General features: G+C 43.1%; 5 protein-coding genes and 1 long non-coding RNA gene across 16 annotated transcripts; 3 read left to right on the top strand and 3 right to left on the bottom strand.

Moving 5' to 3' along the window:
* Nucleotides 1-1,974: 1,974 nt before the first annotated feature.
* On the bottom strand, nt 1,975-46,505 carry MIA2 (MIA SH3 domain ER export factor 2). 5 transcript variants are annotated; one of them, XM_068165589.1, is made up of 29 exons: nt 46,250-46,505; nt 44,650-44,783; nt 43,282-43,368; nt 41,811-42,939; nt 38,556-38,750; nt 38,329-38,429; nt 33,709-33,840; nt 31,662-31,683; nt 31,462-31,550; nt 29,935-30,006; nt 28,465-28,575; nt 28,071-28,142; nt 27,540-27,644; nt 22,229-22,351; nt 21,537-21,660; nt 19,991-20,037; nt 19,702-19,792; nt 17,462-17,600; nt 15,640-15,741; nt 14,433-14,493; nt 12,876-12,911; nt 11,781-11,848; nt 10,504-10,586; nt 10,018-10,149; nt 8,044-8,196; nt 6,042-6,173; nt 4,438-4,514; nt 3,833-4,061; nt 1,975-2,517 (listed from the first exon to the last, which is right to left on the bottom strand). In XM_068165589.1, the coding sequence occupies exons 1-29, from the start codon at nt 46,362-46,364 to the stop codon at nt 2,363-2,365; spliced, it is 4,116 nt and encodes a 1,371-aa protein (XP_068021690.1). In that variant the 5' UTR covers nt 46,365-46,505; the 3' UTR covers nt 1,975-2,362. The 5 variants fall into 5 exon arrangements, with proteins under 5 accessions (XP_068021690.1, XP_068021692.1, XP_068021693.1 ...); XM_068165591.1 differs by lacking the exons at nt 44,650-44,783; nt 46,250-46,505 and adding an exon at nt 44,477-44,495; XM_068165592.1 differs by lacking the exons at nt 41,811-42,939; nt 44,650-44,783; nt 46,250-46,505.
* On the top strand, nt 34,999-50,905 carry LOC137455064 (uncharacterized). Of its 3 annotated transcripts, none has more exons than XR_010990746.1 (4): nt 34,999-35,220; nt 45,331-45,425; nt 47,573-47,669; nt 50,720-50,905. It is a non-coding gene; the product is annotated as an uncharacterized lncRNA (long non-coding RNA). The 3 variants fall into 3 exon arrangements; XR_010990747.1 differs by lacking the exon at nt 34,999-35,220 and adding an exon at nt 44,777-45,124; XR_010990745.1 differs by lacking the exon at nt 45,331-45,425.
* Nucleotides 50,906-52,519: 1,614 nt separating this feature from the next.
* Nucleotides 52,520-64,110, bottom strand: PNN (pinin, desmosome associated protein). Its single transcript, XM_068165595.1, has 9 exons — nt 63,907-64,110; nt 63,391-63,462; nt 62,511-62,579; nt 60,976-61,048; nt 60,797-60,891; nt 59,052-59,127; nt 56,943-57,098; nt 56,721-56,859; nt 52,520-54,943 (listed from the first exon to the last, which is right to left on the bottom strand). The coding sequence occupies exons 1-9, from the start codon at nt 64,017-64,019 to the stop codon at nt 53,658-53,660; spliced, it is 2,079 nt and encodes a 692-aa protein (XP_068021696.1). The 5' UTR covers nt 64,020-64,110; the 3' UTR covers nt 52,520-53,657.
* Nucleotides 64,111-65,104: 994 nt separating this feature from the next.
* Nucleotides 65,105-71,619, top strand: TRAPPC6B (trafficking protein particle complex subunit 6B). Its single transcript, XM_068165525.1, has 6 exons — nt 65,105-65,261; nt 65,341-65,408; nt 66,514-66,631; nt 69,304-69,387; nt 70,471-70,564; nt 71,442-71,619. Exons 1-6 carry the CDS (start codon nt 65,181-65,183, stop codon nt 71,471-71,473), a joined length of 477 nt encoding a protein of 158 aa, XP_068021626.1. The 5' UTR covers nt 65,105-65,180; the 3' UTR covers nt 71,474-71,619.
* A 2,930-nt stretch (nt 71,620-74,549) lies between these two features.
* On the bottom strand, nt 74,550-81,785 carry GEMIN2 (gem nuclear organelle associated protein 2). Of its 2 annotated transcripts, XM_068165523.1 has the most exons (10): nt 81,576-81,784; nt 80,900-80,984; nt 79,498-79,587; nt 78,832-78,891; nt 78,562-78,672; nt 77,846-77,890; nt 76,917-76,985; nt 75,565-75,675; nt 75,337-75,395; nt 74,550-75,002 (listed from the first exon to the last, which is right to left on the bottom strand). In XM_068165523.1, the coding sequence occupies exons 1-10, from the start codon at nt 81,695-81,697 to the stop codon at nt 74,963-74,965; spliced, it is 792 nt and encodes a 263-aa protein (XP_068021624.1). In that variant the 5' UTR covers nt 81,698-81,784; the 3' UTR covers nt 74,550-74,962. The 2 variants fall into 2 exon arrangements, with proteins under 2 accessions (XP_068021624.1, XP_068021625.1); XM_068165524.1 differs by lacking the exon at nt 77,846-77,890 and having other exon boundaries at nt 81,576-81,785.
* Nucleotides 81,786-85,030: 3,245 nt separating this feature from the next.
* Nucleotides 85,031-120,661, top strand: SEC23A (SEC23 homolog A, COPII coat complex component). 4 transcript variants are annotated; one of them, XM_068165521.1, is made up of 21 exons: nt 85,031-85,309; nt 86,181-86,270; nt 89,107-89,349; nt 91,381-91,438; nt 91,703-91,789; nt 93,946-94,182; nt 94,290-94,369; nt 96,614-96,758; nt 97,078-97,236; nt 97,926-98,041; nt 100,923-101,046; nt 101,437-101,517; nt 103,779-103,868; nt 104,271-104,377; nt 106,259-106,412; nt 109,187-109,264; nt 110,287-110,448; nt 111,820-111,906; nt 112,567-112,722; nt 113,952-114,017; nt 118,945-120,661. In XM_068165521.1, the coding sequence occupies exons 3-21, from the start codon at nt 89,129-89,131 to the stop codon at nt 119,032-119,034; spliced, it is 2,298 nt and encodes a 765-aa protein (XP_068021622.1). In that variant the 5' UTR covers nt 85,031-85,309; nt 86,181-86,270; nt 89,107-89,128; the 3' UTR covers nt 119,035-120,661. The 4 variants fall into 4 exon arrangements, with proteins under 4 accessions (XP_068021622.1, XP_068021621.1, XP_068021619.1 ...); XM_068165522.1 differs by lacking the exon at nt 85,031-85,309 and adding an exon at nt 85,551-85,634; XM_068165520.1 differs by lacking the exon at nt 86,181-86,270.
* Nucleotides 120,662-121,896: the final 1,235 nt, after the last annotated feature.

Here is a 121,896-nt window from a genome sequence, read left to right as displayed (position 1 = left end):
GCCAACGCCACCTAGAAGCAGTAAAAATGGAGCGAGGCCCTGTCCAGACCCAGCATGGCACTGGAGTGCCTGCAGCTTGACTAAGTGCCTGCAAGCTGTCTAAGCTGTCAGCTCGTGGCTTGGACCACTGCAATCTGTGCTGGGTTAGGAACTGGCTGGAGGGCCGAGCCCAGAGAGTGGTGGTGAATGGTGCCACAGCCAGCTGGCGGCCAGTCACCAGTGGCATCCCCCAGGGGTCGGTGCTGGGCCGCATCCTCTTCAACATCTTCATTGATGATCTAGATGAGGGGGTCGAGTCAGTCATCAGCAAGTTTGCAGATGACACCAAGTTAGGAGCAGATGTTAGTTAGAGGGTAGAAAGGCTCTGCAGAGGGACCTCGACCGACTGGACAGATGGGAAGAGTCCAATGGGATGGCATTCAGCAAGTCCAAGTGCCGAGTGCTGCACTTTGGCTACGGCAATCCCATGCAGAGCTACAGGCTGGGGACAGAGTGGCTGGAGAGCTCCCAGACCGAGAGGGACCTGGGGGTGCTGATTGACAGCTGCCTAAACATGAGCCAGCAGTGTGCCCAGGTGGCCAAGAGGGCCAATGGCATCCTGGCCTGCATTAGGAACAGTGTGGCCAGCAGGAGCAGGGAGGTCATTGTGCCCCTGTACTCTGCAGTGGTTAGGCCGCACCTTGAGTCCTGTGTCCAGTTCTGGGCCCCTCAGTTTAAGAAGGACATCGAAACACTTGAATGTGTCCAGAGAAGGGCAACAAGGCTGGGGAGAGGCCTTGAACACAAGCCCTATGAGGAGAGGCTGAGGGAGCTGGGATTGTTTAGCCTGGAGAAGAGGAGGCTCAGGGGAGACCTCATTGCACTCTACAACTACCTGAAAGGTGGTTGTAGCCAGGAAGGGGTTGGTCTCTTCTCCCAGGCAACCAGCACCAGAACAAGGGGACACAGTCTCAAGCTGTGCCAGGGGAGGTTTAGACTCGAGGTGAGGAGAAAGTTCTTCACCCAGCGAGTCATTCGTCATTGGAATGTGCTGCCCAGGGAGGTGGTGGAGTCACCATCCCTGGAGGCGTTCAAGGGGAGATTGGACGTGGCACTTGGTGCCATGGTCTAGTCATGGGGTCTGTGGTGATAGGTTGGACTCGATGATCCTCGAGGTCCTTTCCAACCTTAGTGATACTGTGAACCAGCCCACAGGTAAGAGCACTGTGCCTCCTGTGATGGCCATCACCACAAGGGGTGAAGCAAACAGTAACTTCCCAGGAAGAGGCAATGCTCAAAATGCATGGATTGGCACAAAATCTTTAGTGCTGCAGTTTGCCACTTAGTTCTTGTGGGCTTTAATAACTTTTTTTTTTTGGCAAATCATAGCAACAAAAGCAGTCAGAACATGCTGCCATGGGAAACCATTTAACAAAACCCAACTGTAATTTGTGTCTCAACGTTTGCCATGGCATGTTCTTGCCTTCTTTTGTTGTTGAAGTGTATTGGGTATAGTCCTGTGCTTGTTCTAAAGAAGGCATTCATTCTACCTTGCCTTGCAGTTCAAATTACCTCTACTGCATGTTGGGATAAGCTCCTCTCCTAGCCCATGCAGCCAGTTTGCTGACAGCCTGTGAGAGCTGAATGCATTGGGAAGTGTGGGTCTGTCCTACCTCGCTTCACCAATCTGTTTGCTACAGAGCTGCATCTTCAGAGGCAAGGGGGGAATGATGCTGAAGCATCACCTAGCTCCAACTCCTTCCTCCCGTGTCTTCAATAAAGCACTAGTCCCCACCATCAGTTCTGAAGGAGAGCTTCTCTACTTTTCCACTTCCCCCTCCCTCCCCTACCCAGTTGGTAGGGTAACTGCCACTTGCTAAAGCTTTGATAACTGCAAGGTAACCTACAGGGTCACTAACAGTATGGATGTAGTAGGGAATCCCACTCACTCCTCTTCACCTCCATCTGTGGTACCACATTAACAGGGACACTGCCTTCATCTTCAGTAGACTTTTATTAACTTTCGGTTTGTTTTCACATTCTATTCATAAAGCAGCAGACATCACTTTTGGCATGCAGAAAGAGTCCCTGTGCAGCTCCCCAAGGACAAAGCAGCTGGACTTGTAAAATATGGTTTCACATGATTTAATTTTATACACCTCTGAAGAGATGAGTTAGAAATACTTTAATTTAAAAGGACTATTGTACAGCTGAACTCAGTCACAATATTAATAGTTATTTTGTTCTTTATTTACAAAATACTATCCTGAGAATTTTCTATTAAGCTTCAATTTGAGCAAAGTAGTTTGTAGAGACCTAAGTAACAAGGGTTACTTAATGGAAGGACAGATGCCCTCAGAGCAGCTCGCTGCTCAAGTGACTGTCAAGTCTCCTGCTGTGCTTCTGCTTGTTCTGCAGCTGCTGGATTCGACTGGGGCGGCTCCATTCTACTGTCAGGAGGCTGTGGTGGTGGAGGCAAAAATCCAGGTCGTTGAGGTGGGTAGTGAGGGTAAGATCTCACTGGAAATGGATTTCTTACTGTGAGAGAAGCAAGAGGAGGCCAGTTACTATCAATCATGAGAGTAAACACAGATCTGCTTCTCCTATCCCTCAGCAATGGCTTGCCTCAGTAGCAGACCCAGGCTAGGTGTTGCAGTCTAAAGATGCTGTGGAGGAGGAGGATGAAACAATCACTTTCCTCAGCAGTTACCTGTGACAGGCTCACAGCAGCAGCCAGATGCTGCTTGTAAATGGGCTGCTGCTGCCACCATTACCTTTGGGCTGCTGTAGCAGCCTGGGGCTGTCATACCTGACAGCTATTTTGGAACACAAATGGCTTCATTCTTCACAGGTTAATCAGAACAGCTGGAGCCTGATCACAGGTCACAGGATGTTAAGGGGTGGAAGGGACCTTTGGAAATCATCAAGTCCAACCCCCCTGCCAGAGCAGGACCATGGGATCTAGTGCAGATTGCACAGGAATGCATCCAGATAGGTCTTGAAAGTCTCCAGAGTAGACTCCACAGCCTCTCTGGGGAGCCTGTTCCAGTGCTCTGTGACCCTTACAGTAAAGAAGTTCTTCCTCACGTTGAGGTGGAAATCCCTGTGCTGTAGTTTACATCTACTGCCCCTTGTTCTATCCAGGGCACAAATGAGAAGAGGCTGTCCCTTCCTTCTTGACACCCAGCCCTCAAGTATTTATTAAATCCCCTCTCAGTCTTCTCCAGACTAAAAGCCCCAGGGGTCTTGGCCTGTGCTCCAGTGGAGCAGTGCTCCAGTCCCTAATTCATCCTTGTAGCCCACCCTTGGACTCTCTCAAGTAGATCCCTGTCCCTCAAACTGGGGAGCCCAGAATTGGATGCAATATTCCAGGTGAGATCTCACTAGGGCAGAGTAGGGTGGGAAGGAGAACCTCCCTTAATCTGCTGGACATGCTCTTCTTAATACACCCCATGATCCCATTTGCCTTCTTGGCCACAAGGGCACAGTGCTGATGCTTTGATCTTGCCCCACTAATGCAGAGTCTGAGGAAAACCAGCAATGGGTGCATCCCCAAAGCTTCTACTTGCTCTCCTGCCCTCAAAAAGAATCCTTTAAATGCTGAGCAGTATGGGTATGGGGCTCTCCCAAGCAAAGCTAGTATCTGTAAAGACATCATCCAGGTCAGCAACTGTGAGAAAGGAAGCATGTGAGGCAATTAGTCTTAACCAGAAAATCCCTGGTAGCTGAAATGAGAAGTAGTGTGTGGGAAGCAAGATGTAAGTGTTCACCCAGCATGGCAACTCACTCCCTGCACGAAGCATTCATGTTCATCACCTTGAAGTAAGTGCTGGCAAGAGCTATGTCTACATACATGGCAGTGGAGGGTGTGGAAGCCCAAAGTCCCGTACTGGAAAACATTCAGGTGGTCTAAACATGCCAGCAGGAGGAGGAGGAGGAAAAGGAGGTCCTCGTCTCATGAAAGGTGGTCTGGGATCCATAGGCATCAACGGAGGCCTGACTGGAGGGAAAGGTGGAGGAGGAGCAAACCCTGAACCAAGAGCTTCGCTTTCAGATACCAGTGACTGATCAGGTAGGGAGTTCTGCAAGACAATGGAAACAAGGAAGTTACTTCAGGGAAAGGGATAACGAAAGGGAACATTTCCAGTCCCCTTAGGCCCATTTTGATGTGGACTGTGACACAAGCTGACAACTACTTCCAACTCTGTCTCAGCTATGGTCCAATCCTTAGCAAGGCTCTCTATGTGCACTGATCATCAGCTTGGCCAGAGTTTCATCTTTTTGGGCTAAGTTTTCATTAGGGATTATATTAATCATGCATCAAAATTAATTCACAAGGCAGTAAGTGCTGTGATAAAGGGAAGGTGTGGTTTTGTAGTTTGGGCTGCACCATGCAATGACCAAAGGAACAGAGACAGGTTGTTCTAAATTAAAACTGCCTTACTGTACTGTACTTACACTCATGGTGGAATGGTCTCTGGTGTCACTGCCGCTTGGTTCTGTTCGTGGGCTGTTTTCTGAAGAGGTTTGTCCATCTGCATGCAAAATTTAAACAAGTTACCCACTGCTGACCACCTCCTTCCCATCATTGACTTCAGAATACATAGACATGAAAAAGTAAAAGTATCAAAATCCATTTGCTGTACCAGGCAGACAACTGAAGGACAACTGAGGAAGACAAAGCTATGCTTGAGCATTTTCTTCAGCTTCTGTCCAAGCGGCACAAGAATTACAGGGCTGCAGCTTTTACCAAGCTTTCTTGTATCCAAATAACGCTCGCTCTTCCCTTTTAGGTTTGGGGTTGGTTTGGTTTAGAAGTTACAAGTGCATTCTAGCGATACACCTTAACAGTACAGTAGCAGTTCCACTTTTCCCCTCCCTCCTGCTAATTTGCATGCTAAGTCCCACTCTAGGAATGAGTACACAACCATACAGAGAGCTTGACAGCAATCCTCTCCAAGGCTGACAAAAACTGCTGCTTTCCTTAGCTGCTACCCCTCACAGAGACTTTCAGAACTACATCAGGAAGTATTAGAAAAGCAGAAGTGGAAACACAGGCTTGGGGAAGAGGGTAGGAAGGTGAATGTTTGTGCAGGAACAGAACTGTCTTCTGGTAGAAAACAACTCTCTGTAAAGCCTAAACCTTCATTGTGAAGCAGAATTCAGTGTTCTCAGCTCTCACCCTCTGACAGCACAAGAACAAAGGTTCTCTCTCCAATTGCCAGAAACTGGGCAAAGACAGTAACTTGCTACTCATCAGGGAGTAACTGAATACAGAGTTTCCATTGCAAGTTTAATGGTTTCAGCCCAGCTGATGAGCCAGACACATGTGACTTACCAGGCGTTAAATAAGGATGAAAACTGCTTAATAAGTATTAAGACGTTAAGCTCTTAAACTCTTTTAGTGATGAGGCTTAAGTCATCAAAACTTTGCCTCTGGGCTTCTGGCTGTTGCTAAGTATCACAATCTAGGATTTATAGAATCAGTCCATTCACAACAAATGATACCAGGGTCAGTGATGTGTGATTTAAGTTGGGGACCACTGCATTATCAACTACAAAAAGCTGCAGATATGGCAAACCATTTGAAGGAGGAGACCTAAGGACCTTCTAGTTCAGTGCACAAAGCCAGTGGATAGTTGAAAATTCTGCTGCTGTTCTTTCAGTCTCAGTGATTCTTAATTCTAACTTCACCAGATGTGGCAGGGGAATGCAAGAAGGGTTGGTGATATTTTAATGCTGTGGTGAGCATCATGGGAGAGACCAAAAGAGACTCAAGGCCAGTCCTGAACAGTTAACATACAGAACAATGAAGAGGGACAATAATAAAACACCTCATGACTACCATTCACTGAACCCCATCCATCCACCTGACAGCAGAGATTGCTGTGGTTGATAAGAAGGAAAGATGGGACCCAGGCCAGCAGGGGTTAAAATGTTTTTGCAAACTGGAGCATTTGGTTTGTGGTACCTACAAAGTTGTCCTCTTGCCATAGCTTACATCAGACAGTCAACTCCCAGTGACATTCTGCATTGGATAGTGTCATGGAAGCAATTCCCACCTGTTTTATCAAAAGTCTGCATGCTGTAAGTGCGTAGTTCTGCTGGTCCAGAAAGTCTTCCAGTGTTTGGAAGATTAGGGAAAAACATTTCTTGTCTTCGAGGAGGGAGGATTGGATCAGTGTAAGGCTCACCTGACCGGGAAGAAATCACAAAACAGGTCAGTGAAGCCTTACTCCCTCCCTTCCATACCATTTTAGACCAGAAAAATTCTCTGGAGATCTTATGCTCATGTAGATATCCAAAGTAACTACAAATTAGAATAGAATAGACAAGGAAGAGACTTTCAAGATCATCGCATCCAACCTATCATCCAACACCACCTAATCAACTAACCCATGCAACCAAGCACCCTGTCAAGTCTCCTCCTGAACACCTCCAGTGATGGTGACTCTACCACCTCCCTGGGCAGTCCATTCCAGTGGGCAATCACTCTCTCTGTGTAAAACTTCCTCCTGACCTCCAGCCTGAACCTCCCCTGGTGCAGCCTGAGACTGTGTCCTCTTCTTCTGGTGCTGGGTGCCTGGGAGAAGAGACCAACCTCTGCCTGTCTACAACCCTTCCTTCAGGTAGTTGTAGAGAGCAATAAGGTCACCCCTGAGTCTCCTCTTCTCCAGGCTAAGCAGCCCCAGCTCCCTCAGCCTCTCCTCATAGGGCTTGTGTTCCAAGCCCCTCACCAACTTTGTTGCCCTTCTCTGGACATGCTCCAGCAAGTCAACATCCTTCCTAAACTGAGGGGCCCAGAACTGGACACAGGACTCGAGGTGTGGCCTAACCAGTGCAGTGTACAGGGGCAGAATGACCTCCCTGCTCCTGCTGGCCACACTGTGCCTGATGCAGGCCAGGATGCCATTGGCCCTCCTGGCTGCCTGGGCACACTGCAGGCTCATGTTCAGCCTACCATCAACCAGCACCCCTAGGTCCCTCTCTGACTGGCCGCTCTCCAGCCACAGTCCCCAAGCACAGGAATCCCATCAAGGCTGTACTTCTACAGCTCATGTTTCTAAGGAGCTGCCAATGAGGAACTTCATTACTCTTTGGGTTAACATAGAATAGAAAATCATAACCTTCAAAATTCTGTGTTATAGAGGGTGGGACCTTGGAACAAAGAGGCTCAGCATAGCAGTGAAGGTCAAGAGCAAAGTAAGGTAATGACTGTTTTAAGCCATTCATAGGTAAGGGTGCTGCTTTCTGTCAAGTTGCATAGGGCTGCAGTGTGTTTCCACCAACTTTCCTGAATCAGATCTAGCAATCAGTCATGCAGCTACAAGATAAAACTGTCAGTGAGACTCGAGTGCAAAGATGGGGCAAGGCAACAAGTCTCCCTCTCTGTAGTAGCCTGTCAACAGACCAGAGCTGTCAAATGAGACCCTGCATCTGGAGCAGACTTTGCATTTTATACTCAGCCTTTCACACAGATGTGTACCAACTACAATACTGCTTGTGGCATCTAAGAAATGAGCTACTTTAATCCCTGTACTTGTAGCATTTTTGCTTCTTACAGATACACAGAAAGGTTGTCCTGCCCCATGCATCATTGACTGGAGAGGTTTCAGCAGTACCCTCTGCTCATCTCTCTCTTCCTTGAGGATAATGTGCAATACAGTTGTTCAGCTGAAGAAGCAAGACTGAGTGTGGTGTTAATTATCTATGAGGCAGTAACAACACAACCACGTGTACTGAACAGGATGAGTGTACCACAGGGCTGCTAGCAGGATGCTGTGTTTTGCCAAAAAAACCCAAAAGCAAAGCACCAATTTTTCAAATAGGCTTTTTTTAAATTGTTATTTAAGGCTGCTGTACCATGAAAACATTTTTCTTTCTCAGATCTCTTACTTATCCAGCCCAGAAAAGCCCCAGCAAAATGATGAAACCAGAGGTGAGTGTACGCTGTGCTAGCACCAATATGTATTTAAAAGACAGCACAGAGGAAGTGCAAGACAGACACTGCACGGCAGGAGCTCCCTTTACCCATCTACACAGCAGCTAAGCAGCTTGTTATACCTGGTGGAGACAGAACCATCCTGCGCTCTCTATCCCAAGGAGGAGAGAGGGATCCAGTGTCTGATGGCGGTCTGTGGGGATCAGTTAATCTGTCAGAACTCAGCTCTCCTCTTTCGTTGCCACCTTCATACGTGCCAGATGGTCCTCTGGATCCTAATTGAAGAAATCAGATAACTATTTACCTAGGGATTTTAAATCCTCTCTTATGGCTTTCTTCATTAAGTCTGAAAAGAGTGAAATAAATCATGGAATGCCAGCACTGGCAAGGTATGAGAGGTTCATGGCTCCACAGGATGCTCCAGCTGTTTTCTGACGACCTATTACATTTACTACAAGAGTTTCAAAGGTGGAACTAAGACTTTTTCATTCCAAACAAACAAGAATGTAATTTAAGAGTACCTGCAATGTTTATTTTTTGTTTAAAACATTTTAAGAGTTTAGGTTTACTTGAATCAGAGGAACACCACTGTCCTCACACTAAATCTTTTTAGTGCTAAAAAATCCTGCTTCTAACCACACTCAAAACTCTCACCCTCAGAAAATATCACACTGCATTCAACACTCTTCTGGTTCTAGTTGTTGATTCAAGTTAAAATAATAATAAAAGAAAACCTGGTCAACACATAACCAAGTGCAAGAGAAATTGTAACAGGGAGGGATTTTAGGTTGCAAGCTTCCTTTAAAACAGACTTGGCCTGGAAAGTGACAAATACTGAATTCTGGAATCATTCTCCATCCTAAAATTCAATCTAAGATTTGAAGCTGTTTCATGTTTTGTGCTCCATGAGGTGAGTACTGTAATTGCTCTCTAGCTGGCATTATTTAAACACATCACGTGTTTAACCTGCCTAAGTTAGTGTTCCATTGTGGAACACGGTAGTTATGCCACTGCAAAGTCTTTCCAGCCTACTGCTGCATCCTGAAACCCAGCTTTTTACTTCTCCTCACCAGCAACAGCTGAGCTTCAATTTAAGGATGCATTAGACAGATCAATTTCATTACTTACTGACTACATACAAGTAGTCAAGCATGATTTTGCTTGTGTGTTATAGATAGAGTTGAACACTCAGCCTCCAGCTTTTCTGACTTATAAAGTGAACCAACTTTCACAGGCTCCTGGATATGCCTTTTCCTTTTTAAATAAAGAACTAAAGTAAAAAGTAGTCCATGGATGTTGCTCTTTCAAAAATCAGTGTTCATTAGTGAAATCCTTTGAAAAGAGACATTTAGTCCTATTGCCCATAGAATAAGTATAGGTTTCAAAAGTTCTAAGAGTAGCAGTAAATTAAATAGCAGCTTCTTTAGCATTTATCTGTGCTCTTTCCATCAACATCTCCACCACAAAGGAACAGTGTTTTTGTTCCCTTACAACCCAGGACACCATGGCTTGCTTTCACTTACTTCTCAACCTCCAAATTTTACTCCTTACACACAACCTTCCCACTCCCTTTTATCACTAAGGAACAAACTGTCTCCATGCCTCAAAGGGAGGAAAACAACTTACTGAATAGTTAACCCAAATAAAACTGTCTCATGTTTTTGACAATGCAGGTAGCCTCTCCTTCTCCCACCAACTGTAGATCAGTTAGACGGAAGGGGCAGCATTCTTTCTTCAGAAAGCTGACAGACTCTTGTTTACTTTAAAATCATGAGCCTATTTCAGCAGCATCCCATTTGTCCAAGAAATAAAGCCAGACTGATTGGAGTTGTTCACTTTTCTCAATTTATGCTTCTAAAGTGACTCCACTGATCAACCTGCTAGTAACAGCTAAATAGTTCTACACACTGCTACATACTGCACAGCTTCTAAAAGCAAGCTGATAAACAGGAAGAGTTTGCCCAATCAACTGATATTTAATTGGTTGTTTTAAGACTTTTTGTTTTGGTCATCAGCAAGAGGAAAAGGTGTGACAGGTTTATAGGAGAGGAAAGAGAAATCCAGAATAGATACATTTTCAAGTTTAAGAATTGTACCTCTTCCTCCTCCTCCACCTGGAAGCATAGGTGAAAGCCTTAAAGGACCCTCCAATAAAGTTGGAGGGGAAAGAAAAGCTCTTGTTTCAGATGAAGGCCGGCCCATTGGTGAGGGTCCATATGGGGAATGCTCTGGAACAGTTAAAACAAAATACTCAAGTTCACAATGTTTAGTTTAGCAAACTGTATAAAGTAAATTAACTTCTCAGGTGAAGTTTAAGTTGTGTAACTGACATAACAACAGTGCTCTCATTACCGCACGTATCACATTCCCAGTCTACTCTCACTGAGCACTACAAACACTCCTAGTTTCAATAAAACACTCCACATGACCTAGAATCACTTATGACCCATTTCTTTTAGGATGACTGTCATTGTAAATACCCATGGCCAAGGGAGTTTTCAAACAATTACATATGTGTGGTCTCGGGGAACAAAACCATAAACCGAAACAATTAGGCTCCACTTGACAATTCAATACTGTACCTCTGCCAAATGGTCTAACTGGAACATCAAGAGCATAAGGATCTTTCTCTAAAAGGTCAAGTTTAAATTCTATTTCAGTTAATCTGCAAAGAAACAAAAAGAAAACAGTAAATAACCAAGAAATGCAGACATTTTGCTGGAACACGCTGTTTCCTCCTAGGCTTTCCACTTAAAAGGTTAACAAAGCAAAGCATTTTATTCCCTAAAGAAAAAGACAAAGGATGTCACAGAACTCTGACTTTAGGAATTTCTGAGAGCATTTCTCCATGCTGCTGCATTTAAACTGTAATTCACAAGTTGAAGGGGCATGTTAGATGTCACAAACCCTGGCATGACATTACTCAGAGTACTCCAAGTTGCATTTCAAATGTTAGTTAGCTTCACAGACAGATTCATCTCAGCCACCATCACCTGATCTGTTAGCTCAGCGTTAACTTCTGAGTTAAACTGTAAAACTCATGAGGTAACTACCACACCTGGTTGATACACACTTATTTCAAGCTAACAAACATGAACAAGCCCCCAAGCCTTTGAGTTCTTGCACTACATTCTGCTTCTCTCCGGGAGCACTTCATAGTTCTTGCTTTGTTCCTTGTTACTATTACAGAAATGCTCACGCGACTCTCTCTTTTCCAGAACTCCAGGGGAACACTGTGTTCTCTCATCCCTGTGATGCCGAATTTTGCCCCAAAAGGCAAGAATAACTGCCTAAGAGACTCAGTTTAAGTCAGATAGACAGGAGGTATTTTATTAGCAACGCGTTGGAGAAATCACTAAATGGATTTCGACCTTTCCCGTAACAAAAGCATGTCTTTTATACAGTTTTGGATGTGGTATTGCATCAGATCACATACATAATCATATCTTTGCATACATATTCATAAGAGGCGTGGTGTAGGTGGAGCGTGGGCAGGGACATCTCTTTTGAGGATCTTCTTGGTGGTCAATTCCCGGTGTGCCTGGCTTAGTTTTACTGACTGGACAAGGCTGTTAGGGTCAGTTTGACCTTTCTGGTTTTGAATCATGCTTTCTCCGTCAGTCCTTATCACTTATCTCCTTTTTCTGTCACAGTGTCCCAGGCCTTAGCGATTTATTGCTCTATGTGGTTTGTGCTCCCTTCCATTGCTTCACATTCTCGAAAGCTATCTGTTTTGGGGCTTCACCTGTTTGGGCTAGGAGTGATTAACACAGGTCTAGATACACCAAATCACACAGCCCCAAAGCATACTCACAGGCCAGAGTGTGTTTGTGTAGCACCAGACCAGGACAGCACTTACGTTTGTCTGTTGTGCGCATTCTCTTTTTTCAGATCATTGAGGTTTCTCTCAGCTGCTCGCGCTGTCAGCTTTGGGGAAGGACAAAAATCACATGCTTAGAAAACTGCACTTTATTATTTATGCTTCATAAGTATGATGGGTCCTAGCTCCAAAACATGCATTTATTTTTTTAATCTGAAGCGTGCAGACTGTATTGTCACAAGCTCTGACTGGCGTACAAAGCCTATGAAACGGAGCCTCGCATCCATCACAGAGGATACCACAAAGATGCTAAAGGGAGTGGAACATCTTCCTGATGAGGAAAGGCTGAGGGAGTTGGGTCTCTATAGCTTGAAAGAGACTGACAGGTGGCCTCATTTATGTTTATAAATGTGTGAAGGGTGAGCATCAGGAGGATGGAGCCAGGCTCTGCTCAGTGACAAGGACAAGGGGCACTGGGTGCAAGCTGGAGCACAGGAGATTCCACCTGTACATAAGGAAAAACTTTTCTGCTATGATAGTGGCAAAACACTGGAACAGGCTGCCCAGAGAGGTTGTGGTCTCCTTCTCTGGAGACATTCCAAACCCACCTGGACACATTCCTGTGTGACCTGCTCTGGCATGGGGGTTGAACTGGGTGAACTTCGGAGGTCCCTTCCAAGCCCTACAGTTCTACGATTTGGGGGTGAGGAGGGGTGTTTGGGGTTTTATTGCTAGAGCAAATAATATTGCAGTATTATTCTACTGTGCTCATAAGCATACAACTTAACTACTCCAACTTATAAGCATTTTCAACGTTTTCCTGTATTTCTGCAAGAAATATGTATGTTTCAGGGTAACAGATTACCAGATTTGGTTATCCGGTTTTAATAAGAAACAAAAAAGGGCTAAAGCAGCCTATTCAAGATGTACAAAGAATAGAATAGAATAAACCAGGTTGGAAAAGACCTTTGAGATCATTGAGTCCAACCTATCACCCAACACCAGCTAATCAACTAAACCATGGCACTAAGCGCCCCATCCAGTCTCTTACTGAACACCTCCAGTGATGGTGACTCCACCACCTCCCTGGGCAGCACATTGCAAAAGTCAGAAATTTCAGTAATTGGAACTTACCCAATTATCATGAGCTTTTTTCTCATGTGAAGTGATCTGTGAAATGAGACATTAATGAGATCTGTATTCATCTAAAGAATAAACCTGAAAGTATATGCCCTTAGATTCCTAAATTTAATGTGTGTGGATCATTTATAATGACACATCAAAACTAACTTACACTGTTAACTTACACTGTTAACTTACACTGTTAACTTACACTGTTAACTTACACTGTTAACTTACACTGTTAACTTACACTGTTAACTTACACTGTTAACTTACACTGTTAACTTACACTGTTAACTTACACTGTTAACTTACACTGTTAACTTACACTGTTAACTTACACTGTTAACTTACACTGTTAACTTACACTGTTAACTTACACTGTTAACTTACACTGTTAACTTACACTGTTAACTTACACTGTTAACTTACACTGTTAACTTACACTGTTAACTTACACTGTTAACTTACACTGTTAACTTACACTGTTAACTTACACTGTTAACTTACACTGTTAACTTACACTGTTAACTTACACTGTTAACTTACACTGTTAACTTACACTGTTAACTTACACTGTTAACTTACACTGTTAACTTACACTGTTAACTTACACTGTTAACTTACACTGTTAACTTACACTGTTAACTTACACTGTTAACTTACACTGTTAACTTACACTGTTAACTTACACTGTTAACTTACACTGTTAACTTACACTGTTAACTTACACTGTTAACTTACACTGTTAACTTACACTGTTAACTTACACTGTTAACTTACACTGTTAACTTACACTGTTAACTTACACTGTTAACTTACACTGTTAACTTACACTGTTAACTTACACTGTTAACTTACACTGTTAACTTACACTGTTAACTTACACTGTTAACTTACACTGTTAACTTACACTGTTAACTTACACTGTTAACTTACACTGTTAACTTACACTGTTAACTTACACTGTTAACTTACACTGTTAACTTACACTGTTAACTTACACTGTGTAGTTTTAATAAAGTTGATATCATTATGTCCAACCTATCATCCAACACTATCTAATGAACTAAACCATTGCACGAAGTGCCTCATCCAGTCTCCTAAACACCTCCAGTGATGGCAACTCCACCACCTCCTTGAGCAGCCCATTCCAATGGGCAATCACTCTTTCTATGAAGAATTTCTTCCTAACATCCAGCCTAAACCTCCCCTGGCACAGCTTGAGATTGTGTCCTCTGGTTCCTCTATGAGCTTGTGTCAGTCAAGATGAGACAGCATAAAGAAACCCAACACCAACCCAACTATCCACCCCAAAACCCCCAAACACAACCCCCTCTCAAAATAACAAAAATAGTAAGACCCACCACAGACATTTTAAAATAAAAATAATAAAAAATAGTAACTAAAAGGGGGTGAAAAGGGGGAGGGACACAGACACACAAGGGGCAAAAAACCCCATCCAACAAAGCCATGCCAAATGCAGTTATCACCATCCAGATGAAAGCGGCATTTCCATTGCAGTGGCATCCCTCCTACTTGTCACCAATGGTAGCACAAAGCACATACCTGATTCTGGTAAGAACGAATGGTTCTTTCTAGCTCCTCTTCAAGATCTTTGGCTCGCTGTCTGTAACACAATTAGGATTTATGACACTGTAATAAAATGTGTAGGAAAGTAATTGTACCTACAGTAAACACAATGGTAGAAATAAGGTATAATTAAGATTATTTTTATCCAAGAGACTGTATTACACAGACTCAGAGAATGATAGGGGTTGGAAGAGACCTTGAAAGACCATCAAGTCCAACTCCCATGTCAGAGCAGGATCACCTAGAGCAGGTCACACAGGAACACATCCAAGGGGATTTTGAATGTCTGCATATAAGGCTTCACAACCTCTCTGGGCAGCCTGTTCCAGGTTTTATTGCCCTCACAGTGTTCACGTGGAACCTCCTACGCCGCAGCTTGCACTTGTTGCCCCTTGTCCTATCATTGGGCATCACTGAGAAGAGACTGGCTCCATACTCCCGTCACTCACCCTTCACATATTTGTAAACATGAATGAGGCCACCTCTCAGTCTCCTCCTAGCTAAAGAGACACATTTCCCTCAGCTATTCCTCTTAAGGAGGATGTTCCACTCAGTCATCTTTGTGGCTCTGACCTAGACTCATTCAAGCAGTTTCCTGAGGTCCTTCTTGAACTGAGGGGCCCAGAACTGGACACAACATTCCAGATGCAGCCTCACCATGACAGACAGAGGGGGAAGAGAGCCTCTCTCAACCTACTAACCACACCCCTTCTAATAGACTTCAGGCCATGAGATACATTAAAATTATGGTAACAGTGAAAATTCTAGGCCCTAAATGAATGCAAACAAAGGGCGGAACCAAAAAACCTCATCATCTCCCCAGCTTTTCAGTGGTCTGTGATATGTTCACAATACAAAGGCGCTCCCTCCATACAAGCCTTGAGAGCAAAGGGAACTCAATTAGAGACCCACTTCTACTACTCCATTAAATCTAATATAATCAATGCAATTAGCATTCCAATGGAAGAAAAGTTGCTAGTCATCTCCCATACTCAATTTGAACTAAGCAAAATCTCCCTTAGGATGTATTATCACACACAAGCTAGTATGTAACACACACACCCTCCCCCAAAGAAACTGCACAGGAGAAAATACATTCACTTAGGCTGGTGTCTTTACTAATACCCTACTACCTTTTGTTCACTTTGGAACAAATGATTACAGCAACTAGAACTGTAATTACCTGTAGCTGTTTAGCTCTTCAGCAGCATGACTGATTTTTTCATCTACTTTGGAAAGCTTTTCTTCCTTCTGTAGGCGTTCTCTCTCCTCTACTGTAAGCTTCCTTTAAGGAAATGCAAAAACTACAGTTAACTCTGTTTCAAGTCAACAGTTTTGTAGTTGGTCTGTCAAGATAAAACTTTCCCAGTTGCTTGGGTGTGATGAATACAAGATATGAAGCAGCATAAATAGCACTAGTTTGTATTCATATTAGTTTGTTCAGTTCATTAACAACCTTCCCCATTTTACCCACATTATTTCATACACTACCATACTGTTACTTCTTGTTTGAGCTTTGTTTCTGTACATGCCTTGTTTCTGTACATGGATTTAGGAAGGGCAGATCCTGCCTCTCCAACCTGATCTCTTTCTATGATCAGGTGACCCGCCTGGTGGATGTGGGGAGGCCTGTGGATGTGGTCTACCTGGACTTCAGCAAGGCCTTTGACACCGTCCCCCACAGCAAACTGCTGACTAAGCTGTCAGCCCGTGGCTTGGACCATTACACTCTGTGTTGGGTTAGGAACTGGCTGGAGGGCCGGGCCCAGAGACTGGTAGTGAACGGTGCCACATCCAGCTGGCGGCCAGTCACCAGTGGTGTCCCCCAGGGATCAGTGCTGGGCCCTGTCCTCCAACATATTCATCGATGATCTGGATGAAGGGGTAGAGTCAGTCATCAGCAAGTTTGCAGATGACACAAAGTTAGGAGCAGATGTTAGTCAGTTAGAGGGTAGAAAGGCTCTGCAGAGGGACCTCGACCGACTGGACAGATGGGCAGAGTCCAATGGGATAGCATTCAACAAGTCCAAGTGCCGAGTGCTGCACTTTGGCTACGGCAATCCCATGCAGAGCTACAGGCTGGGGTCGGAGTGGCTGGAGAGCTCCCACACAGAGAGGGACCTGGGGGTGCTGATCGACACCCGCCTGAATATGAGCCAGCAGTGTGCCCAGGTGGCCAGGAGGGCCAATGGCATCCTGGCCTGCATTAGGAATAGTGTGGCCAGCAGGAGCAGGGAGGTCATAGTGCCCCTGTACTCTGCTCTGGTTAGGCTGCACCTTGAGTACTGTGTCCAGTTCTGGGCCCCTCAGTTTAAGAAGGACATTGAAACACTTGAACATGTCCAGAGAAGGGCAACAAGGCTGGGGAGAGGCCTTGAGCACAAGCCCTATGAGGAGAGGCTGAGGGAGCTGGGATTGTTTAGCCTGGAGAAGAGGAGGCTCAGGGGTGACCTCATTGCCCTCTACAACTACCTGAAGGGTGGTTGTAGCCGGGAAGGGGTTGGTCTCTTCTCCCAGGCAACCAGCACCAGAACAAGAGGACACAGTCTCAAGCTGCGCCAGGGGAGGTTTAGACTCAAGGTGAGGAGGAAGTTCTTCACCGAGCGAGTCATTCGTCATTGGAACGGGCTGCCCAGGGAGGTGGTTGAGTCATTGGCCCTGGAGGCGTTCAAGGGGAGATTGGACGTGGCACTTGGTGCCATGGTCTAGTCATGGGGTCTGTGTTGATAGGTTGGACTCGATGATCCTCGAGGTCCTTTCCAACCTAAGTGATACTGTGAAAAGTCCTTAATCAATATACTACTGCTTTCAGAGAAACAAGCTGTATGAAGTTACTGTGATCACAAAAGGACACAAAGGTGCAACACAACAAGGCCTTCACAGCTCAGAAAACTCTGCAGAGCACTACGCAAATTTTCAGTGATTTTCACCACCACCCCCCAAAATCAAAGAGTTACATTGAAATCAGACAGGAAATATCAAAGATAAGAAAAGGAAGCAGCAACCTGTGTAGTTTCATTTCATTTTCTTGATAAAGTTCAGTCATTACTTTCAGTTTCTGCTGAAGCTTTTGAACTTCGCTTTCGAAGCGTTCATTCTCGGCCTGCAAGGAAGCTTGCTGACTTTGAAGGCTTTCTATACGTTCTGTCAGAGTTAGAGAGAATCACATCAGGATATTTTCATTTAAAAAATTACAATACTTGCAGTATTTTAGTATACAAATGCATAAAACCCTTTGATCCTATGTCGATTTAATAGCAGAAGCAGTAACAGATTGAAATAGTGCATTAAATGACACAAACTGAGAAGCAGCATTGCTCCTTTAGAGGACTGGAACACCTCTCCTATGAGGACAGACTGAGGGCTGGGGCTAATTCAGTCTGGAGAAGAGAAGGCTCCCAGAAGAACTTATTGTGGCCTTCCAGCATCTGGAAGGGGCCTACAAGAAAGCTGGGGAGGGTCTTTTTAGGGGGTCAGGTAATGATAGGAGTAGGGGGAATAGAAGAAAAACAGAAATGGGTAGATTCAGATTGGATGTTAGGAAGAAGTTCTTCCCCAGGAGAGTGGTGAGACACTGGAACAGGTTGCCCAGGGAGGTGGCAGAAGCCCCATCCCTGGACATTTTTAAGGCCAGGCTGGATGTGGCTCTGAGCAACCTGATCTAGTGTGAGGTATCCCTGCCCATGGCAGGGGAGTTGGAACTAGGTGATGCTTGAGATCCCTTCCAACCCTAACAATTTTATGATTCCTTTTGGTGGGAAACCAGCAACTAAGCTCTCTACCTGCCACACAATGCAGCTCTGAGCATGCACACAGAACAGAATAGAATAAACCAGATTAGAAAAGACCTTTGAGATCATCAAGTCCAAAATATCACCCAACACCATCTAATCAACTAAACCATAGCACCAAGTGCCTCACCTAGTCTCTTCTAGCCTTTGCTCCAAATTACCCAGCTACTTTGAAAACAAGACAGTTACAATAAAAACAGTCCTAAAGGAAAACTTTCACTGTGAATTATGTAATTATTCCAGTGAGTTAAATCAGAACCATCTGCACCCCTGAGGATTTACCCATATGAAGGCTTGCTGAAGGCGTAACTCAGATTTGTCAAACTACCTTGTTTTTCCAGATTAAAATCAATCATACTGCTTTTCCTATTTATTACTTTGGAGAATACATCAGCACAATGAGTCACTTTTAAAGGACTACCCAAACCTGAAAACTACAGTTTAACAGAGCATTTTATCACCCAAATAAAGCATAGTACATGCAAACGTGATGGCTACTTCGCTGCTCTTATCTATGAAAGCAACAGCTCATTACAGGATTTAATTTGAATTAAGTCACCATCCCTGGAGGTGTTCAAGAGGGGATTGGACATGGCACTTGGTGCCATGGTCTAGTCATGAGGTCTGTGGTGACAGGTTGGACTCGATCTTTGAGGTCTCTTCCAACCTTAGTGATACTGTGATACTGTAAAGTGGGAATGTTTCCATTTCCTAAGGTTTAACTCAGTGTGTCCCACACAAAGGAACAAGAACGGAGCAAGATGCTTTTACTTACAATTCTCTTTATACATATATTTTGGATTTTAGTAAGTGTTTTAGAATAGAATTAACCAGGTTGGAAGAGACCTTTGAGATCACTGAGTCCAACCTATCATCCAACACTATCTAATCAACTAAACCATGGCACCAAGCACCCCATCCAGTCTCTCCCTAAACACCTTCAGTGGTGGTGACTCCACCACCTCCCTGGGCAGCCCATTCCAATGGCCAATCACTCTTTCTGTGAAGAGCTTCTTCCTAACATCCAGCCTAAACCTCCCCTGCTGCAGCTTGAGACTGTGTCCTCTTGTTCTGGTGCTGGTTGCTGGTTTTATTTGCAGCCATTACAAATTAACCACAATTAAGCAACCATTTTAAATAGATGGTTTCCCAGTTTAGATTAACATTTCAATTGTTTCCTGTCCTGAAATTATGAAAAGAAGGTATATTTATTAACATCACTTTGCCCATGTAGTTTAAGATTCTTTAACTTAACAGTTACAAACTATTCCAAGAGTACAAGAAAATGTGCAAGTGGTGCTTTAGCAACTTCAATTGCTCATATTTAAAATAGCTCAACAACTTGAACTCAAGCAAGCCTTTAAAGAATCAAGCAGAGGTATTAATGTAAACTTAATTCAGTAACACCACTTTATAAAAGCAGCACCTTCTTAAATGGCAAAACATTTCCTTACCTGTAATCTCTCCTTTAGCTTTATTTTCATCAGACAGTTTGGAATACATTTGGTCTCTTTCTGTTTCCAGGGTCTTTAAGCAAGCATTTAACTACAATCAAAGTTAAGAAAGAAAAGGGTATGTTAAGATTCCCAGAAACTGTTTGCACACACACAAAAAAACCCTAATTAAGCACTAAAAGATGCTGAACTCTGTGATATTGATATGTGCAATTAAACTTGCCATAGAAGTTACACATATCCCCTCATTTCCCACCCTTGGAGCCACAAGTCTCTTGCAATCACATACCTTTGCAGCATAGATCAGTTGCTTCACAGTTCGTTTTTGCTGATCATCTGATGGGCAGAACAGAATAATCCATCACAAAAAGCACAACAAAGTTTGTGACACAGCTTACTACTATTTTGCCTTGTTTTTGATAAAAACAACCCCAATCCCCCAACGTATTGTGATAGGCACAGGATATCTGAAGGAAAACCAAAAAGGGGGGGGGGGGATGATGTGTCTGTATTCCACATTCAGCATGCTCACCTTAGAAGTGAGATGCCAAACACATGCTGTAAGATTTACTGTGATGTGCCCTACAGTATAATCACAGAATTGTTAGGGTTGGAAGGGACCACAAGGATCATCTAGTTCCAACCCCCCTGCCATGGGCAGGGACACCTCACAGTAGATCAGGTTGCCCAAAGCCACATCCAGCCTGGCCTCAAAAACCTACAGGCTTCTACCACCTCCCCAGGCAACCTGCTGAGTGTCTCACCATCCTTATGGTGGAAAACTTCTTCCTATAGTCTAATCTAAATCTCCCCTCCTCTAGCTTGGATCAGGTCTTCCCTAGTCCTATCACTACCCAACATCCTAAAAAGTCTCTCACCAGCTTTCTTGTAGGCCCCCTTCAAATATTAGAAGGCCACAATAAGGTCTCTTCAGAGCCTTCTCATCTCCAAAACTTAACAGCCCCAACTCTCTCAGCGTGTTCTCATAGGAGAGGTGCTCCAGCCCTCTGATCATCCTCATGGCCCTTCTCTGGACACATTTCATTAGCAAGAAAAAGAAGGAAGGTTCTTCTGTGCAGCTGTTTTGAGGGGACCCACATCTACACCCATCTGATTTCAGGGCTACCAAACTACCTTCAACAACTAACAGCTGCATAAGGAAGCAGAAATTAGGTTCCTAAGACCCACAGTACTACTGCTGCAAGGAGCTTCAAGAACAAAACAAAAGCAGGATTTCCACCTAAAAATGTTGGACTACCACTGCTTAGCACTAACATAGGCTAAAGGCATTCTGCACAGGTAATGATTGACAGAACAAGAGGGAATGGCCTCAAGCTACAACTGGGTAGGTTTAGACTGGACATTAGGAAAAAATTTTCCCAGCAAGAGTGGTCAGGCATTGGAATGTGCTGCCCAGGGAGGTGGTTGAGTCACCAACCCTGGGTGTGTTTAAAGGTGGTTTGGAGATACGGTTTAGGGGTGAACGTTGTAGAGCAGGGTTATCAGTTGGACTTGGTGATCCTGAAGGTCTTTTCCAACCTCAATGTTTCTGTGATTTCTGTGAAGAGACTAAGCATTGAGTGTTTACATTGCTCTGTGATAACATGTATGCTTTAGCTCTATCCACAGGCAGTTGAAGAGCTGCACAGGCAGTTACCCCAGAGGTGGCCAAGTATCAGTTAGCTGTCTGACATGAATAACATTGGGCAAGTTTTGATAATCCAGCTTCTGTAGAAATTTCTAAGGCTAAACTTTCCATTGCCCTGCAAGTTTGTTGGTTCTGCATTTCTAAAACACCTATTAACATTTAAGATGAGAAACTAGACAAACCATACCTAAGTGCTCTCCATTCTCTGTTTCACCCTTTATATCCATGTCCCAGTTATTATCTTCAGCGTTGTCATCTTCTCTCACAGCTGAACTCCAGTCTTTCATCTTCAGTAAGTATTGTGTCAGTGACTAAGAAAACCCCACAAAAATCACAGAAAGCAAAACAGAAACACACACTATAAAAATGCAGTTACCATTATGACCACTTTTTCAGGATTTCTGTCCTGCATTTAGTTTCCTCAGTAGATTTAAGTGAGCTCCATGTACAGGATTCTAGAGGTCTGATATTACTTTTTCTACTAAAATATATACTTGCAGGTCAAGAGGTGTGTCCTTGTGAAAGCTTTATGCATGGCTCTAGCAGGGCTTGTGTATGTACTGTACACAGATGGACAAATTCACTCCCAACTCCTGTGCTCCAAAGTGGAAGAAAATACTTAAATACTTTATCAGAACTAGAAGTTTTTCCTTATTTATCAGGCTGGCTTCCAGACCTATCAGACTGCCCCACTGTGCTGCTGAGCAACCACTGTTTTTTTTTCCTTAACAGAAAAGAAGATATTGGAGGATAGAGAGAGCACACCAAAACCCAAACCAGCTTAGTGCATGTCAAGACAAAGAGAGGTGGTTAGTTTTTTCACAACAAAATTATCAGCAGTCTAAGTTACTTGATTCAATGCCAGCTGACAGCATTTACCTTGATTTGACTCTCTTTATTTTTCAGTACTTCTTCTAGATCTGCTTTAGATGATTCAAACATCTTAGTTTGTTCATTTAGTTCACCAAATCGTTCACCCCATCCTTCAGCCTCTTGTAAAAGCTAAAAAGGGAAATATCAGATTAGTGTGACTGTCTTCCACAACCATGAGTCAAGGATGAACAGTACTTGAGCCTGCTATGTCCATTATCTATACATAAGCCAGATGTTAACCTCTAACCCATCAGTAAGAATAACAGAGACAGACTGCATAACAGTTCAACCTCCAGAGTCGAAAAGTAAGACTTATGTCTAGTTCTGGAGCCCCTATTACAGGAAGGATCTGGATGTGCTGGAACGTGTCCAGAGAAGGGCCACAAGGATGATCAGAGGGCTGGAGCACCTCTCCTATGAAGACAGACTGAAAGAGCTGGGGCTATTCAGTCTGGAGAGGAAAAGGCTTCCAGAAGAACTTATCGTGGCCTTCTAGTATCTGAAGGGGGCCTATAAGAAAGCTGGGGAGGGACTTTTTAGGGGGTCAGGTAATGATAGGAGTAGGGGGAATGGAAGAAAAACAGAAATGGGAAGATTCAGATTGGATGTTAGGAAGAAATTCTTCCCCATGAGGGTGGTGAGACACTGGAACAGGTTGCCCAAGGAGGTGGTAGAAGCCTCATCCCTGGACATTTCATGGCCAGGCTGGATGTGGCCCTGAGTAAACTGATCTAGTGTGAGGGGTCCCTGCCCATGGCAGAGGGGTTGGAGGTAGATAATCCCTTCCAACCCTAACAACTCCATTATTCTATGATTCTAGTTGCTTTAGCTGCAATTACTCTCCACTGTAGGTAGCTATTAGGATATTTTTAAGCATTTCTAAGAACAGTTCACTTAACCATTCCATTCAGTTTAAAAACCCTTCTGTGACAATTGCAATGCATATAACATAATGACAGTTTGTTTAACAGCTACAAGCACTGGGGAATGGATGGAGGGGAGAAGCTTCGTTCCCCGACATGCAAGCACGCCTCTGAAACTGTATCTGGGTCTTTTCAACCTGGAAGAGGTTGATAAGGTGAGAGATACCAGGAAGCTTTTTAGACAGCTATTTAAATCCATGTGACTTGCAAATCTCTATCATTTCTCCTACTCTCCTCCATATCACTTTAAGTAATTAAAAAAAATTATTTTTAGAAAAGCTTCCTTGTTAATGGAAGTCACAGCAATTGCATGTAATTAGTACCTACTAGCACCAATCTCTGTAATTAACTGTGGTTAACTAAAAAAGGCAGGGAGTCCAAGGTTACATTTGGCAGACACCCGGCAGTAAAATCTCATTCCACAGAAGTCATTTACAGCAGAAAAGGAATCAGTGTATTTAAACATCAGTTCAGTCACCATCATTGGAGGTGTTCAGGAGGAGACTTGATAAGGTGCTTGGTTGCATGGTTTAGTTGATTAGGTGGGTTGGATAAGAGGTTGGACATGATGATCTTGAAGGTCTCTTCCAACCTGGTTTATTCTGTTCTATTAAAAAATAACTGCTTGCAACATATTAACTGGCTAAAGCATGCCTTCATATTGTGAGAACAAAATAGAACTGATGCAAACTTCTGTTACAACAAAAACATGCAGTACAAAAACATGGGGTACTGTACAAAAAAAAATACAATAGAAGAAACCAGGTTGGAAGAGACCTGCAAGATCATCGCTTCCAACCTATCATCAAACACCACCTAATTAACTAAACCATGGCACTAAGCACCGCATCAAGTCTCCTCCTAAACACCTCCAATGATGGTGACTCCACCACCTCCCAGGGCAGCACATTCCAATGGGCAATCACTCTCTGTGCAGAGCCTGTCAATAGCCTCTTGATTCAAGTTGCACAAGAGACAATCCATTTAAAAGCAGTGAATGTCAAAAGGAACAACTACACTGAGCAACAACAACTTAACAGCCAGTTACACTAAAACCCAGAAAAGGGTAGTTAAAACAGGGGAACTGCCATGCAAATAGACAAGCAAGCCTGAACACTTATTTATCAAAGATAAACTAAAAGTCATAAAAGGTGTGTGACTAGAATTGGATGAACTCCACTTGGCACACGACTGCACCTTTTCAAGCAGTAAAAGCAATGCGTGAATTTGCAGGATCATGCAAGCTACATGTTACAGATACAACAACAATACTCTCTATGCTAATATTGCTCAGAAGATGTACACAAGAACCAAAGAATCAGTCAGGGTTGGAAGGGACCACAAGGATCATCTAGTTCCAACCCCCCTGCCACGGGCAGGGACACCCCACACTAGATCAGGACAGCCAGAGCCTCATCCAGCCTGCTCTTAAACACCTCCAGGGATGGGGCCCCAACCACCTCCCTGGACAACCCATTCCAGGGCTTCAGCACTCTCATGGTGAAGAACCTCCTCCTCACATCCAGCCTGAATCTCCCCACCTCCAGCTTCATTCCATTCCCCCTAGTCCTATCACTACCTGAGATCCTGAGAAGTCCCTCCCCAGCCTTCTTGTTGGCTCCCTTCAGATACTGGAAGGCCACAATGAGGTCACCTCGGAGCCTTCTCTTCTCCAGACTGAACAGCCCCAACTCCTTCAGTCTGTCCCCATAGGAGAGGTGCTCCAGCCCTCTGCTCATCCTCATGGCCCTTCTCTGGACACCTTCCAGCACCTCCATATCCCTCTTGTAATAGGGGCTCCAGAACTGGACGCAATACTCCAGGTGGAAACTACTTTTATTGTTAATTGTCATCCTCCAAGGGAAGCTAAACTTTAAGAGACTCCTCCTTTATGAAGCCAAAGAGAAAATAAATTGACATGACTTTCTATACCTGTAATAATTACAATAAAGAGAAACAGCAAGGGTTTGCAATAAGCTAAACTAATGCATATTTCCAGTGTTCCTGCAAAAAGCAAAGCACAGCAAGTTTGGAGCTCATCAACAGTTCCCTTGTTCAAGCTAAAAGGCCCAATCCTCTCTCTGACACATCATATATCTGCGACAGCACATCTGTTGCAATGTTTAAGCGATGATGTGCCAGAAGATTATGACCTGTTAGGGTAAATGGACAGAAGGTACTCTGGTTTCTGTGAGCAAATAATACCTTTGCTACTTTTTGAGCATAAGTGAAATTCCATCTTGAAAAACAGAAATAAAGAATAAAAAAGGAGTATGGATATTTTAATATCCATAGCAAACTAACCCATGTGCTTACAACTGCCTTGTAAAAGACAACAAAAATTAGCAAAGCAGGCACTGCCTCTTCTTTCCTGATCTGGTTGCATCAACTCTTATTGGGTTATTTACCTGCTAAAAAGCATGGCAAAAAAAACCCCAACAAACCCACAAACACTCCCAAACTACAGAAGAAAAAATGCAACAAAGCTCAGTTAACTACAAAGTGTAGAAATTCAGACTGAATTGTGGGGTTGAGGAACTACCATACTCAGGTTATTTTATCTGGAAGGACTGAAAAAAAACAACCCCAAACAGAAACAAAAAACCAAGCCCTTATTTTTATCTAGGAACCTGGCAAGTTAATTACATTCTGAGAGCTGCTTTCACTGACTTTTGGCCTGAGTTTGCTCCATATAAAATGACTGTCTATAAATAGTAGAGTGATTATCAGCACTTAGTAGTCTCTTACTTTTACTCCTTTTAAATGAAAAGGAAAGAAGATTCTTTTCATACACAAAGAAATAACTATTATTTCTGTTTGAACTCAAGAAATAACCAGGAGGGAGGGAAATAACTAAATATCCCTATTAAAACTTCATGTACTGCTTCTCAGAATTTACTCCATGCTGTCACACTTGAAGTAAAGCACCGAGACCCGACCCTCCTTCCCACAGAAACACAAAGGATGTTCAGATTAAATGAAGACAACTCTTGAAAGAAAATGATTCTCAAGCAACTTCATCTCACACTACTAACACCCAAATCTGCTTCTACAGGCTGCCCAGGGGGGTGGGTTGTGGAGTCTCCCTCTCTGGAGGTATTCAAGGCCCGCCTGAATGAGTTCCTGCGTGACCTGCTCTAGGTCATCTTGCTTTGGCTGGGGGGTTGGACTAGATCACTTGAGGTCCCTTCCAGCCTCTGACATTCTGTGATTCTGTGCTACTCCACTAACAGCATTTAACAAAAATGTCTTTTGCTTTCTTTGTAGTCAAAGATGTGCTCTTCCCCAAAATCAAAGAAAACCATGAAATTTTACTGATCAGAATTATGCAGGACTGGAATACTCCTGCTGCAGAAAACTCTCTATTTCCAGTCACTTTTACTTCTCTTTTTTTCCTGAATCAGTAATTCTGACATGCACAACGTTTTGACAGAGGGTTCTAAAGCACTTCCCAGCTTTTTCTAAGACTGCAGCCTGTACTTCTACCCCCTCACCCACTCCTGGAAGATATCAGGTACTGTTCAGAGAAGGAGATCATCAGTTAATCAGAAAATAAGCACATAACTGTAAAAAAACCCCAACCAACCCAACCTTCTAAACCCAAAACCATTCCACAGAACATTTAATGTTCAGAGAGAGTGTATTTTTGTTAGTAAAAAAAAAAAAAAGGGAGTGGTTTGTTTGTAAAATGAGATATTGCACAGGACATCAATTACAGATGCTGAACACTCTAAAATAACAAGCATTCCTTGGGACCTGGCTATGGCACTGAGAAAAACCAAACTACTACAATGTTGGGAGTCTTTTTTGTCCTATTACCTATCTGACTTTTCATTAATTAATCCATAGTGGCACTACACTAAGTTTTTTGCCTGTGTTTTGCATGCTCTATCATTTCTTAATTTCTTTTGTTTTCTGGATCAAGTCTAAGCATTTTCTCTCTGCCTCTGGAGAGGGTCCCAGCTGTGTACCTCCTTAAATCTTTCTGCTTTCCTTGAGGACTCAGCAAAATTTTCTAGTCTTCTTTACCATACATTCTCTTTCCCACTGAACTCTCAGCTGGTAGCACACAAGACCCTTACAGGGAGGGGCATAAGTTCTAAGCCTGCAGTGGGCAGTAGTGTCCTCCCTACTCTAGTCATAAGGTCTGTGGTGACAGGTTGGACTCCATGATCTTTCAGGTCTCTTCCAACCTTACTGATACTGAACTCTATCCAAGTTTCTCCACAAATTCCAATTACTAAATTCCTCCTAAAACAGGACACAATTATTTTCAAGCCATATCCTCTTACCAGAGCATGCAAGGGGTATTAACAAACACGTTGAGGATGAGCTCCTTGGGGCAGTATCATAAGAAAACCAAGTGTTTCTAAGGACAATCAGGAATAACCTACCTGCTTCTCACTTTCCTGGAGATGGCAGTTTTCATCTACTGCATCTTGAAGAGAGGTGTTGAGTCTCTCTGTATTAATCTGATATACTTTTAGGGTGGACTTGGCCTAAGCAAAAGAGAAGTGTGCTGTTTAAACAGTACAGGCGAGTATCTAAATGGGTCATGATGATATTATTTGAATCACTCATAGGTTTTCTATCTATGCTGTATAACCTCATGTTTTCCCCACAACTTCAACAGTTCTTGCTGACTGTAGTTTTGCCACACTATCTATTACTGTGGAGTAACAGGCTAAAGACAAGACAAGGTAAATATTTCCCAATAAATGTGAGTCACTGAACAAAATTCAAAGTTGCTAAATCAAGTTCCACAAAAGTACTAAGCCTTACGAAGTCTTTTGGCTTACTCAACACATTATTTCTGCATCCCTAACAGGAAAAAAAACCAACAAACCAACCACCACACCATACCTAAAAGGAGAACAAAGAAATTGCAAAGATTCAAAACAAGCAACTATCAAGACTGGACTTACCTCATCGATTTGTAACTGGATGGACTTTGCTTCACTCTCTAAGGACTCCACTTTCATCTCAATTTCAGCCACCTGAAAATTATTAGTTGTCATATAGCTCCTTCCACAGATTTGACTGAAAAGGTCTAGGCAATTAATAAAGTTATTTTCATTTTAAAGCTGAGAAAGTTCTAGTGCCAAATCAGTAAAACCAGCTTTGCTTCTTTTGGGTTATTTTTCTGGATGGGTGTCATTTCTCTACTATGTTACAGGGAGTATGAAGGGAGGCAAAGCAGGAGATGGAGGTTTTGTTCCCAAATCCCCCAAGGAGAATAGTTTGTCTTCTCTAAAGACAGCAATGGGATGGATATGGTTTTTTTAATAGTAACAATGGCAGGATTCTGTTTATTCTTACCAAGTTATCATTTTCTGTCTGCTTGGATTTTTCCTCTTCCAGTTCTTTTTCTAGGTTCTCTATTTCTTGGTTGAGCTCCAAGTTTGACTTGTTCAGCCTTTGGTGCATCTCCTAAATCAAGTTGTTATGACAGTTAATAGAAAACTTTTGACATTAATTATACATGAAGCTGACAGGTATGTTTTAAATGTGACAACAAAGTACATTTGACAGATTTCACCACATCAAGGATAAATCTCTATAGAGATTCTTGCATGGTAACAAAACCTGTAACAAGTGGGTTATCGACGACGGAGATTGGAGTCAACACAGCTGACCAATATGATGGAGTATTGTTCCAGTAGTGCAGGCCTATGGTGCAAGTATAGCACAGTAAAGCAAAGAAGAAGGGAAAGGAAAGGCAGAAGTGTGTAGCAAGGGCACTTCTACAACCTATATAAACTCAGAGTGCCTTGTTGGCATGGCTTCATTGGTTCCCTACGAGTGACCACACATTGCACTATTATAGATTGTTGGTCCAACTACTAACGACACGCGAGGTTTGTTGATGCAGGTGCATGTCCTGTCGTCCCAAGATGACTTTCTGTGTTTATAGCTGCCAGTGTCCTGTTTTAGTTACAGGCTGCAGGCACAGCACTGCTTTGCTACACTGCTAGCTGGCTCTGCACTTATGCTGAGCATGGCCTACCACCATGTCAGGCTCTAGGCCTGCACTGCCAGACTGCTCACACTGCTCGGCGCTGGTCTACAGGATCTGAGGTACAGAACAAAATTCATCTATTTGGGGTTTTTTGGTTACATTAGGTTAGGTAATACCTAAAGGTATTACCTTTTTTAGCCCTTACTGAGTACATGAATCAAATAGCCTTTTGTAAAGTCCTTTGCAAATGTATTCTCAGCTTGGGGAGTAAAAATGTAGTGTAAGTTGTTTACAACTGTGCTCCGGTATCCTGCACGATACTGGATCTGAATTTGAATTCAATTTTGATTGGAATTAAATCAGATGTAAGGAAAAAAAATACTCCATGCACTACTCTCTCTCCCTCTGCTAGTAATAAGTGTGATTTACTTTGAAAAGAATTAAATAGTGTCTAATATGCCATTTGCTCTTCTACCAATCATTTTGAATGCAACTGTTAAGGTAACTTCTCTTCATTTAAACACCTTGCTTCTGGGTCATTTTCAGCAGTGCAGACCAAAATAATAATGTCATCATAGAATAACATTCTTCCATAACACATAGCATTCTTTATTAGACATTACAGACTATTATTTACATATACTATGAAATAAAAACAAGTAAAAGAATCATGCTCTTCATTAAAACAATGAAGGTTTGGGGAGTTTTGACTCGGATTTTTTGTTGCTGTTTTGGGTGTGGGTTTGTTTGGGGTGTTTTTGTAAAGGCAGGCAGCATTCTCCTGAAAGGCTGCTTTAAGTTGTAGAAATAATTTTCACTTCTCTTCTTACCTCTAAAAAAGATGCATCTGTTGATTGTCCCATAACATTGTTATCCTTCAGAGACAATTCCAGATCTTCAAACTGAAAAGAAAATAGTGTCAGAATGTATCATAGTATCAGTCAGGGTTGGAAGGGACCACAAGGATCATCTAGTTCCAACCCCACTGCCACGGGCAGGGACACCCCATACGAGATCAGGCTGGCCAGAGCCTCATCCAGCCTGGGCTTAAACACCTCTAGGGATGGGGCCTCAACCACCTCCCTGGACAACCCATTCCAGGGTTTCACCACTCTCATGGGGAAGAACCTCCTCCTCACATCCAGCCTGAATCTCCCCACCTCCAGCTTCATTCCATTCCCCCTAGTCCTATCACTACCTGAGATCCTGAGAAGTCCCTCCCCAGCCTGCCTGTAGCCCCCTTCAGATACTGGAAGGCCACAATTAGGTCACCTCGGAGCCTTCTCTTCTGCAGACTGAACAGCCCCAACTCCTTCAGTCTGTCCCCATAGGAGAGGTGCTCCAGCCCTCTGATCATCCTCATGGCCCTTCTCTGGACACCTTCCAGCACCTCCAGATCCCTCTTGTAACAGGGGCTCCAGAACTGGACACAGTACTCCAGGTGGGGTCTCACCAGAGCTGAGTAGAGGGGGAGAATCACCTCCCTTGACCTGCTGGCCACACTCCTCTTGCTGCAGCCCAGGATCTGATTGGCTTTGCAGGCTGCAAGTGCACACTGAGAGCTCATGTTGAGCTTTTTGTCCACCAGCACCCCCAAGTCTCTCTCCTCAGGGCTGCTTTCCAGCCAGTCACTGCCCAGCCTGGATTTGTGCCTGGGATTGCTTCGACCCAGATGCAGGACCCTGCACTTGGTCTTGTTGAACCTCATGAGGCTGGCTTGTGCCCACCTCTCCAGCCTGTCAAGGTCCCTCGGGATGGCCTCCCTTCCCTCCAGCCTGTCTGCTGCACCACACAGCTTGGTGTCATCAGCAAACTTGCTGAGGGTGTACTCAATGCCGCTGTCCATGGCACTGACAAAGATGTCAAACGAGACAGGTCCCAGGACTGATCCCTGAGGGACTCTGCTTGTCCCTGGCCTCCACTGGGACATGGAGCCATTGACAGCCACTCTTTGGGTGCGGCCATCAAGCCAGTTCCTTATCCATCTAGTGGTCCACCCATCAAACCCATGTGTCACCAGTTTGGAGCATGCAAAGAATTGTTTAAGTCATAGTATTAATTTATGAAGCCCTGGTCTGGAACACAGCCACAACAAAAACATTCAAAAATGCACCTTGCTGGGAATCAGAAAAGCCTTAGCCCTACCGCACTACCCCTGTGGCATATAACAAAGACACTTTCAAATAGTTTCCCAGTGCAATACATTGTATTATGAGAGGCAGAACTTGCCAGCTAGCACCTTAACTGCACTTAAAGCCACTGGTAGGGGAAAAAAAAAGGCAGTTTCACATAAGTGTAATACTTTAAATACTTGATAAATGGAGCCACACCTGAAAGCAACACATAAGGAGCATTACCTCTTTTTTGCAAAGGCTGAGTTTTTGAAGGATTTTGCATTTGTCTTCAACTAGTTCAGCAATTTTTTTTGCAAGCTGTTTTTCCCTTCCTGAAGGAAGACAGACAGTTATGTGTTGTAAGACCCAAATAATGGAGGGGGGAAATAAAGGAAGAAAAAGGAAGTCACACTTCAAAGAGACAGTATGAAAAATAAGCTTACCTACATAAAGCCGACTTCTAACCTGGAACAAAAAGAATAAACACTGAAAATCTCTCCTCAATCACTCTTTCATAGCATCTGAAAACTAAACAGTGGTTCCATGACCAATTTAACCATGGAACTTAAAAAAAGGAATATAAATACAGGCTGCTGTTAAAATTAAGCAATTGCATCCTCTGCTTCTACCCCCTTTATGCATGTGTGTTTAGCCTGTCCTCTTTCCCACTCTAATTAAACAAAGAGCAGATAGGAAGTTAGTTTTCACCTGGATCACTTTTATAACACACTTCTGAACAGTAATCACATAACCAGGACTGCCAACACAAAGTGGTAGTCAATGTGCACAGCCAGAAGAGTAAGGAAAGGGGAAGCTCATCATGACAGCCCAGAATTAATTTCCTGTGAGGGGAAAAAGCCCCATGTTATAATGTGTAACAGAACTGTAATGGGGGTACTACTTGCTGGGCATTCTGCCCAGATGCAGCTCAGTGTGAGTGCTAATCAGCAGATGCCATATGGGCTAGAGTGCCCTAGAACCAAAATCTAACAAACTGTGGGACAAAAATTGTCACAAATGGCCTGGAGATGCAGAACTTGGCTGAACTTCAAGGACTTTTAAAACACACACTGCTCCTCTCAAGGCTGAGCACAGATTATGTGCCTAACATAATCATTGGAAGTGTTTAGGAGGAGACTTGATGGGGTGCTTGGTGCCATGGGTTAGTTGTTTAGGTGGGTTGGATTGGTTGATGGGTTGGACGTGATGATCTTGAAGGTCTCTTCCAACCTGGTTTATTCTGTTCTGTTTTCCTCTTTTTCCCTCCACATTTAAAGCCATGGGATGGCCAAGGAGTCCAAGTAATAAAGAAAAAGGAGGAAAAAAAAGTCATAACCACACCTTATCCTATCACCCCAAAAAAACCCAAACCCCGTTACTTTTGAGTACGTAAACCGTTAATTCTTCAAAGAGCAGTCAGTGAGTTCCATGATGACTGAAAAAGCTATCAAGAACCTCTGTAATATCTCATGCTTAGTGACATGTGCAGGTGGAAAACAGTATTAGAGTTGCTGCTTGACTGATTTCAGCTGCAACACCTCATTTGTACCACCTACAGGGACGCTGCCAGAAACCAGAAGGAATTACCCAAACTGCAACACGCATTTATACAAACACAGATCCCTTTCCAGACTGAATCGCTGCTGCAGAATAAAATGGCATTTTGCCAGATCCAAGTTGATGTTAGAATCCTGAAAATGCTTGCTTATGAAAAACTAAATCACCATGCAACCACTCTTCAACTATGAGCATCACCACAGCCAGGGCCAGAATCACTTTCTATGCAAAAACAGGGGAGAAATTTGAGGTACTGAACCATGGCCACTGACCCTACTTCACTAGCAGAGAGTATGGCAGGCAGCTGTTACTACTCAGATTCTTACTTGCCATCAAAGACAACCCCCACCTCAAAAACATAATCTGATTTGTGCATTAAAAGGTTTCAGTATTGCATTTCCCAAAGTCATCAGCTTACTGCTCAGGAACAGCACACAGCAAAATTGGTTCAGTGTTCCAATAAACAGAATCAAGGTCCCTCTCTAAAGAGTTTTAAAAGGCCTTCAGGATTCCATCCACATTACTTTTGCCTACTATTACCTTTAAAGACCTGAGCTGATCTAGCTAGAGCCAGGGTAGTCACAGACATATCAATACATACTGCAATAAATACCCTGTGGAAAACTTCTATATCCCTCAAAAGCAATTTAAGGATCCACTCTGAAAGGCTGGTGTAGAAACAAAGAGTTCCACTGCATTTCCTTTAATGATAACATTCATTCAGTACACATCCAAGCATTTAAGGTCTTGAAAAAAACAACAGGCTTAATTCCCAATTTCTCTTTCAGTGGGATTTTAAATTCAGTCACAGCAGCTTGAAAACTCTGAAGCATTCCATATCTTGAACAGGGTTACAATTTAAACTCAAACCATTAATGCACTCTACTGTAATGTACTTTGCACACTGTACTGTACTGTAATTTGCACACTTACTGATTGATAACTTCGATACAGGAACAGGAGAACTGCAAAGGCTCCAACAACGCCAGCACAAATCACTATTTCCCAAGGGAAACCATACAAATCAGGACCAGGTCTCATATCTTCAGGCAATGAAGCCATAGCCTGAAAAATAAAGTGAAAGGCTTCAACTCAAGGAAGAGCAATAGTTTCAACAGAAACATATTAGACATTTGACTTAGTTTCCATCTAAGGCTTGCACAGAGGTTTTTCAAAACTCTGAAAAAATGGTTAAACAGAAGCTTTTGGGGTTTGAAATTCCATATTTACCACGAAAAAACCAACAAACAAGATTTACAAGAAGATGTGATGATGGCTAGATAAAGCTCTTGAAGACTTTTCCTTCTGAACCTACTGGTTATGGCAAATCGTCCCTTGCGCTGCATACACGTTTCACTCTTGAAAGTGCCAACACTAATCCTGATTTATCGATAGAAGATTTGTTCGGTAGAAGAACCTGCAGAACCAACTTCCTGCTGAAATAACATACTTAACGCAGTCAGTGGTTTAACACGCTTTAAAAGCTTAAACACACTCCCGTTTGTAAACGGCTGTCATTATTTTCTCGAAGATATAACCTGCTCGCATTGACTACGTGTGAACTCCTGTTTAAGAACTCGTTACTTTGCAGGGGAGTCTTCATTTCGATTTCTTGTAGCAGAACGGCCAGACTACCCCCAGCTCAAACCAAGAGGGGTGTGTGAGCGTGGAATCGGGGAGCGTTCGTCACACCGGTTCGGGATTTTGAGACCGCTGTTATTCCCGAGGAAACGGCCACCTACAACAGGACCCCCACGGCCCGGCGCCTCGCCGGTCCCGGACGCGCAGCTCTCAGTAGGCAGGCGGGCCCCGACGCACGCCGACAAGGAACGGCCCAGCACGGTACCGCAGCTGTGCGCGCCGGTGCGGGAGCCGTTTCTCTGACCCGAGCCTCTCGCAACCCCCAGCAGCGCCGTTTCCCTTCACGCCAAAGCGCCGCTACACCAGACCCCGGCCGGAGGCGGGTCCCGCACTCACCGTCCGCGCCCCTTCCAAGGCTAACCCGCAGTAGTGCTGCGCGCTTTCCCGCAGGCCCAGCCACAAACTGGCAGCGGCGGCGTCCGAAGCATCTCCGCGGCCGCCGGCAGCCATCTTACCGCGGGCGGCAGCGCACGGGCCCACCACGCGCGGCCCCTTCCGGCCAGCCGCTTGACAACCGGCCTGTACCATTGCGCGGCGGGGCGAAGGGGAATGAACCACTACCGTCGCGGGAAGGGGGGGGAAGCAACGGGGGACATAGGTGGGAGCAGCCGTTGGCACCCGACGGGGGTGAGACTCCTGCGACCCGAATGGGGGAGCTACACCACGGCCGGGGCGGGGGAGATACAACTGCTGGGCAATGTGAGAGGGCGGCAGCGGGCCCTGGGCCTCACCGCCCTGCCTCGGCCCAGATCGGCAGTGCCTCACAGACGCGGCTGACAGTTCCAGAGCTGGAGCGTCCAAGGGGTAGGTGTGCCTCATGGGTGCCGTCTCCCCTCCCTCCCCGCACAGCCGTTCGGCGCCGGGGATAGGGATCTAGGGAGCCGCTGGTGTTCAGGACCCCTCCCGGCAGACCCTCCTTTGGCTTACGCTCGCAGGCCACCTTCCCTCTGCCTATGCCGTGCCCCCGTCCTCCGGTACAGACGTGGCCCTTTGGCCACGAACCTACTCCTGTTCCTTCCTGAAGTTATGCGCAGGGAAACTCACCTGCCCTGTGCTGTCGCTCGCCTCCATCTGTGCCCGCGCAGCAGCAGCTCTTTACAAAAATAACACTCTGGGCAGGATTCCCGGGCAAAGGTCTGGCTCCAGCCGGGCAGACATGGCACCTGGCCGCTCGCCTTCCCCGGCGGGGAGCTGGAGCTGACATTGGCCCGGCCGGGCGGGGCGGGGCAGGGGGTGTAACAGGTGGATCAGCGACCGCCGGCGGCCGCTCACCTGCGCAAGCGAGGCCCTGGCGGTACAGCGCGCACCGACCCGCCCCGAGCCGCGTTAGGCTCGGCAGTCGCGCAGCGTCGTTTAAACCAGATTGCTTCGGCTAAGTTTTCTTTGTTAAAAATGACCCTGCCGGGGCTGCAGGCACACAGAGTCACAGAATACATCTGGTTGGAAAAGACCTCCAAGATCATCCAGTCCAGCCTTCAACTCAGCACTGAAGGGTCAACACTAAACCATGTCCCTAACCACATGGTGCTTGAGCTCCTCCAGGAACGGTGGCTCCACCACTGCCCTGGCAGACCTTTGCAATGTTTGAGAACCCTTTCAGTGAAGAAATGTTGCCTAACATCCAGCCTAAACCACCCTTAGTGCAGTGTAGCCGTTTTCTCTAGTCCTGTCACTTGACAGAAGAGGCTGCCCCTCCTCGCTCCAGCCCCCCTTCAAGTAAGTTGTAGAGAGCAATGAGGTCTCCCCTCAGCCTCCTCCAGACTGAGCAACCCCATCTCCCTCAGACCATAGCCCATGTGCTTCAGTCTCTGCACAAGTCTCAGTACCCTTCTCTGGACATACTCCAGAGTCTCAATGTCTTTCCTATAGTGAGGGGCCCAGAACTGCACAAAATAGTCAAGGTGTGGCCTCACTGGTACAGAGTACAGGGGGATGACCTCCTGTACCTGCTGGCCTTGCTGAGCTTCACACAGTTAGCCTTGGTCCATCGGTCTAACGTGTCCAGATCTCGCTGTAAAACTTCCCTACCCTCTAGCAGATCGACACAGCCACCCAGCTTGGTGTTATCTTCAAAACTTACTGAGGGTGCACTCAATTCCCTCATCTAGATAATTAATAAAGACATTAAAGAGGACAGGCCCCAGGACTGAGCCCTGGGGGACATCACTAGTGACTGGGCACCAATGAGATTTAACTCCATTTGCCACCACTTTTGGGGCCCGACCAGCCAGACATTTTTTTTATCCAGTGCAGAGTGCATTTATCTAAGCCTTGTGCCATGAGTTTCTGAAGGAGAATGTAAAGGAAAGTACAAGAAATGGTAGCTGCAATGCCACACAGCAGCAGATTTCTTTTCCATCTCTGTTGGTAGTTAAAGTAAGTCTTACTCTTGGAGTTATGTGCCCTGCTTAACATGAGTAACTAACTTGCTTAGCTAGATTGCTTTAGCTTTAGGCCACAAGCTGTAACCGGGAGATTGGTGAACTCAGTCTGAACTCTTTCTCAGTCACAAGAAGAATGGCCAGGAGTAGTTATGCATATATATGTATGTATATATACCCTGATATATTGTAGCTAGGCTAACATAAGCAGATTGTATAAGTAATATTAATGAAGATTGTATGTTTTGCAATATGAGTTAAGAGTGACCCTTAACAATCAAAGGAAGAGGAACTACAATTCAGGGAAATGATGAAAGAGACTATTCACCCTGGAATCAGCAAAATAAGAATGAAATCTGAGTGCAGATGGAACAAAAGATTACAAAACCGTGTAAGTCAAGTCACCTACACCGAAACTCCAGCCGCTCAAGAGGACAAGCAACCATTAAACACTTTGAAACACAAGACAGACACTTGTGTGAACAGGTGCACAAACAGCTTATGTATGAGATTGTGAGTCACAGGGAAATAGGGGATCCCTGTTTGGAAGGACCCAGCTCGAGCTGACCCTGCTGATACAACATTCTGTTACTTTTTTTATGAGATTCAGTGCCCGAGAGTCTGCTTCAGGAAACCAAGGGTTCAAGTTGGAAGTATTCTGAGTATTTCACTTGTTCTAACCCAAACTAAACTTTTTTTTGTTTTGTTTTGGTTTTGGGTTTGGTGGGTTGTTTTTTTCCCCAGTCATGGAAATTAGAGGGAATCTGAGTTTCATTTTGACCACTGAGATGTTTCATAGTTGGTCCGTAAAAAAACCCAACCAAACACACTAATTTCATTAGGTTCTGCAATGCAAAGAGCAGCAGCAGATGAACAGCAGCTAATGACAGTTATTTTGTTCCATCTCTGTCCCACCCCCAGCACCAAGGGGAGTGCAGAAGGTTTATTTAAAAGGATCCCTCCCCACCCAGGAGCCTCATTGCAGAACATAACCAATAACTGGTTTAATTTTGTACTAGTGTCAGCAATATTGAGGTGCTGGAGCTTGTCCAGAGAAGGGCAGTGAGGTTCAATGAGGCCTGGAGCACATGGCCTGTCAGGAGCATCTGAGGGAGCTGGCATTGTTCAGGCTGGAGAAGAGGAGGCTGAGAGGAGACCTCATTGCTCTCTACAATTACCTGGAGGGAGGTTGGAGAGAGAAAGGAGCAGCCACTTCTCCTTGATAGCAAGCTACAGGAGCAGAGGAAATGGTTACAAGCTGCACTAGGGGAGGTTTAGGCTGGATATTAGGAAATAGTTCCATACTGGAAGGGTTCTCAAACATTGGAATGATCTGCCCAGGGCAGTGGTGGAGTCACCATCCCTGGAGGTGTTTGAGCAGCCTGTGGACCTGGTGCTTAGGGACATGGTTTAGTGTTGACCCTTCAGTGCTGGGTCAAAGGTTGGACTGGATGATCTTGGAAGTCTCTTCCAACCAGATGTATTCTGTGATTCTGTAATATATCACATACAAAAAAAAACCCCAACTTACCTCTTTGATGATACTCAACACTGCTGAAAACACAGATTTAATCAATTCCCCGATCTCAGATGCATTCAAGCACAGAAGGATCTGATATATCCATCCTCCTTCTGGTTTGTTCATAAGGGAAAAAAGAAAAGGTTTTATGTTACAATTATCAACTTAATACAATTCCAACTAATTCTTTTTAGGATTGCAAATTTGTTTTCCTCAAAATTAAGAAACTTAACACTTACCATTATTAGGCACATAGGTCTGGATGGCATCTGAGACAGGCTGTGTATCATCCAGTGGAGAGTCAGCTACTGAGCTGTCCATTTTTTCTTCAGAATTTACTGATTCTTGGTCACTGTCATATTCATTGTCTACAGCTGCATCCATTTCATGTTCTTTGTCTGATGTTTCTTCTAGCAGCTTCCTTCTGCCTACCCCTGCAAATAATTGTGAAGGGAAATCATGCTTACTTTCAGAGGGTTTAACTTGTGCTCACACACACACACACACACACACACACACACACACACATACTTTTGAAAGATGTTAACCTCTAGAGAGGTTTTGATTTTGTTTAATTTATTTTCCAAACACTAGGATGGTAGATCAGAGGAAAAATACACTACAGGTTTATGATTTAAGAAATAATTGGTTCAAATAATGGTCTCAGAACAGAGTTTGGAGGATAAAGGTTTGAGCAAAACTAGTGATATAGTATAGTAATGTAAATTAATGTTCAGGGGGGTAAAAATGCTTGGTTTTGATAGCCTATCTAGTTAGCCTATCTTCTGATAGTTAGCCTATCTAATTGCTGTTCAGGATTAGTAGGACTCTTTCTTATATTCAAATACAAGTAGGAAAAGTTTTACAAAAAGAACAATTAAATGTGCCATGTAGGATGGAGGATTTGCAACTTCCCCCCACAAGGTAACAAACTCCCCTGTAGAATACAAGATACCACAGGCATGCTCATACAGAAGTATGACTAAGAGCACCTAGCTGCCTCAGTTTCAGTAACTTAAATTCCCTGAAGCCAATAAAAATACTGCTTTCAAAAAAATCCCATGCCTTGCTTGCCCTTGTAGAAACAAAAATGCAATTTAATTCTGTGCTTCAAGCCAGTACTGATCAAAGGCACCCATCACAAATAGTCCAACAATCAAAGCTCAGAGTAACTGACTCTTAAACCGTTGCTATTGTATTAACTGAGTCTGCGTTAAGAGATCCTCAAAATACCATAAATCATTAGTTAAATACTATGAGTAAGGTTTGTTACCTCTTGATTGTAAACCACCAGAAGCAGACAGTGTTGCCTCTGTTACATTTTTTTCCTCCAAGCATATTTTGTTCTTCACAGTATCACAGTATCGCCAAGGTTGGAAGAGACCTCAAGGATCATCGAGTCCAACCTGTCACCACAGACCTCATGACTAGACCATGGCACCAAGTGCCACGTCCAATCCCCTCTTGAACACCTCCAGGGATGGCGACTCCACCACCTCCCTGGGCAGCCCATTCCAATGACGAACGACTCGCTCAGTGAAGAACTTTCTCCTCACCTCGAGCCTAAACTTCCCCTGGCACAGCTTGAGACTGTGTCCCCTTGTTCTGGTGCTGGTTGCCTGGGAGAAGAGACCAACCCCTTCCTGGCTACAACCACCCTTCAGGTAGTTGTAGAGAGCAATGAGGTCACCCCTGAGTCTCCTCTTCTCCAGGCTAAACAATCCCAGCTCCCTCAGCCTCTCCTCATAGGGCTTGTGCTCGAGGCCTCTCACCAGCCTTGTTGCCCAGGACTGGACACAGTATCTATATTAAGACTGTCCCCTGACTCATGCTGAAACCAGGAGCTCATGTTGGGGACATAGAATTGGTTTGGTTGCAGAAAACATAAGTTTTCTTGTGTTGTTTGTGCTTCACCTTTCTGATGATGTTGCATAATCATAGGAATTTGTTCAGTTTGTAGCTTTTCTCCTGACAAGGTATCAGTAAGAGCAGCAAGTGTTGTCCTGCCTTTGACTAATCTGGCAGATTTTGTTAGATTATTCTTTTCTCCATTGCTGTGTTTTGCACTGTTAGCTGAAGAGAAGGATGATTCTCTTTGGAGATACCTGCATTACTGTTATCTGATTTATATTTAACCTTCTGATTTGGGGCTCCTTCAGTTTCTTTTCCCCGTATTATTTTATTAAGACTTATACTGAGATCCTTTTTCATCATAGAAACTTAGTTCTTCTCTTCTCAGCTAGCAGGTTTTACCTTCCATCCTGAAACTCAATATGTCTTCCAAGTGGTCAGTTTCTTTGGAAGTTTCAATGCCTGTTAAACTGAAGCTGAGAGGTGAGGAATGAGGAGATAAAGGTTGGCCTGGAGTCAGTTTTGGGGACTCCACAGATATCTCATCCTGTTCATTATTAAAGATACCCTGACTGAAATCTTTAATGTTGTTTTCATAAAACCCCACTGGGTCATTTTTACCCTCTGGATTGTGAATTGTCTGGGTTACATCATCATCCATTTTGAACTGGCTTTTTGATGCTGAGTTTTGTTCTATATCACAGCATTTGACTGGTTTGCCTTTCTCAGGTGCTTCCAGAGTAAGTTCACAGTCACATGAGGTCTTGACATCCAGATGATTATCTGCAGTACCTGGTAGTTCCCCATAACTTGATAATTCATATTCTGAATTCACACATTCTTGAATACAAGTGTTTGGGTTATTTTGTGCTTTTTGCACTGTGTCAACTGTTTCCAGTTTTGATTTTCCCTGCAGACAAGTTCCAATTTTTGCTGTATGTTCAAAATGTAATTTTGAAGGTAAATGTAGAGAATCTGTGGAGACAGAGCCATTATAATAACCTTTCATATTGGTGCTTTCCTGACTTTCACTACTCTTAAAGACATGTTCTTCAGTACTGGAATAACTAAACAAAGGTACAGACTGTCTTTGAGATGCTTCTGGCTGTACTAGCATTTCAGCCCATAAAATTTGTGAAGCATCACGATTGCTAAGTAATTTGACAAGATCTAGTGCTTTTTCATTACTGTGTTCCTTATTGTGCACAGCTAGTGAGGAAAACAAATTGCTTTCTTGGATTGCACCCTCATCTTCCTCAGACAGCTCCTCACTAACTCTCTGATTCAGTTGTACTTTCATTTCTCTCATTATTTCCTTGTAATATTTCACCATAGTTTTCATTTTGAGGGGTTTCTTCAGTAAAACCCACACGAGCTTGCAAAGTCTGCACTTTCTCTTCTTTGGCTGTGGAACTCTGAAACTTCAGAGTGTCTGTCAAATGACTAAAAGAGAAGAAATGGCTCTGGTTTTCAGCTATACCCGGCTTTTCTTCTGTATTTTTGTGTGTCTGAGGGATCACAGTTCTGAGGTAGGCTAGGAAAAGAAGAAATCTGATCTGATACAATTGACTCATGTCCCTGTTGATTATCATGTGTGTCCATATTATAATTAATAAAGCTATTATAGAGATTTATGTACCAACCTGACTGTCCATGATTGCTTTCTGACTCCTGATTTCTCTTTTTAGCTTCAGTGTTTTTCAGCTGTTGGCCTTCTGATACCAAGTCTTGTTCTGAATGGGAAGGTTCAGTTGGCTTTTCACTGTCGCTTGTTAGCATATCAAAAGATGATTTTGTTCTATTTGATGTGCCTTTGGTGCCATTAAGAGTACCCACACTTGTTGGCACCTCCCCAGGATTTGGTATGTTACTGTTTGAAACTATTATTTCTTGGGCACAATTCTCTTCATCTTCTCCACCTGTCACTGCTTTAAGTCTCACCTCTGTTTCTTCACCCGCCTGTGATTCTTTCTGGTCTAAAGTCTGCACTACTTCATTCTCGTTTGCTTCATCTCCTGTTTCTCTGCTTTTCTGGTCTTCCATGGCAATTGGATCTTTCTCAGAATGACCAAAATTAAGAACATCACCTAAACCCAAACTGAACCAATTTGATTTGGATTCTTGGCTTTCACTCTCTTCTGTCAGTAATTCTGTGCCTGCTGTTTCTTGCCCGGGCACACCAGAAACGTCAAGGATTTGTTGATCATTTTTTTCTGATGTCAAATCCACATTCTCTTCACCAAAATACAGAAAGTCTGTCAGTCCACCTTGAAACCAAGCAGATGCTGAGGGTTCTTGTTTCTCCTTATCATCTGGCTCCTCGTTTTCAACAGTTACTACTATTTTTCTGCCTCTATATGTATTTTCTGCTAAGTACTCAGTACTGGCTTCTGATGGCTCTTCATCATGTTTACTTTCTGTGGTGAACCATCCTGTAATCCAACTGGATTGAGCTGGAATGGGTTCCACTGGGAGACTATTCTGCATTTGTGAGTCTTCAGTGTCATGTCTCCTGTTCTCATCTTCTCTGAGCAACTTTTTGCTTGCAGACTCCTCCTGAGTGTGAGATTCCTCGGACTCGTTTTCAGAAACTGATTCAACTCTTTCTTCCTTTTGCATGGAATCCTTTGTGTATTTTAAGACTTCATTTTCCTGCAGCTTTGATTCTGCATCAGGTGATGAATATTCACTTTCTTTGTTGTGATCATGTACCATGCTCTCTTCATTTTCAAAAGCATACTTATCTCCATGAAGGCAAAGGAAATCACTTTCCTGGAAGAACAGTATTAACTTTTAAAATGTTTCCATGTGTAATTTTCTACAGCACTGTGTAGTACAGAAGTCTGTCTGTCTTTCTTTCTGTGTAGTTCTGTGTGGGCATAACTTTACACAAAGGACTGTAAGTAAAGATATTATTCCTAACGGTGCTGTACAATTTCTGAGATACAAATTACTTTAGAGGACAATAAGCATGCAATTGGAACAATGATGGGGAAAAAAAGCATGTTTTGAATAATCTGAAATAAAAGCTGCATTGACACTCAAATTTCTGTCTAGATATTCAATTTCCAGTTGCTGTGAACTACACTGGAAAATCTGGTGGTGCTGGTTTACCTTAGCGAGCACTTCAACTTCTTCTGCAATAAAAACTTCCTCAATCTTCACAGCATCTTTGGGGAAATAGCCAAAATCCTTTCCTTTCTAGAAAATGCAGAAAAAGGAAAGAGAGTGGTTGAACTTCAGGGAGAAGTACGTTAGGTGCTTGCATATATGCTAGAAAAGTATGACTGAACAAGTAGTAAGATTACAGCAGTGCCCCTTACACCCTGCTTTTTGTTTGGTCAAAAGTTTGGTTTGCTTTTCCATTTTCCATTTCCAAAAGCAAGGAGAAGTATATTACTCCATACTATTATTTTCTGTGTTATGTTTATGAGCATGTGTTTGTTCAGAGCCAAACTGGCAGCATTAACACTGCTTCAGCCCAAGGCCTTGTTGCACGCACAGATGGGCTCAGGCAGCTCCCACCAAAATCAGATGCAAATTTTCTGTTGACTGAAGAGGGAGAAAAATTGTGCCTTAATAACTAAGGACCTATTAACCTACAAGAAAATTAGGGCTTGTAATCCAGGTCTGAAGCCAGCTGCAGCTGAAGAGAAATGGAAATGAAGATGGCAACACTACAGAAAATAAGTTGGTGGTGATGGCCAAAAGAATCAAGGGTCAGTCTGACCAAGAAATCGACCACTAGCTTTACACCAAACCATTGCACACAGCCTTTAATGGAGGGATGCATTTTGGAAAGCAAAGGGGGGTGAGTTACCTGCAAAGATACTCTAGGATTAAAAAAAAAATAAAGAAGGTCAGAATTTCACTGTTAAATTATAAATGTGATAGATTAGTTACTGGAAAAAAAAACCAACCCACAAATTTACCAATATCTTCTGGTTTTGAAGCAGTTTTACTAGCAGCTGGATCTAGCAGTGCATCTCTTTCTTTTCCACTGCAACATAACTGCATGGTTGTTCTTCATTGTCATCTGTTCTGAATCGTTAAGTATGTGTGGTAACTTCTCTGGGAACCTTACTTAAGCACTAAAGTGTGAAGTCATGTCCCAATACTGGGCATTAAGTAACTGTAAAACTTTCATACCCACAGACCTGTCAGAAGATGCCTGACCAGACCGACCTGATATTATTTTAAGGGAACCAGATGAAATCATTATAGTCAAACAATCAGATGAAGGAAATAGAAAACTTGGATTCTGATGTTGACTTTGAATGATCCTTGCCAAGATTTATTTGTTTATTACCTATATAAATGTAGTAGCCATGACCTATCTCCTCACCACTGTATCGATCTGTGACCGGTTAATGTTACAAAAGAGACGGCCGATCCCTAGAAGCAAACAGACTGCATTCGTTATGTTATTATCGTGCCATCTAAACTATTTATAGGGAAAGCCTTCCAGACTGAAATACTTACACTTCCTGTCCAAAAGTTTTCATTTATCCTTGAAAGTTTGGAGTATACTATTATCTCTTCCCCTGCTTTGAAGTTAAGATACCGGCAATCAGGCCCCACGTAGTCTGTGGTGGCTTGAACTCTGCTCATTGCCGCTGGAATAGATCAGAGAAAGAAAAAGACAAGTACAGCAGGCATGTTGGCTGAAGTCAAGCTGCTGAAGAACATAAAAATACATTTAAATGTTTGTCAGTGCATTGATACATGATCTGTTTTGATACTAATCCATTTATATAATCAAGTGGAAAGCAATTAATGGGGAAAAAAGCAGCCCTATCCTCTTTTCTTTCCTATTTATTACAGGTAGAAAAGCTCCTGTCCTGTGTGGGCATGGCCCAATCCTTGTTGAGCCAAGCTTGCAGTGCTGAAATGTGTGTGGAGAATTAGCAAGTTCAACTGCTAAAGCCAGATCTAAACAGCTAGAAGTATTTCTGAGGTATATTCATAATTGTGTAATGTAGAAAGCCTGCATTAAATCTAGTTGTTATTGCAGGGACTTTGTCCTCTCTTTTGAATACATTTATAATAAGAAGAAAATAGCCAAGTTTAAGCAAAATAAACCTTAAACACATTTTCAAAAACAAAGTTCCCAATTAATTTTAAATGACTTTAAATTATCTGTCTCCACCCTTATTCCCTTAGAGAAACCCCTAGTGATTTGCTCTGCTCAGTTTGGAATCCATCCCATGCACAGTTCCACAAAGACAGACATCTCTGAGCATCAAGAACCCACTGAAGTGAGTATGGCTCCACAGGAGAATAAAGATCCATCATCTGAGGAAATCAAAGCTTTCTTCCACCCCAGGACAAATTATCCACATTGGAAAAGCAAAAGTTAAGGCTGCCAAACCAATGGAAAGAGCTTAGAAATAGCTTCAACTACATCCAATTAGGACAGGTTTCAGGATGGTAATTGAGAGGCAACAAACAGGGCATTATTTACTGCTGCCCACTTGTCATGCAGTGACTCCGACACCTGCAGAGCTATTTTGCTCCCCAGGAATTCCGTAACCAGTCGCTGCTCTTACTTCACATAAAAGAAGAAAACCAGTAAGTAAAGAGGATATATTAACAGGTTTTTTTAATACCAAAACCACCCCAAACCAAACAGTTTACTTACAGCAGAAAAAAAATCAGAGTTTTGCAGAATGGGCTGTGAATTTGGTATGAACACAAGCCAGCCTGCCTGCTCTTTATAGCCTGCCTTTTTTTGCTGTTGTGTTTTTATTTTGTATTTTCTTTTGTAACTGTAAAGAAAGAGTTAAACCCCATACTTTAAAGCTGCTTTATACTGCCCATTTTGAGGAAACCTGAGAAACACTAACTGTTCAAAAATCTTTTTACTGAACTGTGATTTTTATCTACTTAAACAAGACAACACGTCAGTATTTGTCGCCTTTTCTTTCAAAAGTTTCAGTCCCTTGCCCATAAACTCAGTATATTGACAGCAAATGTTGCTTATGGCTACTCATTTTCAGTCTCATTGCTAATTTTGACATTCTGCTTCCTAACAGTTGCAACACCACAGACTCTTTCCAAAAACCACCCCTTTGTTACTTACCCTCGCATTCCCGATCGCCACACTTCTTCCATTCTGAAAGTACCTTTGTACTCTTCAGAGTTGTTACAAATGAAATTGCTAACAGCCAAGTTCTCTGATCCAAGATCCTAGACATTTCAGATTAAATGTAGAATGCAGTGAAACTCTCTGGACACCACATCAGTGTGGGGTTAGTGTGAATATTTTATGTTATTTTTCTTAACCTAATGAAGCATTGCAAATGAGATCCTGTTTTCCCTTCCCTCATCTGCTTAAGCAAAGGTACACTATGCTAACAATTTGCAAAGTCAGATGTCCTGATTATACACATATGTTTAATAATTAACTATGTTCTGATAGCTAAACTGTTGTTTTGAATACAAAGAAACTAGTTCTGGTCACATCAAAGTTTAGCTTCTATCAGAGAGATTCTTCAGAGCTGAGTTGGTGGAAGAACAAGAACAAGAGTTGTATGTGTTTTGTGGAGGATTTTTTAATGAATGCATTGTTAATATACATCTCCCATCTGATTTTAAGGTGAACTGTCAACTTTATGCTTCTATTGATTTGCATGATTGCTAATATTGCTGACAAAGTTTAGCTTTTTCATGTAATAAAACTGTATTTGGTGTGCACTGATATGCTTCTAGATTATTTAGAGGTGGTCACTGGAAACTCAGAGCAGAAAATTTCCCCACATAACTCTTTTGGAGTTTTCTCAGATGCTAGGTGGTAAGTCCAATCCTTTAGCATGGGGAATGCTTACTCACCTCCAAAGTCTTTTAAGATGCTTGGCAGTTTTCAGATTCTTCAGACAACTAGAAAATCCATGTGCTGTGTCTACATCATGTATCACAGAGCAACATACCAAAGCTAAGCTGGTGAAATGTTCTGCTTGTTAAGGAACTGTCTCTATTTCTTACCAACCTATTAGCTAATACAGAATTATAAGAAATCTTTTCTCAGATACAAGTTATGCTTTAAAGTAGTAATTATGCAGGACTGTTTGTGGACTGGTTGTATAGATATGAAGTTGTGCTACAAATGAAGTCTTGCAGAGGTTTGCATTAGAAATAAGCTGTGCTTCAAAGGCTTTGCACTGTCCTGCACTTCCTTAGTAACCTAAATATTATGTTTTAATTTACCTACAAAAGGAGCTTCATCTTTCTTTTCCCACCCTCCTGCATGAGGTAATCTCTTCTCTCTCCCTTCTTGATAGCACCTCAAGAGGTTGCATTCCTTCCCAACCTGATAATGTTTACAGTCATACATTTCCTAATTGGCCTGCCCCTCCTTCAGTCCTGACTCACAGAAATTGCTCTGCTTTCTTGTTCCTATGTGCAGCACTGTTCCCCCTGCCTCCTGCTCTACAATTGAAGCCTGCCAGACACTGGTGCTTAGTCTGATCTCCTAAGCCAGCAAACAGATCATCTACTGGAAGGTGAGATTTTGAGAGGGCACAAAGTGAGCCAGGGTCACGTTAACCAGCAATGCCCAGCAAACACAAAAAAATCAGTAGATGGCATGGTCTCCAGTTGCAATCTAACACTTTGGACCCTTCCTTTGCTCCGTGGTGTGGTAGTCAGACAGGCCTATCCTATGACCCAGCACACCAGTTGCCTCTCTTGCTAGTTAAGCCGCTGAAGGAAAGACACTATAGACCAGCCCCCTTGTCATGCTCCTGACTAGCTTTGAGGCTGGCCTATCTCCAGCATCAACATTGTCTCCTCTTCATTCCCCTGAATCATATGTGTTGCTTAAAGAGTTTGTGATCTGGGAACTTCCCCAGGGTCCTCTAGGTTTACCTGTAGGAGATGAAAGGGGAGAAACAGAATACCAGGTAGCTAAAACATGGCAAATGCAAAGAAACCTGGTGAACAGAAAGATAGGATGGGCTTTCTTATTTTCTCATTCCCAAATCTCTATAGATTAGTGAGGAGGCACATACAAGAAATTCATGCCATGGAGGATTTAGATGTACTGCAAAATAATAAGGGCAATAATTGTATTCCACCACGATTAACAGCTAATCAGAAGAGTCTGTTGTAATGTAGCACAAAAACCCCAGGGGGCCTAGAAAAGTTAGCAGTCCCTTCTTGAGATGGGTAACATGAACTGATTCACCTAAGAATGGGAAAGCCAGGTATTCTGACACCTGAAATTATGTTCTTTAGCAAGGTTGTGTGGGAGAAAAAAAACTAAGGAACCTACACCTTGGACTAGGTGGAATGGAATGAAGCTGGAGGTGGGGAGATTCAGGCTGGATGTGAGGAGGAGGTTCCTCACCATGAGAGTGGTGAAACCCTGGAATGGGTTGTCCAGGGAGGTGGTTGAGGCCCTGTCCCTGGAGGTCTTTAAGCCCAGGCTGGATGAGGCTCTGGCCAGCCTGATCCAGTGTGGGGTGTCCCTGCCCATGGCAGTGGGGTTGGAACTAGATGATCCTTGTGGTCCCTTCCAACTGACTGATACTATGATACTATTTGCACATCATTACTCTATTTATCAAAATAGCTCTGCAAATGGCTCTGACTTCAGCTTCATAATTCTCAAGTTTTTATATGGAGATAAAATGTTGTAGTTCATCTTAGCTACTCAGTTTAACCTGCACCTGCACTTCTCAAATTATTCTGGGCACTGCTCACTGTGCAGCTCAGTCTCAACCATCATTCTTCTAAGTCTGAAGCTGTTAAAAGGCTGATGAGTAGCTGATCTCTGATCCAAGCTGTTTGTTCCCCCAGCAACTTCAATAATAGATCATGTGTATATAAAATACTCTTCTCTCCTGGGTGTAAATGCTATACCTGCAGCTATTACACAAGCATAAATTCTAATCACCTTTGAACTAAAGTCAAGGATTCATGGAGTGTATAATAGCTAGCTTCTAAAGGACAAAGTTGAATATTTTATAGCAGATGGAGTGAAACTTAAGTCACTTTCTGTTCTGCAGAACTGAAACAACAAATGTGAGTAAATTACACATGCAAAGACAAACAACGCTAGGGGAAAAGATGTTTCCAACAGTTCTCATTTGGATGAAACTGGTAACCTTTTATTTGCAATGCAATCTTCATAGTATCATAGTATCAGTCAGGGTTGGAAGGGACCACAAGGATCATCTAGTTCCAACCCCCCTGCCATGGGCAGGGACACCCCACACTACATCAGGCTGGCCAGAGCCTCGTCCAGCCTGGTCTTAAACACCCCCAGGGACGGGGCCTCGACCACCTCCCTGGACAACCCATTCCAGGGCTTCACCACTCTCATGGTGAAGAACTTCCTCCTCACATCCAGCCTGAATCTCCCCACCTCCAGCTTTATTCCATTCCCCCTAGTCCTATCACTACCTGAGATCCTGAGAAGTCCTTCCCCAGCCTTTCTGTAGGCCCCCTTCAGATACTGGAAGGCCACAATAAGGTCACCTTGGAGCCTTCTCTTCTGCAGACTGAACAGCCCCAACTCCTTCAGTCTGTGCTCATAGGAGAGGTGCTCCAGCCCTCTGATCATCCTTGTGGCCCTTCTCTGGACATGCTCCAGCACCTCCACATCCCTCTTGTACTAGGGGCTCCAGAACTGGACACAGTACTCCAGGTGGGGTCTCACCAAGGCTGAGTAGAGGGGGAGGATCACCTCCCTCGACCTGCTGGCCACACTTCTCCTGATGCAGCCCAGGATCTGATTGGCTTTGCGGGCTGCAAGTGCACATTGAGAGCTCATTTGCTCTCCAGGTTTAAACCAATGTTTTAGACCAGGATAACCAAGAAAAATCCAGTTTTGCTTCCCTATCAGGAAAACAGTTACAAGGAGGGCAACTTACAGTGCAGCTCTAGAAAATCACAACTTGTGACTTAACATTACCTGGAATCTTGACAATGTGTTTCCAAGTTTCGACTGCCTAACACTTTGTCATAATACTGTCATCTAACAACTCCTTGAACAAGGGCTGTGGTAAAACACAGGCGTGCTCTAAAACTGAGATATGGAGGGAAGAAAAACCCAGACATTAAAAAAGTCAGAAAGAGCAAAATTACATCCTACAAAATACAGGTCTCTGTGTGTTACTCATGCACCACTGCCACAGCATTCAATCTCAGCATTAAATGTAGTCTCAGAGAAACATTTCTTTGAGCAGGGAAACTAGTTTTATAGATCTGGGACATATTAACTGGTTTGTCCTGTTGTACCACAGTAATTGCTGCAAAAATCAGCACCTGAACCCAAGTCTCAGAATTATAACTGGCACCTAACCCCAGGACTGTTACTTTTCTGATGAAGGATGTTCTAGAAATCCATTTGCAGGTTTACTGGGTTTGGAAATTAATTTTGCTGGAGGGGTGTGTTTAGTTCTGCAGGAAAATGATGTTTGGGTTTCCTCTGAATACATACAGTGAAGCTGTTCTAAGCACAAAAGACATCACCTTGAGGAACAGGAATTTGAAGCTACGTTTGAGCTTATAATTTATGAACAATCTGCATAAAATCTACTCTTGACAGGGACTCCATGTGGAGCATCATGGGGAAAACACAATCTTGGAGCCTTAATGTTTATCTGTGCACTGAAGAAAAAGACAAGTAAATGGTATAAAAGCTCAAGGAAAAAAAACCCAGCAACTGCCTTCTGAAGTTATACTTAAAAGCCAGAAGGGACCATCTGGTGGAGCACTCCACAGGACAGGTACACATGGTATGTTGCCCACTCACATCTCTACTTCATTCTTAGTTTTTATCCTTTTTTCTATCATTCCTTTTTCTGCATCACTTGAGTAAAAAGAGAAGACATTTTTCCTTTGATCCTCTATTCACTGCTGCATGGAAGGGAAATAAGAAAATGTTTTAATCCTTTCCTACCCCTATGCTGTCTGTGCTTAATTCTCAGAGAGCCCAAACTGCTGGATCAATTTCAGTCCTGAAATTGTTAAGCTATTTGTAACAGCAGACTGGGAATAGGAAGGAAACTGCACCTATGGTCTTAGCCTTGTCTGCAGCTCTGGAATTGTTTCAGGGTAAGACAATCTTAAAGGCAAATGTAACAACTAGAAGTATTACTGCTTTATAAAGACACAGGTCTTTATATAATATTGGGATAGGTCTACTACTGTCACATACTTATTTCTGTGGTGGAATATTGGGTGGAGCACAGCTGTTGCACTGAGCCACTTAGATTTAGCAAGGCTAACCAATGGCACAGGTTAAAACCATGGCAATTTCTTCTACTATTGAACTACCAAATACATCACTAACTTTGTACTCTGCCACAAAGCTCCTGTTGGTTTCACCTTACCAAAAATACATTGCTGCCTGTAATCCAACCTGAAACACCACAATGAATCCAGTCCCTAGTTCAGTTACCAGGGCCTGACACACTGTTTTTAGGAATCCTGTTAAGATGTTGCTCTGACACAGCAGCTTCTGACTAGCAACCTACTTCTCTAGCTTTGCATAAAGACTACAGTATCAGCCATTGAAATCTGCACAGTAAATACCTTGGAAAAAAGTCAGAAAAATATAAAGAAGTGAACAAAACTAGAACAGCTTCCATCAGCAACTGGAAATGTTAAATTAGTTGAAGTTGACAAACCAGTAACATTTACTCAGTACATGAGTTTGTTCTTTGTGGTAAACTGCTGGGTTTAACACCTTCAATAAGGCATATGAACTTTTGCTTGTCCTTCAATAAAGCAAGCAAATTAAACCACCACATTCCTCTAAAGGCAAGGAAATATGGTTGGAGACTACTGGCAAGAACTAAAAGTGATTCTCAGCATAGAGATGCTGAGGCAGATAGGGTATTGAAGCAGCAAATGAACTAAAGAATCAGGAAAAAAAAGCTTTGAGCTTGTGGAGAAGGGAGAAATCTGAGATTTCCCCCAGTTTCTGCTGAAAGAACACTCCACTTCATCCCTTGCTAGGCATGTTTCTTTAAGCCAGGAAGTTCAGCACTTTAGAACAGGGGTCTGTCACTGCCCTGAAAACTGACACGCTCCCACAGTAAAAGTTCACAACAGACTGCTCTGTGTTCCAGGAGAATTAAGTATATATGGCATTTGATTCACTAAAACAAGCTTGCATGTGATTTCCATTCTGAAATCTGGCTAGGGCCTTCCTGGTCTGCAATGTGGCACATGAGAGCTGAGAATTCTCTTCCTGCCAAGACAACACAGATTACAGCAGTGTTTCATAGTCAGTTAACAGGCCTTAATTAAAGCCTGTAAGAACATAAGCTTCATCCTTTACATGTAGAAAGGCTAAGGTCGTACACCTGTGTTATAGAAAACATCATAGGCATTTAGAGAGTAGTCTACAAAGCCACATTTATTTGCACATGTACAGAACAGAGAGACAGATGTTACTGTTTTCCATACAAAATTATATAAACCCAGTATTCACCTTCATAGATAACACTGTACCACTTGAAGTTGTACTAAATACATTCAGAAAGCATTCTTGCACGCACACAACATTAGTATTAGATAGTCCCAGGTAACTCCAACACTGCACTGTAATTATTCCTAGTGGTATGAAGGGATCAAAGATTAGTCTGCAACTAAACCAAAATCCTGATTAAGATGCAAGCTGAAATCTTTCCTCCACTGGCCATCAAAGCAAGTTAAACAGATTGTCTCCAGAACATAGATGTAAATGCTACCAAAGCACCTGCAGAAGGCAGATAATGGTGGCATTGCAGACTCACTGGTGCTCTCTTGGCCAGTGTTAACATTTCCCACTAAATCACTGCTTGCCTATGGATAGGAAGAAGTTTTATAAAACAGGAAGATAGAATTGGGTAGGAGTTTGTGATTACAGAAGAAAACAGTTAAGTAGAGATCCAAATCAATTACTTTCCCCTTCCTACCCAGCACTGGGAGCTTACTGCCTTGACTGGGTCTTAAAAAGATTCCCAGTCTCATAAGGGATAGAGAGGAAAAGCAAAATCCTACATTTCCTGCCACCAACTGCCTCCCTACATACCATCTGAGAGGGGGGAATTTAAATTGTCAACAGGACATCTCAAACCGGTTATTTAAAACGGACATTTATTTCTACAAAATGAAGCGTATGGTACAGAAGTGGTCACATCTACTCGAAGGTTTGCCTATTAAAATATACAGAGGATCTTCATGAGTACAGGATACAGTTAAAAAAAACACAAAAAGGAAAAACAAACAAAACAAAAAAAAAGATGCCAAGGAGTGTTAATCTTTTATTTTTACACTTGTCAGGAACTTCACATAATTTCGGTAAGCAACCTTTTACAAAATGATGTAAAAAGTACAAGAACGCCTGGTAAACAGTCTGCAATTTTTTTTTTTCCAAAAGATTTTTTACAGCATGCAATTCTTAAGGCAGCCTTCTCCTCCTCCTTACAAGGAATCCTTTCACTCAAATAATCTTCCGCTGCAAAGATTAGGCTAAGGAAGCTTGGTCTCTTCTGTTAACGCCTTTTGTCTTTCCTGTCTGATTTACGGTCTCTTTCACTCCGGGAAGTTCTCTTGCCTGACCGACTATTTTCTGATATAGACCTCTTTCTGTCAGATCTTGAACTTTTATCCTTTGAGCTTTTGGTATCTCTACTGCCACCTTTTGAGGACTTGTGACTCCTATCTACTCCTGAAGCATCCCTCCGCTTCCTGTCCGTGCTCCTCCTGCGCTTTCTGTCTCGGTTGTGCCCTCTTCCTCGGCTTCGACTTCTACTTTCGCTACTGCTAGAGCTACTACTGCTACTGTCCCTGCTAGTACTGCCACTTGTAGTGCTGCTGCTGGTGGAACTACTCCGCGTGGTGCTGCTGCCAGTGCTGGAACTACTTCCACTAGTAGTACTGCTTGAAGTACTACTGCTGCTACTGCTGCTGCTACTACGGCTGTGACTTTTACCCGCTTTGTTCCCTGCTCTAACCCTGCTTCTACTCCTAGTTTTGTTTTTGATTTCTACGCTTGCTGTCTGACTCTGCTCTGTCTGTGCCTCAATCACCTTTACAGACATCACAGCATTCTCCTCCTTGTCTGCCTGGGGCTCTGTATCCTGAGTGGACTGAGACAACTGAGGTGACTGAGACAATGGCACAGACTGTGGCTGAGACAGAGCCTCAGTTACAGGTTCTGTCTGAGCTTCAGGTGCTATCTCCTGTTTCTCTTCAGGTTCAGCTTCAATTTCTTGTTTGATACCTTTCTCCTTCTCAGGAGAAGGAGCATTACACACTTTTTCTGGCTGAGCATCACACTCTGTTTCTGGCTCCACTTTGCCATTTTCATTTTCTACAGGTTCTACGCTATCTGCCTCATTCATTTCAGCCATATCCTGCTCATTATCCATTGGCTGAATGTTTTCACTTTCCTCTTTTAGAGCTGTGATCTCTTCATGCTGACCATCCTGTTGCATGTCATTCTCCCTCACCTCAGCAGTCTCTTCTACTTTAATCTCAATTTCATGTTTCTGTTCATCCTCTTCCTGTTCTTTCTCTGCATCGCTATGCCCTGAACCTGATTTTCCCTTTTCCTCCCCTAACTCCTCCATTTCTACATCATTGTGCTGGTTACCTGTCTCCAACTCTTCCACCTGCTGAGCCACCTTACCCTCTTCCTGCTCCTTGTTCTGTTCTTCCTTCTTTTCTTCATTCTGCACCTCCTGCTGTTCTTTTTCCTTCACAGATTGTCTTCTGGGCCTGGCCTCCATTTTGTTAATCTGCTCTGCAAATTCATTTCGCCTGCTTTCGAAGAGTGCTATGGATTAAATACATAAATAATAGGTTCAGATAATCTGCAGACACTGAAGGCTATTTCCCCTTAACTATGATCCAGTAAGTTATCAAACTGTTTTAACTTATAAACACTGCACCCTTAACCATTCTGAAATAGCAAGCCATTCATGCATAAGGAGAAAGACTGCTAGTTACCTTAAAGAAATACAAAGCAAAGGGGATAGCTCAACTGTTCTGATAGCAGATACAAAGCAAAGGGGATAGCTCAACTGCATATCAGAACAGTAAAGTCCTAAATCTAATCTAAGAGGTTTTTTTACTTCATTAAAATCAATACAACCAACAGTATATCCAAACATCACCTTAATTTCGTAGTATCTATATTATCAACAAGGTTATATTCCCTAAGGTGAACAAAAGACAGTAAGAATCAGCAAAAAGCTTGTTAGGTATTAAGAAAGCTTAAATAATCTAAGCTATTCAGACAGGTGAGCTAGCTTTTCTTATCCCCCAGCCCCACACAATGAAGGCTCCTAAAAAAAAAACACACCAAAAAACCCCAAAGCAACAGTACAGAACATTTTAAATTTAATAAGAGAGAACGGTAGGACTACCATCCACTGCAGTATTTTAAATTGCTTTCCAAAAGAAAAAGAGTCATCCTGTGAAGCAGAAATAAGTACACATTAAAGTAAAACCCAAAACCAAAACCATCATAAAGTTCTAGTGCTGTCCTTCAAAAGCTTCTTAAATCCTTTATAAAAACATTGCATTTCCTTGAGCCTTCAACCCATAGAATCTGCCCTTCCTAAAACTAATTGACACGCAGTGCTACAGGCTAGAGTCAGAGTGGCTGGAGAGTGGCCAGGCAGAGAGGGACCTGGGGGTGCTGGTCGATGGTAGGCTGAACATGAGCCTGCAGTGTGCCCAGCCAGCCAGGAGGGCCAATGGCATCCCGGCCTGCATCAGGCACAGTGTGGCCAGCAGGAGCAGGGAGGTCATTCTGCCCCTGGACACTGCATTGGTTAGGCCACACCTCAAGTACTGTGTCCAGTTCTGGGCTCCTCAGTTTAGGAAGGAGGTTGACTTGCTGGAACGAGTCCAGAGAAGGGCAATGAAGTTGGTGAGGGGCTTGGAGCACAAGCCCTATGAGGAGAGGCTGAGGGAGCTGAGGCTGCTTAGCCTGGAGAGGAGGAGACTCAGGGGTGACCTTATTGTTGTCTACAACTACCTGAAGGGAGGTTGTAGACAGGCAGAGGTTGGTCTCTTCTCCCAGGCACCCAGCACCAGAACAAGAGGACACAGTCTGAGGCTGCGCCAGGGGAGGTTCAGGCTGGAGGTCAGGAGGAAGTTTTACACAGAGAGAGTGATTGCCCACTGGAATGGGCTGCCTGGGGAGGTGGTGGAATCACCATCACTGGAGGTGTTCAGGAGGAGACTTAACAGGGTGCTTGGTTGCATGGTTTAGTTGGTTGGGTGGTGTTGGATGATAGGTTGGACGTGATGATCTTGAAGGTCTCTTCCAACCTGGTTTATTCTATTCAAAAGGACTGTACTTTAAATACGTACCTCTGAGATAATGCATACACCTCTTTGGACTTCTTGTAAGAGAATCAAAGCACATCCAACTTACAAATAAGCCACTGCAAGAGTAACGTTCACTTATAATGAAGACCCATGCAAGAACAGTTTGTCCTAACCACGAAACGCAGCTCTTTATGCTGCCACAGTTAAAAGGAATCTGTGAGCATCAAAAGGGAGGCAAGAACCAGGGCCCCTGCGTCGCAAAGGCCACTTACCATTCATCTTTTTCTGCGACTCTTCCATCAGCTTCTGCGTAGCAGGACACATTCTGCCGGGTATGTAGAACAAGTGGGGTTTTGTCTTAGTTCTGATGTATTTAATTATTTTAGCGTTGTGCTCGTTCCATTCTTCTTGCTGAGAAATGAAGGAGAACAACCCTAAGATACACAAGGAGGGTTTAAACGAGAGGAGCATGAAGAGCAAAACGCGAAACTCACCAGCTGAGCAAGCTCAACCTTCTGCTCCAGCAGCCGCAGCTCTGTCTGTTTAGCACGTCTTTCTTCAAACAGCTCTCGCCTTTCGTTTTCAACTTGCTTTCTTTCCTCCTCTGCCTGCACTTCAAGTTTTTGTTCAATTTCTTGTCGTCTCTTTTGCTAAGATAAACAAACAAGTGTCTTCAGGACTTTTTCTAAATGAACAGAGTGTTCCAGTTTGGCTCATTTAGCATTTTTCTTGTTTACACCATTAAAGGCATTTCTAACACACATTAAGAAAGATCTCCTAAATTACAGGTGCTGGAAGAAAAGAGTGTCGTTGCTTGCTGGTACCTAATTTTTTTAGGGGTTAACTATAAACTTTGAGCCCCTATGGATTTCTGTCTGCTTTTCTATCATTCAGTTTGGATTTGAAATTCTAAGACAAGCTTAAGCTTCCCCTGCTCCTCACCAATGGCAGAAAACAAGAATGTATTTCAGGGTAAGGGGGGAAGAAAAAGTCAGCTCCCCCCAGAAGGAAATGAAGGACTGAAGACTGGTGTTTGTGAGCAACAAAACAAATTACACTGAGAATACTTCCAGTAAATAAATCACAATTCGATACATTAGTGTAATCCAGGAATGCCCTGTTTGCATGTCCTAGGCAGCCATATGCTGTTAAGATTGTACAACAGCTGCCTAACACAAACCCCACAATTTAGTACCTGGACAACACAATGTGTGTCAAATCAAAGCAGAGGCCTGAGGAGTTTTGTAATAAATTTGTGTGTATGAAGAAAACAATACCTCACACAAACTCCCCAAAAACATCACAAAGAGCAGTAACCTGCTAAAGTCTCTTTATGTACACATACTACTGTTAAATTAGACAAGGATTCCATGCTTCTAGACCATCCTTAAGTTTCTTGTTCTAAATACAAGCAGGCAACAGAGAACTTTGGTTCCTTCTCTCATACTACATGAGAAGCCAGATTAAACAGGATGTCCAAATACTGAATCTGTACATGATCAATAACAACACTGCAAGCCAGCTATGCTAACACTACGCAAAAAAGGTTTTAAAGACTTTGAATCTGCTTCCATTGAGCTGCTGAAAGCAGACCAGCCAAACAGTTTTTAATCTAAAGGTTATTAACTGAATAATCCATTTAAGGCAACAGTAAACAAACACCATACCTTCCAAAATTTAAAAGGGCATCCTAGGAGTAAAGATACCACTGTGCTCTCTACAAGTTATTCTGAAGTTATCATTAAGCCATGCAAAGCCTTGGCTTCAGTACAATCACATAACCATTTATTAAAACCAGGAATTCTTCTTAATTGTATTAGGAGGGGGGAAACCATTTGTAGTCCAACAGGTGGCATGACACAATCACACATTTCACTTGTGTGGCGGGTTGAAAACTACCACAACTTGGTTGTAACTTCAACATCTGGAACACATCAGGGAGGGCACTGCTTCAGCAGTACTGAATCACCAATAGTTCCAGAAGCAGCCTATGGCCTAGATTCAGGCTGGATGTGAGGAGGAGGTTCTTCACCATGAGAGTGGTGAAGCCCTGGAATGGGTTGTCCAGGGAGGTGGTTGGGACCCCATCCCTGGAGGTGTTTAAGCCCAGGCTGGATGAGGCTCTGGCCAGCCTGATCTAGTGTGGGGTGTCCCTGCCCATGGCAGTGGGTTTGGAACTAGGTGATCCTTGTGGTCCCTTCCAACCCTGACTGATACTATGATACTAAATGGTTACCTGATTAAATTCTATTTACTTTAAATGATCTCCAAATAATGTAAACAAACAAAAAAGGAACCTATTTTGTGTTTCACATTTAAAAAAAATGTACAGTAATTAAAAAAAAAACAAGCAACAAAAACATTGCCTTTTCACTTCTGCAGTGGTCAGAAACAGCATGGTGAAGTCATGAAATTTAAGAGTCCCTTTCCAGCCTTCTACCCCAATTCCACTAAACTAAACCAACCAAAAACCTCCATGTGCTCTTAACAATTTGTTGCTTCTTCAACCTGCACCATGGGGAATTTTCACTCCTATTTAAAAGCAGCTTAGCCACACAGCTTTGCTTTGTTATTTAACATCTGATAGAAATAGAAGCAAGTACCCTCTCAGTAGCAACTGTGGACTCCTGTTTGAATTTTTGAAGAGTGCCCATCAACAAGCCAAATATACGTCGATTCCTAAAAAACAGGAACAAAGCCAGGTTTGAGATTCAGCTCCAATACTGGAATTTCTATTTGCAGAAACAGGAAAAAAAACAACCTTTTCCCCCTTGGCAAGTTGGATATTACTTGAGGCCACTAGCAATAGAACACATACTGACAGTGCCAACAGTCATGGATATAATTTACAGTGACATATCATATTTTGCTTAAGAGTAAGACACAGCTCTTATCCAGCACAGCCAGCACTGGGAAAACTGGAAGCTCATACATTTTACATCTGGGAATAAATGACACTGAGAAAATACTGGAAATCTAAATAATCCTGAAGCAGAGAGTAGTGAAGAAGATGTTGAGTAAATAAGGCAGTGAAATGCAAGGTCATTGAGCTTTCTGAGAAAAGAACATACCCTCACCCTCAGCCCTGCTCAAAGGGTTAGGGTGAAATGGAGCCACAGGGAAGTGTCACAGTTTGCCTAACAGTATCTTCTACAGTGAGACACTGCACCATGGGACAAAATCAGAACTGCTCTCATCCAGTTAAGCTTAATTTTGTCAAAAACAATACCAGTAAAATTCTTAAAAGAGTTCTCTTCTTTTGAACCACCACCAATTTGAAATTGCACCTTTTCTTTCTTTTCATTCAATTGCAAGTTAAGCCTCACAGCAAGCAGCACACTTTCTTATCTGCCTTGAACTTTTACTGAGTTAAGAGGGAAAGGAAATGCTACTCCCTTCTCTCAGTACCACTCTACTACAGAGGCACAAACCTGACATGGAAAGGTAAAGGTACAAAAAAAAAAAAAAAGGAACAAAAACAAGTAATTGAGAGCTAGAGATTACTATTTGCACATGAATGACATCCCAGGAGACCCTGAGCAAAATCAAAACTTCTTATGGGGATAGGATCCATAGAAGTCTCCTTCCACCATAACTCACACAGATGAATACTGGTTTTGTCATCTCCCCAGAAGACTATTGAAGTGCACAACAGTAAAACTACAACTCTAAGGAAACAAGAAGTTTAGTGCCTGAATCTCTAGAATTCTATGAGGAAAGCTGCTGGGATTTGGTCATGGAACCATGATCTGTCTGTTAGGGGTGTTGATAACTAATCTGTGATCCTTATCTGAGCAGTTATGTATAGTTCCTTATTGCAGCTCTCATTCTGTTTATTTGAGGTATGGGTTACTATTTTACCACCTGCACTGCAAACTGAAATCCAAGAAGTGGGACATAATTGCAAACTTGCTTTTCCAACACCTCTTCCCAACAGAGCTGCATTTCAGCAAAACATTTATAAGCTACCTCAACACAAATATAGGAAAAAGGCAAATATACAAAGGAGAGCGAGAAGCAGTAGACAAAAGATCAGACTGCACAGACAACAATGACACTGAAAGTGATAAAAAGAACACATGACAGAGCTACAGCATTAAAAAAAATGAGGGAGAAACCTACACTCAAAAGCCTATTCCAACCAACAAAATAGATTATGTCCTAAGACAGTTGTAACAGTCAACAAATTAAGCAGCCAGTGGATATATACTTCTGTCTTACTCAAAGATGACCAGTTACAATGGCACTAGCATACATATTCCTGTAGGTGGCCTGACAAGTAGAGTCCCTGGAGTAAGTGATGTGTGGTTACTACTGTGAAGTATTTGGAGGGAATATTTCTGCATACCTTTGTTTTCCTTTCTCATCCATATTTTGATCTTGTATAAGGTCTCGACGTGTTCGCTCTTTGGAGGTAGCAACAACAGAAGATGGCAACGCTGGCTACAACAAAGAACAAACAACTACTTTCTTTGTGTTCCAGATAAGTCAGTTTCTTCCTGCACAGTTCCATTTACCATGCCCTACCTTTTTAATATCGTCATCCTCTGCGTCGCTTTCTTGGCGTGATTCTCTTCTTGTCCGACGTTCTCCACCCAGCCTGCAAAAGAAGCAGCATTAGTGGACACTAGAGAACATGTTTGCATGACAGCATGTTCCAACACGAGACTGTCAGCACAACCAGTCAGAAGAACAAACACTTCCAGTTAAGAATCTCCCCACAACGACCAGGAAGAAGCATTTTGCAGGCAGAATCTACTGTTGGTAGAAATCAGTGAGACAGAGCAGCTTAAGTTTTAGTTAAGCACCCACATTACTACCACACTGGCTTTTCAGAAAACCTTTGGAGTTTATGTCTTGTTTTCAATGGCTCTGCTTTCCCTCTTCCACAATCTCTAAAATGACTGCTGGTATCAGAGAATCATGAGATTAAATGCCTCCAAACATAAAGGTTGGTATGATTTATCAAATGGGAAATGCTATCCAACACCTATCCAAATAACTAAAAAATAAATGAGAAGGGGCAAAGCATTCAGGACCTGATGAACTAACACTTTAACAAAGAACAGCTAAGCAGTGCATTAAGTTATTTTCAGCTTTCACTCTCAGTTTTGTGGCCTATAACTTTACTACTGGTAAAGCCATTTCAGAGCATCCATTTTGTGTTAATGCAACATTTCCCAAGCAAGCCTTGCTTCCACTGCACTAAAGTGCCAACAGAATGAAGGTAGCTCACCATGGTCAGTCATATCTGACACACATGCATCCAGATGTGAGAGCTCAAAATCTGAGCCTACTGTCACACTGCTGGCATTCAATTAATGGAAGATCTCAATCATAATTCAATTTGTGTCCACTTATAAAACAATTCTGGGACACTAAGTAGGGTAAACCAGAAAATTCCCAGAATCCTTGTATTGCTCTGTTTTCACAATATTGCTATAATCTTGATATTGCTGTAAGGTAGTAAGGAAAAAGCCCAGAAGATTTCACTGCTATCATCCAAAAATGCATTTCCAACAAATCTTAAATAATCTCTGAAGAACACACTGAAGAACTGAATCACTGAAGAACACACGTTGTTCAGTCTGGAGAAGAGAAGGCTCCCAGGTGACCTCATTGTGGCCTTCCAGTACCTGAAGGAGGCCTACAGGAAGGCTGGGGAGGGACTTCTCAGGATCTCAGGTAGTGATAGGACTAGGGGGAATGGAATGAAGCTGGAGGTGGGGAGATTCAGGCTAGATGTGAGGAGGAGGTTCTTCACCATGAGAGTGGTGAAGCCCTGGAATGGGTTGTCCAGGGAGGTGGTTGAGGCCCCGTCCCTGGAGGTGTTTAAGACCAGGCTGGACGAGGCTCTGGCCAGCCTGATGTAGTGTGGGGTGTCCCTGCCCATGGCAGGGGGGTTGGAACTAGATGATCCTTGTGGTCCCTTCCAACCCTGACTTACACTATGAAAATCTTCAGTTATTACCTGTTAGTGAATCTAAGTATTTTAAATAAACTGGTCACCAAATTCTCATTCTGCTAAAGCAAGTTCTCTGCATCATTTTTCTTGCACCCACCTACTGGTTGCCCCTTCAAGATCTCTCTGCTTGGCTGGGGGTCCTCCTCCACTATCCGAGAATCCACGCCTAGAAAGAAAACACTTGAGAACTCAGAATGAGTTAGGCAAGCCCCAGGTCCACCTTAAGCACCTGCACAATGAAACCGTATTTTGCCTTCAAAGTGATGATGTAAGCAAAAGAATGCACTCAAATCTATCATCTCTTACTGTCAATACTGCAATAAAGTGTTTAAACATACTTCTCATGGACCCACACAGTCCTGCACTTACCCAACTGTGCAGCTACCCTCAAACAAGGAGCCCCATTACACCCAAGTGTTCATATCTGCAATAATTCTCAACATGTATTGTCTTAAACAGCAGCTTGATAGTGGAAAAAACAAACAGGAAAACAAAACAAACACAAAACCAAAAAGGAAAACCAAAAGCAAATCCCACAACAAAACAAGTAGGGTTGTACCTACTTGTGTTTTAAAAGTTTTTTGAACCTCAACTTTCCCCTATTCTTCCTGGAAAAAAAGATGCCACTTTCTTAATGATCAAGAGATGGATCTTGGACAATTTAAAAGCACCAAGATCTCAGCTGCTATGTAACAGCTCCCTGTTCCTCTGTATTTTTCAGGCTAATGGCTGAAAGGGTTAGAGAAAACTACCCATTTAAAACTGTTATAATGAGAGGGTACTGGAAATAGATTTCAGGCTGTGACATAAAACTGCAAATGGCCTGCAGGCCATCTTTGGTGGCTGCTTGCTGAAACAGCAGGACAGTGAGCAATAGGGTCGGATGAGAAAGAGAAAACACCCCAGTGTATGGGCAGCAAACCAACGCCAGGGTAAGGGGAGTATGAAACTCAACGCCCGTTTCTGCAGCTACTTACCTTAGTAATAAGCTCCCACGCCCTCTACCTCCACCAGGGCCTGTGATGGATAACAATCTGTTCTGAGGGGGCCTGCAAGAGACAGGGAGCGCTGTTAACCTGTCCCGGCCCACCGAGCCGCTGCAAAGAGCCTCCCCGGGGCGCTGCAACTCGTACAGCCAGAGGAGTCCACGGCCACGGCCATTCCGTCGCGCATCCCACTGCTGTGTCTCGCCGCAAGGGCCACACGCCGCCAGCAAACCGGCGGGACTAGGGCCGCACCAGCCCCCGCCCCACGCTGCGCCAAAGGAGGGAGGATGGCCCAGAAAAGGGCGCGGGCTGCGGCGGCCTTCGAACAGCCTCTCGCCGCCCGCCCCTGGTGCGCCCTTACACACTACTCCCTCCCCTCCTTGGGAGAAGAGCGCGCCGCGGACCAGCCTCCGTCACCCCCTCCTGTTCCCTCCCCGGGCCTGGCCGCTCCTCACGCCCCTCCGCCAGGCCATTCACCTCACCGATGCCCCTCCTGCCTCCCCTCACCTCACATCATTGGGGTCCCGTCCCGTGAGCTTGCGGATGTTCTCGTCCACGTGCTTGAGGCTCTCCTTGGCCTTCTCCAGCTGCTCTTGCAACGCACGCACCGCCACCGCCATCCCGCCCGTAACGCGGCCTAGCCGGGGCTCAGCGCAAGGCACCGCTGGGTAACGGCGGGGAGAGGCCCCGCCCACACGCGGCGTGGCCCACCACTCCGGCAGCCGCGGGCAGGGAAAGTACAGCCAATAGCTCCTACCAGCTCTACAAATCACTAAAAGGACCGCCGGAGTGACATCCCTCAGAGCTAATGAGAATTCGTGCGTCAGTTTCCTGCAGCCCAATCAGAAAGCCATCTCGAGGACGTTTATCCCCACCCACCCAGGACGCATCGTCCCTTCCCACGTTCCAAGGGGCTGCCAAGCCACCACCCAGGAGGCTCTGGCGGGGGCCAATCACTGCTCTCCTGCAAAAGCCGCCGCGCAAGGCAAGCCAATAGGCGATGATGTTACTGAAGGCTTGGTCGCTAACCGGGCCGGCAAGTGGCGACGGCCACACGCTAGGAGGCGCTGTCGTTTCTCCGTTGGTCCTCATGCCTGCAGGCCGTCACCCGAAACTTGGTGGCTAGGGCTTCTATACAGCGGCTGTAAAATTCCCGTTATTGGGCGTTATTCGTCACGTCTAGGGTGTGCCCTTTCCCAGTGAATAGCCGGTGACATTTCTATGGAAGGGTGGGGGAGAGCTCCCGGGCGCGGAGGCCGCCGCCCATTAACAGCAGAATGGAAAGCGAATGAACGAGCGGCCTTCTGAAGGCACTGAAAAAAACAATTACCCCACCCCTCGTCCAGTTTCCGCAGTGAGGAGTGCGGGGGCGCCCCAGCCCCGGGCTCCCATTCATGACACCCGCTTGTGCAGCCCCTGTTCGCGCCACAGCCCGAGGCAGCGCGCTCCGGAAGGCGACAACGTAAAAGGCTTTTTCCCTCCACGGCAGAGGCTTCGGTCGGCGCCAGCCAGCTGTGGCAGGCCTTCCCCTGGCAGCTGGCGGGAACCCCAAGCCGTTCCTCTACAGGCGGCACCAGGCAGCTACCGGCTGCCCCGCCTCTGTCGGGAGCATCAGAGGGCGACGGAGCCCGCCCGCACCCTCAGCACAACCGGAAGAGGCGGCGCGGCGGCAGAGGGGCCGCGGCGGCAGCTGCCGGTTGCCGCGGCACCGGGCGGGCTTGGGGGGTGAGGAGGAGGAGGAAGAAGCGGCGGCAGGAGGGGGTCTCTGCTGCGGAGCGAAGATGGCAGACGAGGCACTCTTCCTCTTGCTGCACAACGAGATGGTGGCAGGGCTCTACCGCGCCGCCGAGCAGGGCGAAGGGGTGAGTGGGGCCGGGGCGTCCCTGGGGGCCGCCCGGCAGCGGCCGGGGTAAAGCGGCGGTGGCGCCTTCTGTTTTGCAGGAGAACGGTCGCTGCACCACCAAACTGGAGAGCATGGGCTTCCGCGTTGGGCAGGGGCTGATCGAGAGGTAAGTCCCCGCTGCAGCCTCGGCCCGTTTCAGCGCCCGTCTTCCTGCTCCCCGAGCCGGAGGGTGTTGCTCGTCCTAGGGAGCTTTCCCCTGCGTTTGCCCAGCGGGCGCCCACGCCCCCTCTTACACGGCCGGCTAGGGGCAGTATGTTCGCTGGGTGCTTTGGGTGGACGGAGGGCTACTCTGTGGATATGTTACTCGTGTGCGTTCTGGCATCGTCTCCTTTGGCACCTCATGCTCGTGAGGACCTGCGTGTGAATACCACAGGGCAGTTATGGAGTATGTATTTTCCCTGTGCTTTTCATCATGAAAACTGTGGCAGATTATAAACTTGCTTTCAATACTTGTGCTTTTTATTGCACTTTATGTAGACCTACTTTTGTGTAGTTTTTCACTTCTGGTGCATTTCATTACTTTCTTCGCTTTCTAATTTATTTATTAAATGTAATTTATGATTGGTTTCATTATTCTAATTCTCAGTCCCTGGAACTTTGTGACCGAGCAGGTTGCCTCCTTGTTTCCCCAGGCCCTTTGGGGGTGCAAGATAACTTGCTGCACATCCGACTTCATTGCCCTCTTTCTGAGATCATGTGGAGACTATTAAGCTTCCAAAGCCATCCTTTCATTGAACAGAGTGGTGCTTTGGTGCCAGATAAAGATCCTGAAGGAGGATAAACAGAATTCTGATATAAACAAGAGAAAAGAGGTCACAATTTGGGAAACAGGAATAAGTTTTTGTATTTCCTGGCTTATGTTCCTGTGCATTGGTGCTTTTGTGTGTGTTTGAAGGACTTCTTCCAAGTCATAACAAGGCCTGAGGTTTTTTTTGTTTATTGGAGTGCTTTGCATCTTTTTGTACTTCAGCTGTCTTCAATAAGTAAAACCATTTATTCTGCTGTCATGTGGCAGGTATCAAGATAACTCTGTGGTGCTGTTAAAATGCTTGATGAACATAGAGTGATGCCAGAATGATACTGTACAATGGTTGGAAAACTACTTGCTCTAACAGCCTCAAAACCAGTGTTGTATAGTCCTTTTTTTGGCTATTTTCCTGTTTCTGTTGTGTGGACCTTCGTTATTGATATATTTCTCACTTATCTCTTAGGTTTACAAAAGATACTGCCAGGTTCAAGGATGAATTAGATATTATGAAGTTCATTTGCAAAGATTTTTGGACAACTGTATTCAAGAAACAAATCGATAACCTAAGGACTAATCACCAGGTACTGTGGCTGTAGAATCATAGGCTGGCTTAGGTTGGAAAGGGCCTTAGACATCATCTTCTTGAGCCTCTGTGCCATGGGCAGGGATGCCACACAACTCCACTTGACTGCTCAAGGCCTCATCCAGCATGGCCTTGAACAGCTTCAGGGAGGAGGCATCCACAACCTCCCTGGGCAGCCTATTCCAAAGTCTTGCCACCCTTGTACTGAAGAACTTCTTCTAAGATACCGTCTACACCTACTCTCCTCTTGTCCTGTTGCTAGACATCCTTATGAAAAGTTCCTCTCTAACCTTCCTGTAGGGACCTTTCAGATTCCCCTGGAGCCTTCTCAGGGCTCAACAACTGCAACTCCTTCAGCTTATCCTCATTAAATAGAATAGAATAGACCAGGTTGGAAGAGACCTTCAAGATCATCGCGTCCAATCTATCAACCAATCCAGCCCACCTAAACCATGGCACCAAGCACCCTATCAAGTCTCCAAGTCTCATAGGGTAGGGTGTTCCATACCTTGGATCATCTTTGTGGCCCTCCTCTGGATTTTCTCCAACAGCTCTGTGTCCTTCTTATAATGGGGACACCAGAGGTGTATTGGAGAGGCGGGTCTCAGCAGAAGGACAACGAAGTTAGTGAGGGGCTTGGAACACAAGCCCTATGAGGAGAGACTGAGGGAGCTGGGGCTGCTTAGCCTGGAGAGGAGGAGACTCAGGGGTGACCTTATTGCTCTCTTCAACTACCTGAAGGGGGGTTGTAAACAGGCAGAGGTTGGTCTCTTCTCCCAGGCAGCCAGCACCAGAACAAGAGGACACAGTCTCAGGCTGCACCAGGGGAAGTTCAGGCTGGAGGTCAGGAGGAAGTTTTACACAGAGAGAGTGATTGGCCATTGGAATGGACTGCCCAGGGAGGTGGCAGAGTCGCCGTCACTGGAGGTGTTCAGGAGGAGACTTGACAGGGTGCTTGGTTACACGGGTTAGTTGATTAGGTGGTGTTGGATGATAGGTTGGACACGATGATCTTGAAGGTCTCTTCCAACCTGGTTTATTCTATTCTATAATCTCCTCTCTTACCCTGCTTGCCTCACTCCTCTTGATGCAGCTCAGGATATGATTTGCCTTCTGGGCTGCATGAGCGCACTGCCAGCTCATGGTGAGCCCATCAATTAATACACCCAAGTCTCTTTCTTCAGAGCTACTCTCAACCCACTCTGCACCCAGCCTGTATTTGTGTCTGGGATTGAAAAGAATCTGAAGCTGCTTTGAGTTACTGGTGCAGTTTTTTGTTTCTATTGGTATAGAATGAATTGCCTAATAGGAAACCCAAAATGTTCTGTATTTGTTCAGGAAGCAGATTTTTAAGGGTAGTTTGTAGCTTCAGAATACAATTTACTACTTGCTTGTAGTGCCTTTATTACCAGTCAGTTTGAAAAGACTACATTTAATTTATGATGTCAGAGCTAGAAACTGACAGGACAGTAATGGTTACAGTTGATTAACACTTATCAGGAGCTTTCCAATGTATTTCCCAATCAATTTTAGTAGAAAACTAGCATGAGGAAGTGGTATTGTTGTCTTAACATCTATTTAAATAGAATGGCTGCCTTAAAGTCCTTTTTTTTGTGTTAAAGAATACTTAATTTTCATCAGTTAAGACACTTAATTGCACTAAGAAACTGCTGAAAAACTTGCCAGATTTTCAAGCTGGTGACATTGTGTTGTGTCTATGTCCTACACTTTATCAACAGCCACAGTTCTTAAAGAAGGATCAAAATAACTTAAGGAGCTGTTTTACTAGAATTGAAAAATCTTTTTCCTTTTGAATGATTTTTTTTAATTCTTAATAGACATTTTCCTGTTGTATCAAAATAGGAGTAAGGATTGTGCCAAATAAAATAGGTTTTGTTTTTCAGTGAGCTGTCTTATCAAGTATTAGGATAGGATAGGATAGGATAGGATAGGATAGGATAGGATAGAATAGAATAGAATAGAATAGAATAGAATAGAATAGAATAGAATAGAATAGAATAGAATAGAATAGAATAGAATAGAATCAACAAGGTTGGAAAAGACCTCAAAGATCATCAACTCCAACCTGTCACCCAAAACCTCATGACTACTAGACCATGGCACCAAGTGCCACCTCCAATCCCCTCTTGAACACCTCTAGGGATGGAGACTCCACCACCTCCCTGGGCAGCACATTCCAATGCCTTCAATCAGTAGCAGTTACCTTGGAAATCTGTGTTTGAATTCAAGGAGAGCTGCAGCATTTAGCTTAGTTCTCAACTGTAAGTGCAGCCTTAATTTAATGTCAAGGGTTATGAAATTCCAAGGTAGCAGAGCCATTAGCAAAGGAATTAAAATGATAGGTGCAGATTAAGCTGTGCTCTGTTCATAATCAGCTCAGTAAAATGTATATTGTGGCACAAGATTGTAACATAGAAAACACTAGACTTCTAATTTGATCATCTGCTGGGTGTTGTTTCCTCTGCTGTTATCAAGGAAGAGAATTTTCACTGAATTTGAGAAGGAAACTTATGCCTTAATCTAAAGTTTCATTTTTTCAACCTCAGAATAGCCCTGTTCTTTCTACAGATCCAAACTCTTCACAAAACTGTTGATTTCATGATACTGCATATTCAACTAAAAAAACTTTTTTTCCCTTTTTTTAAACAGGGTATATATGTCCTTCAAGACAATAAATTTCGTCTCTTGACACAAATGTCTGTGGGAAAGCAGTACTTGGAACACGCACCAAAGGTACTCTTCAGTTCCACCTTTAGGATTTACCAGATCTGAATTACCTGTTAATAATAACTTTGCATTTTCTCATTGAATGGATGTGAAGCCTTCACAAGGTAAAGTTTAGTCTCCAAAACCTCTCCATTGTAGAAATTCACCTTGTTTCACAACAGTGGATCTGATTTATGTTTCATGAAGTGGTCACAGTTGTGGTGAAACTTGCTGTTGTCATGTTTGAGTTACTTCGAGGGAGGAGCTGCTCTGCCATTATCTGCCACTATCAGACAAATTGTTTCTATCTCTTTGTAAGGCATGTGCTTTTAGAAACATTTTACACACCTCCCAACCAAATTAAGAAGTTGCTATTTATTACCTAGAACAGGCTTCTGAGATTAGGTGAACATTCAGAGAGATCTTCCACTGGTTTGAATGTTGAATGCTGAGTTAGGATAGGTAAAAATCAGTGCCCCCGCAGAACTTCTTGCAGGCACTTTGGTTCAGGTGAATGTAAGAAATTGGGCATGCAGTTCCATGTTATGGTTTCTTAATTCTTGATCCTCTTTGTCATCATAGTTTCAGGATATTATCCTTGTGATTATTTTGTGTGTGTGTAATGGGTTGGGGCAAACCCCCTCCCCACCACAGGGCAGAAACATAACCCACCACAGTGTGTGTGTTTGGTGAGATGCTTACTCCCTTTTGCAATATAAAACATCTGGAGGCTCTTGACTTATGTAAGATACAGTCTGTGTAAGAGTGCCATCTTGGACTGGTTTTCCTTCATTGACTTTAACAGCCATTGATAATTTCAGCCAAGTCTTGGGAATAATTGTTTTAAGGATATTAAATTCCTGCAAGTTTGTTGGAAATAGGAAAAAGTGACTCAAGTTAGTGGCTCTAGCAAGGGACCTGTATTGTGAGTTCCACTGTACCAAACATTGGAGCTTTAATCTATTAGAGACATGAGGAAGTCTCTCAAGCAGAAGACTTCCATAGTTTTATATTGTCCAGCTATCGAGTCTGGGTTTTGAGAACTTATTTTCTGTCTTTAGTAACAAGCTTCACCCTTGACACATATTGAAAGTGCAACTTTGTATTCAGTATTTAGCATTTACCTGTGGACTAATCAGAGGCGGCCTCTCGAATTTGGGAATAAAGAGTATTGTAACAGCTGAAGTTTCATCTATGCCAGCATGTAAGTAGTTCCTTTTGTAGTTCAATTTTGAGCTCACTGGGTAACTTTCTATACTGACTTACCACTGTTTATGAAGGTTGAATTTTGAAGCTGCTGTGCCACAGGTTTCAGTCTGAACAGGAGGACGTAGTTTGTCACTAAATGCTTTGGTGTTTAGAAAATACTGAGAGAGTGAACCTCCATTCTGTTGACTGGAAAGCAAAATTACGAATTGTATTCACATTTGAAAGCATCAGATGCATAAGGATGTGTGTCCAGGAGGCTGTATGAACAAGTAGAGATAAAAAACAACTAGATAACATGCCCTTCAGAACAGGATAGCATAGAATTAACCAGGTTGGAAAAGACCTTTGAGATCGAGTCCAACCTATCACCCAACACCATATAATCAACTAAACCATGGCACCAAGCACCCCATCCAGTCTCTTCCTAAACACCTCCAGTGATGTTGACTCCACCACCTCTCTGGGCAGTCCATTCCAATGGCCAATCACTCTTTCTATGCAGAACTTCTTCCTAACATCCAGCCTAAACCTCCCCTGGCGCAGCTTGAGACTGTGTCCTCTTGTTCTGGTGCTGGCTGCCCAAGCTGCCTAAGGTGGATTTAGAAATTTCCAAAGGGTGCACAAATTTTATATTTAGCTGTCAAAACTGTTAGGATGGGGGGACATGCATCAACTTAAACCAAAAAAAAAACCAAGAGAAAAGTTCAGCTGAACAGATCTCTAAATAATGGCTAAGTTGTTCACAATTAGACCTCAATATTGACAATTTCCTTACTGTTCCATTTAACAAAATTATTACAAGAAAATGATTACTTGGAAAAATTACTCCAGAGGTGATAACTTTGATCTGATTTTGCTTTTTTTCTTTGCAGGTAAATTTCAGGTGATGATACAGAAGATGTAGAGCACATTTCAAGCTGGGTATCTACCTTACAAATCCTTTTTGTGCGGATTGAGTGTCTCGGTTCAGCTTTGTTTGTAGCTTGTAAATGACAGCAGTGTGCAGCACCATTCCAAAATATATAATAAATATCCATCAAAATAACACTAGCCTTGTGTCTTGGTATGAAATTGATTCTATACCAAGGTATTGATGTCCACATGGTAAAAACTCCCTATATAAAGTTTTCAGCAGAAGGCTTCAGCTGACAAAACAGCACAGATGGAAGACCAGAGGCACATTTTGAGAACTGGGTAAAAGTCTGACCAAGACTAAATTGGAATAAGAAATTAATGTGTTTTGTGTCACCTGAGTGCCTGACTGCTGCCTTTCCCTCTAAACTGTGAGGCAGTAGTAGTTTTTGTATTACTCTGAGGAAGCCATTAGTTTATGAACCTTAATTAACGGTATCCAGTGCAGGCTTAGTTCCTTTGTTGGAATGATAAGGGACAGTAGGAAACAGAAGGAAGTTTGTTGTAGCTTGTTGTGCATAAACTCAGTATTAATTGAATCATTTTTTAATTGCTAGCTACAACTCCTGTCATGACTGTATGCAGGAAGATGGTTAGGCCTGCAAGAAGCTATCAAGACTCTCGAGGGCCTGGGGGTTTGCTAGATACTACTTGTAACAAGATTTTCGTAACAATACATATCTTGCTGTAGGTAAGCATGGAAACATCTCAAAGTATTTAATGACTTTTGATGTAAGACTTTTCTGTTGGCAAGTTCAGGCATCAGGTGAATCAAGATGAAAACTTAGGGTGTTTATTCATAAGAATGCTGTGTAATAGTCATTCAGTTTCTCCTTTGGGACACTAACAGGCTAACTGGAACAGCTGACATGCCAAAATAGCACCTTTGATTGTTGTAACTACCTTCTGTGTTGGGAGAAGTTTGTGTTGTCCAGTTGCATTGTTTGCAGATAAACAGTGGAAGCTGTTCTTCCCTAAGCTCTGGGGAAGGTGGGTAGTTTGCAACTGAGCAAGCCTTTTCTAGTTAGCTGTTAGAAGCTGGCAAGCTAGAGAGCTTGTAAACATGATAATCAGGGCTTTTATACTTGAGCTTAAGATGTGACCAAATTCTGAGCTTTGAGGTACTGTGGATGCTAGTTAGCTGTAGCTGAATAGTATGACAAATCCAGGAAACACCTAGAGAGCTCACAAGTAGCAGAATGCTGTTCCACTGTTTATAAAATAGCAAAGATGAAACTACAATTGATTGAAAACATTGTGTTCATATACAGGTAGTTGATAGGATAGAATAGAATAGAATAGAATAGAATAGGTTGGAAGAGAGAAAGGCTGTGGTGGTTGTTTTCCTTTGTAACTCAGATTTATTCAAAATTGTAGGGCTAGAGAACTACCTAACTCATATTCTTGCATTTCCTGGGTTCTTCAGTTGCCAGCTCATCCTGCTTTCACCATGCTGAAAATGTTTCTAAAGAGACTATAAATAATTTGCATTGTATGGCTAAGAGGTGGATGTTTGGATGTCATCACATTAGTGTGGTAGGCATTTAGAATCAGCATAATCATTGCTAACTTGCATCTACAGAATTTAAACTCTAGCAGTTATTTTAATTCACTTTGATTTTTCACTTGATGGTTAAGACTACCCTTCCAGCTGCAGAAGTGCAAATCATTCAAAGACATAATTAAGGTTGTGGTTAATGACTGTTTTTAATAGTGAGGTGAGGGACTTTTAGATTCTACAATATACAGGAAGATGTCAGTCAATACTGTGTATCAATTTGCTGTCATCAGAATTTATACTTCCTGTAACATGGATGTTTAAATTGTGAAGATAATTAGAATCAGAGGGACTGAGGGAGTCACGTGTGTACCAAGTAGATGCTGATACCCATGGTGAAGCACTCCACTTGGAATATATAGATAAGGAAGCTAATGTATTTGTCAAGGTACCACAGAATGGGCAGAATCCAGTGGGATGGCATTCAACAAGTCCAAGTGCTGAGTGCTGCACTTTGGCTACGGCAATCCCATGCAGAGCTACAGGCTGGGGTCGGAGTGGCTGGAGAGCTCCCAAACAGAGAGGGACCTGGGGGTGCTGATCGACAGCTGCCTGAATATGAGCCAGCAGTGTGCCCAGGTGGCCAAGAGGGCCAATGGCATCCTGGCCTGCATTAGGAATAGTGTGGCCAGCAGGAGCAGGGAAGTCATTGTGCCCCTGTACTCTGCTTTGGTTAGGCCACACCTTGAGTACTGTGTCCAGTTCTGGGCCCCTCAGTTTAAGAAGGACATCGAGACACTTGAACGTGTCCAGAGAAGGGCAACAAGGCTGGGGAGAGGCCTTGAGCACAAGCCCTATGAGGAGAGGCTGAGGGAGCTGGGATTGTTTAGCCTGGAGGAGGCTCAGGGGTGACCTCATTGCCCTATACAACTACCTGAAAGGTAGTTGTAGCCAGGAAGGAGTTGATCTCTTCTCCCAGGCAACCAGCACCAGAGCAAGGGGACACAGTCTCAAGCTGTGCCAGGGGAGGTTTAGACTCGAGGTGAGGAGAAAGTTCTTCACCGAGCGAGTCATTCATCGTTGGAATGTGCTGCCCAGGGAGGTGGTGGAGTCACCATCCCTGGAGGTGTTCAAGAGGGGATTGGACGTGGCACTTGGTGCCATGGTCTAGTCATGGGGTCTGTGTTTATAGGTTGGACTCGATGATCCTCAAGGTCCTTTCCAACCTAAGTGATACTGTGATACAGAGAACATAAGGTTGGTTGTTCTGTTTAATAAATGCTTCTATTAAAAGCATTGAATACAGCTGCATACATTTTTTTACTACTTTTTAACCAAAAAAAATAGTATTATTGATCAGGAAGCAGTAATGTTTTACTAAAAATAATTGTTTCTAATAAGTTACTGGCTAGAGTTGAACTGCTTAGCATTGCTTAAGCTTAGGAACCAAAACTTGGGGAAAATGAACAAACCCCAGAAAAAACAACACAACCCAACGTTCAGTCCTGATTATGTAGACTTTTCCAGTAAGTCTGTTAAGTAGTATGAAGAATGAGAAGAGCCACACTGCTTAAGAACACTTTACAACTTCAGTTTTATTTTAAAAAGCCCTCAATAGGTGTGTTCTAGATAAAAGTCAATGATTTGTGATGTAACTTCAGACTTCACCTAAAGGCAGTGTCCACAGGATTACTCAGATGGTGGCAATTTCTAACCAAGAATGTAGTTTACAGAGACAGTAGCTGGAGAGATGATGCCAGACAGTTCATTGATCATTTTACAATGATGATGGTATCTGAAACACTGACAGCCTCATGCTAAATAAAGCTCATGTTAAGGTATTCATAGCTATCCCAAGTGATGATGGTGTTGTGAAGGGGTTTTACAGTACTTCAGGTCTGAACAGTGCAGGGTCTTGCTGTTAGCTCTGCTAATGCTGTTTGTACAATGGCAATGCACAATACTTTGTAGTCTCAAAACAGTCTAGGAAGGCTCATCAGCCAAGTCCCGTTGATCAAAGTACCTAGTGGAGAGAAGTAAAATACTGTAAGAAACCTCTAATGCAACATACTCCTTACTTTGTTCTGAGCTGTTAGACCCCTTGCTTCCTAGCTCTTCTTTCAGTGTTTCTATAGTAATTACAGCTCTGGAGTTGAGGGGGCTCATCTGATGAAGAAATCAGTAAACCTCCTTTACTCTTACATTTAGGTTAAATCCTTTTAACTAAGTACACTAGCTGTACAGGCCCAGGGTACTTTAACTGACTTCTGCTTTAAAATAATCTAGGTTAAATCAAGAGTAATCACACATCTTTCTCTGGACATACTTTACTCTTTTAGGTATGTAGGTTGCATTACCTGCTAACTAAGCAGATTATCAAGTTCAGTGCTGATATCTGTTCTGCATTCTTGTTCTCCTGAAAGAGAAATAACAGTTCTTTTGGTACCTAGGTCAAATGGAAAAGCTGTTACATGCTTGAAATCTTCCCTTCACTCTCAGGCAAGACTTCAAGAACAGAAAAATCATCCTCCTAATAATTTGTCAAGTTCAGCAAGTCCTTTGCATGATGTTCCATTAAATCTTACCTCTAGTACTCTGACTTCTGAGCACCTTCTTGCCAGCTGTCGAATAAGGGAGTGAGCTTCAGGTAGCAAAGGTTTTTCAAGGCAGGCCAACAGTGCATAAAGCCATCTACCCTGTGTGGATCCCAATAACAAAGTTTTAATTAAAAGCATTTCTTAGAAGCTTCATGAACTCTTGTTATAGAGAGCAAGCCTGGAACACAGGTCTCAAAACAAAATTTAAGTTCTGCTGCCAGAACTGAAACATTTGAAGGCCACATTAGACACTACACAGTAGAATTTTGTATTTCAAGACAAGCTTGTGAGCAGCACTCCTGGAATACCTGGCAATTCCTTTTTAATACTGCCAAAGATATATATTAATACAGCTTACACTATTAAAGTCTAAGAGAAGGATAATTTTAGTAATAGCTGAAGATTATTACTTTGCTATTAATTTTTCACTTTGCCAAGTGGAAGAACATTCCTGGAAAGTGAATGTGTCAAGTCAGATCTTTGTGGAACTAATGCTGTTAAATCAGCTTTAAGATTTGTACCACTGTGTAAACACATCCTTTGTATTTTACTTTCTCCTGCATTCTTATAAATGTCATTTCTACTACCAGTTTAACTTCATTCCCGTGTCTAGTGACTTTCATTATGGGAATAAACCAAAAGTCAATACACACATTCTCTGCAGCATGTTAGTTAAAAAGAAGAGAGGCCTACAGAAAAGGACAGACATGAAAGGCCTCCAAGTGACTCAAATAGTGAAACTCTTTAGTATTACAGATTTAATTTTTCATTACTCTCTTGCTTTGTGCTGCTGAATGAGATGAGATGAATCCACCGAGGTCTTTTGTGGCTGTGATGTCATTACACAGCTAGTCAATCTACTTTGTCACCACACTAATGCAGCTCAGGTTTCTGGTCTATGCTCCATGTGGAAATATTAAGTATGTCTCTGCAACCACATTATCATACATCTTCAGGCTAAAATGGAGGTGTCAGTAAATAATGTTCAGCACCCTAACTGGTCAGAACCAAAGCTGCAGCAGTCAGAGCATCTTCTCTCCCCAGCAGCAAGACTCATGTAACCTTGTGGTTCAAGTTAGCATGGGGAGCAATAAAAAAGGAAAAGGTGTGTTGGCAGTACTTGATAGATCTGTATCCATTATGTTTTCTAATAAGCCTTACAAAAATGTACATGAATACTTGTTTTAGTATCTAATCAAAAAGGTTTTGAAAGTAACTGAATATGATACATGCATCTAGAGACCTCTTCAGAAACTAAAACAACTTCACAGCAAACTGTGACAATTTATCCCTTTGCTAATGTGTTCATGTGCAAGTAGTTAGAAGAAATTAAAAGTTACCAGTTCTGGAGTAAATTTTTTCTCTCCAAACCAGCTTATCAGGTATTCTAAGACACTGGTTACTGTTGCCTTCAAAAGAGGAACAGAAAGAGACAATACAATACCTTCCATGTTTTGTTTTGCTGTCCTGCTACCCAAAGGATTGTATTTATATAAAAAGGCTATGCCTTCAAAAGAGGAACAGAAAGAGACAACACAACACCTTCCATGTTTTGTTGTCCTGCTACACAAAGGATTATGTTTATATAACAAGCAATGGGATTTAAAATACACATGATGTATTTTTACCGCACTGTGACGCTATCTGGGATCTATTGTAGCTTGAAGTTACGTATTAGTGTAAATAAAGTATTTAAGCACCATTTTTTGGAAAGGACTTTATATATACAATTATTTTCTGTGTTGAAGTGATGGATCAGTAGCCACAGATTAGGAATGACACAGAGGTGATGTGGTGGTTTTAGGCTATGCCTTTAAAATTTTGTTTATGTTGGGGGCGGGGGGGAAATCTCAATCCACCACAGGTGACTTGTGGGAAATGGTAGTAAAGGAAAGATAAGTGTGATTCTTATAGCCTTACAACATACCTAAGGGTTCACAAGTTGAAGGACTGCATTTAAAACATAACTAAGACATCTTAAACTGTCAGGCACCTAATGGGGCATTCAGCAAAAACTGAAATGTTAAAGGCTTTATAGAGAAATTGAAAAGACAAAATACTCTTAAAACTAGCCATGATTAGTGTTTGCTAGTAAAGTGGTTTGTAGTTGAAGGTGAGATGATTGTTTTCCCTCTACAATGAGTAGCAGTGGTTATACACAATCCCCTACTCTAGCACAGAAAAATAAAGTAAGGCTTTTACAACAGATAGAATATGAAAAATAACCATTTATGCCATGTCTCTATGTGATTCTGAGAGGTAGGCTTACCTGATTCATTCTGCTTACAATACTTAGCAAAGGAGGAAAGCCCACCTGAAGAAAAAGACAAGCCAAGGTGGAGAATGTGTATTATCATAAATATTTTGAAGTGATGCTCAGACATTTGTAGTGATTTTTTAGTTTTGTTCTGAGCTCTGAGGTGTATTTTAAAAAATATCTTCAAGTAAGGTCCAAATTTGGCATCAGAGAACCTTGCTTTTACTGTTGTTAGTTTTGTTATTTTTCAAAGTGATACAGTGAAGAATATATTTGTAGGACAGCACGTATGAGGAGAGTAACCATGTATCACTATTCAACAAAAGACTTAAAGCAGGCTATGCAGAAAGCTTTCAGCTTGATGAGCAACAAAGTCCTGTGCTCTAGCTGGTAATAAATGAAGGAATTCATCATCTTTCTGACTAAAGGGATAGACTTGTTCTCTGCTTCACTCAGTTTCCACTTGGAAAAAGAATGGCACCTTCTGTTCTCACCAAAGAGCACTTCCTATTAGAATACATAGAATAAATCAGATTGGAAGAGACCTTCAAGATCATCGTGTCCAACCCATCAACCAATCCAACCCACCTAAACAACTAACCCATGGCACCAAGCACCCCATCAAGTCTCCTCCTGAACACCCCCAAAGATGGTGACTCCACCACAAAGTGGTAACAAACAGCAGTAGAAAACAGCAGCTAAAAACTAGTTAGAAGTCCTGTACTCACCTTTATGTAATTGACTCCTAGATTTTCATTATCAGATAGTGCCTCTATTTCTGAGTATACTCTTTCACCCAGGCAGAACTTCTTCCAGCCTTCTTCATCCTCCGATTTTGGCTGAAGTGAAGAAAAATAAAGGAAAAACTGTGAAATATTGCTGTCTTGAAGGCAGTGAAGGAAAGATGATATTCAGAAGTTCCTGCATTGAACTAAAACAAGATTTAGCACTGATTTAGTAACTGGATGAAAACCAGCACCGTTAGGAACTCTACTCACCATGCTGACGTTGCTGTCCAAATGTTGTGACCGCCAGTGATTTCTGTGCTTGGTCAGGCTCTGCGTTAATTAAAACGAAGCCAAATCACAGTTTAGCTTTGCAGTTGTTTCAGTCTAGCCACAATTGCTCTCCACTGTTCTTAAAATGTACAAAGCAGCATATTTTATGGTGTTATGTAAATCACTAGAGGCATAACTGGCTACATATTTTATATGCCTCAATATAAACGGAGGTTGCTCATGCCGGGTTTTTGGAATGTGAATGCTACAGATGAAAGAGTTTGAAATCTACTACATAAAGTTAAGGTACTAAGTTTTAGTAGTCTTGTAGATTTTTTTCCTGCTAGCACTAGGTTTTAATAAAACTGCATAACATCATAGGGAGTTTTGCCTTCCCTCAGCTACTCCATGGATCATTTAATCTAAATATTGACATGATTTTAACTGAAGTTGATAAGAGTTATTTTAAACATGATTCAATGTTTTTCAGAGGTTTAAAAGCTACAGAGTGTAATCTTTTTCAAGAGCTTAAAACATTTCCCTACAAACATCTGTCCTACTATAAAGTCAGAACATTTCTATCCCAGATACAAGTTTGTTCCCATAAAGCACAGATGTGTTCTACCTAGACAGTGCAAGTCCCCCCTCACAAAGGCCGTTCTGTACCTGACGAACAGCTGAGAAATTGGCCACTTGCTGCTGTTGCCATTTCAGTGTTGGAGAATATCCTTCAGGAGCAGGCTGACATCTGGAAATCTTAAGAAAATACTGGCATTGGTTATAATGTAAAGAAAGCTTTATAAGAAGAAACCTCAGAACAAAGAACTCATAAATGTTCACTATCAAATAAACAATATCCTTTACATCTTCATTTAAGAAGGATAATTTCATGTCCACATTGAAGACAGACTTTAACAGTTGGTTTAGACAAAATACTGCTGCTGTTTGACTCTTCTCATAAGCAAATAAGCAGGAAAACTAAGTATCCAATGTACACTGTCAAAGCATTATTTAAGATCATATTTTTTACCAGTTGTTCTGCCTTAATTCCCCTGTTTATAAAAAGCAGGGTGCTGTTTCTTTATCTTGCACAGATGCAATGAGTCCCAGGCAACCAGCACCAGAATAAGAGGACATAGTCTCAAGCTGCACCAGGGGAAGTTTAGGCTCGAGGTGAGGAGAAAGTTCTTCACAGAGAGAGTTGTTAGCCATTGGAATGTGCTGCCCAGGGAGGTGGTGGAGTCACCATCCCTGGAGGTTTTCAAGAGGGGACTGGAGGTGGCACTTGGTGCCATGGTCTAGCAGTCATGAGGTCTTGGGTGACAGGTTGGACTTGATGATCTTTGAAGTCTTTTCCAACCTTATTGATTCTATGATTTTTAAGTGTTCTACTTGCCAAGACAGTAGGTCCAAGAACAGAGAGGATCACAAAAGTATCTTTTAGGAAATTAATTCTGAGAAAAATTAAGAGAATGGTCACAGAAGTTACAGCACTAGCAGCTTTTCTTAAGCAATTAGGTAGTGAGATTTCAGAGTAGTGGCAAACTTGGTGCCTTGAACTATTTGCACATGGATTAAAAACCTAGATGGCTGGGCAGTGTGACAACAGGAAAATCTGCTTGGCTAGTAAAGAAAAATTCTGATGAGATCAACCAAAAAGGAAAGAAGTGATGCTATAATTTCATCTAACTTTAGAAAAGCTCAGCTGCACTTAATACCCTTACCCTAGGTACATAATTAAATATAGGTATGGAGATAAACCTCTTTTCTAAAGTTCATTCAAGTTTTATGATCAAGTATTTGTAAAATTTACTGCAACATTTGACTTCCTCAGTAAATCAGTCTGCTGTCTATCAAACAGTATGGATATTATCCATTTAAATCAGTTACAAAGACTCTTGTTAGCCAGCAGTTCGTACCACACATTTAATTCTGTATGTTTTTAAAAGCCGACAGTGCTATTTAACTTTGCCAACCAGTACCCAACATTAGTACAAACATTATGATACTAACATTTTCCTCCCTTTCTTTTTTTCCTCTCGAAATGTGCAAAAGCTCTCAGACTTACTGAAATGTTTACTGTCTGCTTTTTTCTCAATTTTCTGGGGTCTATTTGCGCCACTACCACATCTGGGCATCGAGCTGCTTCAATCCTGCAAAACAAAATCAAGTGGCTACGGTTTTACCTTTCTCGTAACAAGTCATTATATGCTGGATGTCTCTGAAATATCGCTCGTATGTAAATCTTTAGGCATGCAAACCCCTGACTGTACCGGCAGTTCTTAGCGAAGGTTTGCGAGTCGCAGACCAAGCGTTCTCCGTTTCTACACGACTGCTCCCACCCCCTCGAAGCTTGCTTACATCTTAACTTGCCCAAGTGCCGCAACGAGACCTGGGGAGAGAGAGGCCACCGCTGCTGGTACGGAGAGCCAAGGACTGGACCTCCATCGCTACGGGAAACAGCGCTGCATCGGCGCTCGGAGCTGCGGGCCGCTGCGCAGAACCGAGTCCGCCGAGGCCCGTGGCGTGCAGCGGGCGTTACGCAGCCCAAGAGACGCAGCCGCCTGCCAGAGCGCGCATGGGTCTAGACGCGATACCGGACGGGTTCCCAACGCACTGGGAGCGTTGAGGAAGCGGCGCTGCTGGCCGCGGATGGCCGGTGAGCCTGATACAGACACCCTTGCGCATCCCAACGCGAAGCTCGGTCCGAGCGGCACCGGCAGCCCTTCCCCTCCGCCACTCACTGGACGCGCTTCAGATACTCCTGGGGCGTCCTGGGAGGCACCGTGGGGTCGAAGTCCTCAGCCAAGTCACAGTCATCCACGGGCAGCAGCCGCGGCATTAGCTCCTCCAAACTCGGCTCCATGGCTACACCACCACGGCCACCCGCAGCTCTCTGGCCCGGCCCCCACTGGGGGGCCGCCTGCCGGGGAGGCGCTGGGGCCGTCCCACCGCCGCGCAGGCGCGCTGCGAGGGCTAACCGGCTGCTCTCGCGAGAGCACAGGAATCGAGCCGGGTCGTGGCGGTGATCACGACAGCGCCGGCGTTGTGCCGTGGTGACTTCTGTACCATGGGAGCTGGCATGGCCTAGGGCGCGCGGAATTAGTGCCAGGAAGAAAGCGTCCTCGGGCCTGTGCTGTTATAAACGCTCTGCCGACCCCCTGCCCGTTCCTCTTAGTGCTTGCGCCCCGGTAAGGGTGCGCAGGTGCTGCCTTCTGACGTGAAAGCGATACCGTGAATGCGCTTGGGGCTGTGCTATGGGCAAGCTCCGAGCCCGGGGCGGCTCCCTGCCCTGGAGGTTTTGGCTGCCCTAGAAATGCAAGGAGGAGAATAAAAGGAAATTTGTCCACAGAGCAGTACAGAAAGGGGTTGTACCAGGTCGTGCCTGCCAAACTAGGCCTATTTTTGCAGTGGATTAGTGCAAGCCTTGAATGACAGTTAGGCCCTGTGCCATTATTCTAACGGGTTAGTTTTTGTAGCTGGTTCTTTAACCCGAACCATTAGTATTTTGTAGTCTATCTGTGGACATCCAGTAGTAGTAACACTTAATCCTTTCTGTGAAATGCTTTGAGATGGATGGCTGAATCAGTGCTGTACATCTCTCTGCATTTAAAACAGCTCTCATTGCTGCATGAGTTTAAATACAATTAGGTGGTAATATCTGCCTGCTAAAAGTAAGGTAGTATTAAACCAAATGGGGTGGCCTCTTAAGGCAGAAAATAGATGGATAATGCTGCTGTCATTTATGTTGTGTATTACAAAATTCCTGTTACAGAAGATGTCAATATGTATTATTTTTCCTATTTGTTCTGCTGCATGCAAGGTCAGTGCAGTGCTCCCCACAGTCCATCTAGTTGGTCAGAGCAGCTGTAAATACTTCTGATGTAAGTTAAAGGAAAAAAACAATGCTTTTCTGCAAGGCTGTATCTTGGCAGTTCTGAGCAGACTTCTACCCTAACTCCTCCTCTCCCCTGGCTTTTGTTTGTTAAGGTGTTCCCAAAGCCACCTCACCTACGTGTAACACTTTTAATTCTGAAACCCGGATCTAACGCCCTAGTTGAGTACGCAACAGCTGCAGTCACCACTGGAAATAACACCTGCTTAGGTAAAACCCCAGTGATACCTCTGGAAAGGCTGGCCAATGATCAAGACAAAAACTGTGGTGAGTCCAGCTGTAAAAAGTTATTTTCTAATTCTGTGGTAATATTCAGAACTTTTTTTTTAAGATTTATTTTCTTTTCCTGCTTGCCATGAAGTCAAGAACTGTTAGCAGAAAGAGAATCCCCAGATATCAATATATTTTAGATATACCTTAGATCACTTTTCCTGGAATTTTCCATTGATAATTTTTAAACTAAGCAAGATATTTCTAATTATTGCAGGCAGTCTTCTATGGATAATAAAATTATTCCTAATGAGTTGTACCAACAATGTTGTTGTAATGCCTAGCAAATTAGGGCTGTTCAGTCTGGAGAAGAGAAGGCTCTGAGGTGACCTAATTGTGGCCTTCCAGTATCTGAAGGGGGCCTACAAGAAGGTTGGGGAGGGACTTCTCAGGATCTCAGGTAGTGATAGGACTAGGGGGAATGGAATGAAGCTGGAGGTGGGGAGATTCAGGCTGGAGGTGAGGGGGAAGTTCTTCACCATGAGAGTGGAGTGGTGAAGCCCTGGAATGGGTTGTCCAGGGAGGTGGTTGAGGCCCCATCCCTGGAGGTGTTTAAGAGCAGGCTGGATGAGGCTCTGGCTGTCCTGATCTAGTGTGGGGTGTCCCTGCCCATGGCAGGGGGGTTAGAACGAGATGATCCTTGTCATCCCTTCCAACCCTGACTGATACTATGCTACTACTATGAAATACGAGTGGAGTGGAAGAAGATGAAAAATAAACTGGAAATTAATGTGCTTTCTTCTCAAGTGCCTAAGCATTTACTTTTCCAAAGAAAGGGTGAGTTGGCATCAGTGAGTGTGTACTCATGAATAAAAAAAATAATTGATGAACTAAAATTGAGTATACACCATGGTAGGATTCTATTCTCTATTGTTTTTTTGCTTCTCCTTGCTTTCTGTGGTTTGCATCATCGCAACAGCTGCAAGACACTTCTTGAAGTTTAAATCATTGAATGCTAATGACTGGGTAAAAATGCTTCATAGATTTATTTGTAGTGAACTTTCAGAACTATCATATTTTCCTATTCTTACATGTCTATGTCAGCTGCCTCATTTTCTGTTACCTCTGTAGAGTTCAATACGCAGTTCTGACTTGACAACTTTACTGTCCTCAACTTTCTGAAGATGTTTCACAGGCTATTTGAGTACTTGTGAAAGGATAACACTGGATTGATCTTTGTGCACCCCTTTGAAGTTAGCCTTGTTGTGCCTTTTTGTTTGGTGGTGGTTTTTTGTTTGTGTTTTTCTCAAACTAGAGGTTACGTGTCCTTGGCAAGAGCCTGCTTAACACTCCCACAACTGGCAGTGAGATTTGTGGACGTGGAAATGGAAAACTCCTCCCTTTAAATTCTGCTGTTGTTTACCTGCTCGTGTTTTTAGACTGAGGAGGACTGGAAAACAATACTGGAAGCACTAATAGCCACAGAAATTCTATCATCCTCCTTATATGAGAAATGTAATTATAAGGATGTTTCTAGTTGCATGCATTTGTTTGGTGGTCATAGTGTGTTTTCAGAGCTGCAGTGAAGGACGTTGTAGGCAGCTGTGTTTTTCAGTCCTCCCCTGTGTCCAGATGGGTTGCACTTAGGTACCTCAGCAAAGATAGAAGGTACACTTCCAGCCTTTTGTGGCAGGCTTGTCTGAAACGATTTTGATGTGCCCTGAAATCTACACAGGACTTAACTTGGATTTGGGGGAAAGCAAAGATAACCACAGTAACAAACAAACTAAAACCCCCCCAAAAAACAAACTGTACAATTATGGCTACATGAAAGTTATTGTGCAGCCAGTAAATAAACCTGTTAAAGTTCTAAATATTCATGAGGTATTGTCTCGGGCTAAAACCCACCAGGAATGTAATTGCATTCTGTTTTTTTTCCGCAGGCAGTCAGAAGAAACATGTACACCATCTTCCAGATTAAAACATTTGCTGCCATAAATATGCATGGTTAGAGAGGGGCAGCAAGCGGGGTGAACTGAAGGACTCCCAGAAGCCCGGCTGGCTCAGTCCCGAGAATGTCTTCGAAGCAGCTTCCCCGAGCAGAGCACAAAGCAGCAGCAGAGCAGTACACCCACGGGCGGGGGCGAGGACGGCTCCGGTAACTGCGGACACAGGCGCACCACGGGGAAGCCGAGTAGACCCGAAGGGGGCAGAGACGGCAAGTCTAACGCCGGTGGCCGGGATGCCGCCTTTCCCGAAAAGCTAAAGCCTAAAGGAGCAAGATTGAGACAAACGATCCTTAGGAAAAAATATCTGAAAACCGAGCAGGGAGGTAAACACGGCGGCAGGGGTCGTCAAGGCGGTGAAGCAAAGGTGAGCGGGGTGCAGCGACTGGGGCTGGGGCCGGGGCCGGGCCCCTTCGCTCCGCTCGCCGGTGAGGGCCGCGGGGCGCAGGCGGGCCGAGTCCGGCCGACGGAGCTCACGGCCGGCCGCCGCGAGGGCTGCCGCTGCGCCAAGGGGCGGCGGTGGGGGGACCCGCGGAGCTCCGCCTGCCCCGGCCCGCTGCTCTCTGCCCCTTGACGTGGCGCGGACGCTCCCATCAGCCATGTTGCCTGCGTCGGCAGCGCGGGGGAGGCTGCGTGCGTGTGGGGGAGAGCGAGAGAGGCGGCGGCAGCGGCGGCGGCGGCCGGGACGTGGGGTAAAGCGGGCAGGGCAGGCGCCGAGGAGGGCAGCTGAGGGCGGGGGGAGCTGGGGATGTCCGACGGCGCGAACTGGGGTTTATACGGGAAGGAGAGCCCTTCCCTGGCACCATAGTGGCAGCTCTGGTCCCCGCGATGCGTGGGTACGGGGCGGTGGGGGCCCGCCTGGCTGCTTGGCCAGGAGAGATCCGGGTGGGGAGCAACCCGCCTCGCTTCACTGGGCTTTGGGGCGCTCCCCCGCTCATCGTGGCAGCCCGAAAGTGTTCTCGGGCCCCCCCCGGCCTGCCCTGAGGGGCCGAGGATGCCGCCGGCAGCTGGTCAGAACGGTCCGCGACTCCTGGGCCCCGGAGCAGGGGTGCTGTGTACCCCTTCGAGAGAGGGGAGCACCCACCCTTGCCGCCGCGGCGGAGTCCGGCTGGGCTGGCGCGATCAGCCGCAGCGTCCCGACCTTAGCTGGGTTTGCCGGTACGGGGGTAGGGCCGGCGGGGCACGGCCTTTGCACAGCCGCCGCTGCGCTGGGTGTAAAGTGCGGCTCGTTCTGGCAGGTGCTGGAGATTTTCTGTCCAGGAGCTCCTCTGTACCCCGTCGTTGTGCCACGGCCAAGGGCTGACAGGTGCCTTGAGGTATAGGTAAAGGTACACGAAAATAGTTGCCTTGTTGCTTTTGAATAGATGTTGTTGTTTTAAGTTAATGTGAGTTATTGCATACACTGGTTGTGTTGTAAAAGACCCCACCCTCCTCACCGAACAGAACTGGGTTTGTAGGATGTCTGTGTTTGAGTAGTGAAAATCAAATTCTCACCATGTCAGTTTGACAGTTTCCAGTTGCTTTAGGTAAGTACTAAGTCATTCTTGGTTGAGTTCCTCCTTGAAGCTGAAATGGATTTGCATTTGAAATGCTGAAGCAGAGTTTTATTGTTAATCTCTTTTGGTTTAGTAGAGTGTTAGTGCATAATAAACAGGAAAAAAGAGGTTTGGTGTATGGAAGGTACACAGTGAGCTGCATTGATTTAGGGGTATTTAAATACATGGTCATATGAGAGAATCTCATCTATCTGTGCTGGAACTCTTAGGCTGTAGAGAGAAATGTTTGTGTGTGTTTCCAGGGATTTGTGGATATTATTTTGGTGATATTCTGTATTGGGACACATTTGCATGTGGTGCATAAATGTTTAAAGGGGCTGTAATGAAGGCAGAGCTTTTAGAATAATCTGTTTTGAAGAAATCATTATTGTTTGCAGTTGCTTCTGGAAGCATTTCAGAATAATGACATTTCACAGTAATGTATTTCAAAGCCATCTGTAGAATTACAGGATAGCTTTCTGAATGGTATCTCAAACATGTTTGATATGTGTGATGGTTAGAAGGCTCTAACTCTACTCTTGCATCTGGTCAGAGTAATTAGATTAGTACTATTACTTACCTGAGGATCAAGCCTTCATAGTCAGGCATAGTCAGCCCATGACACTTTCTACATTTCAGGTGTGGCTTCTTTGTGTGACACAGTGAGATTGCCATGGTGCAGGGATGCAAGGCACATTCAGCCTTAGTAGTAGGAGAAGCAAGGAAGGACTGCTGGTCTTCTCTGGATCCTGTTCTTCAGCAAAGCTAAAGCAGTGACGTCCCAGCATGGGAGCTGTTACTCTTCAGCTCTTCTCAAAATCACTTCTCTGTGGTTTTCTCTTCCAACCTTAGTTATACTGTGATACTGTATTTTGTGGCATTCAGGTGTATGCAGTTCGGAGTGCAGCCCATAAGTCAGGAGGATTTGCCGTTCTGATTTAGTGTTGTACATTTCCACACCTATCTTAGAAAATGTGTCTGCATAGCTATAGTGAAACTGAAGGTAGCTTGTCAGATGGTGTTTCACATTTGATGAATCATGAAATATGTAGACATTATTTAGTCTTGGAAAGGAAGAAAAGGATTGAAGAAAAGATGGAGGAAAATCTGGTTATTAGCAGGTTCTGCCTTCTGAGTAGGAAATACATACATTACTAGAAAGTAATGGTATTTAACTCAGTAAGTCCAACCAATAATTTTATGTGCATATGTGCACTTTATTAGACACTGCACACTGGTGTTTGTACATTGCTCTCTGAGGAGCACTGAGTAGTAGTATAAGTAATGTCCATGTAAATGATATCAAATGTAGCTAGAGTAAAATGTGGAGAAAAGACCTTAAGGCCCATTATAGAAAATGGGAGTTTACTTTGCAGGGCATGGAGATGGAGTTGGTGGACTTTGTAGCAGATGCCTGTGGAATGGCTGGAATGGCTTTTAAATCACAGTTTTCTCTCTCTTCTTAGGAGATAATTTTAAAAGAAGAGTTTTTTTTTTCAGTTTGTGTTTACAGCTGAGACAGTTGCCTCATGCAAATTGTTGTATCAATATCCCATTTCTCAGTGATGATATTCCCTCACATTTTTTACTGATGGATTTTGATTTATTAGGAGATATTATGGGGAAGCATGCAACAGGTATGAAGGAACAGTGTGTACATAGCTGAGGGTTTCTGGCTTAGGGAGAGGTAGCACACTTCTTGCTGGCTTTACCAGATGCTCACGGGTTCCTGTTGATCTTTTCAAATGTGTCTGTGTTCCTCAGTGCTCCAGTTTCTGAGTAACAGAAGGTGAAGGTATTTGAAGGTATTTGAGGTGAAGGTATTTGAAAGCCCTTGGTCAGTGCCCCAAATGGTAAATTTGAGTTCAAACAATTGTTGCAAGGCATGTCTTGGTAGATAATGCAGTGGAATATGATGCTTGTATTTCTTACACAGTTATTAGTTAGCATTGCTGTAGGGATGTACTCTTTTGGAATGTCAGGTTATTCCTTTACACTTGCATGTAGGCCACACCATGAGTTACCAAAAAAGTGGTTAGATAACTTAGAAAATTTCATACAGCAGAAGATGTAAGCCCTACACACTTAGTATAAATACTTTTTGCTCATTGCTTTTTTAAACAAGGTAGAGGATTAAACAGTTTGCAAGAATGGATGATCCTTGAGTAATGAATAGAATGAATAACTACACACATGAATGAAAGTCCTTAAAACACTGTGTATTTTTCTTTTGTTGAACAAGTCTATTTTTACAGTCAGTGTGCTGCATATTCTGTACTCTGACCTACCTAGAATGATTGCCCTAGTTAAAATATTCCTTTCCTGAGTTTGTTACCTAAGTCAAGAAGTGATCAGAAAATGAACCAATCTAATGTTATATATTTAATTTGCCTCATGTCAAATATTTGTTGCTTCAAAGAAGTTGCTGCATCTGAGGAGTTTTAATTTCTTTCAGTTTCACCTTAGAATTCTGTGCATTGCTTTTAGGGTTTAAGAAGCACTACTCCATGTTGTTTGTGTCTCAGTTACAGTATTTGAATATGTGACTGTCATTAAGCACATTCAGTGTTTAGTGGTTAAAAATACCAGGATCTCAACATTCTGCTAATGGTTACTCTTTCTGTTTTAGTGATTAAACAAAGAAGTTGACCATGACAACCTTCCTGGAATTTATCCAGCAGAATGAGGACAGAGATGGAGTTAGATTCAGCTGGAATGTTTGGCCTTCAAGTCGTCTTGAAGCCACGAGAATGGTGGTCCCGGTGGCTGCCCTCTTCACGCCACTGAAGGAGCGGCCAGACTTACCTCCTATTCAGTATGAGCCAGTTCTGTGCAGCAGGACCACGTGCCGAGCTGTTCTGAATCCATTATGGTAAACCTAATGCCTATGCTATGTCATACAGTCTTTAGAGTAGTGCCAGTTAAACTATGCAAAAGATCTGGTGTTTGTAAGCTCAGATATTCCTCACGAGTGCACAGCTCAGACTTCCAGGTCTTTGAAGTTTCTGCATGTAGATTTGCATATATAACATACATACATTTCAAATGTAGCTTTCATTTCACTAGTCTTTTCAATGTACTTCATTTAATAAATGCTTAGGTATGTAGTTTTTCTGCCATCACACATCATGCAAGTTAGTGTACTGCATTTTGACTCTAGAAGATTTACTTGGGTTAAAAGTTACTAGGCTGTAGGCTGTATCTTTTTAGCAGGTGGGTCGTGATACAGTTTAATATTCAAATGCAATAAACTGTATTTATTGCTGTCCTTAGTTCCTTTGTAGACCAAAGCAGATTAGCTGCTTTAGTTTACCAGAGCAGGAGCTGAAAAATGTGTGATAGACTGATAGATAGCACTCTCTCATGCCTACTTCTGATCCAAAAGCTGTTTAAGCTAGAGGGTGATGCTAACAGAAGCACAAATGATTGTAGACGGGTCATGGATAAGTTCAGACTGGAAGCAGAGGAATTTCTGTAGTGGAGTTTGATAGGTACAGGAAAGGTACTGAGTGATAGTGAGAAATTAGACAGGATGAAGATGATCCTGTGAAACACACTCAATTTTGTGAACAACTTATCCCTGCTTGGGAGAAAAGACAATTTCAAAGATTGTGTTGCAATATCAGACAGTGGCTGATTATACTGGAAGTCTGACTTAGTAGAAGCTAACTTTTTCAGAGGCATTGTCTTATTTTTCTTTCAGCCCTCAATAATGGAAAGACAAAGCTGTAAAGGGTCAGTCAGATCCCTGACATTACAATGAACTGTGTACATTTTTCCTGTAGCATGCATGCAAGTCATGAATGGATTTTTTTTCCCTTTGTTTTTTTACAAGCTATGCTTAGAGACTCAATTTGTGGGGACCTTTTGAAAGCTGTGTGACATGTTGTATTGAGTGGATAATCTGTAGCCCCTGAGATTGGTATAAGTCACTTGATCTCAATGGAGCTGTGTTGTGTTTACAGCATGCTGGGACTTGCCCAAAGATTTAATGATACTTTAAAAAGACTTAGGCCCTGTAGACAGCAGAAGATGTGACAGCAAGGAGCGCACATTGAAAGCATGTGCAGTTTACTTTCCCTTAAGATTTGAGTAGGACTTTGTAAGACATCTGTGTGTCAGGAAGATTCAAATTGGATTTTTTAGTTATCTGAATATTGATAAAAGTGTAGATAAAAGGAGGTAGACTCGATTGGAAAAACCCAGTTATTTTCACAGAAGAAAGAGCTTTTGAGACGGACCCTGGTTTTTTTAGGGCATAATGTGTATTCAGAATAGTCCCATACTCTGGCACCTAATTGGTATAGGCTGAGAAAGCAGAAAAATGCAAAGGCAAAGAGAGTTAAAATGATTTGCCTAAACCCATGCACCAGAACAAGAGGACACAGTCTCAAGCTGCACCAGGGGAGGTTTAGACTGAATGTTAGGAAGAAATTCTTCATAGAGAGAGTTATTGGCCATTGGAATGGGCTGCCCAGGGAAGTGGTGGAGTCACCATCACTGGAGGTGTATAGGAAGAGACTGGATGGGGTGCTTGGTGCCATGGTTTAGTTGATTAGATAGTGTTGGGTGATAGGTTGGACTCGATGATCGCAGAGGTCTCTTCCAACATGGTATGGTCTGGTCTACCCCGTTCTATTCTACCCCGTTCTATTCTATTCTACATCTCTAATAGAGGTGTTGAGTCTGTATTTTAGATTTGTTACTTGCTTCTTTTCCTTGAAGAAATTCTTCCTCTGTCAAGTCCGTAATTTACCTGACCTGGCAGTGTAAGACTACAGTTATTTTGAATTTGCAGTGTGAGTATTTAGGAGAAAGTATGTTAGGAGAGTGTATTCTTGGGTCAGTGGAGGAAGATGATCTGTTCATGCTATGTAAAACTTTTCCTTTTGTTTTTTTATAGCCAAGTGGATTATCGAGCCAAACTCTGGGCTTGTAACTTTTGTTATCAGAGAAATCAGGTAAGAGAATGAAATGTTCTGGATATAGAAATTCTTTCATATAAGGTAAAAGTGAAAATCTTAATTTTTCAAGGTGTAGTAGCAAACTGCAATGTACAGCACGAGAGTGCAGCTACCTCTTCAGAGATTGCCTTGAGTTTTTTCGTTAAATGATGGCAATAGTGAACATCTGTTGCAAAGGAAGGTAGTCAGTGTGTAACGTTTTGTAGGGGTTGTACTTTGTTTCTATTTATTTCTAGTTAATTTCTGTGTTTTTATTTGCAGTTTCCTCCTACCTATGCAGGCATATCTGAAATGAATCAGCCAGCTGAACTTTTGCCTCAGTTCTCCAGTATTGAATACGTTGTACAGGTAAAACCACTAAATAAAATCTTGAGCATCTATAGCCTTCCAATGTACACAAATAGGATCATAGTATCATAGTAGTATCATAGTATCAGTCAGGGTTGGAAGGGACCACAAGGATCATCTAGTTCCAACCCCCCTGCCATGGGCAGGGACACCCCACACTAGATCAGGCTGGTCAGAGCCTCGTCCAGCCTGGTCGGCAACACCTCCAGGGACAGCGCCCCAACCACCTCCCTGGACAACCCATTCCAGGGCTTCACCACTCTCATGGTGAAGAACCTCCTCCTCACATCCAGCCTGAATCTCCCCACCTCCAGCTTCATTCCATTCCCCCTAGTCCTATCACTACCTGAGATCCTGAGAAGTCCCTCCCCAGCCTTCCTGTAGGCCCCCTTCAGATACTGGAAGGCCACAATTAGGTCACCTGGGAGCCTTCTCTTCTCCAGACTGAACAGCCCCAACTCCTTCAGTCTGTCCTCATAGGAGAGGTGCTCCAGCCCTCTGATCATCCTCCTGGCCCTTCTCTATTTCTTCACTGCATTTTAATGACTGTGAGTCTATATGTGCCTGTTAGTTGTTTGGAAAGGGAACCCAAAAATTCTTACAAGATCACAAGGGTGGCTAATTAGAGTGGTTAAAACAAACCCAAACCAGCCAAAATAGCAACAGGGGGCAGGGGGATGGAGAGAGAGATGTCTTAAAGACAAGATTTCTGTTATTTACCTGTTTATTTACCAGGAAATTTTGTGCCAGGGGTCTGCTCACTTATGTTGCTTGCTCAAATGATTTCAGTTTAGGTTTGGCTGGCTGTTGGTTCATCTCCCATCAATCATTTGAATTTAAGTTTGGTTTTGCATGACTATGAGTGAGTTTTAATTACAGCTGGTTTAAAGAAAGCATCTTGCAGTTGTTTCAGATTTAATGGTCATCCTTGAATAGAAATTTAAAAATGGGCCCAACCCCCCCAAATACCAAACATTTGCAATTGCAAATGTGATTTCTGTGTTACATTTTGGAGCATTAAAATCTGTAAGGCTTCAGGGAGACACTCAGGTTATGGAGAGTGAACAGTCAACAGAAGTTCTGCTTTTTTGCCAACTTTGTAATGCAAACAAAAGGGGATATTTGCTCATGGTTCTTTAGAAAGAATACAAAGAACTGATGAGCTCCAGAGCAAAACTGTGAAGTGAAATGCCACAGCTTGGAGTATTTTGTAATTTTGAACAGTTGTAACTATTCTATTCACTTGGAGCAATAAAATCTCCTTGCATGTTAAAAGCTTTATATAATTGGCCTATGCTTCAAAACTGTCATGACGTCCTCAAAGGATTTTTTTCGTTCCTTCTGTAGTAAGCTTTTCATTTTTGTGCAGGGTTCATTATGGTAGGGGTTTCATTCCCCTTTAGCCCTGGATACTGATTGCTGCTTGAGAGAGGGCTAAGTTAGATGGAACACTGACAGGGAGGTCATTCTGCCCCTGTACACTGCACTGGTTAGGCCACACCTTGAGTACTGCATCCAGTTCTGGGCCCCGCAGTTTAGGAAAGATGTTGACTTGCTGGAACGAGTCCAGAGAAAGGCAACAAAGCTGGGGAGGGGTTTGGAGCACAAGCCCTATGAGGAGAGGCTGAGGTGGGGGAGCTGGGGTTGCTTAGCCTGGAGAAGAGGAGGCTCAGAGGAGACCTTACTGCTGTGTACAACTACCTGAAGGGAGGTTGTAGCCAGGTGGGGGCTGGTCTCTTCTCCCAGGCAACCAGCACCAGAACAAGAGGACGGACACAGTCTCAAGCTGCACCAGGGGAGGTTTAGACTGAATGTTAGGAAGAAATTCTTCATAAAGAGAATGATTGGCCATTGGAATGTGCTGCCCGGGGAGGTGGTGGAGTCACCATCATTGGGTGTGTTTAGGACAAGACTGGATGGGGTGCTTGGTGCCATGGTTTTGTTGGTTAGACAGTGTTGGATGATAGGTTGGACTCGATGATCTTGAAGATCTCTTCCAGCCTGGTTAATTCTATCCTATTCTGTTCCATCCTATTCTGTTCTACCCTATTGGTATGGTTAAAATGCAAACTTCAGCAAAATGTCCTTTGTTCCTGTTTGAAGCTGTAAATGCTGCAGGATTTGTTTCTCATGTGATTTTATTTTTGCTTCTGAAGCGTGGTCCTCAGATGCCGTTGATATTTCTTTATGTTGTGGACACATGCATGGAAGATGAAGACTTGCAAGCTCTGAAGGAATCCATGCAAATGTCTCTCAGTCTTCTGCCACCAACTGCATTAGTAGGTCTCATTACCTTTGGTCGAATGGTGCAAGTTCACGAGCTTGGCTGTGAAGGAATATCCAAAAGTTATGTCTTCAGAGGAACAAAGGACCTATCTGCAAAACAGCTTCAGGTAACACACAAGAGACAGAAAAAGGAATCATCAAGGTGATGATGATGAAGAACTTCAGGTAGTTTGTAAACATATTTTGTAATACTATCTTATGTATTTGCCTACAGGAAATGCTAGGGCTTACAAAAGTAGCTGTTTCACAAGTTGGTCGGGGTCCTCAAGTACAGCAGCCACCACCTTCTAACAGGTAATGTGCTTCAAACTTCTAGACCACACACCTTGGCTACACTGATTTACTGGGAAATGTATATTTTATGGCAATCAACTGACAGTCAACCCTTTTGAACAGACACAAATTTGCTAGGGGAATAATGGTTATAGCCTGTTTCTTTCCTGCAGTTTGTACCTGGAGGAAAAGTGATAGTAAAATCACCTGCATCATGCTTTGGAAATGTTCTGAGAGAACATTATGTAGGCAGACTATAGGTCTGTAAATAATGATGCTTGTGTTGGTTGTTCTGCTGCGAAGTGTTAATATGCCCCTTTCTTATGTGGGTATCCAATTCTGCCTTCCTTTTTTCTCTTCTGCTCCTCTCCTTCTGCTCCTCTCCTTCTGCTCCTCTCCTTCTGCTCCTCTCCTTCTGCTCCTCTCCTTCTGCTCCTCTCCTTCTGCTCCTCTCCTTCTGCTCCTCTCCTTCTGCTCCTCTCCTTCTGCTCCTCTTCTTCTGCTCCTCTTCTTCTGCTCCTCTTCTTCTGCTCCTCTCCTTCTGCTCCTCTCCTTCTGCTCCTCTCCTTCTGCTCCTCTCCTTCTGCTCCTCTCCTTCTGCTCCTCTCCTTCTGCTCCTCTCCTTCTGCTCCTCTCCTTCTGCTCCTCTCCTTCTGCTCCTCTCCTTCTGCTCCTCTCCTTCTGCTCCTCTCCTTCTGCTCCTCTCCTTCTGCTCCTCTCCTTCTGCTCCTCTCCTTCTGCTCCTCTCCTTCTGCTCCTCTCCTTCTGCTCCTCTCCTTCTGCTCCTCTCCTTCTGCTCCTCTCCTTCTGCTCCTCTCCTCTTCTGTATCTCATTTGGAAATTGTGTGTGATTTTCCTTTTATATGACATTGTGACATAGAAGAAATGGATGAAATAAGAAAGAGAGAATGTTTTACAGTCTTTGTCTGCAAATGCAGCTGTTTGTTGGAAGGCAGCCTGTAGCAGAGAGCATGAAAAATTCTTTATACATCAATGTCTTCTTCTTGGCTTTGATTTTGACTGAAGTAGTGAAACAGGAGTTTCTTTTTGAGACTCATAAGTTATCATCTAATCTTTCTTTCAACTGTGTAGGATTCTTTCTGGATAGTGGCAACATCTCAAGTCAGCAAGATTTTGTTTTACAGGCTGTTTGCTGAACTGCTTATGCTGAGTGTGCTCTGTGTGTGGTAATACCAAACTCTGTTATCTTGGTGAGGCAGAGACATTGCTCTGAATCCAGACCAGAATCTAGAATTAAACGTTCCTAATGTATGTCAAATATATTGCTGATGTGCAACTGATTGAATGGTGTTTAACAATTTGCATGTAAATGATCTGAACAAGGAGATTGAGTGTACCCTCAGTGAGGTTGCTGAAGACACTAAGTTGGGAGGGAGTGCTTGAGGATAGGAAGGCTCTGCAGAGGAATCTGGACAGGCTGGATTGATGGGCTGAGGCCAATTGTGTGAGGTTCAACGCAGCCAAGTTCTGGGTCCTGCACTTTGGTTGTCACAACCACACGCAACAGTACAGGCTGTAGGAAAAGTGGCTGGAAAATTGCCAGTAGTGAAAGACCCAGGGGTATTGATTGACAGCTGGCTGAAGATGAGCCAGCAGTGTGCCCAGATGGCCAAGGTGGCCAACACTGTCCTGTCCTCTATCAGGAATAGCATCACAAGCAGAAACAGGGAAGTGATTGCTCCCCTGTACTTATCACTGGTGAGGCCACACTGTGAGTACTGTGGTCAGTTTGGGGGCCCTTGTTGCAAGAAGCATGTTAAAGTTCTGGATTGGGTCCAGAGAGGGCAACAAAGCTGGTGAAGGATCTGGAGGACAGTTCCTATGAGGAAACCCTGAGGGAACCTGGGTGGTTTGGTGTGGAGAAAAGGAGGCTGAAAGGAGACCTTACTGCTCTCTACAACTCCCTGAAAGGAGGTTGTAGTGAGGTGGGTGTTGGTCTCTTCTCCCTAGTAACAAGTGATAGGATGAGAGGAAATGACTTCATATTGTAATGCTGGAGGTTTAGGTTTGGTATTAGAAGTTATTTCCTCTTTGAAAGGGCTAATAAACACTGGAATAAGCTACCCAGGGAGGTGGTTCAATCTCCATTGCAGGAGGCATTGCAAAGACACATAGGTGTGGTGCTGAGGGACATGATTTAGCACGAGACTTTACTGGTAGCGTTAGACTTGATGGTTGGACTCAATGATCTTTTCTAACTGAAATGATTCTGTTTCTAAACTAATTTCATGTATTTGTTTACAGGTTTTTGCAACCAGTGCAGAAAATTGATATGAATCTGACTGATCTTTTGGGTGAATTGCAACGGGATCCTTGGCCTGTTCCACAAGGAAAACGGCCCTTACGTTCTTCTGGAGTGGCTCTTTCTATAGCTGTAGGACTCCTGGAGGTAATGGCTTTAATTACAGTTAATCACAGGGGTTTACTTATTTTGCCCATTGGAATGGGCTGCCTGGCGAGGTGGTGGAGTCACCACCACTGGAGGTGTTCAGGAGGAGACTTGATGGGGTGCTTGGTGCCATGGTTTAGTGGTTTAGGCGGGTTGGATTGGTTGATGGGTTGGATGTGATGATCTTGAAGGTCTCTTCCAAACCTATTCTATTCTATTCTATTCTATTCTATTCTATTCTATTCTATTCTATTCTATTCTATTCTATTCTATTCTATCAAAGCCTGATGGTTTTTCTTTGTCTTTTTATTTCCTGCAGTGCACTTTCCCTAACACTGGTGCACGTATAATGATGTTCATTGGAGGACCAGCCACCCAAGGACCTGGCATGGTTGTAGGGGATGAACTGAAGTTACCTATAAGATCATGGCATGACATTGAAAAAGACAATGCCAAATATGTTAAAAAGGGTACTAAGGTAAGAGTTGGTCCTGAGATGTCTTACCAGTAATTAACTAATTACAGTGCCTAGTGAGTTAGGACTTTGTTTGGCTCACATTAAAATGCTTAGAAGTATTACTCTGGTTTGTGTCAGGAAAGGTTTATGTAACTAAATGGTGTAACTAGAGTAAGGCTAGCTGCTTCTAAGTCAGCTGTTCAGAACAGTCTCTGTAGTTAAGGGATGTTTAGGGAGTGGGGTTTAGGTATATTTCATTGCAAATGTACCTTGGTCTGGTGAACTGCATCCAAAATCTGTTGAATTCATCTTAACTGATTTTAATGGGACCCTAAACAACAAGTTTGGCCACGGGCACCTGTCATGATAGATCCTTGAGATCAGAGAGATAAATTCAATTCTCTGTGTTGGAGCTCCTGATTCATGCAAAATTGAAGAGGAAAAATCAAGGTAATTTTCTAGTTTAGATAGCAGCCACTGGTCTGTCTAGTGCGAGTCACCTTCTCAGATGGACAGTACTAGATCCCAAGTGTTGAAAATTCCACCCCCAGTTTTCACTTCAGGCTAAAAAAAAGTCTTTTGGCTTGTATTGGAATATGATGCAATAATGTTATTTAAGAAAAATGTTAGGAATTTTAGGGTTTAATATGAAGGTGAGGAGAATTCATGTCTTTAAGTTGCTATGAATTGTATTTTCATCTTGGATTTAGCATTTTGAAGCCCTGGCTAACCGGGCTGCCACAAATGGTCATGTGATTGACATATATGCATGTGCACTGGATCAGACTGGTCTTCTGGAGATGAAGTGTTGTCCCAACTACACTGGGTATGTGCCTGCTCATTTTTAAATAGTACATGAATAAGTAGTTTTAAATGTTTTTTTTTTTTTTTTTTTAAATGGTAATGATGGGAAGCACCAAAAGTGTTATGCCTCTTCAAAACAAAACCAAACCAACAACCCCTCTCCCCAAGAAAAGCAACCCACAATGCACAAACCCTCTGTGATATATTGTGATGGTTGCATTTGTAGTGGATGTTTGGAATTTCAGTCTGGAGGAGAGAGGGCTCTGAGGTGACCTAATTGTGGCCTTCCAGTATCTGAAGGGGGCTACAAGAAGGCTGTGGAGGGACTTCTCAGGATCTCAGGTAGTGATAGGACTAGGGGGAATGGAATGAAGCTGGAGGTGGGGAGATTCAGGCTGGATGTGAGGAGGAAGTTCTTCACCATGAGAGTGGTGAAGCCCTGGAATGGGTTGTCCAGGGAGGTGGTTGAGGCCCCATCCCTGGAGGTGTTTAAGAGCAGGCTGGATGAGGCTCTGGCTGTCCTGATCTAGTGTGAGGTGTCCCTGCCCATGGCAGGGGGGTTAGAACTAGATGATCCTTGTGGTCCCTTCCAACCCTGACTGATACTATGATACTATGAATAATTTCTCAGCCTCTGAGAAATTTGTTATCACATTGGTGGGTTTAATCAGAAGGGAATTTGCTGTTTTTCTTTTAAACAGGCAATTTATCCTATGCACTGTTGCTATTTTTCAGTGTCTCTGTATGTAAGCTGCAGGTTTCAATAAAGATAAGAACCTGTCATCCTTTTTGTTGCTGTTCAGAGCAGTAGAAACCCCTGTGTTACTCTGTCTTGTTTATGCCCTTCTTGCTCATAGGTTTAACTGCTGTGACTATCAGCTACATCCATTGCTCTTGGTTTTTGTTCTACATTTCAGAAATGTTCTTCTATTCCCTCCAGCTTGTCTTGCCTTCATTTCCTTTTGATGTGATCAAAGCAAGCCCTAGTCTTTCTCATGGAACTGCTCCCCTGTTTTCTGGCCCTGTAGATGACAGCCTCACCCTTCCTGTTAGCAGACCTGCAGTCTGGGATAGCTGTGGACTCTAGTTCATGTGCCCAGTATCTCATTCATTTTGTATATCTTGGCAATTCTTCCTCTGTGTTTTTTCAAAGACCATATTTTCTTTCTGAAAATCTTTTCTAGAATCATAATATTTTATCTTTGCCTTTATCATCACCTGCTTTACATACCATTTGATTTTTTTTTTTTAGGTTAGTTGTCTGTATCCAGTGTGGATTTTTCTTTTTGCCAAGCTAATCTTTCTTGCTTGCTACTTCTATCTCTGTCAGTACCATCCTCCTGTAAAATTAAATGTAGCCTCTTTGCTTATCAGTTTAATAACTGGTGCATCTGTTGGTAACAGCCCTTCTCAGTTGCCTGTGAGTATCCTCATATGACAGAGGATACTAAACATATGCTAATGGCTTGGTATACCAAGAATAACAGAATCAACCAGGTTGGAAGAGACCTCCAAGATCGAGTCCAAACGATCACCCAACCCTATCTAATCAACTGGACCATGGCACTAAGTGCCTTATCCAGTCTTTTCTTGAACACCTCCAGGTACATTGACTCCACAGCTCCTTGGGCAGTCCATCCCAATGGCCAATCTCTCTTTGTGATGAACTTCTCTCTAAGATCAAGCCTAAACTTCCCCCTGTCCAGCTTGAGACTGTGTCCTCTTGTTCTGTTGCTGGTTGCCTGGGAGAATGAGAGATGGAGCTGCTGTTTGTGGTAGATAAATGTCGCTGAGTTTCAAGCCATCTTGACCGTGCTAATCACTGCTGGATTGCTTCTTTTCAGAGTTATGTGTATAGTCCTAGCTTGGGAGCTTCCACTGCCCTGGAGCTTTGAGTTTATGATTTTTACTGCTTTTCTGCATCAAATTCAAGCTGTATTTTTCTATGTATGACAGTGTAATATTGCTTTCTGTCTGCTCTCTTGACTCACTTTGCTCTGCTTGCCCACCAAAACTAGCCTTAATGTATAGTCTTGTGTATTTCTCCTACAGCTGTTCCTATTTTCTGTTCGATTACATCCTGCATACAGGGAGGAATTTAATTGTGCCTGTGTCTGTTTTCTTCTGCCTTTGAGCATCTACCTGGAAACTTAGATAACTTGTTTTGGGTGCAGTGTTTAGCCTATTGAAGTATTTGAATAACATGCCGTAGTTAATATTTCTGGATGAATAAAACTAATACCTCCCATTACTACTTCTTAAATGTAGTGGATGATATTTCATGATAAGTGGCAACTGTTTCAGTTACATCCACAGAACATTGCTAAGCATAAAAGTAAATTATGCTTCATGAGCATAGATTTAAGCCTGAACTGATGAGTGAACTGCACAAAAATAAATTGAAGTGGAAATAAGGCTGAAGTATTGAATGTTGGAATTAAGCTGACCTTGCATGACAGAGCTATGGGACATTCATAGTGTTGAAGTTCAGTATTACAACTTTTGTAGTGACAGATTTCATTATAATCACAGTGACTTTTAAGATGCCAGTGGGGCAAGAAGCTGGTAAAAAATTCAATTCTAACATTGCAGCAAAATATTAATTTAATGATAGTCTATTTAAAGAGGGCAAAAATGTGCCTTGCAGTGAATTGTCTTTAGTTTTAGTCTCTAATAAGCTATATAAATTCCCTGTGCTGAATTAGATGGGGCGCTTGTTGCCATGGTTTAGTTGATTAGATAGTGTTGGATGATAGGTTGGACTTGATGATCTCAAAGGTCTCTTCCAACTTGGCTTTCTCTATTCTACTCTCTATTCTACTCTCTATTCTACTCTCTCTTCTGTAGTAACTAATGTATTTTAACTGGAGAGTTGTGTTTCTTTTGTTCTTTTTGTTGTCTAGAGGCTACATGGTAATGGGAGACTCTTTCAATACATCTTTATTCAAGCAAACCTTTCAGAGGGTATTCACAAAAGATATGCAAGGCCAATTTAAAATGGGCTTTGGTGGCACATTAGAAATAAAGGTAAGAAAACAAAACTGCAGTGTGTTAGTGAAACACTGGAATGGGATGGCTACAAACTGTGGCATCTTTCCCCTATAAGGAATTTTAAAGAATATGCTAAAGCAGTGTGTTAAGGTTTATAAATAACAGCACCTTTTCTCCATGATTCAATTTATGTTCAGGCTGTTGTTTCAGATGTACTAATTGATACAGCAAACATGTGTGATTAAGTGTACAAAGTGAGCACGTGAAAAGTTTCTCTAAGTTTACCAAGCATTATTCTATGTATAGTGTTTCCTAAAGGTATCAAGAGTCTGATATGCATTGAGTTTTTCATTAACTAATGATAAAATAAGAAGGAATTTCTCTGAGTGTGGCATGTTAATACATGTTTTTCTTCTAAATATGAAGACTTCAAGAGAAGTAAAGATTTCTGGAGCCATTGGACCCTGTGTCTCCCTCAACTCTAAAGGACCTTGTGTCTCTGAAAATGTAAGTAAACTTTGCTGAAAATGATGGTAATAAACTACTGTGAAAAACCAGGATTTAGGATTTCTGGATTTGAAAAGAGGCTTCAACTTTTCCATAAATGGAACAAAGAGTTTCACTTTTTACCAATTTTAAATGAAGTGCACACAAGGGCTGGTTTTTTTTTGGTGTAAGCTTCTCTTCACTGATAGATTAGATTCAAGTTGTACTAGGCCTTGCAGATCCCTTGTAATTTAGAATTTAGAATAAACCAGGTTGGAAGAGACCTTCAAGATCATCATGTCCAACCCATCAACCAATCCAACCCACCTAAACAGCTAACCCATGGCACCAAGCACCCCATCAAGTCTCCTCCTGAACATCTCCAATGACGGCGACTCCACCACCTCCCCAGGCAGCCCATTCCAATGGGCAATCACTCTCTCTGTATGGAACTTCTTCCTAACATCCAACCTAAACCTCCCCTGGTGCAGCCTGAGACTGTGTCCTCTTGTTCTGGTACTGGCTGCCTGGGAGAAGAGACCATCATCCGCCTGTCTACAACCTCCCTTCAGGTAGTTGTAGAGAGCAATAAGGTCACCCCTGAGTCTCCTCTTCTCCAGGCTGAGCAACCCCAGCCCCCTCAGTCTTTTCTCCTAGGGCTTGTGTTCCAAACCCCTCACCAACTTCGTTGCCTTTCTCTGGACTCATTCCAGGAAGTCAACATCCACTGAGTGATTGCTTTGTTACAGAGAAGTTACATGCTGGCTCATCACAAACCAAGTAGAAAGGGAGTTAATGTGCTTTATTATTACAATCAGAGCTATGTTCTTTTATCTAAAGGGAACCATCAAAATACTTTGTTTAGAAAGCCTGAGACAACAAGGCACAAGGCTGTAAGACCCTGGAAATATTTCCCTTTATCATTTGTGTAGTTGCTTCACCAAATGCATATTTAATTAATTGATTAGAATATCCATCTATTCCAAGTTGCTGAAGTAATTCCTTTGAATATACATCAGACTTAAATAATCACTTATTTTCTTATCAAATAAAGCTACTACAACTTAATTTAGGATCTGATTAATGATCAAAAATTTCGCTCAAGTAACCAAAAATACCTTACATTTGAAAAGTCTCACTTTTGTTCCTAACAGTCTTCGTGATAGATCACTTTCCAGTGTGAAAGTATTTACCAATGCTTTAATCAAACATTTTTCATATCTAAATTTGTCTTATACTGAGGATTGAATCTTTTTGAGCTAAAGGTCTCAATATAATCAGTGTTTTTTTTTTTTTCTTAGTGGTGTGGTTCAGGTTTTATTTCATCACCTGAAGGACCTTATGTATTACAACAAGCGTTAAACCCCAATTAAATGCACGTTTGCTTGTTTAAGCTATGTATGTGAATCATAGGAAGTAGTAGACAATTCAATTGTGAATTCATGTCTGTTGCCTTGCAATCATATCATGACTAATTTCTACTTCAAGAACCTTTTTGTTGTTGGAATTAGAACATTTGAGGCAAAATGTGAATGAAATTTATAGGCACATGCAGCTTGTTTAAAGTGGTAACTTTATTCTAGCCATAATGCTTTTTAACAGTGAATACAAACACAGTGACTGTATCTCCAGTATAATTATCCTTGAGTCTTTTGTTTGGTTTCACTTGAGTCCATTATATAGGTGACAGAGTGTTTTAATTGGTTTATTTGGGCATTTATGTTGTTTGGATGGCGGAAAGGAACTGTCCCTTGAAATGCATCACTAACTGTATACAGTTACCTTGTTAGTTAGTTGAAACTATGTAAGTACATATTAAATACTGTGTAAGCAATCTGTTTGAAGTTCTGCTTAGTTTTGCCTTAGAAGAGTCATTCCACTTAAATCAGAGAATCACAGAAACCTTCAGGTTGGAAAAGACCCTGGGGATCATCAAGTCTGACTGAGAACCCCTCTCTACTAGGTTCATTGATAAAGACATTAAAGATGATGTGCTGCTTACCTCTTTTCTTAGGACTCTCTAAGCAAAGTCAAATCCTTTTTCCTCTTTCTGAACAGCCTTTTTCTGATGCCATCTCCTTGCATCTTTTGCAACTGTCTTTTTTTCCTCCCAATGCTTCCACTGCTGCAGTTTTGAAAGAGCTTTGGGTGAGACTGTCAGAGTGAGCAGGGAGAAAACTTATGACAGAGTAGTTGTAAACAATTACCTATAGCCAGCTGTTGAACTTCATGAACAAGTTAATACTTCTGCTTTGTTAAAGTGTTATAAAATCTTTCTACAGGAGATTGGAACAGGAGGTACTTGTCAGTGGAAGATTTGTGGACTTAATCCTACTACAACACTTGCACTGTACTTTGAGGTGGTCAACCAGGTAATAAATCTTTGTCTCCCTTGTCAGGTTTTTTTGGCAGTAATTTTACTTGGAGTGACTGCTGAAGCAGTCTTTTTTTGTATGGTTCTTTCAAGCACAGTAGCAAGGATACAAATGATGTTGCCATTTGGTGTTGTCAAAGCTTAGAGATGGACACTAACAGCTTAATGAATATGATAATAAAGCAAATTAGCAACTGCTCCCAGTATTCCTTAACACTCTCCAAGTTTATTTGCCGTGTTTAGTGATGATAGTCTAGTAAAAGCACCAGATAATCCATTCACATAACTTGAGCTGCATGTTCCAAATAATTGTACCATTTTCTAGTAATTAGTTGATACATTTTCAAATTACACTGTGAAATCTTGAGACTCCATGTATTTTTCTTCCTCCTGTACATAGCACAATGCTCCCATTCCTCAAGGAGGACGTGGCGCAATCCAGTTTGTGACTCAGTACCAGCATTCCAGTGGACAGAGACGTATCAGAGTGACCACAGTTGCCAGAAAGTATGTTTTACTTGTCATGAATCAGTTTTGAAAAAGCAGGCTATATTTATGTGCCTTTTAATCTTTAGATTTTGTAATCAGGCTATTGTTCTGGTATATGCAGTGCCACAGGTGGTGAAGGCATGATCATACCTTTGAGGCAGTTGCCTCTCTTGTTCCGTGGGCTGTTTCTTCTCTTGAGAGTTTGCAGTGGCTGTATAATGTTGTGGGAGTGCTCTGAAGTAATCCAAATGATTTCAGATGAAGAGGAATATTTGAGTAAAATTCTATGGTCTAAAGTGAAGAGATAGTTGAGCTTAGAGAATGGCAAAGATCACAACTTAACTCCATAGTGTCAACTGCTGCTCTGGGGAGTGTAAATACCTGCTCTTCCATCTTTAACCTTTACCTGTGCCTTCCTTGGCTCAATTTACTTGGCAGCTTTAGAAAGTAATGTTTAATATTATACAGTCATTTTTTCAATATCCAGTGACATTTTCTTTAAGCTGAAGGAGATTATTGGTTGGTTAATTTGATGGAAAATAGTGTTTATCAAAAAAATCACTGTCCTTACGGTCGATACGAATGTCTTGTCAGCTTACACTACTTATGTTAGTAAAATCTTCTTGGCAGCTGATACAAGGACAGATGGTGCAGCAGACACTCTGGAGGGAAGGGAGGCCATCCAGAGGGACCTTGACAGGCTGGAGAGGTGGGCACAAGCCAACCTCATGAGGTTCAATAAGACCAAGTGCAGGGTTCTGCATCTGGGTTGAAGCAATCCCAGGCACAAATAAAGGCTGGGCAGTGACTGGCTGGAAAGCAGCCCTGAGGAGAGAGACTTGGGGGTGCTGGTGGACAAGAAGCTCAACATGAGCTCTCAGTGTGCACTTGCAGCCCGCAAAGCCAATCAGATCCTGGGCTGCATCAGGGGAAGTGTGGCCAGCAGGTCAAGGGATGTGGTCCTCCCCCTCTACTCAGCTCTGGTGCGACCCCACCTGGAGTACTGTGTCCAGTTCTGGAGCCCCTATTACAAGAGGGATATGGAGGTGCTGGAAGGTGTCCAGAGAAGGACCACGAGGATGATCAGAGGGCTGGAGCACCTCTCCTATGAGCACAGACTGAAGGAGTTGGGGCTGTCCAGTCTGCAGAAGAAAAGGCTCCGAGGTGACCTAATTGTGGCCTTCCAGTATCTGAAGGGGGCCTACAGGAAGGCTGGGGAGGGACTTGTCAGGATCTCAGGTAGTGATAGGACTAGGGGGAATGGAATGAAGCTGGAGGTGGGGAGATTCAGGCTGGACGTGAGGAGGAGGTTCTTCACCATGAGAGTGGTGAAGCCCTGGCATGGGTTGTCCTGGGAGGTTGTTGAGGCCCTGTCCCTGGGGGTGTTTAAGCCCAGGCTGGATGAGGCTCTGGCCAGCCTGATCTAGTGTGAGGTGTCCCTGCCCATGGCAGGGGGGTTGGAACTAGATGATCCTTGTGGTCCCTTCCAACCCTGACTGATACTATGATAAAAAGTTCACCTTGTGAATTGAAAAGGATAAGCAAGGTGCCCAGGAAAGCTATTAGTGTGAGAATGTGCTATTAGCTTGATGTTCTGCCCCTTATCTTTTGTGATTTAGACTTTTAAAATAACTGTATTATAAGTGGCATATTTTCCTTCACTGGTTGCATGGCAACTGTGCAAATCAGGGACATTCTAAAATCATTCTAATTAGAGAATGATTAACTGAGAGGCTGCTCATTTGCATCCAGTAGATTATATATTTCTTTTTGAAACTCCAGCATGAGTTTATCAAACTGCTAACCCTGCTTTCTTTGCCTTGTGAGGAGATATTTTGAGACTGAGAATCTTGTCTTTCACTGTGGTGCAAATAAAGTGTGTTTTCTTCTCTTTTGCAGTTGGGCAGATGCACAGACACAGATTCAAAACATTGCTGCATCTTTTGACCAGGAAGCTGCTGCGATTCTCATGGCTAGATTGGCAGTGTATAGGGCAGAGACAGAAGAGGGGCCTGATGTGCTTAGGTGGCTGGACAGACAACTTATACGACTGGTAAAAAGCACTATGTTAAAAGACTCAGATTGGGGTTTTTTGTCTCCAGACATACAATTCTTAAATGACTACTGTTCAGTGACTGTTTATTCAAAACCAAACCAAAATGAAATGGAATGCTACATTTCTACAAGTGGCTATGCAGCATTAACTAAGAATTTTTTTTCCTTTGAATGGGAAAAATAGCAGATTTGTGTTTAGTTTGTTTTCTGATGTTTACATAGAATTACATAGAATAAACCAGGTTGGAAGAGACCTTCAAGATCATCGTGTCCAACCAATCCAACCCACCCAAACAACTAACCCATGGCACCAAGCACCCCATCAAGTCTCCTGAACACCTCCAATGATGGTGACTCCACCACCTCCCCAGGCAGCCCATTCCAATGGGCAATCACTCTCTCTGTATAGAACTTCTTCCTAACATCCAACTTAAACCTCCCCTGGTGCAGCCTGAGACTGTGTCCTCTTCCTCAGTTCTCAGCAGTTGTTAACTGCCAGCAATTGAGATAAATTCTAGCGTGAGATTAGCAGAAAATAAATATTAGCAGAAATTCTCTACTTCCTACTGCCTCTAGTATTTAGAATAGAGTAGAATAGAACCAACCAGGTTGGAAAAGACCTTCGAGATCATCAGGTCCAACCTATCACCTAACACCATCTAATCAACTAACCCATGGCACCAAGTGCCTTATTCTGTCTCTTCTTAAACACTTCCAGTGATGGTGACTTCACCACCTCCCTATTTATATTTTAAGATGAAGATAAACAGTACCATTGCCAGATTAAAAAAAACCCAACATAATAAGTTATTAATGATGATTCTTAAATTTTATTTCCCCTTTCCTTGCCACAGTTTCAGTTCCCTCTGCACATAAATACAGGCACAAGAAATAAGTCATTGTGCACGACACCAGAAGTCTTCTATCTAATACCTAATTACTATAATCTGATTGAAGGTATTAGTTTAATATGTAGTTTTTCACATTTAAGTTCTGTGGTTAATGTCCTGCAAGAAGACATATTTTCCCTTCAGTCTTTGAATACAAAGCTTGCTCCTAAACCACTGCATGCAGAAGCAGCAGCTGCCAGCAGATGGGGAGCTGTCAGTCATGGTCTTCCCTGCATGTACTCTACACATGAAATTAGATGCCATTCACCTGAAGGTGATGAAAGAGTTGGCCAATATTACAACTAACCACCATCTTCATCAGGATGATAAGGGAGGTCCTGGTGCCTAGACAACGGCTAATACTACACTCCTATGAAAGGCAAGAAAAAATATGCAGCAATGGATATTACAGAATGACAGAATAGCAGGGGTTAGAAAAGGATGTTTGGAGGTCATTTAGTCCAACCCTTCTGCTTAGAGCTGCCAAACAGAGAGGGACCTGGGGGTGCTGATCGACAGCCACCTGAATATGAGCCAGCAGTGTGCCCAGGTGGCCAGGAGGGCCAATGGCATCCTGGCCTGCATTAGGAATAGTGTAGCCAGCAGGAGCAGGGAGGTCATTGTGCCCCTGTACTCTGCTTTGGTTAGGCTGCACCTTGAGTCCTGTGTCCAGTCCTGGGCCCCTCAGTTTAAGAAGGACATCGAAACACTTGAATGTGTCCAGAGAAGGGCAACAAGGCTGGGGAGAGGCCTTGAACACAAGCCCTATGAGGAGAGGCTGAGGGAGCTGGAATTGTTTAGCCTGGAGAAGAGGAGGCTCAGAGGTGACCTCATGGCCCTCTACAACTACCTGAAAGGTGGTTGTAGCCAGGAAGGGGTTGGTCTCTTCTCCCAGGCAACCAGCACCAGAACAAGGGGACACAGTCTCAAGCTGCACCAGGGGAGGTTTAGACTCAAGGTGAGGAGAAAGTTCTTCACCGAGAGAGTCATTCGTCATTGGAATGTGCTGCCCAGGGAGGTGGTGGAGTCACCATCCCTGGAGGCGTTCAAGAGGAGACTGGACGTGGCACTTGGTGCCATGGTCTAGTCATGAGGTCTGTGGTAACAGGTTGGACTCGATGATCCTCGAGGTCCTTTACAACCTAAGTTATACTGTGATACTGTGATACTGTGAAAGCAATGTCACCTAGAGAAAGCTTGTCCAGGACCATGCCCAGGCAGGTTTTGTGTATCTCCATTGAAGGAGACTCCGCAACCTCTCTGGGCAGCCTGTTCCAGTGCTCCTCTACCCTCAAAGTAAAGTTCTTCAATTTCAGATGGAAGTTCTCTCCAGTTTGTGCCTGTTGCCCCTTTTCCTGTTACTGGGCACCACGAGAAAGAGTTTGGCCCAGTCCTCTTGCCCCCCCCCCCCCCCCCCCCTTCAGGTAATGGTCAGCATTGAGAAGATCCCCTCTCAGTACTCTCCAGGCTAAACAGATCCAGAGCTCTCAGCCTTTCCTCCTAAGTGAGATGCTGTTGTGTGATAATACTGTGGATGAAATAGTGAGACAAAACCAAAAGAGAAGTCAAATACCTAGAAAGTACAGAATGTCTTTTTTTTTTCCTTTATTTTTAGAAATTCAGTTTTCTCTGGTTTTGGGTTTGGTGGTGGTTGGTTGGTTGGTGGGTTTTCTGGTTTTTTTGGTGGTTTAAGAGATTTTTATTTCTTCTAAGTAGCTGTTAATGATTTCATTCTAAACATGCTCTCCAGTGTTTTTGCTAGGTTTCTGTTCGCTTGCAAAACCATAAACAGGTCAGGTCATGTGTCTTAGAAACAAGCACAGTAATGGTGTGACTGAGCAATTATGTTTCTTAATTGAGATAAATTTTCCTTTAACTCTAGTGCCAGAAATTTGGAGACTATCATAAAGATGATCCAAGCTCTTTCAGATTTTCAGAAACATTTTCACTTTACCCACAGGTGAGTAGAAGGAAGACCTGTCTCTAAGTGGTAAACAGAGAATGCTTAGTGAAGGAAAAGACAACTAGCACAGAGTAAAATAAGGCTTTACATCGAATACCAGAGTGAAAAGATCCCCTGCTCCCACGTGTTGTCTGGCATGTGACGTTCATCAAATCACTTCCACTGTCTGTGCTGCTCTGTCCCATGTCTCCCTCTGTCCTTATAGTAAAACTTCCTCTGTGTATGTTTTTTTTCCCCTCTATAATGGAATCTTCATCTTACCTGAGGCTGTAGTTCAGATAATGATACTCTTGGTTTATTCCATGGGCAGTTTTCATGAAGGAATTCAGAAAACATGAAAGAAGATACAGTTTTACTTTGTTGTTTCCTGGATAATGCTGACCTGAAAGAATCACTTCTCTGGTGAAGTGAACTTGAGCTTGAGTATATTAAACATTGAACAATGTCTTTGCTAATATTATATTCTGATAAATTTCTCCATTCTTACTGCTCTAGATAAGTTGCTTTTGGACTCTTCATAGGATTCTATGGTTTGAGTTATCAATCTACCAGTCTGTCTCAGGGTGTTAAGTGTGAGGAGATTTTTTCAGCAGTCACTTGATTTACTTTTTTCCTTTTACAAACCATGTTCAGGTTTGCTGTGGTTAATGTTCTGTTTTTTTCTGCTCGTATCTTGTGTGTTCGAGCACGGCAACCTCCCTCATAGGAACAGTAGACCCTCACAGTAAGGGAAGGATTTGACAATATTCAGTCACATGCTATTTGTGAGAACAAGGAGTAATACATTTCTCTCAATTCAGAGCTGCTTTGCAGATTTGTCCATTCTGATCTCTGTCTTGCTCTCATAAGCATATCTAAAACTAGTAAAGGTGCACATACAAGTTAGAAACTTTAAACAACTTGGAATTCAATTGCCTTGTGGCATTGGTCTCATGAAGTCTGTGGAGAACATTGCTCTCGTTGTCCTGCTCTTCTTTTCACTTGTCAAAGTTCAAACAAACATTTTCTTTGTTTTGCAGTTTATGTTTCACTTGAGAAGGTCTCCTTTCTTGCAAGTTTTTAACAACAGTCCAGATGAGAGCTCCTACTATCGTCATCATTTCATGCGTCAAGATCTAACCCAGTCGCTTATCATGGTCCAGCCAATCCTTTATGCCTACTCTTTCAATGGACCTCCAGAGGTATCGTTATGTGTAACCTGATAGTAGGTTAAAAGGTGCTGTTTTGAGGGAGGTGACTGTTGTCTTCACTGTTACATGTTATTAAATGGATTGTTTTATTGCTAGAGAAAGAACACTTATTTAATATAGAACGTGCTATGAACAAGGCCTATCAAAACTTTGGTGTGGCATTGTCTTGAGAACAAGTTGTCATGTGAAGAGGTGATGTTTTAGACTAAGGAATGGTACTTTTTTTGTTAGGCTTTGAGAGCTGTAGGAGTTTTACTTTCGTTTTTATGGTGCAGAATGTAAACATCCACCACAAATGTGATTTGGAAATGTACTTTAGAGTTTGGAAGAAAAGCTTGGGTGTTTTTTGTGTGTTTGTATTTAGTTTTGTCTGTTGTTGTTGGTTTTGTTTTTCTTTCTCCCTTTTTTTTCTTCCCTCCCAAAGGTACAAAATCCCCTCTATCTTAATGCCCTCCTCCAAAGTTTCTAATTTTGGTGTGGTTACTACTATGTGTAGATTTTGTACAGAGCCTTCCAGCTAACCTTATCATAGCACATTCTGTATATACCTAAAGTAAAGCTGGGGAAAGAACTGTGAGATGAGACAACAAAAGTAGTCTGAGAGATAAGAGAGAATGAGAAAAAACAGTTAAAATAAACATAGTAGGCAAAGATCTTGGCAGGTTGGGATTCTAATTTCTGTTAGCATTTTTTCTTTTGTTTGTTTCTGTTAAAATTATGTCATGGGGATAGAAGGGGAAAAAAAGGCTTAAGGGTGGAGTTTAATGAGGTGGTTTGTGAAGAGCTGCTCACAGGTTCATTTATGTATGCTCGCAGGATCATTCATGTATGAGTAACAATCACATGAGTGATGCAAAGTGGAAGCATGATGGAGTTGATACCTCATAATATGGGGTTCTTTTTATATTATTCTTGAAATAGTTAAAAATTTGGGTATCCCTAATAAAATTGACCCAATGAACTCATATGGTACTGATGCAGTTAAATCAAATAGTGCTAATATAGTGTCCCTGCCCTTAGAGGGATGCATTGAAAGTTAAATGCTACATTAGATTTCATCAATGATGAGTATTTACTCTATACAGTGTATACAGTATTTACTATGCACAGTAATAATAGCTGCTAGGACAAGGCAAAAACCAACAAACCACCCCTAAATCTTGTAATAGTATAACTACTGAATCTTTATCCACTGAAATATCATTCTAATTAATGGAATTTTGTAGGTATATGTGGAGACAGGGAGCTTTAGTAAGTGATGAAAAAGTTCCTGAGATTCAGTGAGTCCAGAAGCTGGTAGTGCTTGCTGTGATTGCTCAATTCTTCTTCAGTTGGTAACTTCAATTTCATTTTAAATCGTAGCCTGTTCTTCTGGACAGCAGCAGCATCTTACCAGATCGCATTCTCCTTATGGACACCTTTTTCCAGATCCTTATTTATCATGGAGAGGTAAGATTTGTCATTTCTTACTTAGATACTCTTTTTCTGTAGGAGTGCTACATTATAAAAGTCAAGCAGATCCTGGTTCAAGCCAGGAGTCCAAGTCTCTGGGTTGGGGTGCAGATGAGTGGGAAGCATGGCCAGGTACAGGCATGGCTGCAATGTAGCTCAGACTGGAGGCAAGAATGAGAGCCTCAGCTTAAAACTGTTGCCAAGCAAAGAAGGGGGTTAACCCTGATGAGGATTTCTCTAGGTCTTTCCTAACAACAGCCTGTATCAGTGAGCTGACTGATCAGAAAGCTTCATTGGTAGAAAGTTGGGAGGCTGTGCTGCAGGCCCTGAAAGATAAATACTAAACATGCAGATAGAGAACTGTAAAGAGTGTCCTTGACCTTATGAGCTAAATGTTTATCATACAAAGAATGACAAAAAGGAGACACAGATGGACACAGTTATACTGTGATACTGTGACCCCAGATTGGAGAGTTTGAAAGTAATCTGTTGTCATGTTACTTGCACATCTTGGCATTTAAATACTGGCTTCCATTCTAAAGGGCAGAAAGGGGTGAGTGATAAAGGATAGGTGAGTGTTGACACATCCTTCTCTCTGTACCCTCTAAGAAAGTTTGGTGAATGACTTCTAAACTTCTTTCTTCCCCCTATCCTCAGACCATAGCTCAGTGGCGTAAATCAGGTTACCAGGATATGCCAGAATATGAAAACTTTCACCACTTACTGCAAGCTCCAATAGATGATGCCCAAGAAATTCTTCATTCCAGATTTCCAATGCCCAGATATATTGATACAGAGCATGGAGGAAGCCAGGTATGGTGACACAAAAATTACCTAATTTAAGAAGTGATGTGTTAGTAATGTCATGGGATTTTTTTTTTGGTAGTAAACATACATTTCTGTGCTGGAGTTGATGTAAATTGAGGGTGAATATTTTGAGTTTCCAAGCTTTTACAGAGCCATATATTTAATAGTAGATTTTTGTCCAGTTTGTGAATCCTCTTTTTTTAGTTAGTGGTTTTACCATACTGACTTGGACTCACAGATTCCTGTGTGAGATCATAGAATAGTTTAGGTTGGAAGGGACCTCCAAAAGTCATCTAGTCTGACCTCCCTGCAGTCAGAAGGGACATCCTCAACTAGACCAGGTTGCCCAAGGTATCTCCAGGCAAGGGGCCTCAACCACCTCCCTGGGCAACCTGTTCCCCTGCCCTTACGGTAAAGAACATCTTCCCAATATCCAGTCTAAATCTGCCCTTTTGTAGTTTGAAGCCATTGCCCCTCATCCTGTCACTTCAGGCCTTTGTAAAGTGTCTCTCTGTCCTTCCTGTAGGCCCCCTTCAGGTACTGAAAGGTTGCTATTAGGTCTTGAGGAGAAGAGAAAGTTCTTCACAGAAAGAGTTGTTAGCCATTGGAATGGGCTGCTCAGGGAGGTGGTGGAGTCACCATCCCTGGAGGTGTTCAAGAAGGGATTGAACATGGCACTTGGTGCCATGGTTTAGTAGTCATGAGGTCTTGTGTGACAGGCTGGACTTGATGATCTTTGAGGTCTTTTCCAACATTATTGATTCTATGAGTCTCTCTGGAGCCTTCTGTTCTCCAGCCTAAACAACCCCAACTACCTCATCCTGTCCTTGTAGCAGAGGTGCTCCAATCCCCTGATCATTTTTGTGGCAGTACGAAAAAAGATAGTCCTTGTCAGAGTCTCTGTATCAGTACCTGAATTATTCTTGGTGTTACTGTTTTGAAACTTACCAACTAATACCTTATTGATACTGACATTTGCTTTACTAGTGGTTAGGAAAAAACAAACCCTTACTTTCTGCCCCACTGGAAAGTTGTTAGCAGTTCTGTATTACAGCTGTAGGATCCAGCTAGGGGCTTTACTTACAGAGGTGCTACTTGCTCTTCTGAAGAGCTTATCAGTGCATGTTTTTACCTCCAAAGAATAGAAATGACATATTTCATGCACATGTAATTTTTTTCTGAGCAAACCAAACTTCTATTTGATTAATTTCTTGCCTGTGTTTTGTGTTTTAAAGGCTCGTTTCCTGCTTTCAAAAGTAAATCCCTCTCAGACTCACAACAACATGTATGCGTGGGGACAGGTGAGTACGGATGCTGAAGCTTGTATGCACAAGTTTCTTTTTCCCTGTTTCAGAACCCAAATGACACATTGTGTACATACAAGTAACAATGCCAAGTTTTAAAACTGAGGAAGAAATTGCAAAGGTTCAGAGAAATACATTTCACTTCTTCAGACAGAAGTGATCTGGTTTGGTTATTTTAAGCTTCTGCTAGGCTGTTTTCATCCCTAGCCACCTTTCTTGGACAGATACCTTCAAATTGTGTAGAATGAGGACACATAAAGACTAAGGGCCCTTTTTGCAATAGTGGAGATAAATTTTGAAGTTGTGAGCAAGAACTGAAAAGTAGATGAGTATTTAAGTACACTAGTATTTTTGTGACAGGGGTTTTGTGGCTTGGGCAGCAGTTTTTCAGATCTTGTCTTTAGCAAGGAGGTTACCTAAGAATTCAAGAGTCTTGTTTGTGGAGCAGCTTGCTTGAGTGTTGCATCCTAGTACCATGTTCCCCTTCCACATGGGAAAGAAGAGAAACACTGCTGTGAGTGAATGCCAGTAGAGTGCCATTTTCTCATGAAAATACAATAACATCAGTTACACATTAATTGTACTTTGAGAGTGGTTTACTAAAGAGCATACAGTCTTCAAGTTGCAAGTGAGAAAGCTGTAGCAATTTCATGGCACTGATTTTTTTGTCAGGGAGTTCTATCCAGTTACTAAGAGTCAGTTCCAGGGTAAGGTAAGAAATGGTTTGTTAATCTCCCCAGTCACATTGTAGCCTGTGTGCTCAACATAATATCTTGCTTTGTTTGCTGGGGAGATGGTGGGTGGGGTGGATGTGAAAACAAACTTGAATCAAGTACAAATAATGGAGACATGAGGAATGCAGCTGTTGGGAGAAAGTTCTAAACCGGATTGGGTTTGCTTGTTTTGTTCATGAGTTTCATGGATTAGTTCATGTAGGTTTTGTGCATAACTGAAAAGCTACAAAACATCTGTTACTCCGTGGTGACCGGCAGAGGGCACCCACACACCGCTGAAACCGTGTTTCAGGGGGTGCTGGATTGACGAGGTGTGAGTTTTGGTGTTGTAAGGAAAGGGGTTGTTTTTCTAAACCTTTAACAAGTGGGTGATTTATCTGGCATGGAAAAGGTTTCAGCAAATGGTAAACTTTTCGTGCAGCTCTGTTGTGTGGGTTACTCCTTGAGGATAGAGTTGAAATTTTCAGATTATATTAGACATGGCATTTATTTGAGAATGACTCTTATTTTCAGCCCTTTAAAAATACATTTTCTGTATATTTCTATCTATATATAAAATGTACTTTATTTGTGTATAAAAGCATTTCTAATATATAAACAAATATATATATTGTGGGGGGTGTGTGATGGTTTGTGTCAGGGTTTTTTTTGTCTTGGAGACTGTAGGGAATTTGCCATTAGAAATTAAAAATAATAGAGCAGTGGCACAAATCTTATCAAATTCCCAACTGGCTGTCACCCAATGGCTGTGAATTAAGTTAAAATCCTCATTGTATGTCTTAAATCACAATTTTACATCAGCAGAAAATAAAACTTAAGGTGGTCTGCAAAAAAATCAAGGCAAGTTCTCCTGTACTATTCATGCTTATACATTGCTAGTTTTCACTATTCCCCCCTGTGGTGAAGAGGTTATTAAATTTATGAATATGAAATATGAATTATGAAAAATATTATTTTATTAATTATCAAACTATTAATAACCGATGAATCACCAACTTATATACATGTTCTAGTGCACGTTCGTGAAATACATTCCACAACTGGCTTAGTGTTATGATTATAACGTAATTGAACTATCTATAAACCCTTTCTATATTCATATAACGAAGGGTGCAGTTCCGCCGCTTGGCCACTAGATGGAGACTCGGCGGGACGCGGGCGGCTTCTGGCTATACACAGCAATATTACAATCTTTCTATGCGTCAGCGCTTACTCTGCTAGACGCGGATACTTTGAACTGAGTGCTAGTGGGTGGAAAGCACGTGGACAATATTCAATCCCCTTCAGACAACAGGGATCGGTCCTGGTCGGGGTCGGTCCGTGGGGTCGGCCCTCTAAAGTCGGCTCGCACGGCAGGGCGGGACGACGGTGGCCGGTAGGTGGGCTCGAACGACGGAAGCAGGCGAAGCTACGGGGGTCGGCCCAACCACGGCGGTTCTCGGGGCTGATGCAAACAGCCTCAGGGAGAGAATGCGGCTGCGTTAGGCGGCGGATTCTCTTTACCGAGGTTAAAGGAGCAACAGGACTCTCGTAGTGGTCCCGGGTCCGGTGCAATACAAGCACGAACAATGCTCTGGTTTTCCCTGGAATTCACAGGGCTCAGAGCGGCACTCGGCGGCTCTGAGAGAGCGGCACTCGGTATTGATCAAGTCCCTTCTCCCCGGCAACTGGGCAGATCTTACCCGCGGGGGTTGGTCCAGTCCTCTGGTGGCACGATGGGCTCTTCCGATCGGCACGACTGGTTGTAGCAATGCTGAGTTCCTCAGGCTCAGCGAAGGTCCTCCCTCTGGGCTTCTTCAACAATGCAGAGGCTTCCAGTATGCGTGCATGTATAACAGAAGCTAATAACAATAAGCTCAATGGCAAAGGCTGCAGTTCGAGACTTACTCTCTCGAGCAAGCACAGAGACAAAGTAAATGAGGGGGCAACGTGTTCACCAACTGGGGTGATACTTATAGATTCCTCGAGGCTGGGCTTGACCAATGGGCACTCTCATAAGCAACTGGCTTCAGCCTATAGAAAGCGTGAAGCTAGAATCATGCCCATACTTGGTGTAAGCACAAGCACTGCATGCGCTGGGTGCGTGCAAGCCTGGCTAATGCCTTGGCTTTTGTCTCCCTCCTAGAGGGAGGGGGAACTTGCCCACATGCTGGGACAAGATTCAGCATCGGGGCATAATGTGCCTTCACCACACCCCCCAAATAAAATGCTCTGCTATTTACTTTAGAGAGAGTGATTGGCCATTGGAATGGGCTACACAGGGAGGTGGTGGAGTCACCATCACTGGAGGTGTTTAGGAAGAGACTGGATGAAGCACTTGGTGCCATGGTTTAGTTGATGAGATAGTGTGGATGATAGGTTGGACTCGATGATCTCAAAGGTGTCTTCTGGTCTGGTCTATTCTATTCTATTCTATTCCAATTTACCTACTACAATTAAGGGTTCCCAGTCATCACAGGAAAGCTGCTGCTGCTAGTGGTAGTGATGGTGACAGCAGCTGCCTGTGTGCATGTGTTGGAGGAGGTTTTCAGCTTCAGGAGTAAGAGTCTGTGCATTGGCTTTAATTGCCCTGGTTTACCACCAGCAGTCATCATGGGGGATCTCTTTTTTTCATGAGGGTCTATCAGCTCCTCTGATATCCTGAAGGGAAGTTGTAGACAGGCGGATGTTGGTCTCTTCTCCCAGGCAGCCAGTACCAGAACAAGAGGACACAGTCTCAGGCTGCACCAGGGGAGGTTCAGGCTGGAGGTTAGGAAGAAGTTCTATACAGAGAGAGTGATTGCCCATTGGAATGGGCTGCCTGGGGAGGTGGTGGAGTCACCATCATTGGAGATGTTCAGGAGGAGACTTGATGGGGTGCTTGGTGCCATGGGTTAGTTGTTTAGGTGGGTTGGATTGGTTGATGGGTTGGACGTGATGATCTTGAAGGTCTTTTCCAACCTGGTTTATTATTCTATTCTATTATTCTATTCTGTCCTCCTCTGAAGGATGACACAAAGTGACAAATCATATCCTGCCCTAGAATTAAACTATTTGGCAATTTCCTTGTGGCTTTTTAAATAAAGGAACTCAGGCTTACATTTGGCAGACTTGGAAGTAGAACAGCCTTTACTCTCTCATCTTGCTACAATCAGCTGATAATTTAGTGGTCATTCCTTGAGAGTGGCTGTGTATTGTGTCAAGTGTTTTGAAGTGATCTAGGAACTGTTACTGCTCATGGATTTGTCCCTTGAGCATTAGCTGAGCACTGGTTTGGGCCAGTTCTCAGAAAATGGCAGCAGTTCTATGCAGCTTAGTTAAGGCTTTCAGGCCTGTGTTTTGGATACATTTGTCAGAATTCAGTGAGCTCTGCTTTCACTGAGATGTACAGAGGCACAGTGCTTCTGTTGATTTACAGGATTTCTTCCTGCATTTGTGAATTGAGGCAATGGCAGATTGATTTCAAAGGACTTCAGAGTTGTCTAAAAATAGTAATTAAAAGATGACCATCTTGAGCTTCTTGGATTTGGGAAAATTACATCTGAGGTCAAAAAATAAATTGCAAAAAAGTCCACCCAAAAGGGTGTTTTTAATCTGTTGTGATTTGATTTTGTAGTGGCATGACCTTCAGATATTGGTTTTGGTATTTCTCTGAAGGGACACAGAGCTGTAGGAGAGAACTGGCTCCACTTTCCTTGAGAGGAAGATCATTGACCTCTACTTGATGTCAAATCAGACCCTATAGTGGCTTTGTGTCCTCCTTTCACCATTTTTGATGTGTGTGAGCATCACTGTCAAATGCTGATTGGTTGCTTGTGTCACTTCTGTTTGTCTCGCCTTTGCTCCACCGAGGTAGGGATGACACAGGGATTGTGGCATCGAGTTTTACTCGCTGTTAAAAATGTGCAAGTTAGTATTTGACAGCTGTCAAAAACTCTGGAGTTCTATATGGTTGCTGTAGATATCTTGCTATACTGTAGCTCACTCTGTGTACATTAACATGGAAAACAGTGTAGCTGTATTTCATGCTTGAATTTATGTAAACAGGAAGATTGATGTAAATGTACAGTCTGCTGGGTTTTGTCGGAGGATTTCAGCTTCTAAGGTCTTTCTAAATCAATGGAGTGTTTATTTCATGGAAAGCATCGTGCCTTAAAATGCTTTTTCTCTTCACAATCAGTATAATTGGTTCTCATTGTTTTATTTTATAGGAGTCTGGAGCACCCATTCTTACCGATGACGTCAGCTTGCAAGTATTTATGGATCATCTGAAGAAACTTGCTGTCTCTAGTGCTGCCTGAGATTCTGCAGTGCATTAAAAGGCACAGATAAGCTGTAGCCATATTTCAGCTTTTTCTCCTTTATCCTTTTCCATGTCTCTTCCTGACAGAATGCTCTGATATGCACAAGCTGCCTGACTAGATGTGAAAGAGTGTTGTCAAAGAAAAGCTTTTATTACCAGCAAATGCTGTAATGTGAACTGCAGTCTGTAAAAATGACAGGTAATAGATTAAGTTATAATTAGAGGAAAAAGGGCAGTCACTTTGATTACTCTGTTGCTATAATTACTTTGAGATAATTTATAACAACTTTGGAGATGTGATTTCAGTTCCCATTTTAAACGGTTGAGGTGGATTCTGCTGTGCACTACAAAGGCACGTTGAACAACAAAGGTGATGTCGGGCTTTCCAGGCTGCCATGTGATTACTTTTGCTTACTTGATTTGAGCACAAAGTGAACAAAGAAACAACAAAAAAGCATACACAACTATAAAAGCATCTAAAACTTAGTCTTTTGACCTAGGCTGCCAAGCTTTTCTTTCCTGCAGAGATGTTTTTGTCTGTGTTCGTAGGAGTATTTAATTTCCCTTAGGAGATTTTTTTTTTTTCCCCTTTCTTTCTCCACAAAGAATTTGAAACTGAAAAAGTAAAAAAAAAATCTGTGACTGCACCAAATTGAAATTCACATGTTCTAGTTTTGACAGAAATACCTGTTGCCAAATGCATTAACAGAGGAATATGCTCCAAAGTTGAGACTTCTAGCTTGAGCTAAGAAGAAAGCCTACACTACCAAAAAATGAACTAAGAGTGCAGCCTTGATTTTTGTCTTGGCAAATACACTTAAATATACATCTACCTTTTTTTTTTGTTATTGCCTTATAATGTTACTACACTAATGCATGACACTGCACATCTGCTTTCTGTTTCTTGCATCCTTTCTGTTATGAATCAACAGGCTGTAGTGCTTGTTGAAACAGTATTACATAAAATCTGATTTAATTGATTTGATATTTAGCTCTTACTTGATTTTTTGGGGTGTGGAAATTAGTAGGCTTTCCCACTGACTCGTTGAAGTTTACACATAAGACATGTTTACATAGCTAAGAGGACATTTTGATAAGTAAAGATGTGAAATGTGGTGGTGGGCAATAAAAGTTTGTGCCAAGTGTGAAGGAAGAGAGTTTTGTCATAGGAAATTCAATCATCTGCTGGAGTGACAAGCATGAAGGTTTTTTTTTTCCTGTTACCTGAAAATTCTCAGAAACTTGATTAAATCAATTGCTCTTCAATTCTTTGATCTACATGAGATGAGATACTTTTGCCTTGGTACAAATAAACCACATGTTTTTCTCTCACCTTTCGTATTTATCGTGCTGATTTCTGCCAGTGCTTGAAAGGAGATGTGAAAATAAAGGTAGTAAGGATAAAACCTGGAATAACTTCACCCCTTTCATTCATGTAATAATTGGTTTGAAGTTTGTTTAGTTTCCAGAGATACTGAATTGTTCACACTAGTGGCAGTTTAGGAGGTAAAAAAAAATCAGTCACCCTCTTGACTTTGTTTTGTTTTAGCTCATAAACAGATAAAACAATTCTCCAATATATTTGACAGTTAAGTACTGTTTGACTAATAAATCATTATAATGGATGAAGGTTTTCTGTGCTTTCCTTTCTACCCAGGTGTTATGAACACCTGCTTGGCATCCTATAGTGGCTGTTTCCAAGGGAGAAAAAAATGCCCCAGAAGCAAAGCTGTGCCATGGATGGGTGGAGGAGCAGAGAGCGGCCCGGCAGAAAGGGACCTGGGGTTACTGGTTGATAGTAGGCTGAACATGAGCCAGCAGTCTGCCCAGGTGGCCAAGAAGGCCTATGGCATCCTAGCCTGTATCAGGCATAGTGTGGCCAGCAGGAGCAGGGAAGTCATTCTGCCCCTGTACTCAGCACTGGTCAGGCAACACCTCGAGTACTGTGTCCAGTTCTGGGCCCCTCAGTTTAGGAAAGATGTTGAGTTGCTGGAATGTGTCCAAAGAGGGGCAACAAAGTTGGGGAGGGGTTTAGAGCACAAGCCCTATGAGGAGAGGCTGAAGGAGCTGGGGTTACTCAGCCTGGAGAAGAGGAGGCTCAGAGGAGACCTTATTGCTTTCTACAACTACCTGTTGTAGCCAGGTGGGGGCTGGTCTCTTCTCCTGGGCGGCCAGCACCAGAACAAGAGGACACAGTCTCAAGCTGCACCAGGGGTGGTTTAGGCTGGATGTTAGGAAGAAGTTCTTCCTAGAGAGAATGATTGCCCATTGGAATGTGCTGCCCAGGGAGGTGATGGAATCACCATCACTGGACGTGTTTAGGAAGAGACTGGATGGGATGCTTGGTGCCATGGTTTAGTTGATTATATGATGTTGGGTGATAGGTTGGACTTGATGACCTCAAAGGTCTTTTCCAACCTGGTTAATTCTATTCTCTTCTACTGCAGCCCTTGCAGAATATATTATCCAACATGTTCATGGCAAATAGGTGTTTAGTCAATCTTATTTTGTAATTTGTGGCCCATTAAAGGTAAATTGAACCAAGTGCACTGATTGCTATTTTTACATTTTGCTAATGAAAAACAAAAATATAAAAGGCTGTGCTGAAGTTCTGTGGATAAATGTTCTGCTGTTACTTCCTTTCCTTTGGGAAGAACTGAAATTGCTTCACTTTGTACTTACCAGGTGTGTTAGTTACATATTGACAGGATACTTCTGAGCACAGATGCAATGTGCTCAAAACTGATGGCTGCACCTTCCAGGCTAAAGTGATTGTTTAAATAACTTAATAATGAAATAACTTAAGAATAACCTCCTTCTGGCTAAGGGATATGAGGGAATTTTCCTTGAGAAAGCAAGA

Source organism: Melanerpes formicivorus, unplaced genomic scaffold (assembly GCF_026170545.1).
Source record: "Melanerpes formicivorus ecotype bairdi unplaced genomic scaffold, bMelFor1.0.p_v2 SCAF_90, whole genome shotgun sequence".
Classification (NCBI taxonomy): domain Eukaryota; kingdom Metazoa; phylum Chordata; class Aves; order Piciformes; family Picidae; genus Melanerpes; species Melanerpes formicivorus.
Note: the sequence above shows the minus strand (reverse complement) of the source record. Positions and strands in the feature narration are given on the sequence as shown.

What these genes read in the sequence shown, in the direction of transcription:
- PNN (XM_068165595.1), bottom strand. Translation starts at nt 64,019, where the DNA reads ATGGCGGTGGCGGTGCGTGCGTTGCAAGAGCAGCTGGAGAAGGCCAAG. An exon ending in CGTGGGAGCTTATTACTAAG is followed by an intron (nt 62,580 to 63,390) that starts GTAAGTAGCTGC and finishes TTTTCTTTCTAG; the next exon opens with GCGTGGATTCTCGGATAGTG. An exon ending in AGGATGACGATATTAAAAAG is followed by an intron (nt 60,892 to 60,975) that starts GTAGGGCATGGT and finishes TCTTTGTTGTAG; the next exon opens with CCAGCGTTGCCATCTTCTGT.
- MIA2 (XM_068165589.1), bottom strand. Translation starts at nt 46,364, where the DNA reads ATGTCTAGGATCTTGGATCAGAGAACTTGGCTGTTAGCAATTTCATTT. An exon ending in AAGCAATCATGGACAGTCAG is followed by an intron (nt 38,751 to 41,810) that starts GTTGGTACATAA and finishes AATTATTTGCAG; the next exon opens with GGGTAGGCAGAAGGAAGCTG. An exon ending in TAGAAGTCGGCTTTATGTAG is followed by an intron (nt 31,551 to 31,661) that starts GTAAGCTTATTT and finishes GTCTTCCTTCAG; the next exon opens with GAAGGGAAAAACAGCTTGCA.
- GEMIN2 (XM_068165523.1), bottom strand. Translation starts at nt 81,697, where the DNA reads ATGGAGCCGAGTTTGGAGGAGCTAATGCCGCGGCTGCTGCCCGTGGAT. An exon ending in TAGGAGTCAATTACATAAAG is followed by an intron (nt 77,891 to 78,561) that starts GTGAGTACAGGA and finishes CTTTTTCTTCAG; the next exon opens with GTGGGCTTTCCTCCTTTGCT. An exon ending in AAAAATTTACTCCAGAACTG is followed by an intron (nt 75,676 to 76,916) that starts GTAACTTTTAAT and finishes GGATCCACACAG; the next exon opens with GGTAGATGGCTTTATGCACT.
- SEC23A (XM_068165520.1), top strand. Translation starts at nt 89,129, where the DNA reads ATGACAACCTTCCTGGAATTTATCCAGCAGAATGAGGACAGAGATGGA. An exon ending in GTGGCACATTAGAAATAAAG is followed by an intron (nt 101,047 to 101,436) that starts GTAAGAAAACAA and finishes CTAAATATGAAG; the next exon opens with ACTTCAAGAGAAGTAAAGAT. An exon ending in TCCTTATTTATCATGGAGAG is followed by an intron (nt 111,907 to 112,566) that starts GTAAGATTTGTC and finishes CCCTATCCTCAG; the next exon opens with ACCATAGCTCAGTGGCGTAA.
- TRAPPC6B (XM_068165525.1), top strand. Translation starts at nt 65,181, where the DNA reads ATGGCAGACGAGGCACTCTTCCTCTTGCTGCACAACGAGATGGTGGCA. An exon ending in ACTTGGAACACGCACCAAAG is followed by an intron (nt 69,388 to 70,470) that starts GTACTCTTCAGT and finishes CTTTGTATTCAG; the next exon opens with TATTTAGCATTTACCTGTGG. An exon ending in AGTTTCATCTATGCCAGCAT is followed by an intron (nt 70,565 to 71,441) that starts GTAAGTAGTTCC and finishes TTTTCTTTGCAG; the next exon opens with GTAAATTTCAGGTGATGATA.